The sequence below is a fragment of the Phyllostomus hastatus genome, unplaced genomic scaffold (genome assembly GCF_019186645.2).
Source record: "Phyllostomus hastatus isolate PE091 unplaced genomic scaffold, TTU_PhHast_1.1 phas_contig_551, whole genome shotgun sequence".
Classification (NCBI taxonomy): domain Eukaryota; kingdom Metazoa; phylum Chordata; class Mammalia; order Chiroptera; family Phyllostomidae; genus Phyllostomus; species Phyllostomus hastatus.
In genome coordinates, this window is record NW_025333909.1 from 3,529,768 (window position 1) to 3,673,946 (window position 144,179).

The 144,179-nt window shown below is 38.8% G+C and overlaps 1 protein-coding gene, 1 non-coding gene and 1 pseudogene across 2 annotated transcripts; 2 read left to right on the plus strand and 1 right to left on the minus strand.

Annotated features, from left to right (window-relative positions):
- Window positions 1–17,334: 17,334 nt before the first annotated feature.
- On the plus strand, window positions 17,335–79,382 carry EDA2R (ectodysplasin A2 receptor). Its single transcript, XM_045847460.1, has 7 exons — window positions 17,335–17,422; window positions 23,570–23,616; window positions 36,242–36,338; window positions 73,129–73,307; window positions 73,863–73,948; window positions 76,102–76,263; window positions 79,006–79,382. Exons 3-7 carry the CDS (start codon window positions 36,252–36,254, stop codon window positions 79,380–79,382), a joined length of 891 nt encoding a protein of 296 aa, XP_045703416.1. The 5' UTR covers window positions 17,335–17,422; window positions 23,570–23,616; window positions 36,242–36,251.
- Window positions 79,383–92,004: 12,622 nt separating this feature from the next.
- Window positions 92,005–92,111, minus strand: LOC123824409. The gene has a single exon (XR_006786688.1). It is a non-coding gene; the product is annotated as a U6 spliceosomal RNA (small nuclear RNA).
- Window positions 92,112–98,033: 5,922 nt separating this feature from the next.
- Window positions 98,034–99,024, plus strand: LOC123824329 (annotated as a pseudogene).
- The last annotated feature ends 45,155 nt before the right edge of the window (window positions 99,025–144,179 follow it).

Below are 144,179 nucleotides of genomic sequence, written 5' to 3' on the forward strand. Positions count from 1 at the left end.
TCACAAAAATCTAAAGTAATCTATGTTATAAATCCTGATAATGGCTACTTTGGGGTGTATAGTGACTAGAACAGGGCACAATGGAAAACTTCTGGGGTAGTGGTGGTGGTTTTATGGGTTGATTTGTTATAGTGTAGTAAGAGAAAATAAAGCAAGGTACTGTAATATTTTGCTAGGGTTACCATAACAAATTACCACAAAATCAGTGGCTTAAAACAGAAACTTATTCTTTTCATAGTTATATAGGCCAGATGTCTGCAATCGAGATGTTCATAGGGCTTCACTTTCTCTGAAAGCTCTAAAGGAGAATCCTTTGTTGCTTCTTTCAGCTGCTAGGGGCTGCAGGTGTCCCTTGGCTCATGTCTACATAACTCCAATCTCTTCCTGCACTTTTCATGGCCTTCTCCCTATGTGTCTCACCTACATATGTCTCTCATATGGACACTTATCAAGGGATTTAAGGCCCACTCGAATAATCCAGAATCATTTTGTCTCAAGACTGTTAATTATATCTGCAAAACACTTTTCCAAATAAGGTCACACTCAGAGGTTCTGGTGGATTGGGGCATGTACATACCTTTTTGGAGACCACCATTCAACATACTGGAAGCAGAAAGAATATTTAAAGAGAAAATATTTAGCAGAGGAAGTCCTTCATTGTCTGAAATCTGTATGGGCCTCTTGCTCAGTGCATTGGTATTTACTACTGCTATTCTGGCCCCCTGAATTGAAAATGTTGCCAAAGGATTCCAGAAGTGTGTACTTGATGACCTAATTGAAGGCAAGGGCTTATCTGAGATTGAAACCCTAGAAGATATTTGGAACCAGGACTAATTTTAAATAAGTCATACAGGAGGCATTGTGGAACCGCCTGGCTCCCACACTTCCAACAAAAATTCTTTCGGCAAGTGGTGTCCATCTGCTCCCACTATGTCAGTTGCTTTGTTTCTAGATACCTGCAATGAGCATCATCATGCCTTTGTCTTTCTGTAGCTGAGCTAAGTCCTATAAGGTGGTCAGCACAGCAGTTAGTAGAAAAAAAGGGTGATTTGTATTTAGTAATGCCATTCTCAAAGGTGTCTTCATGTTGCTATTTGTAAGGGCTTTTTGCTCAATGTATTGGTATTAACTATTGTACAGAATAACTGTTGTTGATAGATGAGGATTAGCCAGAATGGTTGCATTTGTGAAGGAAAACATGACATTATTGAATAGGTCCTTAGAATAACTGAAGTTCTGGTTCATGGCTGACTTAGGTGCTGCATGCATATATCATTACAGATGAGCCAAATATCTACAGAGGTGTTACCTTAGCCAAGATAGTGACACATGAACCTAAGTTCATTTTGTTCTTTTCATTAAGATATTTCCCCTGGGTGGTTAATAGACATCTCAAACTTAACATTGTGAAAACATAATACTCACCCAAGCCAGTCTTTCTCTCATTGTTACTCATTTCAGTAATTGGTACACACTTCTAACCAGCTTCTTAAGCCAAAAACCTAGCAGTCATATTTAACTTATGTTTTACCTCATACATTCAGTTGCCAGGTCAGGTCAACTCTACCTCCCAAATAAAGTGTCTTCTGAATTGAACTACTGCTACTACATACCACCATTCCTACCAACCTGGACCATGCTTCTATTATATCTCATCTGAATTATTGCAACAATCTTCTAACCAGTCTTCTGACTCCACTTTTGCCAGTATAATCAGTCCCACAGAAACCAGAGTGGTCTATTTTAAATAAAAATACAGGTTGGGAAAGTGAATTTTCCTATTGATCTGATTTTATAATGTGTGTCTAAAGAAAGAGAACACAGAAAAGAGCAAGAGCTGAGGCTGAGCTCAGTGACTTGGACAGAGATGAGGCACAGAGATGTGGCCTTGGTTGTGGGACAGTCAGCATTCAAGACAGAGGAACAAAGTCACAGAGCCTGGCCGTGCATAAACCTCCCAGAACTCCTCTCCCTTCACCCTTCATATAGGGTTGCAGAGTACATATCTGCAAACCTGAGAACTGGCACTACATAATAACTTTTACCCTGAATAACAGTTGCACTCTGTGACTAATCCCAGCTTTGGGTGGAGGCACAGGGGAGATGCTCCAGAAGTTCACTGGTTGTCATTGCAAGGAGGCCAAACCATAAGAGGCAGCCAGGTTCCTCCAGTGTACCCCAAACCTATGCATCATGACTATACTGCTGTTGGCACATGGATGCTGAGGACAGCAATGGGATTTCATAGATTTGAAGTCACATTGCTCACCACATTCTCTGGGATGAAGGTGACCAGATCACAAGGGAGGCACCTGTCATCCTAAGGGGCATAGGTCATTTTCCATCACCCCACAGAGATCCCTGTTCAAAATGACATCCCTTTGGTTCATAGGCCCATGCTCAATCCACTGAGCTATATCAACTGGGGCTGGATTTCTATGTATTGATATTGACATCTCTTTCTAATATGGTAATTAAGACAGGTCAGTACTATTGATATACCAGAGCTCCAGGTTGGAGAAAGCACAAGGCTGATGGGAGGGAATGATGTGAATAGTAGGGAAGACACATCTAATGGAAATAGAGTAGTAAGGGGTTACCATCTGAATTTAGTGGGATTATTTTTTCAAAAGATGAAAATGGGTAGCTTCAAAGCATAGAGTGAATTTATTACCTTCAACACTGAAAGTGATTAAGAAGAGGCTGGATTAATTCATACAGATGATAAAGGTGAGATTCCAGCATCAAATAGCAAGTGGTATTAGATGGCCTTTAATTTTCCTGTGAGTCTTAATGTTTTGATTTGATGGTTCTGTCATTTGCCATGCTCATACTCCTCTCTCCCTCCCTCCCTCTCTCTCTCTCTCTCTCTCTCTCTCTCTCTCTCTCTCTCTCTCTCTCTCTCTCTTACTCTCTCTCTTACTCTCTCTCTCTTTCCTAAGGGTCACATCAGTCAACTTCTGATTATCTGGGGCTTCTCATTTCTTTGACTCTTGCCTATACCTGTCCCCAGTTACTCAGTCGGTGGGCTTCTGAATCAGTGTATACTGAGTCTCTGGGAAACTGAATAGGCAGATTAAAATTTAATACATGGAAAACTACACACTTGAATTTCTGCCCTCATAAAACTTGCTCCTCCCTCAGTTTCCTCATCTGAATAAATACCATTACCATTCATCTATGTGCTCATGACTAAAAGCTAAGATTCTTGTTCCTTATTGTTCTGTCACTCTCCATACCAAATCCAGTAACAAATTAGTAGCAAATTCTAAATCTTTCCTCAAAAGCAATTATAGAATCCATCTGTCTTTTTGTTAAGAATTTATTTATTTATCTAGAGAGAGGGGAAGGGAAGGAGAAAGAGACAGAGAGAAATGTCAATGTGGGGCTGCCTCTCATGCACCCCATACTGGGGACCCAGCCCACAAACTAGGCATGTGCCCTGATTGGGAATGAAACCAGTGGCCCCTTGGTTCTCAGCTCAGTACTCAATGCACTGAACCACACCAGCCAGGGAAGAATCCAACTATCTTTTAACACTTTAATCCAAATCCAAACCAATATTTTATCTTAACTAGACAAATGTTATAGCTACCTAACATTTGTCCTCCTATCTACTCTAGCCCCCTAAGTCTGTTTTCCACAGAAAAAAAAGCAGCCATCCTTTTAACATGGAATTCACATTATGTCTCTTCTCACACAAATACCCTCCAGTGGCTTCTCATCACACTTAAAATAAAATCTGAATACCTTACCATGACCTATACAAGACCCTAAATGATCTGCAACCTGAAAATTTCTTGACCTCTATTTTTAAGATTGGCATTATTATTATTGTTTGAACATCTCTATGCCTTTGCACTGGCTTTTCACTTATCCTGAAATACTCTTTCCTCAGACCTTTTTATGGTTTGACTTCCCACACGATTCAGGTCTCTGCTCAGATGGCACTGGCTCAGAGAGGCCTGCCTTGACAATTTTATCTGAAATAGATATATACTCCCCATCACATACTTCCTTTCTGTATTTTCTTTTTATTACTAGTGCTTATCAATACTTAGATTGTGTCATATATTTGTCATTTGTTTATTTCTGTATCTATTCACAATAATAATAGGTATCCTTTGATCTGTCAGATATATATGACCGATCTCAAGATGAGATTGGGTTTCATTGTCTTCTCTCCTATCAAGGCCAATATGGGAATCAGAAAAAATCTATTTCAAGCCAATGACACAAACCCTGAATGTGTCTGAAATAAGGCTCTTTAGGACTCATACTGTAAGCTCAGAAGGGATGACAATTACAGGATTATTTCACAAAAACTGCAGGAACAAAGTCATATTAACAGGAAATACATGCTTTCCTTTTGTGGGACTAGACTGTTTCCTGGGAAAAATTAATGTTCTGGTTGATAAGGTATGCTTACTTGTTAGGTAACTAATTATGAAATTATCTGTGGTGTCTATCGATGGTGTGAATTGATTGGAATTATAACACCTATCACTCACACACAGGGCCAGAACCCACTTCTTTTCCTTTAGACTAGACAAAGGGCAGAAAATAGTTTTCATTATGAACAAGCCAAAGCCTGAAGGACTAGAATTTCAAGACAATATAAGGGCATGAGCTGTGTAATGGGTGGGGAACCAGAACTATGGATATTGAGAAAGAGGACTCTAAAAGCAATAGGAGGAGAGAGATTAGAGAAAAAGTGAGGTCAGAAAGAAAGAAACATCTACTTAGGGCATTTCCTTGAACACCTAAGTAGTAAGACTTCTTCACATTGAGTGGTACAAGGAAACTAGAAGTTTGTTCAATAAAAGCACACTATAACTCTTCTGTACTCTGTGGAATCCAGTGAATTTACCTTTTTCATTGTCAAATGTATGTTGGGTCAAGGGAAAATTGGCAAGGCAAGAGATATGGGTGAGGGGGGGCTGTTCTAGAAGAGAAGCATTCAGGCCATACTCAGGAATATTAAGTGGCATCACCATTTATTATCTCTTGCTGTGGAGGGGCCCATGAACCAGCAGCTGTAGAGAAACAACTGACCAAGTGATGGCAATTTTCTACCCACCCACCACCCTCACTGAACAGTTCATCTATAGACAGCAGGGACTTTACTTCATCCAGTAAAAAGTTATGAGGTAGAAAGGTAATAGATTAAGAGATAGTGAATAGATAGTCACAGTTATTGAGCCCTTACAAACACATTTGATTATCAAAAACCTCTGGCACTTAGTTTTTCTAACATATTTTGAATGAAGAAGAAACAATCAAAGTCACATAGTAGGTGGACAACTCAGGGTTTGAACTCAGGCATCTACTCACTAAAGACCCTTTCCCTTTTTACTGTATTCTAACACCATCTCATTCATTGATAAGAGCCAAGATGCTGTACTTGAAAGAACAAAGGTTTTTCAGTCAGAAACATCTGGTTCCAAGCCAAGTTTTATGTACTCTCTAGCCTAATGGTCTTAGCCCTGTCACTTCCCAAGTCAAGTCCAGTTGTATAATTCATGAAATAAGAATATGGATCTATCTCACCATGTAATTGTGTTAAATGAAATAACGTGTGGAAAGAACTAAACATAGCATAGGGCACACATAAAGTTCTTTATAAATGGCAGCTAGTCCTACTACTATTTTCAAAATGAACATAGCAAAATACATACCACATTATTAGACACTGATTTCATTATATTTAATGTTACTAAGGGGTTTGGTATCAGAAAAGAGGCCATGTTTAATTTTTTAAAAACTTTATTTTTTTTGTTGACATTGTTACAGATGTTCTCATTTCCCCCCACCTTTTTGCCACCTCCCCCCAGCCCCTAACCCCCTTCCCTCTGGCCATCACCACACTGTTGTCTGTGTCTATGGGTTATGCATGTATGTTCTGGCTCATCCCTTCACCTTCTTTCATACAGTTTCCCCCTCTACTCTGACAGCTGCCGGTCTGTTAAAGAGGCTAAATTTAAATCTTGATTTTACTACTGTCTAATTGCATATTGTTAGGTCAGTCACTTAACCTCTCAGAATCTGAATTTGATTATTTTAAAATAAGCTTTAAAAATAAATTAAACAAATAAATAAATAAGACTTTGGATAGGTATACCTCAAGATTCCCTTAAGGTTCAGATAAATCACATAGTCCTAGGCAATCAGCTGATGCTAAAAAATATAGCTATTGCTGTTATTGTCAGTATAATGCATTTAAATACTTCAGAGTTTATTCCATATGCAGTGGGAAGCTGCCATACAAGTTCTTGGGGAAAATGGTAAAGGAAGTGGGTAAATGCTTATTCCCAATACTTAAGTATAGAGGTCCCCAGCAAAGGCAACATAACAACTACTGTTTTGGTGTTGAAGAGTGGTTTCTGGATGGGTCTGGAGGGACCTCTGATCTTAGTGAAGATAGTTTTTCATTAGTGGAGGGCAAGGGTGAGTGAAATGAGGTTGTTGGAGGGAAATGGTTGGGTAGAGACATACATGGGATTATTGCTGGAGAATATTAAAGTCTCTTGAAATAAACCCAGAGACCTAGTAATACCAGGAGTCAAAGTAGAAGAAAGTCCCCCACCCTCCTTGGGAGGAATTCAAACATATTTGTGGGTAGAAGGGATGGACACAAACAGGGGGTTAAGAGAAGGGTAAAAACTAAAGCATGATCCATACGGGTCAGGAGTGGGATAAGACATTCATGCTCCCCCAAGACGAAAGGCCAGGATGGGTGGAGAGAACCTTATAAGTGTAAGGAAAAGAGGTTAAAGGACTTTATGCCCATCGGCATCTGTTTTCTTAATAATAAGGAGAGGAGTTGATTCTTATGGACTGATAAAATACCAAAGTAGAGACTTTTGAAAAGAGTAGAAGTTTAAAACAACTGTGCATGGAGGATGGAAGAACCTCTGATTGGTAAGGAGAGAAAATATTTCACTTGCATAGTGCTTTAGAACAATGATATTCAAACTTGAATTAATATAATAATCACCCTGGCCCTGGCTGGTGTGGCTCAGTAGATTGAGTGCCATCCTGTGATCCAAAGGTCACCGGCTAGATTCCCAGTCAGGGCACATTCCTGGGTTGCAGGCCAGGTCCCTAGTAGGGGACATACAAGAGGCAACCACACATGGATGTTTCTCTCCCTCCTTTCCCTTCTCTCTAAGAATAACTAAATAAATAAAATCTTAAAAAAAAAAGAATCTCCCTGGAAGACATGTTAAACCACTAATTTCTGGGCCTTCCTCTGAAAGTATCTGATATATTTGGAGTGGGAATAGAGAATTTGCCTTTCAAATAAGTTTCCAAGTAATGGTGATTCTGCTGGTCGAAGACCTGAGTGAAGTTCTTGAATCTATTCCTGTTTTCTAGCAGCATGACCATGAACAAGCTCCTTGGTTTCTTTGTATCTTGATTTTTCATCTGAAGGATAAGGATTATAGATATTACCTATTTCATAGGCTGTTGTGAAAGTTAAATTAGGGAAGACACATAAAACAATTAGAATTGTCTGATAGTAGCTTGGCAACAGGTTGAAGACTCAAGAACAGTTGGAAACCCAACAAGACTAGACAATTATTTTTTTCTGGCAATCTCTCCTCTCTGCCCTACCCCTATCTCTAAGTCCAGACTCCAAGAGTACCTTCACTTGTCTCCTAGGTGCTGATAAGTTTCTTTTAAATTGAATTTATTGGGGTGACATTTTTAAATAAAATTATATAGGTTTCAGAGGTACATTTTTCTAATACATCATCTGTATATTGTATTGTGTGTTCACCACACCAAGTCAAGCCTCTTTCCATCACTAGTTATCTTCCCTTTACCCTCTCTTGCCTCCCCCCACTCCCATTTCCCTCTGGTAATCACCATACTGTTCTGACAGGTTTCTAGGGATATCTCTGGAGAGGCCTCCTCCCTGAAGCTCAGTAGTAACTCTGACTGTAGCTTCTATATCTAAGTTGTCTGCACCCACTGTTTCCTTAGATCAAGCATTAGAATTTCCCCAGAGCAGACTGAAAACCCCAGCCTGCCTGATTAACCTTCACTTTCACATTAACATCCAACTTGCACCTCACTGAGCAAAGATACAGCCAAGTCCCACAAAGCCATTTGAGAATTCTTAAGAGGTGGTTGGAAGGAAATCTGAAGTCTAAACTCGCCCCTCGAGCAATCAATAACTTTAATTCCAGACGTGCTGGAGGTAAGCACTAAGGAGAATGACCCTGGCTGTCCAACTCCAGGCTGATAATATTATATTAGTGAATATAAATGGAAGATTCTGTTATATCGAGCCCTGGAGACTGCTCTAACCTTTCACTGTAATTATTAGGAAATCATTACTTATATTGAGCATGAATCTCTCTGCCTGTACATTCTACCCCCTTAAGCTTTGTCCCCTTAGACTTACAAATGTTGTCCATTTCTTCTATCCTGTGATAACCCTTTAGATTGGCAGAAAGTGACAAAGTCCTCTTGAGTCTTCTCAAATCAAACACAATTGTAGGCAGGTAGCTGTGCAATGGGTATCTGGATGCCTTACCAATTCTAAGGAGAATAAGAATTTTGGAACCTCAGGAAGCTAAAAATGGAAGTGCCTTTTGACCCAGCAATACCACTTCTGGGATTATATCCTAAGGATCCTAAAACACCAATTCAAAAGCATGTATGCACCCCAATGTTCATAGCAGCACAATTTACAATAGCTAAGTACTGGAAACAAGTTAAGTAACCATCAGTAAATGAGTGGATCAAAAAACGATGGTACATTCACACAATGGAATACTACACAGCTGAAAGAAAGAAGGAGCTCCTACCCTTTGTGACAGCATGGATGGAACTGGAGAGCATTATGCTAAGTGAAATGAACCAGGCTGTGACAGACAAATACCGTGTGATCTCACCTATAAGTGGAACCTAATCAACAAAACAAACAAGCAAGCAAAGTACAACCAGAGACACTGAAATAAAGAGCAAATTGCCAGTAACCAGAGAGGAGTAGGGAGAGGGGTAATAGGAGATAATAGGGGAAGGGCCATTAAGGAACATGTATAAAGGACACATGGACAGAGCCAAAGGGGGTAGGTTCAAGGGTGGGAGGCAGGGACGGGTGTGGCAGGGTTGCATGGTGGGGTGATAATGGAAACAACTCTACTTGAACAACAATAAAAAAGAGAATTTTATAACCTGTCCTCTGGACACTAGATAAATCTCTTATATGTCTATGACTCTTTTTATGATTATGTATCCCTTAATGTCGCCACTTACCACAGTAACTTTCTCCCTTCAGAATTCAGAGCCACTCTACTGCTTTACCATGTTCTTATCCATGGGAGCAAGCCAAGGATAATGTGGCATACTCAGAGTCAGGTTCTGGTTATAGTCCAAATTAAGGTTGTACTTCCTCTGTGTCCTTAAGAAATTCAGTTAACTTCTCTGATTCTGAGTTTTCCTGTGTGCAAAGTAAAGAAAATGATATCTAATTCAAAGGGTTGTTCTATGAGATAAATGAGATTGTATATTTAAAGTGTTGTGGGAGCTCCAGTCTCAATAACTTCATGGAGTGGGATAAGGGAGAATATCTAATAACAGAATGTGAAAAAGAAGAACTTGGAAAATGTAGGAAAAGCAGGAGAAAGTCACATTTCCAACACAAGAAAAAAAATACATTTCCCAAAGAAAACAGTGGCCAGTGCTGGGGGAAAAAAAACTAAATAAATAAGAAAATGATTTAAAATATTCCCTAAAATATGGCAGTAAAAACATCATATGTGACTTCAGGGAGAGAACATTGGGCTAAAAGCCATATTATAATAGACTGGGAAGCTAATGGAAAGTGAGGATATGGAAATATTGAGTGGACACTACTTTGGCCAAAAGTTTGGCTGAGAAAGGAAGAGAGATGAGACTGTTATTTGAGGAGGATGTGATGTGGCAGGTTTGATTTTATGTTGAATTGGGAGGAATTGGAATATGTTTGAGAGTAGAGAGAGTGGATACAAGAGGGAAGGTGAAATTAAAGATATCAGTGAGAGGGGGTTAAAAATGAAGCATGATCCATAGGGAGCAGAGGAAAAGGAAGAGGCTCATGCTCTCTTCTTCTCCTTCAAGAGGAAAAGCCAAAAATGGGTGAAGGGAGAGAGAATATTATAGACATAAGGGAAGGAGTTAGAGGAACATGCCTAAATTTCATTGTCTTTAAGGGAGCTCTTTAAGGAAGAATGAATTCAGTCGCCCTGGCTGGCGTAGCTCAGTGGATTGAGCTCTGGCTGGGAACTAAAGTGTCCCAGGTTAGATTCCCAGCCAGGGTACATTCCTGGGTTGCAGGCCATAACCCCCAGCAACCGCACATTGATGTCTGTCTGTCTGTCTGTCTGTCTCTCTCTCTCCCTCCCCCCTTCCCTCTCTAAAAATAAATAAATAAAATCTTTTTAAAAAATTTAAAAAAAAGGAAGAATGAATTCAAAGGTGAGCATTTTTCTCCTTGAACCCATTCATTCAGTTATTTATTCATTCATTTATTCAACAAAGATATATTGAGTACTTAGTATGTTTCAGTACTGTTGTGTGTAGGGAATTAATCAGTGAAATGATAGATGAGATTCCTGCCACATAGGTTCACACCCCAATGAGAGAAGTTAGAATCAAGAAAGAGGGCTAATGAGGGGCTCTGAAAAAAAAAACAACAACCAGCATTTGTGGGAAAGTAGAGAAGGAGAATCTGGGAGAAGTTATAGAGGAAGGAATGAAACCATGGGTTCTATGAAAGTCAAGAGAAGAGACTCAGTAAGGAAAGGAACCAAACAATTTTGGGTGTCTCAGAGAATTCAGATAAGACAGAAAGAATCCATGGGTTTGACAGCAAGGAATAGATAAATGATCTTAAGGAAGACAGAATGTAGTAAGTTTAGAAATGAAGAGATGGAGGCAAGAATAGGAAAGCAATGTTTGTGGAAACCCCTTCCCATAATTTTGGCCCAGGATGGAAAGGCAGGGTTTAAGGGAGACAGTCAGAGGAAGACTGGGAAGATACAACATAAAGCAAAGCAGAGTAAACAGGAGGAATGGGCAGAGATAAAGTGATTAATCTGAAACAGTAAGAAACTCTGAGGCGAGTTAAGAGACAAAAAATAAGCTTGAAGGTGGGGGGATCAGAAGTTGTTCAGAATGTTCTAGTCTGATGCACTTTTATGGTCTCACTGAAACTGGAGGTGAAGTTGTCTATTAGATATCAGAATAGGATGTATTCATGTTGGATGACTGAAAATAAGCAATGAGTTTGAAACAGCCACCTTAGGCAGGTGGAAAGGAGGATGATTAAGGATGAGAGAAAAGACTATTGAACTAAGCTAAGATCCAAGTGAAGTCTGAAAACTCCCAGGATGGGAGTAACCCTTTCTTACATCTCAGTTTTCCAATCCAGAAGATCCAAGCCTATATAAGCCATTGCCTTAGAAATATATGGCAAGGGTTATCCACACATATCCCACAGGCTGACTTAAGGGTAACCAGGAGCTGATCTTGGTATTCAGGGACATTCCTAGAGATGGTGGATTCCTTAGAGACTGACACACAAGCCTCAGTATCCTCTGGTGCCTTCAGTTTCTGTTTCTTCTCTTTGTTCCAAGTTTCCAGGGTTCCATTCTGCCTGGATACTGTGGAGGCTCTCCCATAAGAGGTCCCTCTGCCTGTGTTGAATCCTGAAATTGGAGGTTTTCAGGCTTCTCTAAGACACAGGCAAGGCCAATAGTCTCCTAAGTGACCCTAGGTGACCTGTGAGAGAGACATGAAGGTGGCTTCAGAGAGCCATGAATTTTTCACTGGGCCTCAGAAGAACAACTCTGGCTCCAGAAATAGGGGAGGTGGTGGTGGGGTAGAGGGGAGGAGGCTGACTTCATCTATCAAGCAGTCAGGTCAGGCTGATTCCAGCAGTGAAGTATAATCAGAGAAGCCCTTTACCGGGGAGGGGGTGGGAAGAGCTCCCAATTAATGAGCTGATTCAACCTCACTTCAATTGCCCTGGCATGTGAGGCCAGAATGTCTCTCCCACAGACGGCAGTGCTGAGAGCCTTAACTCTACTGACCCACACATTGTACTTCAGGTCCTTGGGGCTGGTTCTCAGGAAAAGTCCAAAAGGCTCTGGTAATCCCATTATCAGATAGGGTAATTTAGGAGAGTCCTTTTTGATGAGGTGAAATTGAAGCAGAGGGATGGAGGAAGTGAGGGAAGGAGACATACAGATATCTGGGGGAAGAGTTGCCCAGGATAAAGGGACAGCAAGTGCAAAGACTGGATTTAAAGCATGCTTTGAGTGTTCAAAGAAACAGCAAGGATGCCAGTTTGATTGAATATGGTGGTCCAGTAGTAGTGTGGTGGAGATAGAAGTATAGGGATAAAGTGATTGGGGGTGGGATGGAGCAGACCAGAGTGCACACTGATATAGAATGTTGTTAAAGATTCTGGCTTTTAATTATGACTAGAAACCCAGCCATTGGAATGGTTTATACAGACTTGGGCTGATTTACATTTTCAGAGGATCACTTTGGCCGCTGTGCTGAGAATTGAATTAAATGATGTAAAAACAAGAGCAAGGAGACCCATTGGAGACTATGACAATAATCCAGGTAAAAAATGATGGTGGTTTGCAATGGAGTAATTGCAGTGAAGGTGTAGAGAAGTTCTTGGAGTCACAGTATATTTTGAAGGCAAAGCTGATTAGTTTTACTGGTGGATTAGATGTGAAATGTGATAAAGGAAGCTCTGACTGGTGTAGCTCAGTGGATTGAGCGTGGACTGCGAAACAAATGGTCACAAGTTTGATTCCCAGTCAGGGCACATGGCTGGGTTGCAGGCCATGGCCCCCAGCAACCGCATATTGATGTTTCTCTCTCTATCCCTCCCTCTCCCTCTCCCTCTCCCTCTCCCTCTCCCTCTCCCTCTCCCTCTCCCTCTCCCTCTCCCTCTCCCTCTCCCTCTCCCTCTCCCTCTCCCTCTCCCTCTCCCTCTCCCTCTCTCTCTCTCTCTCTCTCTCTCTCTCTCTCTCTCTCTCTCTCTCTCTCTCTCTCTCTCTCTCCCCTCCCCTTCCTCTCTCTCTCTCTAAAACTGAATAAATAAAATCTTTAAAAAAAGAAATGTGAGAAAAGAAGAGACATGGATGATTCCAATGTTTTTGGCTGTATAAAGTTTCTGTAAGGATGAGTTTAATTAATCCATGTAAAACACTTGGAACAGTGCTTAGCAAGTGCTTGTTGAGTTTTAGCCACTAGTATAGTGTTATTAGACAAGTTATGGTAGAGGGTAGTAGTTTCATAGTTGCTGCTTGAGGTTGTTTTCCAGATAATATGGCAATAGCTTTTGGACTCTGAAGTTTCCTTGGTACCTTCACCTCAGGCTTCCTCCTGTGCTCAAGGAAGCACCATGAATTATAGGGAGCTCCTTCATCTGTAAAATGTGGGTAGTAATCCCTATCTCATAGGGCTATTGTGAGCTACAAAGGGAAACATTTGAATGATGTATAAACACATATTAAATGTTGTTGCTTCCTATCATTTCTTCAAACAAGAATTCTGATGGTGCTGTCCCCTTGCTTGCCAATGCACCAGCAAATGCCTTTCCAATTTAGTGCACTCAGATTAAGTGTTGTCAATAGCATAACATTGCTCTCTGTTCTTGCACTCAATTTGCTGAGCAGAATCAAAGGAGATAAAACAGTGCATTTGAGAGCAGAAAATATTGATTGAGGCTGGGGTTGTGGGAAGGTCCCTAATCCTGTCCTTGAAGGATGGTCCCATGTCAGCTGGAAAGGAACTGTGTTTTAAAAATAAAAAAAAAGGCGGTGTAGTTGTTCCAGGTGAGAGAGTGTCTACAGCCTAAAGGGTCCTTTTTGCTTCAGTTTACATTTCTTTACCTGCAAAACATTTCATCATACAGCCTTTCTTGGCAACTCAAATTTAACATTCAAAGCTTTCCCGGTATTTCTCATTTTGTCCTTTGCACCCTGGTCCACTTGTTAATTTGTTTATTCTTTCGACTGTATACCAGAGACTCCTTCCCAGCCCTTCCACTTGCTAGCTTTTTAACATTGTGCAAGTCAGTCTGTGTCTCAGTTTTCTCATCCCTAAATTCTGAATGCTACTAGGGTAGTTACAAGGATTAAATAAGTTAATATGTGTAAAATATTGAGAAGAGTATCTGGCAGATAGCAAGTGCTTTATAAGTGTTAGCTATTAAGTGTTAGCTCATTGTGTTTGCCAATTAGTGGAAGGGAAAGAACAGACATTAAACAAGTAAGAAAATTAATTAATTAAATGATTATACATTGTAATTGAGTGCCAGTAAGGAAATAAACAGGGTATAGGGAAAAGGGGGAAGACTGGATCAGTGAGGTTTATATGAGAAAGTGACTCTTCCATGAAAGCAAAAAATCCTCCCTTGACACCACATAAAAGTAACTTCACAATCTTAACTACGCAATCGCTCCTGCTTCCATTCCCTTTTTTCATCATCACAGATCAGCCCCTCATTACCTCTTGCCTTGATCATAGCAGTAATCTACTAATCTGTATTTACCACCAGTTTTCACCAATCTATTGCCTACCCTACAGCCACACCCATCTTCCAGAACTCTATGGCCTAGAGTATCTTTTGAGCACCTACTCTATGCTACTTGCTTTATGAACATTAGCTTCTTCCACATTCACAACAACATGAAGAAAGTATTGTTATCTTCTATCTGCAGATGAGACAACTGAAACTCAAAGAAAATAAGTCCTCTGCTGAAGAGCCAACAGCTAGTAGATGTTATAGCCAGAGTTGGAGTAGAGGTCTCTGGATTCTAGAGTCTGTATGCCTTCTAGCTGTCTCCCTGAACATTTATTTTATTTATCATGTGATGACTATGGACCCAAGAAAATAATGATAGCAGATACTTATATAATATTTGCCATATGCCAGGCACTGTTACATGCATTCATTCATTCAATCAAAACAACTCTATGAAATAGGTACTACTGTAATCTCTATTTTAAATATGAGGAAATTGATGTACAAAGAACTTAAAAAACTTGCCTAAATTTCCATGAAGGGTCCAGGGAAATGATACAACCAACCACTTCCCTCTGACTCCTGTGTGCTTAGAATACATATATACTGATAGATGTCATTCTAGACTCTTGCTATTATAAGTATAGTCTGTGGTCCAGCAGCAACAGTGTCATCTAGGTATTTGTTAGAAAGTCAGAATCTTGGCTCTACACCAGACCTACTGAATCATAATCTGGTCTTTAATGATATCCCTGGATGATTTGTACACACATTAAATATAAGAGAAACATTGCTGTGGAGTTTCAAGGTCATCTACCTTAACAATCTCTTCAGGGACAGGGCAGAATGAAGAGGTACATTGATTAGCTATTTGCATTTTAATGTCACAGATGACATAAAGTGCTACAAAGTGCTTGCTGGAATTTATTTATTTATTTATTTATCTATTTTACATTTATTTAAATTCAATAAACACTTATATGTTAGTATGTCTCAGCCACTTTTTAAAAAAAGATTTTATTTATTTATTTTTAGAGAGAGGTGAAGAGAAGGAGAAAGACAGGGAGACAAACATCCATGTGTGGTTGGCTCACAAGTGCCCCCTCCTGGGGACCTGGCCTGCAACCCAAGCATGTGCCCTAACTGGGAATTGAACCAGCAACCCTTCAGTTCACAGGCCAAAGCTCAATCCACTTAGCTACACCAGCCAGGGCCCAAACACTGTTTTAAGTTTCTTATACATATTAACACTATGTTGTATATTAACTCATGTAGTCCTAAAAACAACCTTATAAGGAAGGGATTATTCTTGTTCCCATTTTACAGATGAGATTAGTGAATCCCAGAGTAGTTGAGTAATTTGCCCAAGTTCACATAGCTAGCAGCCTAAGACACAGGATTCCAGCTCACACAGTTTTCCCTCCTTCTAGGCCTCAACTCACAGTAACAGTGTCAGAGGCTTCATTCTGTGCCCAGATCTAAACAGGGACCATATATGGAGTTCACTGAAGACCTATTCAAAGTCATCTCAGGGCCTATTCAGCCTTTTTTTTTTTCACCAAAAACTGCTGCCCCTGTACTGAGATTCCACCCTATACTCCTAGCATACAGCTTTTGCTCACACAAAGCAGGGAGTCTGATCACGCCACATTGCTTGGTCCCCTTCCCCATGCCTTAGCTGAAAGTTTCCTTCCCCTCTATCCATAATGCTGTTTGCTTTTCCATGTTTTTTTTTTTTTGCCCTCCCCCTACCTCCATCTATCAAACAGCATTTGCCTTATTTGCATCTTATTATGCCTGGCTATGTCTACATTCTCTCTCTCTCTCTCTCTCTCTCTCTCTCTCTCTCTCTCTCTCTCTCTCTCTCTCTCTCTCTCCTCTTCCTGCCCCATCATGGCCCTTCTAGCCTGTACCCTATAGTTTAGCTATAAACTATATTACTATATAATTATTATTATACCATTATTCTCTACTGCGTTCTGTTCTTTGACTATGCAGTTTGTCTTATCTCTCCAATTTCTCTGTAAATTCTTTAACATCAGGACCTACTAATATTCCAGGACTTCTTTACTGCTGCCCCTGAGATCATGGACTCATAAATCCTCAGAGTGTCACTGCTGGAAGAACCCTTAGGGGCTATCTAGTTCATTTACTTCTTTGATCAGAGACTCTGGGGCCCACAGAAGGTGATTTCAATCCAATTCTCCTTTATTTTCAGTGGTCTTTCCCCTCCTTTATGTATCTTCTCCTCCTCCTGTATAAATCCTACTTACGCTTCTAAAAGGAAGAATGTGTGTGTGTGTGTGTGTGTGTGTGTGTGTGTGTGTGTGTGTGTGTGTTTTAAGTCAAGGCCACACCTGAGAGGCTTTTTCCACAAGTCTGAAAACTGTTACTTTTTCAACACTAATTTTCCCTGTCAAACTCCAGTCCTGCTAACACCAGTGTACAGAATTTTTGAGAAGCTGAGCTGCATCCTACTGTGAAATTGTCACAAGAAATGGAATCTGTGAAATGCCTCCAACCACCTGATCTTCCGTCTGTTTCTACAGACTAAGCAGGACCTGATTCTCTGCCCATCTACCTTCTCACCCCTGCTTCTGACCTGGAATTTTTCAGTTCCTGCCATAGGAGTGGCTTGGTCACTATTTACCACCTCCCCTTTTCCACCCTCCCCACTGTGTTCCTCTCAGGGGCGGCACTTCTTTGCGTAGCCACGCCTAGACACTTGAGTAGTCCAATAGCTGCCTCCTGAGTCCCACAGAGGTGGAGAACTAGGCGTAACATGAAAGGAAAAGAGATGGGTTTGGGCTGTTGTTGCTACACGTGGATGTGAACTGAGTCAGACAGGAGCTTTGATTGCAACGGATTTCATCTACTGTGAGTGTGGTATGCAGGCTGGGGGCTGAGGGGTGGGGGCTTGGTGGGATGGCTGGCCTGTCCTGAGGTACATTTGGCCAGGAATTTTGTTGTTGTAGCAAGATCCATCTATCCATCCATTTACAGGGTAAATATGGGGATACCCCCTGGCATGGCAAGGAAGTTCAGACCTGTGAGAAATAGGGGTGGAAGTTCAAGATCAAGTTAAGATGACCCTGTTTAGATTCTATAAAGTCAGAATGACTGGGAAAGCATCTGTAGCCATCTGTTAGTCTATCCATCCGTATCCAGAGAGTGCTGTTTCAGGTGCCAGGGACCTGTGATAGTGTTCTGATGGCCTTGGCAGTAAGTTCTTTCCTGTGTAAGCTTTTGCTGGACTCCTGTGGCCTCTGGGAACATGCCTGGATATGCCCAACCACCCTGAGCATCTAAAGTTGGGAGATGAGGAAGAGAGGGAGGCTGAGAGCTTAGTAGAGGGAGGGAGGGGTTGGATCAGACATGTGAAACATCCAGAGGGAAGTTTAGCTGCCAGCCCACCCATGTGGTCCCTGGGCAAGTCAGGGCTTGTGGAAAGAGCACACAGGCTCTATTTGGGGGCTTTCAGTCTTCCTCCTCACCCAGCCGGCTGGGTTTCACTTGATCCCTCACTCCTGGAATCTAAGCCCAGGGCAGTGATATTTTGATCCTGCCTTACCCCAAACACTGGCCAAGGCTGAGGCAGCTGTGAGAACTGGGAGACAAGAAAAGACCCGCCAGAAACTGGGCTGAGAAAGCAAAGACATCCAGGTCTGATTTGAACAAGTGTTAGCATGTCATGCAGAGTGACTAAGGCAGAAAAGTGAGGAACATCTTCTCCTATATACCTCTCCTATTCCCTCCTTCACCCTAACATACTTTTAATTCAACATAAGAGACTCACTGAACACCTATACTGTGTCATCCGTATGTGAGACAGAGAAATGCTTAAGATATAGCTTGTGCTCATGGAGACCTGACAGTCTTAACATGAGTATAAGAAAATATAAATATAACACAAGATAGTCTTAAAAGTTTCAGTCAAAATTCTTTGAGGTTATCAAATAAGGAATATAAAAAGTTGAGCCGAGGAAAATCAGAAGAAGGGTTTTGACTGTTTTCTGAAATCATAGTACCTTTCAGGGCTCCATAGCTAGACTACTTGAATTCATAGCTAATTTCCACCATTTATAAACTTGTGTGACATTGGACAAGTAAAATTACTTCTCTGAACGCTGATTTACTCTAGTCTAAGATGGAGATAATAATAGAGCTTACTTTATCACATTTTTGTTTGTAAGGATTAAATTAGATAATCCATATAAAATACTTGTACACACTTAGCACAGTGCCCGGACCAAAATAAGCACTCAATAAATGTTAACTATTATTATTATTTAATATGGACCATAAAGCACAGATAGGATTTCAACAGGTGGAGATAAGACAGAAAGCAGTCTAAGCAGAAAAAAAAAAAAAAAACAACAGGAACAACTGTTTGGAGGCAAGGAAGCTCAGGGCATGTGAAAAGAATACTGGTTGAATGGGATTTTAAAGTACAATTAGGGAAAAAGTGGAAGTTAAAATTGCCATGGTTAGATTGAGGCAAACCGGAACATTTTGGATGCTGTACTTTCTGATTGATTTGGCAGATAGTGGAAAGGCATTGTAGGTATCTGAGCTAAAGAAAAAAGTGAAATCTGTATTTCAGGATGAATAACCTGGTAAATATGAGCAAACTGGATTAAAATAGGGAAACATGAGAGATGTGTAAACCAAATGCAGAAAGGGAATAAGTTCCTGGAACTGAAGTGGTGGCTATGTGAATAAAAAGACAGCAGTGAATTTAACAAGGCACTACAAAAGTTTAATCTACAGAACTTAGAAGTTGATAAATTATAAGAGACTGAAAAATAAGGAATGAAAAATCAGAATCTGTTGGGATTGGCTTAGACTTTGAAAGGTTGTGCATTGCAATCACACTTCCATCCACTTCTGTGGATAGTTCAGTAGAAAGGATATACGCCTTCCAAATTAGACACAGTTATGTGTAAGTCCTGGGTCTGCTGCTTACCTGCTGTTCATGATCCTAAACATATTATTTATCTCTCATTCCCAACCATCATTGCACTTCCATTGGGCATTTAGAAATATGTGTGAAGAGTATGATTGATTTTTGCACAAATACTGAGATACTACTGAATTTAGTGCCAATGAATTTGATACAACAAAGAGCTGTTCTTCCTACCCATTTATACCAGTAGTAAGCCCAGTGAAAAATACTGAACTTCTCTGATTCTTGGTTTTCTGTGCTGAAGAACAGGGAGAGTAGTACCCATGTCATGGTGTTGATGGGAGGATTAAATGAAATAATCCCTGTAAAGTATCTAGCACAATATCTTACACATAGTAGGCTTTCATGAATCAGAATATTCTTTCACCTTAACTGACTTCACCTTAAAAACACCTTTGATAATCTCTGCTTTGAACACTCCCAGTGGGAGTGTTACTTACTGATCTCTGAAATCCATTACCTTCATGGGAAGCCTTGACTCTTCAAAAGTTCTTCCTTTGGTTAAGGGCAAAACCATCTTCCTGTGGCTTTTACCCAGAGATCCTAGTAATTCTCCATGGGGTCACTTACCATAGTTTTTTAGAGATCTGAAGACGAGAAACCACATCTTCCTGCATCCTCTATTCCGAGGTCAAGCAGCCTAGCTCTTCCACCATTTCTCATAGAGCATGGTGTCAACTCAAATAAGACTCTGAGGTTTTGAGCTATATGAATTGGGGCAATGGTCATGATTTTAAAATGATGGGAAACATTGCAAAAGGAATAGAATGAGTAAATGTGACAAGTTGCTTTGTAATGAACCATTCTTTTTTGTAACATACTATTTCTTAAGTCCTACTATGTGCCAGTTTATTTCAAATCTAGCACCCAATGACTCCTTATCACAGCTCAGAAAGGTACAAGTGTTCTTGTCTTAACTTTTTAAGTGGCAAAACAGGTCCAGAGAAAACGAAACTTGCTGGAGATTGTTTAGTTTAGATAGTATCTGAGCCAAAACTGGAAGCCATATTTTTTTTACTCCCAGGTCAGTGTTTTGTTTTGTTTTGTTTTGTTTTGTTTTGTTTTGCTTTGGTTTGGTTTGGTTTTCCATTTTCTGTGTCTCCTTGGATTTAAGGTGCAGACTGGGCAATTATGCTAACGTTGGCAGTAGAGAGGGGATCCATTAATTACCTTACACTAATTATTCCTTCTTTGAAGGAACTCATTTAGAGAAGCTGTTTAAGGGGGACAAAAGGCCCTAGTTCCAAAGTAGAGTCAAACAATACCTCTCTATTAAAGAACACAAGGCAGGCCAAAAACCCTACTTAAGATGTCTTCTTGAGCTGCTCCCACCTGAATGCCTCCTGCAAAGAGAGAGACATTTTTTGTAGCTACTCCTCAGAGCTGAAGCTTGATATTAAATGATAAGCACTTTTTTCTCTGTTTTTTTTTTCTTGGAAACTAGTCCCATTCATCAGTTGCCCCCTTGGGGTCTTAACAAGAGGGACATGAGTTAATTTTACCACCAGTCAGTAAAATGGAAGGAATATTCTTATGTGCTCATGTGAGATGTGAGGATGGCTAAATTTTGTCTTGGATTACAATGAACTGTATATGTTTTCTTATAAAACTATAATTTCCTAAAGGTAAAGAAGATGCTTTATTCAGCTCTGGTTTTTCTCTTCTCACCAAGTCCCATTAGAATGACTAGAATAAAAGGGTCTTGCCAAGTTTTTTTTTTAGTGCCCAAATAACCATTCTTCCTATCCTAGTGTGACTACAATAATGATATCTCTCAAGTACCCCAAAATACATCATGATATTCTTAAAAATAAAGGAAATGTTGAGTAACATATGTGGGAGAATAAAAAAGTAAGATGTTTTCACTTTTAGGAGTTTGTTAGTCACCATGTACATTAGCCAAAGTGAGTGGGCAGCACCAATTTCTTTCCATGGGCCACCTCTCCCTGACCCAGCCCACCCTTAAAATTGTTCCTGTTGAGGGTAAAATAAGCCAAGATTAGGCTTTGGAAATGCAGAAAAAAAGAGAGAGAGGAACTAGAGCCATGGCAATATATTCACTGAGTGATCAGTCCTGAACTTGGACCTACCCTCTCTTTAATTATAGAAAGTACACAATCCACTGGGCCCTGGATTTGGAAACTTGGATTCTGGTCCTGGCTCTGTCACTGACCAACTGTGTTACTTTAGGAAAATCCTAGTCCTAGAGAAAGGAAATCTTTTCTCTGGGCCTCAGTTTCCCCATCAGGATCATCAGGGAATAGGATTAGGTTATCTTGAAGAATCCTTTTGGGATTTCATGATAATATGTTTCCAATTATCTGATGGTTTGAAGTTTTAACCAGTTCCTGAAGAGAAGAAAAATAAGTGATAATGAAATGTGTTGTCTTGTGAGTTCTGATGTGGCAGTTACTGAAAGAGTTCAAGTAGAGCTGAGTGGTACTTTTTTAATTGGACAACAGGAAGCTGGGACTAAGATGAGTTTCAACTCCAGTTTTACATTTTTAAAAGATTTTATTTATTTATTTTTAGAGAGAAGGGAAGGGAAGGAGAAAGAGAAGGAAAGAAACATCAATATGTGGTTGCCTTTCAAGCACCCTCTACTAGTGACCTGGCTTACAACCCAGGTGTGTGCCCTGACTGGGAATCAAACTTGCAACCCTTTGGTTCACAGGCCTTCTCTCAATCCAGTGAGCTACACCAGCCAGGGCCCAACTCCCTTCTAACTCCAAGATTGTAGGATTCTGTGAATTGTCTTACAGAATATGCATTTATATATGAGACCACACACTTTTTATTACATCAGTTTCACCCTTCTCCCACCATCCTCCAAGTTTTATACCTTTTTTTCTTGGTCATCCAAAAAAAAAATGCAAGCATTATTTTAGTATCAGAATCCCATTATGTATAGGCAAGCTTCATTCTATGGACTGATTCTCACATTACAATTATTTAACAATAATTGGTCCTGAACTATGCTTGCATATGTCCATTCATTTGAACATTTGCTTTGTTATAATATTTCATTTTCTGGCCTGTGAGGCAGAAATGTTGTGCCTGATAGAATTTAGATTGCTATGGAAGGGAAAGGCAGTGTTCTTATTGACATCTTCAAAGAGATAGAGCTATTCCAGACTGCTTGATAAATTAGGGTGGAGAGAGTGTGGGGCAAGACCAAAAAAAAATGTTTAATAGATGTCAGAAATTAGTGCACATGACTGAGTTTTACCCAGTTCCAGCCCTGAAAAAAATCATACCATGAATTCAATTTCCAGCTGGGACAACTCAGCCAAAAGCATAACCATCTTGGGAATTCAATTAATATCCACTCCCAGTGCTGCTGGTGGGGTAACTAATTTTTGATGATACCATAATTTTATGGTATCTTGTCATGCTTGATACATGAATAAGCGAATCACTTTGGCAAGGGCCACAGCAGAGCAGCAAGTGCTTCAGTTATTGTCTGAGTGTTCATCTGGACTGTGGCTTATCTCCAATGTCCTTTGCTCTCCAGCTCTGGGTGGGATAATAACATCACAACAACCCCTTACATGTGTAGTACGACCCAGAGTTTCCAGAGCACTCTCACATACATTATCTCATTCTTCCCTTGAACATCATCCAGGGGAGTTTCTGTGCCTTTGCTCCCACTTGGGAAGACTGTTTCAGCAATCACTAAAAGAATATTTTCTCATCATATTCAGCCCAAAGTTTGCTTTTATTAATTATATCACTATAGTCTTGGCTACACAGTCTTTTTTCTCCTCGCTTTCACAATTCTTCCTAAGCCATTGCCAGGCACTAACCAAATATTTATATACTTGGTAGCTCTTTGTCCTCCTCAATTTAGAGTCTTTTAAGTCATGTTTGTCTCTTTAAGTTCATACTTTTTTTGTTGTGGATGTTTGTGCTCACACATGTTTTGAAGGAGAAAGAATGTAACTCATATGGTTAGCATTTGCTTTTGGCTGAATGCAAATGGCTCAGTTCAATTGGTTATTAATTGTATCTGTACAGTGACAACTGCTTTTAATAATTTTTTTCTTTTTCTATCCCAGCACCTTTATCATTATCTGTTGTTCTGTACATTCAAATAAAGAGCAAGGTAAGTAGGTGAAACTTCTTTAATTTTTCATGGCTTCCTTCATTGTCCTCTGTTGCTACAGTAATCTTAATATTAGTAGAGTAGATGATGTTATCACTATCATTTGAAATTTTTCAGCCACTTTGGAAATGGAAAGAGAAGCCTTCTGTAAACTGTAATAACCATCTGTGGTTCCTTTTTTTTTAATTTTATACATTTAAGGTTTATTTATTTTTTATTAAATAATTTTTTGTTGTTTTTCCATTACAGTTGTCCCAATTCTTTCCCTTTGCCCACCTCTGCCCATCCCACCCTCCCCCGCTCCCACATTCAATTCCCACACTGTTGTCCATGTCTGTGGGGCATTAATACATGTTCTTTGTCTACTGCCTTCCCCTTCTTTCCACCATTGTCCTCCTCCCCCCTCCCCGCTGGTCACAGTGATACCACTGCTGGGATTACATCATAAGAATCCCAAATCACCAATTCAAAAGAACCTATGTACCCCTATACTCATACTGGCTCTATTTACAATAGCCACATGCTAGAAACAACTTAAATGCCCATCAGTAAATGAGTGGATCAAAAAACTGGTACATTTACAGAATGGAATACTATGCAGCACAAAGAAAGAAGGAACTCCTACCTTTTGCAACAGCATGGTTGGAACTGGAGAGTACTGTGCTAGGTGAAATAAGGCAGTCTGTGAAATCAAATACCGTATGATCTCACCTATAAAGAAGAATCTAATGAACAAAATAAACTAATAAACAAAATAGAACCACAAGCATGGAAACATGGATTAGACTGGCAGTGATAAGGGGGGAGGGGGAAGAGGGACAATGGTGGAAAGACAGGGAAAGGACTAGACAAAGAACATGTATGAACGACCCACAGGCATGGACAACAACAGTGTGGGAACTGACTATGGGAGTGGGGGGGTGTGGTGGAATGGGCAGGGGAGGGCAAAGGGGGGAAATTGGGATATCTGTGGTTTCTGAATTATTTCTATTCTATGAACATATAATATACTTGAACATTAAAAGGGAATTTACTTTTATCACATGCCTACAAAGTAAAATCAAAATAATGCATCTCTAATCCTGATGCTCATTCACCTCCCTGTACCAAAAACTGACAGTGTTACTCACCCCCTTTTTTTAAAATCAAAGACCTTCTCTTATATAACCACAATGCAAATGTGTAAAAATCAGGTAATTACCATTGATAAAACACTTCTACAATCCACAAACATTCAGATTTCACCCATTGTCTTACTTGTCCTCTGAAGTAAGAATCTTTCAGGTCCAGGATCCAATCCAAGGTTACCTGTTACATTTTAGTTGTCATATCTCTTTAGCTTTCCTTCATCTTGATCAGTCTAAGTGTCTTTATTTTGTCTTCTCAACTTTGACATTTTGAAGAGAGGGGCCAGTTATTTTGTAGAATGTACCTCAATTTGGGTTTGTCAGATACTTCATTACATTTGGGTTATGCATAGTTGGCAGGAATATTCCAGAGGTGATGTGATGTTCTCATTGATCCTACCAGGTGGCAGGAGACTGTGACTTGTTCTCATATTGGTGATGTTAACTTTGATCACCAAATCCTAGACATGTCCTCCAAGTTTCTCTAGTGTAAAGTTACTATTTTCCCCTTTGTATTAAATAACTAACCTGTGGGGAGATAGATCACTTGAAGTTATATGAATATTGTGTTCCTTACAGTAATTGATGGCTCATGCCTGAATCAAATAATGATTGCCAAATAGTCATTTATAAAGTCTATTATTCCTCCTACATTTATTATTGACATTTTACTGTATAGGTCCTTTCTTCTCCCATACTTACTTACTTCTGTCAGTATGAATCCATGGATTCTGATTTTATTCAATGGGTTATAATCCACTACTATCATTACTTATTTTGATGCTCAGATTGTCCTATATCTAACCAGTGGGAGCTCCTTTAGGCTACCACCTGTGCCTGTCATTCTTTGAGTACATTCTACTTCTGGCACAAGATGGTCCAGGCGTACTCTCCCAGCCCCAGTCCTGGACTCAGCCACTTTGCTAAGTACCCCTAGGTCTTTTTAGTGGGGAGAGTTATTAGAACCCAAGATCTGGAAACTAGGTGTGCCCACTGCCACTAAGGTGTTATCACTCATGTCCTTCCAGTGGGCAGATTGGGGAAAATGGCCATTTTATATTATCTTTGCCTTTCATCATTTTATATCTGTAGCTCCTTTCTCTTACTCCAAGAAGTCTGTCTGTCAAGAAAATCAATATATTTACTTCTTTGTTCAATTCTACAATATACATCAACTTTGTTTCAGAATTACTACACTCACACTGCTATTAGCAATAAACCTACTAAGCTGTTAAATCAAAGTGAAGTTTTCTTTGTAGTTCTTTTGATCCTTATATCTTCAAACTGAGAGGAGTGAAAATACTATAGCTAAAAGATACTTAGAATCTTTTCCACTTTTTTTATTATGGTTGTTATCCACTTGGTATATAGTTAAGTTTTTCTGTTTCTGTTTGTTTCCAGCTTTGAAGTTAAAAAATCCTTATTGATTTAACTTCTGGCATTTCCATTATGATGTGTCTTGGTGTGGGCCTCTTTGAGTTCATCTTGTTTGGGACTCTCTACACTTCCTAGACCTGGATGTTTGTTTCCTTCAACAGGTTGGGGAAGTTTTCAGCCATTATTTCTTTAAATAGGTTTTCTATCTCGTTCTTTGCCTCTTCTCCTTCTGAACTCTCTATGATTTGAACATTGTTACTCTTAATGTTGTTCCAGAGGTCCCTTAAACTATCCTCATTTTTTAATCTTTTTTTCTTTTTACTGTTTCAATTTGGTGTTTTATGCTACCTTGTCTTCCAAATCGCTGGTTCGATCCTCTGCTTCATCTAATCTACTGCTGATTCTATCTAATGTTTTCTTTATTTCAGTTAGTCTTCACTTCTGACTGGTTATTTTTTAGATTTTTATCTCCTGTTTTATGTTTCCTATCTCTTTGTTGCAGTATCACTGAGATCATTGAGGATCCTTATAACCAGTGTTTTCAACTATTTATCTGATAGAGTCCTTGTCTCTGTTTAACTTAGTTCTTTTTCTGGGGTTTTGTCCTGGTGTTTCATTTGGAACATATTTTCTGTGTACTCATTTTGGCTCTCTCTGTTGGTTTTTATTAATTAGGCAAAACAGCAACCTGTCCCAGTCTGGAAGAAGTGACTTTGTGTAGGAGATACTCCTTTGTAGACTACATGTATTAGGTGTCTTTGGCAGGCCAGTTGAAGTATGCATGGGCCACAGGGAGTGGCAGGGCAGGGGGTGGATCCAAGGCTTAGCAGGGCCTAGAGTTGCAGGTAGAATGGGCTCAGGTTTCAGGTAATCCCAGGAGTAAGCCACACCAGGACCTGGAACCAAAGCTAGAGCAGGTGCAAGCTATAGGGATTCCTAGAGGTAAGCTGCTGAGGCTGTAGCTGACACTGGGTTTTACCTGCAGGAAGTCCTGGAGACAAGTCATACCTGATTGGAAGCTGTAGCTAGGCCAGTATGAGTTGGGGGAATTCCTGGAGGCAAATCCCATGGCTGGAAGCTAGAGCTGGAGCAGGCTACAGAGAGACCTGTTTCTGTGTGGTCTCTCTCTGTCTGTATTAAGTTAGCCCTCAGTTCTTCAAGGGGAATTGCTCTGTCTGTAAATGTAAATTTGATGTGTTCCTGGGAGGAGCTGAGTTCAGAGTCTTCTTATGCTACCATCTTCAACAACAAGCCAAGCAGTGGAGAAATGTACTCCCAATGTTGACCTCCCCACTGAAACATAAGTTTAAATGGACACTTGCTTTGGGAGATTCAGATGGGCCTCACCCTTTAATTCTTAAAATGTTGTCCTATATTACCCTATTCAAGTTCTGTTCTTTATTTCATGGATTACCCTTCTTGGTTACTGCTGCCTATTCCTTCTCTTCTAACTTCAAATATGGATGTCCCTCAATATTTTGTTTGTTTTGGGCATTTTTCTCTGCTCTAGGCCAGCGATTTTGAAGCGGTATGCCACAGAACTTTTTAAAACATACCATACCTGACTGTTTAGTCAGGGGCACTGACCTTTATTCCCCTAGATTATCAAATAAATAAGTGAGTATAGCCAACACAACAGTAGCCATCTGGTGTGACTGAATCAAAATCATACCTGTTTTACTTCTGTAGAATTGGCAAAAAATATATTTTTTGGTATGCCACAGAATTTTAATAATTAGTTTATGTGTATCATGAGATGAAAATGTTGAAAATTGCTGCTCTAGGCCAGCGGTTCTCAATTTCCCAGAAGTTTTAGTTTAACTGGTCTTAAGATATAGGTATTATTTTAAAGCTCCCCAGATGATTCTGATGCACACCTATGACATAGACTTTTTATGCATTTGATTTGTCCTTAGCCCTAGTCTATGTTCTATGTATTTTAGTTGCCTGCTGGACACCAGCACTGACAGGCTGCAATTCTACATTCTAAAAATAATTTGAAAAACTGAGCATGTTATCTTTTCTTTTAACAAGCAACTTCTTTTTTATACTCTCCATAGCCCTGAGGTTCTCCTGGTTTTCCAAGCAAAAAACTCTCAGAATCTTCTCTGACTCATGTCTTCCTTGGCTCTCATATCTGTAGAATTGCAAGGTCCTATTGACTTTCTTTGTAAGGTCTGTATCTCTCATCATCCATTCCTTTTTATTCCTATTGCTACCACCTTTGTCTTGGCCTTTATCTCTTAAGGCTTGGGCAGTTACTCTGCATAGGCATTACTTAAAGCATACTCAGATTAATGTTCAGAAAATACCTTTTTTCTTTTTTTAGTTTATTTATTTATTTATTAACATTTTTAATTACTTTATTGTTGTTCAATTACAGTTGCCTGCATTTTCTCCCCACCACTCCCCCCACCCCATCCAAGTCCACCTCCCTCCCTATTTTTTAACATTTTGTTATTCAAGTACAGTTTTCTGCCTTTCCCTCCCACACCTCCCCCAACTTAAAATGTTACTGATGAAAACTTTAAAATTTTAAGATTTTATTTATTTATTTTTAGAGGGAGAAAGAAAGGGGGGAAGAGAGGGAGAGAAACATCAATGTGAGAGAAACATCAATCAGCTGCCCCTCATAAGCGTGCCAACCAGGGACAGAACTGGCAACCCAGGCACGTGCCCTGACTGAGAATTGAACCAGCAGCCTTTCATTTTGTGGGATGACACCCATCCAACTGAGCCACACTTGATGTGGACACCAGCCTGCAATGTCCATGGCATTGTGGATGAGATACAAGACAAATTCACACGGACTACCGAGTCCTATGGAGGAAAAGGGATGGCACATATGCTCTCTGAAGGGAAGAGTGCCTCAGAGCACTTCAGCCACTCTTTCAAGAGGAGAGCACCCTGACCCTTGCCTTGACAAGCTTTTATTGGCTTTCTAATAGTATACATCAAAGAAGGTTTTCATTCATTATACTTAGGTTTGCTTTAGGTAATTACTTTTTACAGATAGCAATAGAAAGTATGATACTGATTACTTCTTACAGATTAACAATGAAAAAATGCTGCAAATGCAAGGTAATGATAAGAGTAATTGGTCTGGTTACACTTCAGCCCTTGGGAGAATTAGCACAGACTTCAGGAAGTTACTTTAAAGATATGCAGTAAGCATTTTCTGCCTCAACAGGGTGAGGGAGTTTTAGCAAGAGCAAGTCACAAAGCAGCCCAGGTATAATGCAGGCCTGGTTTCCCATGGGAGAATCAATCTGTGAATTTGGCTCCTGCGTGCCACAATGCACCTATTGGGCTTTTCAATGGGGCTGAGCTACAATTGCCATTGCCAGGCAGATTGGTTCCCTACACACACTGGTCAGGATGAAAAATTAAATATCAATGACAGGCTAATAGGACCTCCATTCCCTATTTTAGGGTTCACTACTACCTGAGAAATTACATTAAACTCATGGATCTTTTTTTAGAGTTTTTATTTATTTACTTCTTAGAGAGAGGGGGAGGGAGGGACACAGAGAAGGAGAGAAACATTAGTATGTGAGAGATACATAGATTGGTTGTCTCTTGCACACCCTGAACTGGGGATCCTGGCCTGCAACCCAGGCATGTGCCCTGACTGGGAATCAAATCTGTGACCTTTTGGTTCACAGGTTGGCCCTCAATCCACTGAGCCACACAGGCCAAGTCTAAACTCATGGATCTTAAATTACCTGTGAGTTCTGGTTTTGTTTATTACTAGTTAAATAAGTTTAGGGGAATTTTTTCAAATTTGTTTTTTTTCAATATCTATTAAGTGATGCTAATAATCTCTGACTTACTTTTAGGGTTATTATAAGTATCCATTGGACTAACTGATGTGAAACCCCTTAAAAATGTGAAACCTTTCACTCAAGCAGAAGATTGTTACCACTATTTTGTATATTTTTACCATATACTCCACCAACAAATATTTATTTAGTGTCTATTATGTGGCAGGCACTCTTCTAAGTAGGGAAGATAAAGTAGTGAACACTACATAATAGTTGGAAGAGGAACCAGCAATAAAGAAATAAATATAATATATTATGTCACATTGTCATAAGTACTATTGAGAAGAATAAAATAGGAATGTGAGATAGGGAACATGGAGGAAAGTTGCATTTTTTTTCTACTTTATTTTTATGGTGTATTCTAATTGTCCTGATTTTTTGCCCTTTTGCCCCCTCCACCTAGCTCACCCCCTGCTCCCACAGTCAATCCCTTCTCTGGTGTCCATGTTCATGAGTCATTCACACATGTTCTTTGACTAATTCCTTCCTCGTTCTTCCACCATTCTCCCATCCCTCCTCCCCTCCTGCAGCTCTCAGTCTGTTCCATGTTTCCATGTCTCTGGTACTATTTTTCTCATTAGTTTATTTTGTTCATTGGATTCCACTTTTAAGTGAGATTATATGGTATTTGTCTTTTGCCAACTGGCTTATTTCACTTAGCATAATACTCTTCAGTTCCACCCATGCTGTCACAAAAGGAGGGAATCCCTTCCTTCTTCCTGCTGAGTAGTATTTCATTATTTAAATGTACCACAGCTTTTGAATCCACTCATCTACTGATGGGCACTTCAGCTGTAGTCGTAGTTTTAAAAGACTGGTTAGAGAAGCCTCACTAAAACAATGATATAATAACAAATACTGAAGAAGATGAGGGAGGTAGCCATATAGATATCTGGAGGAAAAACATACCTGACTGAGGAAACAGTAGATGTGAAGGCTTAAAGTGGGAGCATTTCTCATTGAGTTTGAAGAATAGCAAAAAGGTCGACATGGTTGGAGTTAAAGAGAATAGAAGAGTAGTATATCATGGGGTCAAATGGTAATGGGTTAAGAGGAGGTAAGCAGATCATATAAGGTCTCATTGGTCAGAATAAGATCTTTAGTTTTATTGAGTGACGTGGAGAGCCATCGGTGGATTTTGAGGTTGGAAATTGTATGATCTAACATGTTTTCAAAGAACCACTCCACCCTTAGTACCTTTATCACCCATTCTTTCTAGAAAGGAAATGGAGGGGCCCCAGGTTACTTCTTTACCAAGCCCCTTCTGATTGTGGGGAAACAGAAAAACCTTTTCCTGATTGTACTTTATATCCAGAAAAAATAAACAAGAGCCAAAAATAGCCACCAATACAGTGATTTTCAAAGTTGGCTGCACATGAGAATAACCTGAATTTTAAGATTCCAAAGTTTCAGGTTGCACCTCTAATTACATCAGAATATTGGTAATAGGTCCCGAGAATCAGTATTTTTGAAGTTCTCAATGTGCAGCTATACTGAGAATTACTAGTCAGAGAAATTGGCCAAACTCTCATGGCACAAATGGGAACCTTGAGTCCACCACTGCGGAGGTACATGCTTCTAATAGCAGAATTGGGCTTGGGGCCACTCACTATACTGAGGAACAAAAAATTTAGAAATACTGGGACATGGAGAAGGTAAGTTGTTTAATAGTTTGTAAGCAGGTTATGGGCAAGAGAAATCTAGGATAAGAATCTCCCTGAGCTAGGCCAGGAAAGGGAAAGATGAGAACAAGCACCAAATGTTATAGCAACATTTGGACTATAGGCCAAACACCTATAAATGATGAGGGCACTGTATAGATTAGAAGCTTGATTCTGAAATAAAGTAGCATTTTCAATGCCAGGCTGAACAACTACTTTGATTTGTGCCAGTCCTGTACATGTGGGAAATTGAGTAGGCTCACAGGAGAGGAATGGGCAGGGCATGTGCCAGCCACTGTCTTCCTCACCCTGTTTAATCCCACACCTCCTGCACTGCCCAGGCAAAGCAAATATCTTCCCAAAGGCCTAAATTCTTAATTTAGCCCTGTTATCCTGTACTGTCCACCCAACCTAGATAGAGAGAGCATGTTTCACCCCACTGGCATGTGCAAATTGAGAAGAGCAGCAGCCGTAAGCTACAGCCAGAGGCAGCTGCACAACCAGCAGTCTAAGTACCTTACATCCAGCAGAAACTTGGCCAACATTGATTATTCAGGGCAGAGTGAGCTAATGTGGGGATTATTATTAAGGTCAGCCTCATTGCTTCTCTTCTTCCCAGTCTACTTGCATTCTTATTCTTCTAGGTTATTTATTTATTTATTTATTTATTTATTTATTTATTTATCTATTTATTTATTTTTGGCCAATCAGAACAGGTGGGTGGGCAGGGAGAGCTGCCACATGACAGAGATAAATGAAATGAGCAGGCATTAGTAATTTTGCCATTTGTCAGCCTCTTTGGTTAAACCCAATGAGAATACCCAAATAGCACTTACTAGCATCCATGTTGTAGCATGTATCAAAACTTCATTCCTTTTTCTGGTTGAATAGTATTTCACTCTATGGAAAGACCACATTTTGTTTGCCCATTTATTAGTTGATGGATATTTAGGCTGTTTCTACTTTTTTGGCTATTATAAGTAATGCTGCAAGGAATATTCATGTACAATTTTTTTGTGTGGATATTTATTTTCAATTCTTTTGGGTATACACCTAAATGTGGAATTGCTGGATGACATGGTAACATTTTCAGGAACTGCAAAACCATTTTCCAAAGTGTAAACCACTTTACATTCTCACCAACAATATATAAGGGTCCCGATTTCTCCACATGCTTGTTAACACTTAATCATCCCTTCTTTTTCTATCTATTCTATAGATTTTTCTACCTATTCTATATATAAGTCTGTTATCAGATATCTATGACATACAGTTTTTTTCTCCCATTGTGTTAGTTGTCTTTTTATTTTTTTATTTTATTGTTTTTTTAATTTTATTTTAATCATTGTTCAAGTACAGTTTTCTGTCCTTTACTCCCATTCCAGCCCATCCATCCCTCCCCACCTCCTTCCCATTTCCACCCCCCCTAGTTTTTGTGCATGTGTACTTTATATATGTTCCTGTAAACCCTTCCCATTTTTATAGTATCTTTTGAAATTCAAAAGTTTTAAATTTTGATTAAGTATAATTTATCTATTTTTTCTTTTATTGGTTGTACTTTTTTGTATCTTTTTAAAAAGCACTATTTAATCCAAAGTCATAAAGATTTACACCTACATTTTCTTATAAGAAAAAATCTAAAATGTATGAAGATTTTTATTTTCTTATAAGAAAATTCATAGGAAGTTTAACATTTAGAGCTTTGTTCCATTTGAAGTTAATTTTGTATATGGTGTGACATAAAGGTCCAATCTGATTCTTTTTTTTAATGTGGATCGCCAAGTTGTCACAATATCTTTTTTTTTAAATGCCTATTCTTCTTCCATTGTATTATCTTAGCACACTTTTTGAAAATCAATTGAGCATAGCATAGCAACTTTATTTATAATGGCCATAAGATGGAAATAGCCCAATGTTCACCAACGAAAAATTTATAAATATATTTTGGAATATCCATGCAATAGGCAACTTAACAATGGTAAATAACAAATATTGCTGCACACACAATGGATAAATCTCACAGATGTGACATTGAACAAAGAAAGTCAGAAACAAAAATATGCTCTTATATAAATCCAATTTACATGAAGTTTAAGGACAGGTAAAACTAATAATGGTGATAGAAGCCAGAATAGAAATTACTTAGGAGAATGTGATGGCATTGATTGGGAAGGGGCATGAGAGATATTGCTGAGGTAATGGCAAGGTTTTTATATCTTTATCTGGATAGTGTTTATATGAGTGTAAACACATAAAATTTTGTAAGTCTGTCTATATTACTGACTTATCCAGCAGTCTGGAGGATTTGGCCACATCTCTGTGACACTATAGATGATTACCTAGCTGCAGTTATGAGATATCTCAGAGTAACCCTGATTTTCTTAACTTAATTATTATCTTAAAATAAAAGGCAGTAATCTGCCAAAGCACACTGCTGACCACAGGGGAGAATTTGGCATAAGTTCCAAGACTGTCCCTGAATAATGGCATTTAACCATTATTAGACAATTCTACCCGTATACCCAGATTTCTTGAGAATGACCAGAGTCCATGTGATTTTGTTCTCTTTAATAAAGGTAATTATTAACTTATAATGACAGACAATTTAATTTGTTTCCTTTATATCAACTTTTTGACCCAAAAAAGGGGGAGAAAAGCCCTCTGTTCATTTTCTGGGTCATAATACAGGGATTTGACAGTAAGCCTACCTTGTTTAGATATAGGTCTCAAAGCCAGGGTTAAAGGGAATGTGTTAAGATTCATGCCACATGATGTTTATTAGATGGATGGGGCTCTGGAAACCAAACAAAATAGGGTATCTCAGACACCCAAAGGCCAGAAGCAGCTGCTATGGAGACTTCAGATGCCTATGTCAGGAGCTTATCTCAAGGGCAGGTCTGCACTTTGGCTTCTGTCAATGTTTTTCTGGGTTTGTTTTTTGTTTTGGGGTTTTTTTTGTTTGTTTGTTTTTGTGGGCAAGAAAAGAATACAGGGGAGTTGTTCAGGTCAGTATGCTGGACCTGTGCACCCATGACACTTAATTCCCTTGTTACGAGGGCTAGGAGACCACTGATGGTTTTGTTCCTTAATAAGAAGTGTGGTTAGAGAGGAGAACATTCCTACTGAGGCTAACGCTGTAGGCCAATAATCAGAACAACATAGGAGGAAGCATCTTCAGCTTGTGAAAAAATGGGTTGTGTAGCCCATTTTCTTCTGAATAAAGAATGGGAAAGAAAGGCCCTGCCAATGGTGGGAAAAGGTGCAAGCTTGCCAGACAGGATGACTCACTCCATTGCCATTGGGGAGTTTTGAGGGGAGGAGTGATGGCCTCTCAAGGTCTACATGCACCCTATCCTGTCTCCTGACTGGAAGTACACACTTAGGACATTCGTACTTTGAGAAGCCCCCTGAGGTTCACCTTGGTATGAGATTAAGGAGTGAGCAAAAAGAATCTCACCCCAACTTTCTCTTTGAGAAGCACATATCCTTTGTATCAATTACTTGAATCTCCCTCATTAAAATTCATCTTTGTATAGAGAGCTATCTCTCTGCATACTTAACTCAGTGTTATTTTGCATAGTTTTTCACAGCTTTCAGAATGCTTTGATGGAGCTTAGGTCATTTAAGTCTCCCAAGAGCTATATAAGTTAGGTGAGAAATATATTGTCTCCTTTTTTCACATTAATTGAAACCAGAAAAGATTAAGTAACTCATGCAAGGTTATAGCTTGAAAGAAGAGCTACATAAATTGACCAAACATTCCAGGTTGCCAAATACTGTCCCACTTTTAGCACTAAAATTTCCACGTCCTGGGGTAGCCTTTTATTCCTGAACAAACTTGGGTGATTGGTCACACCTATAGCCAGGATTAGCACCCATATCTCCCAACTCTCAGACCAATGCTAGTGCTACAGCCCTATGCCATCTACATTCCAAGAACTGTTATCTGAGTAGTGTTTCCCCTTCTCTACACCTTAGTGCACCAGGATATTTATTCATGTTGGGTCTTTTCCCCCTTCTATTCTGCCTAGGACAAAAGCAGTAGCAGTTAGGTGCCCTCAAGGGCACTTCACACAATTTTCATGAAAGAATCATGCTTCAGCTTTCTCAGCCACAAATGAAAGATGATACTCCCTATATTGCTTACTTCACATGGGTGTTTCATGGAACAAATAATATTGGATGCAAAAGTGCTTTCTAAACTCTTAATAGCTAGTGACATGTGAGAGATTGTGGTTATTCTCTGCCCCCACCCTGGGTAGAAGCCAGCTTCTTGTTTTATCATTCTCTTTCCAGTCAAGCAAGGGATATAGTCACCAACTATGTGAACTTTGGCCAACTACTTGGCCTCTGTGCTTTAGTTTCTTCATATTCAAACTAAGGATAATAATCATCCCTCCTACGGTTGTTTTAGTGATTTAATTAATTAATACACATAAAACATTTAAAAGGGTTGCTGGCACATGGTCAGGACTAGATAAGCATTAGCTGTCTTCAGTTGTCTTCCCCAATATGTCTACCTCAGAGACAGAGACAAGATTAAGAGGACACATAAATCAAGTGACATGGAAGCTACTACTTATCTTGCAATCTCTTTCCACTAGTTCCCTAGTTTTTTTGTGTTCTGTACCCACAGTCCTCCCATCATGGATTGCCAAGAAAATGAGTACTGGGACCAATGGGGACGATGTGTCGCTTGCCAACTGTGTGGGCCTGGACAAGAGCTTTCCAAGGTAAGTCCCCATGGCCAGAATATTTTTTTCTGTTATGTCTTAGAAATCATCTGGCAATTGAGAGTTTCCAAGATTAGGATAGCACCACCTGTGGCTCATACAGCTCAAAGGGCAAAATGTGTATTCCAAGGATTATGACAATAGCAGTCACAGCTCCAACAAGAAGTCGCCCTGGCAAGATAAGGTTCAGAGGAGTGTTCCATGAGATAATGGAGTACCTCAAGAGGATATGTGAAATACAAAGGCCTAGGAAGACTATTTGGCATTAGGAAAATATGTCAACTAAAACAGGGCCCATCCACTTGAGGTTCAGAAGCCAGATATCAGGTCTTGGGAATAGGAGAGAACTAAGAAGACTGAGGAAGTTGTTCAAAGGAGGATTAAGGGATAGGGAACTAGGGATGGTCTAGAATCTCAATTGGTAGAAAGGGTCAGAACAAAATGACCAGCAAGTCAGGCACCTTTTTCTGAGCCCTAGCTTGCAAAGGTACAGCTGCTTTTTTTTTTTTTTTTTTTTTTTGGCCTCGGGTCTCTGTTGGTCCCAGAACCTAGGGGTGATGTTAAATTTAGGCTGCAGTTGGGCCAAAAAGTGTAGAAGTAGACAGCTAACAGATGTTTTCTTCACGCACATCTTTTTATACATTTTTATTGAATTTATCAGTGTTATATTGGTTAATGAAATTATACAGTCATCAAGTCTACAATTATATGAGAGATCATCAGTACAGGGCAGGGACAAGTAGGTTTACAGTTGTTCATATGGAAAATGATTCAATAATTAATAAATACTAACATATAAATAAATATTGTATGTTACATACAACCATAGACCTACTTTTGTCCCATCCTATATATTGTATTGTGTGTTCACCACACAAAGTCTAGTCTCTTTTTGTCACCATTTATTCCCCCTTTATCCTCTTCCACCTGCCTCCACCCCCTTTCTCTCTGGTAATAACCGTACTGATGTCTTTCACACTCACATCTTATTTTCTGCAGTCATTCAAAATTCAGCCATCACTTATTGAACACCTTCAAAGGGGCACGCATTGTTGTAGGCATAGTACATATGGTAAAACAGATTCAAACATTTGCCCTGATGGACCTTACCCTTTACTTAGTGAAACAAACAATGAATGAGACACATATATAAACAAAGGTATGGAGGTATGATGAGAATTAAATTAGGATGATCTGATACAGAGTGATTTGATGGCTACTTTAGATATAGTAGCAGGGAAAGGCCTCTCCAAGAAGGTGCCTTCTAGGGAAAAGATACAGCTAATGCAGATGCCCAAGGTGAGAATTAACTAGGCATGTTGAAGGAAGAAGAAGAAGATTAGTGCAGCTGATGAGTGAGAGGTGAGTGGGAGAGGGAGTGGTACACAATGAGATTGCAGAGAGAGGTGTGGGCCAAACCATGTATAGTGTTAAAATCTATTATTAGAATTTTACATTTTTTTCTAAGTGTGCAAGGAATGTCTTGAAAGGTTTGGGGTAGGAGAGTGACATAATCCTCTGGTTGAAGGAAAATATAACTATTATTTATCCCACCTCTTTCTACCTATCCATTTCACCTATGAAGAGACTGAAGCTTAGGGATGTCAACAGATACAAGCCCTAACTCTAATTTTACCCCTTTACATATAACATTCTGTACCACAGTGGGGTGCATACATGATTGAAAAGGGATCCCAGGACCAAGCAAACATCATCAGAGGTCAGGTCATGCTGGACATTAGGATGGACCTGATGAAATCTTTTTTTTTTCTGCTTTAACTTTATAATTTTAAAATGTATTTAAAGCTTCCACTTAAGATCAGGAACAAGACAAGGGTGTCTGTGTTCATTACTCTTATTCAACATAGTACTGGAAGTTCTAGCCACAGTGATAAGAAAAGAAAAAGAAATAAAATGCATCCAAATTGTAAATGAGGGAGTAAAACTCATTTTTCGCAGATGCTATGATAGTGTACATAGAAAACCTTATAATCTCCAACAAAAAACTACTCAATCTATGCTTTTCAATTACAGTTTACATTCAATATCATCATGTATTACTTTCATATATACAGCATAGTAGCCAGACAGTCATATACTTTACAAAGTATTCCCACTGATATTTTCAGTACCCACCTGGTAACATACATAGTTATTATAATATTATGTTTTTAAAGATTTATTTATTTATTTTTAGAGAGAGGTGGAAAGGGGGAGAAAGAGAGGGAAAGAAACATTAATATGTGGTTGCTTCTTGTGTGCCCCCTACTGGGGACCTGGCCCACAACCCAGGCATGTGCTCTGCCTGGGAATCGAACTGGTGACCCACACTCACTCCACTGAGCCATACCAGCCAGGGTGTTATTACAATATTATTGACTATAATCCCTATACTGTATTTTACATTCCCATGACTATTCTGTAACACCAATCTGTACTTTTCAACCCCTTCACCCTTTTCACCTATTCCCCCAACTCCCCCTTCTCTGGCAACCATTATTCTTGCTCTCTGCATCTATGAGTCTTATTCTGTTTTGGTTTGTTTATATACTTCTTTAAATACATAAGTGAAATTATATGGTATTTTTTCTCTTACTGACTTATTTCATGTAGCATACTACTTTTTATTTTCATTCATGCTATTACAAATGGTAAAATTTCATTATTTGTTGAGGCTAATATACAACTGTATATATGTACCACCACTTTTTTATCTACTTGTCTATGGATGGGCACTTGGGTTGCTTCCATATCTTGGCTATTGGAAATAAAGCTGCAATAGATATGGGGTTGCACATATTCTTTCAAATTAGCATTTTGGGTTTCTTTAGTTATATACTTGGAAGTGTAATCACTGGGTCATAAGGCAGCTCCCTTTTGAATTTTTTGAGGAACTTCCACACAGTTTTCCATAGTGGCTGCAAAAACCTGCATTCCCAACAACAACGTACAAGGATTCTCTTTTCTCCACATCCTCCCCACTTGTAGTTTGTTGACTTACTGATAATAGCTAGTCAGACAGATGTGAGGTGATACTTTCTTGTGGTTTTAATTTGTATTTCTCTGATGATTAGTGATGTTGAGCATCTTTTCATGTGTCTGTGGCCATTTGTATGTTCTCTTTGGAGAAATGTGTATTCAGGTACTTTGCCCATTTTTAATTGGGTTTTGTTGTTGCTGTTGTTGTTGTTGAGTTGTATAAATTCTTTACAAATTTTGGATATTAAACTTTTATCAGATATATCACTGGCAAATATGTTCTCCCATACAGTGGGTTGTCTTTTCATGTTGTTGATGGTTTCTTTTACCATGCAAAATCTTTTTAGTTTGATGGAATCCCATGTGTTTAGTTTTTTTCTTCTTTGCCAAGGAGATATATCAGAATAATATTGCTATGAGAAATGTTCAATATTTTACTGCCTATGTTTTATTCTGGGAGTTTTATGGTTTTGAGTCTTACATTTAAGTCTTTAATTCATTTTGAGTTTATTCTTTTATATGATATGTAAAAGTGATTTGGATTCTTATTTTTGCATGTATCTGTTCTATTTTTCAATCACTAATTATTGAATACACTGTCATTACCCCATTGTGTGTTCTTGCCTCCTTTATTAAAGGCCAATTGACCATATAGGCAAGGGATTCTTTCAGAGCTGTATATATCTTGTTCCATTTAATTCCAAATGTGGTCTCAGTTTGTATACCAATGCCACATTGTTTTGGTTACTGTAGCCTTGTAGTATAGTTTGACATAGAGAGAGAGGAAGGGAGAGAGAGGAAAATTGATGTGTGATATATCCAACGTAGTTATTTCTCAAAATTGCTGTGTCTATTAGAGGTCTTTTGTGGTTCCATATAAATTTTTGGATTATTTGTTCTAGTTCTTCAATATATATGATTTGTATTTTGACAAGAAGTGCCTTAAATCTATAGCTTGTCTTGGGTACTTTGGATATTTTTTAAAAGATTTCATTTATTTATTTTTAGAGAGGGAAGGGAGGGAGAAAGAAAGAGAGAGAGAAACATCAATATGCAGTTGCTGGGGGCCTTGGCCTGCAACCCAGTCATGTGCCCTGGCTGGGAATCGAACCTGTGACACTGGTACTTTGGATATTTTAATGATGTTAATTTGTCTACCCATGAGCATGTTATATATTTCCATTTATTTGTATCATTTTCAATTTCTTCAGTGTCTTACAACTTCTCAAGTACAGGTCTTTTTTAAAAGATTTTATTTATTTATTTTCAGACAGGGGGACAGGAGGGAAAAGAGGGAGAGAAACATTGATGTGCAAAGATAAACACTGATCAGTTGCCTATTGCACACCCCCAACTGGGGAACTGGACTGCAACCCAGGCATGTGTCCCAAAGGGAATTAAACCAGCAGCCTTTTGCTTTGCAAATCAGTGCTCAGTGCACTGAGCCAAACCAGCCAGGGCTCAAGTACAGTTTGTTTGTTTTTTTATCTCTTTTTTTTAAGGTTTTATTTATTTATTTTTAGAGAGGGAAGGGAAGGAGAAAGAGAGAGAGAGAAACATCAATGTGCGGTTGCTGGGGGCCGTGGCCTGCAACCCAGGCATGTGCCCTGACTGGGAATCGAACCTGCGACACTTGGGTTCACAGCCCGTGCTCAATCCACTGAGCTACACCAGCCAGGGCAGTTTCTTTTTCTGTGTGTTTGTTTTTGTTTTTTGTTTTTTTTACTTCAGTTAAATTTATTCCTAGGCATTTGATTTAATTTCATTTATCTTCACCAAAGGACGTTTTTAATTTTTTTTTTCTTAGACAGGAAGGGAGAGAGAGAGAACTTGATGCAAGAGAGAAACATTAATTGGTTGCCTTCCCATACACACCCGGACTGGGGATCTTACATGCCTGGACTGGGACCAAACCCACAATCCAGTTATGTGACCTGACTGGGAACAGAACTCACAACCTTTTGGCTATGAGACAATGGTACAACCAGCTGAGCCACACCAGTCAGGGCTTAATTTTACTTTCTTTGATGCAATTGTAAATGGGATGGTTTTCTTATTTTGCCTTTCTGATAGTTCATTTTTCAGTAGAAAAATGCAACTATTTGTTTATTTTCTATTTTGTTTCCAGTGTCTTAGGAGATATATTGGCAAAAATACTTGTACATTCAATATCTGAGATGTTACTCCTATTCTTCTAGGAAAATCCTAGAAGTAAAATCCTTTTCTTCTAGGGTTTTTATGGTTTTGTGACTTACATTTAAGTCTTTTATCCATTTTGGGTTTATTCTTGTGTATGGTGTAAGTTGGTGGTCTAATTTCATTTATTTGCATATAACAGTCCAGTTTCCTAACACCATTTATTGAAGAAACAATCTTTGCTTCATTGAATGGTCTTGCCACCTTTGTCAAATACCAATTGCTCATATAGACATGGGTTTATTTCTGGTCTCTCTGTTCTATACCAGTTGATCTGTATATCTGTTCTTGTGCCAGTACCAGGCTCTTTTTATTACAGTGGCCTTATACAAGGTCTGTCCAGAAGGTTTCCAGCCATGCAATATGAACAATTGTGACATTTATTAAAAAAGGATACAAGATAGAAGAAGCATTGTACATAGGACAATGATGCCTCAGTCTCCTTCAAAATAGGTACCTTGGGACCTCACACAGTTCTCTCCCAATCACCATCAGCTGTCCTGTTGTATTTTCCTGAATCTCATCAATGGTCTGAAATCTCTTCCTTTCAAAAGTGATTTTAATCTTGGGAAAACCAGAAGTTTCAGGGTGCTAAAACTGGTCTGCAGGGGGCAGAGATGTGATGCATGAGCGGGTACACTGTCATGATGAAACTGCCAATAACCAGTTGCCCATAGCTGCAGCCTTCTGAATCAGCTAAATAGTTTCCACAGGGGAATGATCAAGGTTAAGGCAAAATTTGATGCAGATTCATTGCTGTACTTGCTCAGTCATTTTGTATGAGACAGCCACAGAGTTCACATGCTCACTCAGTGGCATATACTGCCCTCACTGACTAGTACAGTGAAGTTGTCAGTGTTCATGCATGTGCATTCCATCTACTCTCCTTGGCTGCCAGGTTACATTGATATCACACAAACCATTCTTATATATTAATAATGGCTGGAAATTTTCTGGACATACCTGGTAGTATAGTTTGATATCAGGAGTTGTGATACCTGTAGCTTTGTTCTTCTTTCATAAGATTGCTGAGGCTATTTGAGGTCTTTTTTGGTTCCGCATACATTTTTGGAATATTTGTTCTAGAAGTATGCCTTTGGTATTTTAATAGGAATTGTACTGAGTGTATAGATTGCTTTGAGTGGAATAGCCATTTTAAGGATTTTCTTTTTTTATTATTTTAATTGTTGTTCCAGTACAGTTTTCTGTCTTTTACTCCCATCCCCGAACACCTCCCAAGTCCTCCCCACCTCCCTCCCATTTCCACACCCCCAGTTTTTCATTCTTCCAATCCATTAACATAGTATATGCTTCCACTTATTTGTATCTTACTCAATTTCTTTCTTCAGTGGCCCATGGTTTTCAGAGTACAGGTCTTTTACCTCCTTGGTTAAATTAATTCCTAGGTACTTTATTTTTTGTAGCAATAATAAATGAAATTGTTTTCTTAGTTTCTCTTTCTGATAGCTAATTATTGGTGTATAAAAATGCCATCAATTTCTGGGTATTAAATATGTATCCTGCTACTTTGCCAAACTCATTTATTAGGACTGCTCATTTTTGGTGGAGTTTTTAAGGCATGCTATGTACAATATCATGTCATCTTTGAATAATAACAGCTTTACCTCCTCCTTTCCAATATAGATACCTTTTATTTCTTCTTCTCTGATCCCCATGGCTAGGACTTCCAAAACTATAATAAGATTACATCAAATTAAGTTTCTCTGCCCTGACTGGTGTGACTCAGTGGGTTTCCTGCAAACCAGAGGGTCACCATTTTGATTCCTTGTCAGGGCACATGCCTGGGTTATGAGCCAGGTCCCTGGTTAGGGGTGTGCAAGAGGCAACCTATTGATGTTTCTCTTGCACATCAATGTTTCTGTCCCTTTCTTTCTTCCTCTCTTCCCTTCTCTCTAAAAATAAATTAATAAAATCTTTTAAAAAGCATCTGCACAGCTAAAGAAAAGATCAGCAAGATAAATAGGGAACCCACTGTATGGGAGAACATTTTGATATATCTGACAAGGGTTTAATCTCCAAAGTATACAAAGAAATAATACAATTCAGTGTTGTGAAGACAACCAACCTAATTAAGAAATGGGCAAAAGACCTGAATAGGCACTTCTCCAAAGAGGACATACAGATAGCTCATAGACATATGAAAAGATGCTCAACATCATTAATGATCAGAGAAATGCAAATTAAAACCACACTGAGATATCACCTCACACTTCTCAGAATGACTACCATCAATAAATCAACAAACAACAGGTGTTGGCAAGGTTGTGGAGAAAATGGAACCCTAATGCACTGTTAGTGGGAATACACTCTAGTGCAGCCACTGTGGAAAACAATATGGAATATCCTTTAAAAAATAAAAATGGAACTCCATTTTAACCCAGCAATTTCACTTCTGGGAATATACCCAAGGATCCTGAAACACCAATAGAGAAAAATACATGCATCTCTATGTTTATCACAACACTATTTACAATAGTCGAAATTTGCAAACAGTGTAAGTGCCCATCAAAGGATGAGTGGATAAAAAAAGCTGTGGTACATTTACACAGTGGAGTATTATGCAGCATTAAAAAGTAAGAAACTCTTACATTTTGCAACAGCATGGATGGATTGGAGAAAATTATGCTAAATGATTAAGCTAGTCAGTGAAAGAAAAATACCACATGATCTCACTTATATGTGGAAACTAATGAATACAACAAATGATGAAACAAAATATTAACAGAAGCTTAAGTACATAAGACAGACTGACAGCTGCCAGAGAGGTTGGGGTGTAGGGATGAAAGATGGTGAAGTGATTAACCAAGGAACATGTATGCACAACCCATGGACACAGACAATAATATGGGGATTGGCTTGGGGTAGGAAGAAGGTGGGACTGGGTGTAGGTAGGGAAAGGGAAAAAAGTGGGAACTGTAACAGCATAAACAATAAAAATAAAAACGCAACCAAATTCTGGATATTTATTTTGTACCCTGCTACTTTACTGAATTTATCAGCTCTAGTAGTTTTTTTGTTGGAATTTCTAGGTTTCTCTATATACAGTATCATGACATTTGCAAATAATGATAGTTTTACTTCTTCCTTTCAAATTTGAATGCCTTCTATTTTTCTTCTTGTATGATCTCTGTAGTTAGGCTTTCAGTACTATATTGAGTAAAAGTGGTGAAAGCAGACATTCTTGTTTTGTTCTTGATCTTAAGGGGAATGCTTGTAGTTTTTGCCCATTGACTATTATGTTAGTTGTGGGTTTGTCATATATGGCCTTTATTACACTGAGGTATGTTCCCTCTATCTCCACTTTGCTGAGAGTTTTTATCATAAATGGGTGCTGGATTTTGTTAAATGATTTTTCTTCATCTATTGATATGATTTGATTTTTATCCTTCATTTTTATGTGGTATGTCACACTTTTCTGATTTCCAGACATTTTACCAACCTTCCATACCAGGAATAAATCCTGCTTAGCACAGCGTATGATCTTTTTAATGTATTGCTGGATTTGGTTTGTTAATATTTTGTTGAGAATTTTAGCATCTAAGTTCATCTGGAATATTGCTCTATGATTATCTTTCTTTGTAGTATTTTTATCTTGTTATGAAATTTGGGTAGTGCTGGCTTCATAAAATGAGTTTGGCAGTCTTCTTTCCTTTTTACTCTTTTGTAGTCTTTTCAGTATGATAAGTGTTAGTTCTTTGAATATTTCTTAAAATTCATCTGTGAAGCCATCTCGTCCTGGACTTTTGTTGGTAGGGATTTTTTTAAAGATTTTATTTATTTATTTTTAGAGAGGGAAAAAAACATCAATGTGCGGTTGCTGGGGGTCATGGCCTGCAACCCAGGCATGTACCCTGACTCGGAATCGAACCTGTGACACTTTGGTTCGCAGCCCGCACTCAATCCACTGAGTTACACCAGCCAGGGCAGGATTTTTTAAATTACTTCTTTGATTTCATTAGTTGTAATCAGCCTGTTCAAATTTAGCATTTTTTCCTGATTCAGTTTTGGAAGAATGTAAGCTTATAGGAATGGATCCATTTTTTCCAGATCACCATTTTGTTGACATATAATTGTTCAGAATATTTTCTCATAATCTTTTGTATTTCTGTGGTTTCAGGTTTCACCTCTCCTTTTTCATTTCCAGTTTATACCTCGGTCCTTTTTTCTTGATGGATCTGGTTATAGTTTTATCAAGCTTGTTTATCTTTTTAAAGGACAAGCTCTTGGTTTCATGGATGTATTGTATTGCTTTGTTCAACACTATTTTGTTTATTTCTGCTCTGATCTTTATTATTTCCTTTCTTTTACTCACTTTTGGCTTTGTTGTTCTTTTTCTAGTTCCTTTAGGTATAAAGTTAAATTGTTAGAAATTTTTTAAATTTTGTTTCTTGACATAGGCCTCTAATGCTATGAATTTTTCTCTTAGGAATTCTTTCACTGTGTCCCCATAGATTTTGATCTTAATATGGCTTCTTCTGTAAATTCTTGGTTATAAGACTTCTGTCCAGCTAGTCTTCACTTGATTATTTAAGTTGATTTTTCTGTTATAATTACAGTTTGGTCCTGAGAGAAGGTGAATGTAACTTCCACCTATTCCTTAGCCATCTTGGATCTCTGACAAAATCTATTTTCAGTATTACATTGATCTTTGTGATAAAAATTATCTAAATTCCACAAGAACAATCTCTTACAAATGTTCCTGTCATGTACATGGTCATTAACTGTAAAGCTACCTGAACTTCTCCAAGGGAGAAAAATAAGTCTTTTATCTGTCAAACTGCTGTTATCAAGCTCTCAAAAAGTGGCCCATGATGAAATGTACACTTCTTTATGCAGATCTCTGGTTGCCATTTTTCTCTGCACCACTAGAAAGCTCAGAAAAAATGAATGAATTGCAATATTATGCCCCTGCAAAATCTTTATATCTAAACAGGTTATACTTACATACAGTCTATACCTTCTAACAAGCTTTAATGTGCATTCTCATTTATTATTTTAATACATTTTATTGATTATGCTATTACAGTTGTCCCATTCTCCCCTTCACTCCCCTCCACCCTGTACACCTTCTCCCACCCACATCCCCCCATTTAGTTCATGTCCATGTGTCATAAGTTCTTTAGCTTCTACATTTCCCATACTATTCTTGTCCTCCCCCTGTCTATTTTCTCCCTACCATCTATGCTACTTATTCTCTGTACCTTTTCTCCCTCTCTCCTCCTCCCACTCCCCTGTTGCTATCCCTCCATGTGATCTCCATTTCTTTGGTTCTGTTCCTGTTCTAGTTGTTGGCTTAATTTGCTTTTGTTTTAGATGTGGTTGTTAATAACTGTGAGTTTGCTGTCTTTTTACTGTACATGTTTTTTATCTTCTTTTCCTTAGATAAGTCCCTTTAACATTTCATATAAGAAGGGCTTGGTGATGATGAACTCCTTTAACTTGACCTTATCTGAGAAGCGCTTTATCTGCCCTTCCATTCTAAATGAAAGCTTTGCTGGATAGAGCAATCTTGGATGTAGGTTCTTGCCTTTCATGACTTGGAATACTTCTTTCCAGCTCCTTTTTGCCTGCAAGGTCTCTTTTGAGAAATCAGCTGACATTGTGATGGGAATACCTTTGTAGGTAACTGTCCCCTTATCTCTTGCTGCTTCTAGGATTCTCTCCTTCATTTTAATCTTGGGTAATGTAACTATGATGTGTCTTGGTATGTTCCTCCTTGGGTCCAACTTCTTTGGGACTCTCTGAGCTTCCTGGAAGTCTATTTCCTTTGCCAGATTGGGGAAGTTCTCCTTTATTATTTTTTCAAATAACTTTTCTACTTGTTGCTCTTCCTCTTCTACTTCTGGTACCCCTATAATTTGGATGTTGGAACATTTCAAGATGTCCTGGAGGTTCTTAACCCTCTCCCCATTTTTTTTGAATTCTTGTTTCTTTGTTATTTTCTAATTGTATGTTTTTTTCTTCCTTCTGGTCCACTCCATTGATGTGATACCGTTTTCTTTCCATCACTATTGGTTCCCTGTGCATTTTTCTTCATTTCACTTAGTGTAGCCTTCATTTTTTCATCTAATTTGTGACCAAAATCAACCAATTCTGTGAGCATCCTAATCACCAGTGATTTGAACTGTGCATCTGATAGGTTGGCTATCTCTTAGTTGCTTAAAAGTATTGACTCTGGAGCTTTGATTTGTTCTTCCATTTGAGCCATTTTTTTTAGCTCTTACTCCTATCAAGGAGGTATTATTAGTCTCACAGGTTTTAGATGAGGAGAATAAGACTCAAAGAGGATAAGCAACTTGCTCTAATAAATATGAAATATAAAAAATAAACATAAGCCAGATACACATGGATTTGAGTCCCAAGTTTGCTGGGGGAAAATTAGTTCATCACTGACTCAATTAGGATATATGAAGTTAAAAGCAACATAAAACTTAACAGCTTGAACCAAAGCACATTTATGTAATTAAGTTTAAAGACAGGGGGCTTTGTGGTTGGTTGGACAGATCAACAACTTTGTGAGGGACCCAGGCTCTTTTTATCCTTAATCTTGAGCACTTTGCTGTTTTGTCCTCATGCTTGTGGCCTCTTGGTTGCTACAACTCCAAGCATTACATCTTCATATCACAGTCAAAGCCAGGAGGAACACACAGGAAGAAAGTAACTTGACTTACATTAGGTAATAAGGGTTTTTCTATGAGCTTCCAGAAGATTTCCATTTATATCTTGTTGTCCAGAACTGAGTGCTGTTAGTATCTTTATACTGCAAGGGAAACTAGTATATGAATACCTGCTAAACAGAAATGGAATTTCCATGATTGACTAAAAACAATCAGGAATCAGTTCTTGAGGTTGTTCATCTTGTCACCCAGAATGAAATCAACGTTCTGTTAGTAAGAAAAAAATGGGCAATGACTTTTGAATAACAGATAACAGCATCTGACACAGCCTTGTTTTTTATAGTCACTTTTACTTGGTTTTAACATACACTCATATGGTTGCACCATAGCGATTAACAGTATAGAATTTCCTCAGAAAACAAAAAATGGAACTGCCTTTTGATTCAGCAATTCCACTGCTAGGATTGTGTCCTAGGAACCCTGAAACACCAATCCAAAAGAACCTATGTACCCCAATGTTCATAGAAGCACAATTTACAATAGCCAAGTGCTGGAAGCAACCTAGGAGCCCATCAGTAAATGAATGGATCAAAAATCTGTGGTATATTTACACAATGGAATTCTACACAGCAGAAAGAAAGGAGCTACTACCCTTTGCAACAGCATGGATGGAACTGGAGAGCATTATACTAAGTGAAATAAGCCAGGCAGTGAAAGACAAATACCATATGATCTCACCATTAACAGGAACCTAAATAACACAACGAACAAGCAAGTAAAGTATAGCCAAAGACATTGAAGTTGAGAATGGGCTGACAGTGATCAGAGGGGAAGGGAGAGGGGATAATGGGGGAAAAGGGTGAATGAAGGGTTTACAGGAACAATTATAAAAGACATATGGACAATAACAAGGTGGAGTAGGAATGGGGGAATGAGGTGGGGAGGGCTGGGGTGGTAGGGAGGGGTGGAAGGGAAAGGCAGAAAACTACTTGAACAACAATTTAAAAAAATTTTTTAAGGCAAATAAGTAACAAACAATAAAGTACACTCATATGAAGTGTAAATATCAATGTAAATAATTCTTTACAGAAAAATCAACAATATTTCCTTAAGACATATTTGTAGAAGCATAATTACCAAGCCAAATAATGTATATAAATCTCTGCTTTTAATTGTACATATAGACCTTTTATATTTAAAGGTAAATATAGATACATTACAGATTATTTCTGCTACTTTATTATTTTATTTGTTTTTTGTTAGTCTGTTTGTCTTTTCTTGACTTCCTGCAGTGTACATGAACATTTTCTAAGGTTCCATCTTGATTTATTTGTAGTGTTTTTATAGTATTCTTCTTTAAAGTGGTAATTAATATTTCTATTTCTATTTATATAATTTATTTTATTTTATTAATGTTTTTCATTTTTATTTAATTTATTGGGGTGAAATTAGTTAACAAAAATTACCTGGGTTTCAAGTGTACATTTCTATAATACATCATATTTATATTTTATTTTACCACCCCAAGACAAGTCTCCTTCCAACACCAGTTGTACCCCTATAACTTCTTCTACTTAATCCCACCCACTTTCCCTCTGGTAATCACCATACTGTTGTCTGTGCTTAGAGTTTTTTTCCTAATCCCTTCACCTACTTCACCTAGTCTCCCACCATCCTCCCCCTGAGAGCTGTCAGACTGTTCTCTGTATCTATGAGTCTGTTTCTATTGTGTTTGTTTCCTTATTTTGTCCATTAGATTCCACATATAGGTGAAATCATATGGTATTTGTCTTTCTATGACTGTTTATTTGTTTGTGTTCCTTGTAAGTTCATTTCTTGCTTTCAGTTTTATATTTCACATATAAGTGAAAGCACATGGTTCTTAACTTTTTCTGTCTGACTTACTTTACTTAGCATGATATTCTCAAGGTCCATCCATGTTGTCCAAAGTGACAGTATTTCATCTTTTCCTGTGGCTGAGTAGTAGTCTTTGTATAGATGTACCACATCTTCTTTATCCAATCATCTATTGAGGGACACCAGTTGTTTTCATGTCTTGGCCACTGTAAATAATGCTGCAATGAATGTAGGGATGCACATATCTTTGCAAATAATGGTTTCCATTTTTTTGAAAGATAACCAGAAGAGGGGTTTCTGGTTATATGGTAACTCTATGCTTAATTTTTTGACATATCACAAATGAAGCCAGAGGTATCAAACTCTCTGACTTTAAATTATACTATAAAGCAACAATAATCAAAACAGCATGGTATTGGGGATCCAAGATGGCAGAGGAGTAGGTAGAAGCTACACTAACTTCCTCCCAGGACCAAACCGGAATTACAACTAAATTATAGAAAACTCATCCTGAATCACCAACTGGAGACTAGCTGGAGAGAAGTCTTATAACCAAGGGCTTACAGAAGAAACAACATCACCACATCAAGACTAATAGGACGTAAGGAGGTGCAAGAAGGCCAGCTGGACTCTCACAAAAGGTAGCTTAAGTTCCACAGGGATATTTCAGTGGCTGGAGAGTTCCCCAAGAAGTGTGAGGTCTAAGCCCCAAGTTTGGCTCTTCATCCTAGAGTACCAGAAAGTGAAAAGGTGCCCACATAACATCTGGCTATGAAAAATAACCAGTTTCGTAATGTAGGTTTTGGTCTATCAGTGAGAGAGAGCTAGAGATGCAGCCATTCTCTTAAAGGACCAAGAGACAAATTTCATTTGTAGCCATTTACCCTGGAATCTGATGGAGGAAGGACAGAGAAGACTGACCTTCCAGAGCAGAGCCAGGTGCGGAGATTCTGGGGTTGGTGGCTCTGGAAGCGGAGCTGAAGGTTCAGTCTCCAGAATCACTGTGTTCAGTTGCACCACATATTGCAGAAGGCATATTTCTCTGACAGAGCACACACCTCCACATGGCATCAGTCTGAGGGGAAGCAATAGTCCCACCCACAGGAATCCCTCTTGCCCCACCCTGTGGAGCTTAAGTCCTCCTGAGGATTACAGCTGGAGGCTCTCTCAGTGACTAGGTCTAACAGGCTTCTGCAGATGGAATCAGATCTCTAGGTGTTTTGACACTTTAGCTGCCCCTCCCCCAGGCCAGGTGCTGGAAAAAGTCAGCCCTGGTGTATAGTTTGGTTCTTTTCACACACACCCAAGCCCAGCAGAGAGAGCCACAAGCTCTGGATGGCTAATAGCTCCAAACAGGTTACCCAGGGCTAGCCACAGGAAGCATCTGACATAATCCTGCACCAGGGTCTTTGCAGATCTACCTAATATATAAATATAAACACAAAGAGGTAGTCAAAATGTGAAAACAATGGAACAATCCCCCAAATCAAGAACAAGAGAATTCTCCACAAGAAGAGCTGCATGAAATGGAGAAAAGCAATCTTTCAGGTGCAGAGTTCAAAACACTGGCTCTGAGGATGCTCAAGGAACTTAGCAAGGACCTCAGCAGCATAAAAAAGATCCAGTCAGAAACAAAGGATACACTAATTGAAATAATGAACAATTTACAGGGAAACAACAGTAGAGTGGATGAAGCCAAGAATCAAATCAACGATTTGGAACATAAGGAAGCAAAAAACAACCACACAGAATAATAAGAAGAAAAAAGAATAAAAAAATTAAGATAGTATAAGCAGCCTCTGGAACAACTTCAAGAGGTCCAACATTCACATCACAAGGGTGGCAGAAGGAGAAGAGAATGAGCAAGAAATTGGAAGTCTACCTGAAAAAGAAATAATGAAAGAAAACTTCCTTAATTTGGTGAAGGAAATAGACTTGAAAGTTCAGGAAGCACAGAGAGTCCCAAACTAGATGTATGCAAAGAGGCCCACTCCAAGACACATCATAATTAAAAGGTCAAAAGTTAAAGATAAAGAGAGAACCTTAAAAGCAGCAAGAGAAAAGAAGTCAATTAGCAGATGGTTTCCAGATGGTTGGGGAGTGGAGGAGAATGGGTGTAGAGGTGAAGGGATTAAGAAGTACAAATAGGTAATTACAGAATAGCTGTGGGTTAAAAAGGACAGTATAGGAAATGTAGTAGTCAATGAACTTACACACATGACCCATGGACATGAACAATGGTGGGGGGACTGCCTAAGAGAGTAGGTGGTACAGGGTGGAGTGGGGGAAAGGAAAAGAATCAAGGTAACTGTAATACCATAATTAATAAAATATTTAAAAATTTATGCACACAACAGAGGAACACCCAAATATGTAAAGCAAATCTTGTTGGCCATAAAAGGAGAGGCTGAAAGAAATACAGTCATAGGATATTCTAACACCCCATTGACATCAATGGCTATATCTTCAAGACAGAAAATAAACAAGGAGAAAATGGCCTTAAATGACATACTACATAAAATGGATTTAATTGATATCTTCAGAGCATTGCACCCCAAGGCAGCAAAATGTATATACTTTTCAAGTGCACATGGAGCATTTTCTAGGGTAGGCCACATGTTAGGACACAAATCAAGTCTCAACAAATTTAAGAATATTGAAATCATATCAAACACCTTCTCTGACCATAATGCTATGAAAGTAGAAATCAATCACAAGAAGAAAACTGAAAAATACACAAATACATAGAAGCTAAATTACATGCTATTAAACAATGAAAGGGTTAACAATAAGATCCAGAAAGAAATAAAAAATACCTTGAAACAAATGAAAATGAGAACACAACAACCCGGGAAAGTGTCCAAAGACGGAAATTCATAGCATTACAGGCCTATCTCAAGAAACAAGAAAGGGATTGAATAAACAATCTAACTTTACACTTAAAGGAACTTGAAAAGGAAAAACAAACTCCAAAGTGAGTAGAATAAAGGAAATAATAAACATCAAAATTAAATGGAGTCTAAAAAACTATAAAAGATAATGAAACCAAGAGATGGTTCTTTGAAAACATAAACAAGATCAATGAACTTTTAACCAGACTCATCAAAAAAAAAAAAAAAAGAGAGAGGACTCAAATAAATAAAATCAGAAAACAAAAACAAGTAAAAACTGACACCAAAGAAATACAAAAGATGGTAAGAAAATATTACAAAACACTAACTATATGTCAAAAATGGATAAATTTCTAGAAACAAACAATCTTCCAAAATTAAATCAGGAAGAATCAGAAAATCTCAATACACAGAATACAAGTGAAGTTAAAGCAGTAATCAAAAATCTCCAAACAAACAAAGGCACTGGACAGGATGGCTTCACAGGTCAATTTTACCAGACATCCTGAGAAGAACTAAAACTGCTCTTTCTCATACTGTATCAAAAAATTCAAGAGGAAGTCAGACTCCCATGCTCATTTTAGAAGGCCAACATTATCTTAATTCCAAAACCAGATAAAGACGCTGCAGAGAAAGAAAATTACAGGCCAATACCCCTGATGAGTATAGATACTAAAATCCTCAACAAAGTATTAGCAAACTGAATATAGCAATACATCAAAAAGACCATAAACCAAGATCAAGTGGGATTTATTCCAGGGATGCAAGATTGATACAATATCTGTAAATCAATAAATGTGATACACCACATAAACAAAATGAAAGATAAAAACAACATGATCATGTCAATATATACAAAAAGCATTCAATAAAATCCAACACCCATTTATTATAAAAGGTCGCAGCAAAGTAGGAATAGAGAGAACATACCTCAATGCAATAAAGGCCACATATGACAAACCCACTGCCAACATTATATTCAATGGGCAAAAACTAAAAACATTCCCCTTAAGATTGGGAACAAGAAAGAGATACCTATTTTCACCACTCTTACTCAACATAGTACTGGAAGTTCTAGCAACAGAAATCAGGCAAGAAGAAGAAATAAAAGGCACCTGAGTTGGAAAGGAAGAATTAAAACTCATTGTTTGCTGATGACATGATATTATACATAGAAAATCTTAAAGATTCCACCAAGAAACTACTAGAACTTATCAATGAATTCAGTAAGGTAGCAGGAGACAAAATTAATATCCAGAAATGAATTGGATTTTATATGCTAATAATGAACTATCAGAAAGGGAATTTAAGAAAACAATTCCATTTACAACTGCTTCAAAAGGTATAAAATACCTAGGAATAAATTTAACCAAGAATATGAAAGAGCTGTATTTCAATTATAAGACACTGAAGAAAGAAATTAAAGAAGATACAAATAAGTGGAAGCATATACCATGTTCGTGGATAGTAAGAATTAATATCATTAATGTTCACCCTACCTAAAGCAATTTATAGATTCAACACAATTACTATCAAGATACCAATGACATATTTTAAAGAACTAAGACAAATATTGCAAAAATTTATATGGAACCACAAAAGGCCTCCCATAGCAACAGTGATCCTGAGAAAGAACAAAGTTGGAGGAATCACACTACCTAATATGAAATTATACTATAAGGCCACGGTAATGAAAACAACATGGTTCTGGCATTAAAACAGACATATAGACCAATGGGAAAGAATAGGGAGTCCAGAAATAAACCTGCACATACAGTCAGCTTATATTTCACAGAGGGGGCAAAAACATACAATGGTCTAAAGATAATTTATCAATAAGGTATTGGGAATACAGGACAAATATGTGCAAAATAATGAAACTAGACCACACACAAGAATAAACTCAAAATGAACTCTGGCTGGTCTGGCTCAATAGATTGAGCACTGGCCTGCAAACCAAAGGGTCGCCAATTCGATTCCCAGTCAGGGCACAGGCCTGGGTTGTAAGCCCAGTTGGGGGTGAGTGAGAGGCAACCAATTGATGTATCTCACACATCAATGTTTCTCTCCCTCTCTTTCTCCCTCTCTTCCCATCTCTGTAAAAATAAATAAAATATTTTTAAAAAGGAATAAACATGAAGTGGATTAAATACTTAAATATTAGACTCAAAACCATAAAAATCCTAGGAGAAACCATAGGCAGTAAAATGTCAGACGTTTCTCATAACAATATTTTTTTTCTGATGTCTCCTCAAGAAAAGGAAACAAAAGAAAAAATAAACAAATGGGACTACATCGAGCTAATTTTTTTTTCACAGCAAAGGAAACCATCAACAAAATGACAAGACAGCCCACTGAATGGGAGAACATATTCTACAATACTTCTGATAAGGAGTTAATATCCAAAATTTATAAAGGACTTTTAAAAAACAAGTAACCCAATTTAAAAATGGGCAAAAGACCTGAATGGATACGTCAAGATGACTTACAGATGGCCAATAAATATATGAAAAGATGCTCAATGTCACAAATTGTCAAAGAAATGTAAATAAATGCCACAATGAAATATCACCTCACATCTGTCAGAATGGCTATCATCAATAAATTAACAAATGCCAAGTGCTGGTGAGGATGTGGAGAAAAGGGAACACTCATGTACTGTTGGTGGAAATGCAGATTGATGAAACCACTGTGGAAAACATAATGGAGTTACCTCAAAAAATTAAAAACTGGAACTGTCTAATGACCCAGTGATGCCTCTTCTGGGAATTTATTTGTAGAAACTGAAAACATTAACTTGAAAGAATATATAAATCTCTATGTTCATTGAAGCTTTATTTACCATAACCAAGATCCATAATCAGCCCAAGTGTCCATCAGTGGACAAGTGTACAAAACAGCAAGGGTACATTTACAGAATGGAACTACTCAGCCATAAAAAAGAAGAAAAATTTATTTTGGCACATCATGGGTAGGCCTGGAGATCATTATGCTAAGTGAAATAATCCAGTTAGAGAAAGATAAGTACCATATTATTTCACTCATATGTGAAATTTAATGAGCAAAATGAACTAATTAACAAAATAGAAACAGACTCATAGAAAGCAGTCTGACAGCTCTGGAGGAACATTGGCATGGTTGGAGGATAGAACAAAAAAGAAAATTAACTCCTGGACACATACAACAGTGTGGTGCTTGTGGAGGGATGGGGTGAGTGGAGGTAGAAAAGCCTATAGGAGGATAAATGGTAATGGAAAAAATATAGTATCAAATTAACTATTTAAAAAAAACATGGACAAAAATGTGGTGATTGCTGGGGAGAGAAGGTGTAAGGAGACTAAATGGTAATGGAAAAATATAGTAAATATTATATTTAAAAACAGCCTGGTATTGGCAGAAAAACAGACACATAGTCCAATAGAAGAGAATTGAATGCCCAGAGAAAAACTCACATGTATACGGGGAAGTTATTTTTTAAAAAGGAGCCAAAAACATACAACAGAGAAAAGAAATCCTCAATATATGATACTGGAAAAATTGGAAAGCCACATGCAAGAGAATAAAGTTAGTCTACTTTATCCCTCATATATAAAAATGAACTCAAAATGGACAAAAATGTACATATAAGCCCTGAAACAATAAATTACATAGGAGAAAACACAGGTAGTAAACCTTGGTCTTAGAAGTTTATGAGTTTTACCCCAAAGGTATGGGAAATAAAAATATAAATAAATGAATGGGACTATATCAACTGAAAAGGTTCTGCACAGTAAAAGAAACCACCAATAACACAAAAAGGCAACACAATTATTTTGGATTTGCATTGGATTTGATTTGCATTTCCCTAATGACTAATGATGTTGAGCATCCTTTCTGGTGCTTATTGGCCATTTGCATATCTTCTTCACAGAAAGTCCTGTTCCATTTCTTGTCCATTTTAGTCAGGTTGTTTGTCTTTTTGTTTTGAGTTTTGGGAGATCTTTATACATTTTGGATTAAGCACTTCTTTTTTTTTTAATATTTTATTTATTTATTTTTAGGGAGGGAAGGGAGGGAGTGGGAGAGAGAAAGAGATAGAGAGAGAGAGAGAGAGAGAGAGAGAGAGAGAGATCAATGTGCGGTTGCTGGGGGTTATGGCCTGCAACCCAGGAATGTACCCTGGCTGGGAATCGAACCTGGGCACTTTGGTTCCCAGCCTGCGCTCAATCCACTGAGCTACGCCAGCCAGGGCTGGATTAAGCACTTCTAAGATAGATGATTTACAAATATTTTATCCCATTCTGTGGATCTTTTTATTCTCAATAATGTCTTTTGATGAACAAAAGGGTTTTTTATGAAATCTGATATATCTATTTTTTTCTTTTGTTGCTTGTGCTTTTGGTATCATTTCTTTTTTTTCTATGTTTTTTACTTTAATCATTGTTCAAGTACAGTTTTCTCCCTTTTACTCCCACTCCAGCCCACCCACCCAACCCTCCCCACTTCGCTTCCAATACCACCCTCCCCCTAGTTTTTGTCCATGTGTCCTTTAAATTTGTTCCTGTAAACCCTACCCATTCTCCCCTGAAATTCCCTCTTCTCTCCCCTCCGGTCACTGTCAGCCTGTCCTCTATTTCAGTGTCTCTGGTTATATTTTGCTTGTTTCTTTGTTTTGTTGTTTACGTTCCTGTTAAAGGTAAGATCATATAGCATTTGTCTTTCACCACCTGGCTTATTTCGCTTAGCATAATGCTTTCCAGCTCCATCCAAGCTATTGCAAAGGGTAGGACCTCCTTCTTTCTTTCTGCTGCAAAGAATTCCATTGTGTAAATGTACCGTCGTTTTTTGATCCATTCATTTACTGATGGGCTTCCAGCACTTGGCTACTGTAAATTGTGCTGCTATGAATATCAGGGTGCAAAGATTCTTTTGTATTGGTGTTTTAGTGTTCTTAAGATAGAGTCCCAGCAGTGGAATTGCTGGGTCAAAAGGCAGATCCATTTTTAGTTTTCTGAGGAAGTTCCATACTGCTTTCCATAGTGGTTGTACCAGTCTACAGTCCCACCAACAATTCACTAGGGTCCCCTTTTCGTCACAACCTCTCCAACACTTGTTGTTTCTTTGTTTATGATGGCCATTCTGACTGGTGTGAAGTGGTATCTTGTGGTTTTAATTTGCATCTCTCTGATAGCTAGTGATATTGAACATCTTTTCATGCGTCTCTGGATCCCCTGTATGTCCTCCTTGGAGAAGTGTCTGTTCAAGTCATTTGCCCATTTTTTAATTGGGTTGCTTGTCTTCTTAGAGTGGAATCATGTAAGTTCTTTACATATTTTGGAGATTAAACCCTTGTCTGAGGTATCATTGGCAAATATGTTCTCCCATACAGTTGGTTCTCTTTTTATTTTGATACTGTTTTCTTTAGCTGTGCAAAAGCTTTTCATTTTGATTAGGTCCCATTTGTTTATTCTTTCCTTTATGTGCCTTGCTCTAGGAGACATGTCAGTAAAAAAGTTTCTGTGTGAAATATCTGAGATTTTCCTACCTATGTTCTCCTCTAGGACTTAAATGGTGTCACAGTTTATATTTAAGTCTTTTATCCACCTTGAATTTATTTTTGCATAAGGTGTAAGTTGGTGCTCGAGTTTCATTTTTTTGCATGTAGCTGTCCAGTTCTCCCAACACCATTTGTTGAAGAGGCTATTTTTACTCCATTGTATGTTGCTGCCCCCTTTGTCAAATATTAATTAACCATAGAGACTTGGGTTTATTTCTGGGCTCTCTGTTCTGTTCCATTGGTCCATGTGCCTGTTTTTATGCCAGTACCAGGCTGTTTTGATTACAGTGGCCTTGTAGTATAGTGTACTGTCAGGTATTGTAGATCCATCCTACTTTACACTTCTTTCTCAAAATTGCAGCAGATATTCGGGGTGGTTTATGGTTCCATATAAATTTTTGAAGTGTTTGTTCTATGTCTGTGAAATAAGCCATTGGTACTTTAATAGGTATTGCATTGAATGTGTAAATTGCTTTGGGTAGTATGGACATTTTGATGATATCAATTCTTCCAATCCATGAACACAGTATATGTTTCCATTTGTGTCTTCCTTGATTTCTTTCCTCAGTGTTATGTAGTTTTCTGAATACAGGTCTTTTACCTCTTTGGTTAGGTTTATTCCTAGATATTTTATTTTACTTTTAGCTATTTCAAATGGGATTTTTTTTCTTGATTTCTACTTCTGCTGTTTCATTATTGGTGTACAGAAATGCCTTTCATTTCTGGATATTGACTTTGTATCCTGCTGTTTTGCCAAATTCATTTATTAGGTCAAGCAGTTTTTTGGTGGAGTCTATAGGATTTTCTATGTACACTATCATGTCATCTGCAAACAGTGACAGTTTTGTTTCCTCCTTTCTGATTTGGATGCCTTTTATTTCTTTTTCTTGTCTGATCGTTGTGGCTAAAACTTCCAATACTATATTGAATAGAAGTGGTGAAAGTGGACAGCCTTGTCTTGTTCCTGATCTTAGTGGAAAAAATTTTAATTTTTGCCCATTGAGTATGATGTTGGCTGTAGGTCTCTCATATATGGCCTTTATTATGTTGAGGAATGCTCTCTCTATACCCACTTTCCTGAGTGTTTTTATCATAAATGGGTGCTGTACCTTATCAAGTGCTTTTTCTGCATCTATTGGTATGATCATGTGGTTTTTGTCTTTACTTTTGTTTATGTGTTCTATTACATTTACTGATTTGTGAATATTGTACCATCCTTGCATCCCTGGAATGAATCCCACTTGGTCATGGTGTATGATCTTTTTAATGTATTTCTGGATGTGGTTTGCCAGTATTTTGTTGAGGATTTTAGCATCAATGTTCATCAGCAATACTGGCCTGATGTTTTCTTTCTTTGTTGTGTCTTTATCTGGTTTTGGAATTGATGTTGGCCTCATAAAAAGAGTTTGGGAGTCTTCCATCTTTTTGGATTTTTTGAAATAGTCTGTGAAGGATAGGGGTTAGCTTTTCCTTAAATGCTTTGTAGAATTCTCCTGTGAAACCATCTGGCCCAGGGCTTTTGTGTGTTGGGAGTTTTTTGATTACTGTTTCAATTTATTTTGCTGTTATTGGTTTGTTCAGGTTTTCTGCTTATTTTCCATTGAGTTTTGGAAGATTATATTTTTCTAGAAATTTGTCCATTTCATCTAGGTTTTCAAATTTCTTGGCATACAGTTCTTTGTAGTAATTTCTTACAATCCTTTGTATTTCTGTGGTATGTGTTGTAATCTCTCCTCTTTCATTTCTGATTGTGTTTATTTGGGTCTTCTCTCTTTTTTCTTTTTTTATAAATATATTTTATTGATTATGTTATTACAGTTGTCCCATTTCCCCCCTTCTCTCCCCTCCACCCTGTACACCCTCTCCCACCCACGTTTCCCCCCTTTAGTTCATGTCCATGTGTCATACATATGAGTTCTTTAGCTCTACATTTCCCATACTATTCTTGCCTTCCCCCTGTCTATTTTCAAACTACATTCTATGCTACTTATTCTCTGTACCTTTTTCCCCTCTCTCCTCCTCCCACTCCCCTGTTGCTAACCCTCCATGTGATCTCCATTTCTGTGGTTCTGTTCCTGTTCTAGTTGTTTATTTAGTTTCTTTTGGTTTTGCTGTAGGTGTGGTTGTTAATAATTGTGAGTTTCCTGTCCTTTTACTATACATGTCTTTTCTTTATCTTCTTTTCTTAGATAAGTCCCTTTAGCATTTCATAAAATAAGGGCTTGGTGATGATGAACTCCTTTAACTTGACCTTATCTGAAAAGCACTTTATCTTCCCTTCTAAGCTTCCATTCTAAATGAGAGCTTTGCTGGATAGAGCAATCTGGGATGTAGGTCCTTGTCTTTCATGACTTGGAATATTTCTTTCCAGCCCCTTCTTGCCTGTAAGGTCTCTTTGGAGAAATCAGCTGACAGTCTGATGGGAACTCCTTTGTAGGTGACTGTCCCCTTATCTCTTGCTGCTTCTAGGATTCTCTCCTTCGTTTTTATCTTGGCTAACGTAATTATGATGTGCCTTGGTGTGTTTCTTCTTGGGTCCAACTTCTTTGGGGCTCTCTGAGCTTCTTGGATTTCTTGGAAGACTGTTCCCTTTGCCAGATTGGGGAAGTTCTCCTTTATTATTTGTTCAAATACATGCTCAATTTGTTGCTTTTCCCCTTCCCCTTCTGGTACCCCTATAATTCGGATGTTGGAACGTTTAAAGATGTCCTGGATGCTCTTAAGCTTTTCCTCGATTTTTTGAATTCTTATTTCATCATGCTTTCCTGCTTGGTTGATTCTTTCTGCCTTCTGGTCCACTGTATTGTTTTGAGACTCAGATTCCTTCCTTTCACTATTGGCTCTCCTCCGTGTATCTTCCTGCATCTCTTTTATGGTAACCTGCATGCTTTCATCTAAATTGTGCCCAGAATCAACCAATTCCGTGAGCTTTCTGATCACCAGTGTTTTGAACTGTGCATCTGATAGATTGGCTATTTCTTGGTCGCTCAAAAGGATGAGTCCTGGGGGACTGATCTGTTCTGTTGGAAACATATCTTATGTCTTTCTCTGTCTCTCCTTTTTTTTTTTTCGGTCTGGTCACTCTTGTTCCGGTGGGGGGCGGAGCCTTAGGTGTTCAGCGGGGCTGGGCACCCCAGTCGCTAGATTGTGACGTTATATGTGGGGGCAGGAGCGGACATGGGAAGGATCAATGGCAGTAGTTCCGTTCTCCTGGGCTCAGACTCTTCTCTGGGATCCTGGGCTGCGAGCTCTGCCCTGGTCCATAATCGCCACCTCACTGGGTCCACCAGCCGCAGCTTGCGTACTCAGGGATCACTGCTACATTCTTACGCCCCAGATGGCTGTCGCGCTGATTTCACACCAAATTTTCCCGGACCTCCGCGCGCCGCTGACCCACGCCAGCCCTGCGCCCGCCCGGCTCGTCGTCTCCTACCAGTCTGGATGTACGGGTCTACTTCAACTTCTTGGCTGTCCGACTTCCATTCAGATAAATCCTCTATCAGTTTTGAGTGTTATTCTATCTGTAAATTATTGTTGTTCTAATCTTGGTTGTGCGAGGAGGTACGGTGCGTCCACCTATTCCTCTATCTTGCCGGAAGTCTCTTTTTTCTTAATGAGTCTGCTTAAAGGCTTGTTGATTTTGTTTATCTTTTCATAGAACCAGCTCTTGGATTCATTGATACTTAGAATTGTACTGTCTCTATGTCATTTAATTCTACTCTAATCTTGATTATTTCCTTCCTTCTGCTTGCTCTGGGCTCTCTTTGTTGTTCCTCGAGTTCTTGTAGACAAAGGGTTAGGTTGTTTGTTTGAAAAATTTCTATCTTTTTTAGGTATGCCTGTATATCTTTGAACTTCCCTCTCAGGACTGCCTTTGGTGTGTGCCATAAGTTTTGGGTTGTTGGGAGTTCATTTTCATTTGTTTCCAGAAACCTTTTGATTTCTTCCCTAATTTCATTCTTCATCCATTCGTTGTTTAATAGCATGCTATTTAATCTCCATGATTTTGAGTGTTTTTTTTTTTTTTTCCCTTGGGGTTGGTTTCTAGCTTCTGTCCCTTGTGGTTCGAGAAAATGCTTGGTATGATTTCAGTTTTCTTGAAATTGTTGAGGCTTGTTTTGTGTCCTATCATGTGGTCTATCTTTGAAAATATTCCGTGTACATTTGAAAAGAATGTGTATGTAGCTTCTTTGGGATGGAGAGCTCTGTATATATCAGTAAAGCCCATTTCATCAAGGGTATTGTTCAATGCCACAATATCTTTGTTGCTATTTTGTTTGGAAGATCTGTCCATTTTTGATAGTGGGGTGTTAAAATCCCCCACTATAATTGTGTTGCTGCCAATATCTTTCCTGAGGTCCTCTAAGATTTTCTTTATGTATTTGGGTGCTTCTATGTTGGGTGCATATATATTTACAATATGTGTGTCTTCTTGGTGGATTCTTCCCCTGAGTATTATGAAGTGACCTTCTGGGTCTCTCTTTATGGCCCTTTTTTGGAAGTCTAGTTTGTCTTATATGAGTATTGCTACCCCGGCTTTTTTTTTCCTGTCCATTTGCTTGGAAGATTTGTTTCCAGCCATTCACTTTCAGCCTGTGCAGGTCTTTTATCTTGAGGTGGATCTCTTGTAGGCAACATATATGTGGGTCATGTTTTCTTATCCATTCAGCTATTCTATGTCTTTTGATTGGAACATTTAATCCATTTACGTTTAAGGTTATTATTGATAGGTACTTATTCTTTGTCTTTTATGTACGTGTGTTCCTCTCAATCTCTCTCTCTTTTCCTTCCCTTCCTTAAAGCAATCCCTTTAGCATCTCTTGCAGAGCTGGTTGGTGGAGGTGTATTCTTTTAGACTTCTTTTGTCTGGGAAGCTTCTTATTTGGCCTTCTATCTTGATTCAGAGCCTTGCTGGATATAGTAGCCTCGGTTGCAGACCTGTGGTTCTCATTACCTGTAATATTTCTTGCCATTCTCTTCTGGCTTGAAGTGTTTCCATTTAGAAGTCAGCTGTTAGCCTTATTGGGGCTCCCTTGTATGTTACTTCCTGTTTTTCCCTTGCTGCCTTTAATATTCTCTCTTTGTCTTGAAATTTTGCCATTTTAATCATGATGTGTCTTGAGTTGGTCTTCTTTGGGTTCCTCTTGATTGGGACTCTCTGTGTTTCCTGTATTTGTGTGACTTTTTCTCTCATCAAATTAGGGAAGTTTTCCTTCATTACTTTTTCAAATAGGTTTTGTATCCCTTGCTCTTCTTCTCCTTCTCTTATCCCTATTATACAGATATTATTATGTTTCAATACAATACGTTGTCTTGCATTTCTCTTAATCCCTCTTCATTCTTTCTGAGCCTCTTTTCCTTTTCTTGCTCTTTCTGGGTGTCCTTTTCTACTTTGTCCTTCAATTTGTTAATCCAGTCTTCTCCTTCATTCATCCTGCCTTTGATTCCTTCTACTGTGTTCTTCAGTTCAGAAATTGCATTCTTCATTTGCTCTTGGCCCTCGTTGATAGTTTCTATTTCCTTTTTCCTGTTGACATAGTTTGCAGTGAGATCATTGTAGTTTCCCTGTAGTTTCTGGTAGCTCATTGTGAGTTCATTGAGCTTCCTTATAATCATTGTTTTGAACTCAATATCTGATAGTTGAGTTGCCTCTATTTCATTTAGCATTCTTTCTGAGGCTTCCTCCTTTCCCTTCATTTGGGGATTGTTTCTTTGTCTTCTCACTGTTCGGGAGACTCTTCTTGTTAGCCTCTGTTTCTTAAATTGATGTGTTCTGGTTCCCTGTGATTATGGTGTGAACTTCTGTGGTAGAATACCTGTGAGATTCAGTGGTGCAGTCTCCTTAGTGTATCCTGGTGTTCACAGCTTCCCCCTACTCTTTTTTGTGATCAATTGGAGGAGTAAGGCAAAATGGTTTAAGACAGCAAGACAGTATTCTATGATATTTACATTAGCTGCTAGCAGAGAAGAGATGGGATATCCTTTGGCTATGTATAGTGTTAACCATGGTCTTCCACCCCACTAGCCACGTTTTAGAAAGGATGGAAAGAAGATAAGACTCTCATTGGGGATGAAAGGATTGTTAGTTGGATCTAGAAAGCTGTGAGGCTGTGGGAGGTCAGATTCTGAGGTAGGGTGGGAATAAAGATTAGTAAATAGGAGTAGTGTGTAAAAGAATAAAGGCAACCCGCACAATAATATAGTTCAGGAAATTGCGAAGTGGGCTGAGATCAGGGAGGGGTGTTGAGTAGTATTTACAATTGTATGAACTAGGTCTTATTTACAGTAATATTAAAGCAACAATCATGTGCAGGAATCTATGAGTCTAGATAAGAAGAACAAGGAATATAGAACCTTGAGAAATGTATTAATGGAACACAAATGAAGGACAGTAAATTATCAACACACTGTGACTGAAATAACAGGGGGGACCTATCAAATGACAGTATAACCAGCCAAGCAAAGAAGATTATACAGAAAGAAAAAGAATACCAAAATACTATTAAATTAAAAAATGTCAGACAAGTGAGAAAAAGATAATACAAATTTGCAGTAACTTGCAGGCTCAAAAAAAAAGGGGGGGAGCAGAAGATGGAATGCAGGAGAGATAAATTTGGAGTGGAAGGAATAATACTAGGATGAAAGGAAGAGAAACATAAGGAATTGAGAGATATAAAAATAATAAGAATTAAAAATAATCCTGGCTAGCATAGCTCAGTGGACTGAGCGCGGGCTGGGAACCAAAGTGTCACAGGTTCGATTCCCAGCCAGGGTACATGCCTGGGTTGCAGGCCATAACCCCCAGCATCCACACATTGATGTTTCTCTCTCTCTGTCTTTCTCCCTCCCTTCCCTCTCTAAAAGATAAATAAATAAAATCTTAAAAAAAAAAAAACCTGTTTGTTTCTAATTGACCAAACCAGTTTTTCTGGTCTTGCTGGCTTCAGCAGGCTGAGGGGCGTTTGGAATGCTTTTCACTCTTCCCAGTCAGAACTCAGTCAGTCTCTCGGGCACTGTCCCCAGCGCCAGCAGTGCGCTCTCCCCAGAGCCAATCCGACATCCCCCTACAGGACCCTGGATGTGGGTATGGGTGCTCCCAAGCACGCTCTCTGGAGCTCACTGCCGCGGTCTCCCCAGCTCCGAGGCCCCACAGAGCTCCTGCGTCTTTTCCAGGTTCACGATGCAACCTCCCTGGATTGCGAAGGGGCACGCACTTCCACCAATTTCCCCCACTGTGGTCTCCAGGAACCCCCGAAGTGCCACGTCCCTTCCAGGTTCACAGCGCAAGAGTCAGAAATCTTGGAGGGGCGCATGCTCCCCCAAGTTCACCACCGCAGGCTCCAGAAACCCGCAAACACCCACGTCCTTTCCTTGTTCAGGGCTGCGAGGTCTGGGTCTTCCACAGATCCACACTCCCACCGCGCTGGGGGCTCGGGCACATGTCCAGGCCGCCCCTGTTCATACAGGCTGGGGGCACTCACCCCTCCCAGGGCTATGCATGGGTGCCTGCAGCCCCTGCGTGACTGTCTCCCAGTCCAACTCCCCTCTCTGTGCCTTCAAGCAACAAGGCCTCCCCTGGTGCTGCTCAACCCCCATAGTTCAGGGAAGGAGCAGCGACTCTGCTCTCCCGGGTTCCCCAAGGCAGACCCAGGAGCACCGGGCCTGGGGACTGCAACCCCCCTGGTCACTGAGCTGATCCCTGGGTCCCTGTTGTCCTGAAGCAGTCTCCTTACCATCTGGTTTTTCGATGTCCGCTATAATTTTTGATGTCCTGTTTTCATAAATGTTGAGATAACCTAGGCCCCTTGCTGTGTTCCTCTGCCGATCCTCGAGTTTCTCTCCTCTGCACAGAGGAAGGGGATCATGCTCCCTCCAACAAAGCTGCCATCTTAGGACCTAAAGACTCTTTCAGTGTGTTTGCCCATTTCATGATGGGTGATTTATGAGCATATTTGCCCACATCATGCTGATTGTTCATCAGGTTTTGACCCTCATGCTCCACCCTCCCTATTCAGTTGATCTCGCCCCAAGCAACTTTTTTTTTGTTTTTTCAGATGAAAAAAATCCTCAAAGGGAAACATTTTGCATATGTAGAAGAGATGAAACAAAAAAATAGCAGAAGCATTAAAAGATATCAAAATTGACAAGTTCAAAAATTGTTTTGAACAGTGGAAAAAATGTCTTGATAGATGTATTGCATTAAATGGAGAGTACTTTAAAGGTGACTAAAGTATACACATGTAAGAATAAATAAATACACAATGTTTTATAAATAAATTCTGGGTTTCTTGGGCCCCCCCCCCCCGAAAATAGGACATGTCCACAAAAGAAAATGTTTGTGGACATAAGGGAGAAATTGACTGCAATACAGTCTTAGTAGGGGATTTTAATATCATATTAACATGAATGGATAGATCTTTCAGCCAAAACAAAACAAAACAAAACAAAACAAAACAAAACACAAGGCAACAGTGACCTCAAATGATACGCTGGATTAGATGGATTTAATTAATATTTAAATAACATTTTATCCCAAAGCAGCAGAATATACATTCTTCTGAAGTGCACGTGGAACATTCTCAAAGAAAGATCATGTGTTATGATACAAAATACATCTTAACAAATTAAAAAATATTGAAATCATATTGAGCATCTTCTCTAACCACAACAGTATGCAACTAGAAATCAATAAAATTAAAAAACTAAAAAAATTCAAACACATAGAGGCTAAATAACATTTTATGAAACAATTAATGGGTTAACAATGAGATCAAGAAACAAAACTAACCTGGAAACATGTTGAAATGAACACACCACAACCCAAAATCTATGGGACACAGTAAAAGCAGTTTTGGGAAAGAAGTTTATAGCATTATAGGCATACCTGAAGAAGCAAAAAAAATTCACAAATAAACTATTTAACATGAAACCTCAAATATTTAGAAAAAGAACAACAAATGAAGCCCAGGGTAAGTAGAAAGAAATGATATAGAAACTTAAAAAATATAAAATATCAATGAAACCAAGAGCTGTTTTTTTTTATTTAAATCATAACAAAATTATAAACATTTAACCAGACTCATCAAAAGACAGAGAGAGAGAGAGAGAGAGAACCCAAATGAATAAAATTCAAATGAAATGAAAGAGAAGTAACAACTGACATGACAGAGAGATTCAAAGGATTGTAAGAAAATGCTATGAACCACTCACTATATGCCAAAAAAACTTGGAAAACTGGGCAAAATGGATTAATTCCTAAAAACATACAATTTTCCAAATCTGAATCAAGAGTAATCAGAAAACCTGAATAGACTGATAACTAAACTAATGAAACTGAAGAAATACTCAAAATTAAGTGCTTAAGTCCCGGACTCCATGACTTCACAGGCAAATTTTACCAAACATTCAAAGAGGAATAACATCTATCCTCTTCAAAATATTCCAAAAAAAATCAAGAAGAAGGAAGGCTGCAAATCTGTTTTTACGAGACCAGCATTTTTCTAATTCCAAAACTTGATAAAAAACACTAGAAAGGAAGAAAACTGTAGCCAATATCCCTGATGAACATAGATGCTAAAATCCTCAACAAAATGTTACCAAACCAGATCCATCAATACATTAAAAAGATCATACACTATGATCAAGTGGGATTTGTTCTGGGAATGCAAGTTTGGTACAATACCCTCAAATCAATAAACATGATACACCACACAAACAAAATGAAGAATAAAAGTCACATCATCCTAACAATAGAAAAGCATTTGATAAAATCCAGCACTCATTTTTGACAAAAACTCTCAGCAAAGTGGGAATAGAGGAAACACTTCTCAACATAGTAAATGTCATATATGATAAACCCACAGCCAACATCATACTCAATGGACAAAAACTACAAGTGTTTTCCTTAAGAACAGGAGCAAAAAAAGGATGTCCTCTTTCACTGTTCTTATTCAACATAGTACTGGAAATCCTAGCCACAGCAGTCAGACAAGAAGAAGAAATAAAAGACACACATATAGGAAAGATGGAAAACTGTCATTGTTTGCAGATGACATGATAGTGTATATAGAAAACCAAAAAGATTCCACCAAAAACTACTAGAACTGATCAATGAAATTTGTAAAGTAGCAAGATCCAAAATAAATATCCAGAAATCAGTTGCATTTTATACACCAGTAATAAAATACCATAAAGAGAAACTAAGAAAAACAGTCCTATTTACAATTATATCAAAAAATAAAATATCTAGGTATAAAGTAACCAAGGGTGTAAAAGATCTTTACTTAGAAAATTATAAAACACTGAAGATATTAAAGAAGATACAAATAAGTGGAAGCATATACCATGTCCATGGATAGGAAGAATTAATATTATTAAAATGTCCATGTTACCCAAAGCAATGATTCATTGCTATTCCTATCAAGTTACCAATGACACATTTCACAGAACTAGAGCAAGTATCCTAAAAATTTATGTGGAACCATAAAAGACCCTGAATAGCCACAGTAATTTTAAGAAAAAAGAACAAAGTGAGAGGAATCACACTATCTGATATCAAACTACAATCTAAGACCATGGTAATCAAAACAGTCTGGTACTGGCATAAGAATGGACACATAGATCAATGGAACAGAATAGAGAGCCCAGAAATAAACCGATGCCTTTATGGTCAATTAATACTTGACAAAGGAAGTAAGAACATACCATGGTGGGGTAAAGATAGTCTATTCAATAAATGGTGTTGGGAAAATTGGGCAGATAAGTGCAAAAAAAAATGAAACTAGATAACCTTGTTGTACCATGCACAAAATTAAGCTCAAAATGAATTAAAGACTTAAATGTTAAAAAATACTCAAACTAACAAATAAAATAGAGACAGACTCATAGATACATAGAACAGACTGACACTTTTCAGAGCGGAGTGGGGTTGTGTGGTTGGGTTAAAAACGTAAAGAGACTAAGCAAATAAAACCTTATCAACACAAAACAGCATGGTGACTACCTGAGGGGAAGGGCTTTGGGGGGAGTTAGAAGACGGTAAAGGAGGGATAAATGGTGATGGAAGGAGGCTTGACTTGGGGTGGTGAATACACAATGCAATATACAGATGATGTGGTATAGATTCATACACCTGAAACCTATATAATTTTATGAATGAATGTCACGCCAATAAATTCAATAAAAAAGAAAGTAAAGGAGAGGGAAATAAAAAAAATGCTTGCACTTGGAAAAATAAGTAAAATTAATTGAGACTTGTATCCTAATATAGCCTATCCTAGATTACTATGTGCAATTAATTGAGAAGGATGTATATTCTTCTTATGTTGGGTATAGTGTTCTATATATGTCAGTTATGTTTAGTTGGTTTATGGTGTTTTCAAAATACTCTATATCATTGTTGAGCTATGTAGATATTCAATCCATTTTTGAAAGTAGGATATTGAAGTCTACAGCTAGTGTTGTAGAATTGTTGCTGACTTAAGTTCTGTTAAGGCTTGCTTCATAGGTTTGAGGGCTCTGTTATTGGTGTACATGTTTTTATATAAATTTTATATTTTTAAATGTAGTGGCCCTTTTTATATTTTTATATTTTGTATTTTTATGTGTTGATGTATTTTTATATTTTTGAGGGGTTGACCCTTTATTAATATATAATGTCTGTCCTTGTCTCTTGTAGAAGTTTTTACTTAAAGTCTATTTTGTGTTACATTAGTATAGACACTCCAGCTCTCTTTTTGATACTGTTTGCATGAAATATGTTTTCACCCTTTTACTTTTAACCTATTTGAGTCTTTAGATCTAAAGTGGCTCTTTTATAGACAGGATATAAGTGAATCATATATTTGTTTTTAATTTCAGTCTGCCAATTTGCCTTTGAAGAGTTTAATCTATTGGCATTAAAAATAATACCATAAGAAAATACTTCTGACATTTTACTATTTGTCTTATACCATTTTGTATAACTTATTTTTTACATCATTGCATTTTTTTGTGCTAGGTGATTTTTTTTTTTTTTGCAGTGAGAAGTATTAATTTCCCTATCATTTTTGCTGTATATATTTTAGATATTTTCTTTGTGGTTACATGTGGATTCCATTTAGCATCCTAAATTTTAACAATGTACTTTGACCTAATACCAGCTCCAATAACATGCAAAAACTAACTCTTACTCAGTTTTGTCTCACCTCCCTTTATGTTATTGTCATCACTTTTTCTGTTATCTTAATCCTTATGTGCCCCATAATGAATTTATCTCTATTACTATTTATTTTTCTTTTAAATCATATAGGAAATAAGAGATGGATTTAAAAAACAAATAGACAATAATGCTACATTTGTCCATATATTTATCATTACTGGAGATATTTATATCTTTCTATAGCTTTGAGTTACTATGTATTAATAACCAGAAAACTGCCTTTAGCATTTCTTGTAGGAAAGGCGTAGTGGTATCAAACTCCCTCAGCTTCTGTTTATCTAAGAATGTTTTAATTTCTTCATTTTTAAAGGATATTTTTGCTGTATATAAAACTCTTAGTTAACAATTTATATTTTTTACTTAAATATGCCACCTTATTGCCTTCTAGCCTCCACAATTTCTGAAGAAAATTTGAATTTTTACCTTTTTGAGGATCCTTCATACTTGACAAGTTGTTTCTCTCTTGCTGCTTCAAGATACTGTCTTTGTCTTTAAGTTAACCATGTTTTGTTTATGTCTCAGTATGGGTCTCTATGACTTTCCTACTTAAAATCCATTGAGCATTGTGGATGTGTTTATGTATTTCATCAAATTTGGGAAAATTTCAAGCATTATTTTTTCAAATATTATTTCTTCTCTTGTGTCTCTTTTTCCTCTGGGACTCCTGCAGTGTGTATGTTAATACACCTAACAATGTCTCTTACAGGTTGTTTACTTTATTCATTATTGTCTTGATCCTCTTGACAACTTCCCTGCCTCTGAGTCTGCTCATTTTTTGTTCTGCCCTCAGATATGCTATTGAATAAATCCAGTGAAATTTTTAAGATTTTATTTATTTATTTTTAGAGATAGGGAAGGAAGGGAGAAAGACAAGAAGAGAAACATCAATGTGAGAGAAAACCATCGATCAGTTGCCTCTTGTGCACACCACAACCAGGGACCATGCTCCAAATGGGGACCAAACCTGCAACCCAGACATGTACTCTGACTAGGTATCAAACTGGCAACCTTTCACTTTCCTTTCACTTTGTGGGATGACACCTAACCAAGTGAGCCACATTGGTCAGGGCAGTGCTGTGAATTTTTAATTTCAGTTATTTTAATTTTCAGCTCCTGTATTTCTGTTTGGTTTCTTTCTATATTTTCCTCATTTATATTTCCATTATGTTTATACATTTATTTCTTGATTTTCTTCAGTTCCTTCTCTGCATTTTTCTTTTATCGTATTTAAGACAGCACTTTCAGTCATTGTCTACTAGTTTCAATATCTTGAGTTCCTCAAGAACAGTTTCTATCAATTTTACTGGTTTTTTCAAATGAGCCATATATTCCTGCTTCCTTTTATGCCTTGATTTTGTTGTTGCTGACAAGTAGTCATATTTTATTATAATATGGTAACCCTCAAAATCATATTCTCCTTCTTCCTCACATTTAGCTGTTTTTAAAACAACTTGATTTGTTAAATGCTATAGTTGTCCACTTGTTGAGGTGCTTTCCCAAACTATAGTTGCAAAGACTGCCATATGTGGTCATTTAAGTCTGTGTTCCTTTAGATTGTGTTCAGCTAATATTTCGACAGAGATTTCCTTGAGTTCCAAGAGTTAAAAAATCAAACAATGACAAGTAAAAAAAAGAACACACACACCTTTCCCAGTCTTTGCAGATTAGTTCCATGCTGAAGTACTCCTTCAACGCTTAGCTAAACTTGCATTTAATTGATGGATCAGCCCAGTGTGTAAGTTTTGAGTCTTGTCTGGTATTTTCTAATCATATGTCTTGCCTTAGGCATGCATGTGCCTTTCTAAATCATCCCATATATATGGGCACTTTTAAATGTCTTAATTCTCTAAAGGATTTCCTCCATTTCTAGCTCCCAGGATTAGGCACTCTTTGTGTGTCTTCACCCATTATTTGTTGCCCCAGGCATCTGTGCTTTGTTAGTTTGCTTTGTAACAGTTTTTAAACAAGTGCCCACCCCTTTTTCAGTCTGCATTCTGAATTGAGTGAAACAAAAGTAAACACCATGTATCACTCCTTCGGGCAGCCCCTAGACAGGTTAGACCACACATACACAATAGTTTGTGAATAAATTTTGCCAAACTCACTGAGAAACAAGGGATAAAGATCTCACACTAAGAACATGGGCTGGCCCTGGCTACTGGCTCAGTGAATTGAGCGCTGGCCTGCAAACCAGAGGGTTGACAGTTCAACCAGTCAGGGCACATGCCTGGGTTGCAGTCCAGGTCCCCAGTAGGGGGCACATGAGAGGCAACCACACACTGATGTTTCTCTTTGTCTCTTTCTCTCCCCCTTCCCCTCTCTCTAAAAGTAAATAAATAAAATCTTTTTAAAAATACATGCTATGCACTCTGGTATTTGATATCCTTATTTCATTTTGTCTTATTTCAATTTTCAGTGCCGGTTGCAATGCAGTAAAAGGCTGATCTTCCCAAGTTCCTATACAGCAATGGTAGTGACTCCCATTTCTCTGCAGGATTGTGGTTACGGAGAGGGGGGAGATGCATACTGCACAGCCTGCCCTCCTCGTAGATACAAAAGCAGCTGGGGCCATCATAGATGTCAGATTTGCATCACCTGTGCTGTCATTAATCGTGTCCAGAAGGCCAACTGCACAGCTACCTCTAATGCAGTCTGTGGGGACTGTCTACCCAGGTGAGCCTGCTGTATGAAACCAAGCCATTCTGGGCTTTCTCTAGCCCTTAGAACTCTCCCTTAACATTATCTCTTAGAGCTTAGTTGAAATGTTCTAACTGCCTATATCATGATGACTTCGAGCTCCCACTAGGGAGAAGAAGTGTACTACCAAGACCCCCCTATAAAGTGCCTACCGCATGGTCAGCCACAGATGAGTATTTAACAACTTTATTATAATGCCAGCATACTTAGTGTGGGCCCAAGAGTCAAGCAAGATACAGCTCACTGCAGACGTAAAAGAGATTAGAAAGGCTGGTATCAAAGCAGAACTCCCCTCTCTTGTGATACTAGCTCTCCTTTTGGTTACAGGGTGTGTTGAATGGGGGAATAGGTTTAGTATCTGGGTCTCTGAGTCAGAATCAGACATAGAGACACAGAACTCATGAGGGATGGTGGTGGGTACTGGCTTCCAGGGGGGCAAGAATTCTAAAATCTGCCTATGATCCCAGGAAGGATCAATCCGGGGCATTGATTGTTTGATCACCTTGCAATTGCTTATTGCTCTGACCACAGGTTCTACCAAAAGACACGCATTGGAGGCCTGCAGGACCAAGAGTGCATCCCATGCACGAAACAGACCCCCACCTCTGAGGTTCAATGTTTGTATCCAGTTCTCTTTTTTAATTCTCCAACCCATTGTGTGACAATAAGACAGGGTAGTAAAGACTTCTACTACCTGCCCATACTCTTTCCTGTAGGGTAGATTGGCAAGTGAATTAGATTTTGAATCTTGGTTTCACAATGTATAATCTGTGTAACCCTTTGCAAATCACTGAAATTTATTGACCCTCATTTTCCTCACCTGAAAAAAAAATATGAGTCATGACTACCATGATTTTTCATACCTTATTGGATGGCTCTCTAGGTCTAATGAAATAATAGATTTAGAAGAAGCTTATAAATTATAATATGTGTATACTTGTGGATGATGATGATGATGATGATGATGATGATGATGATATGAGGTATATAGGAGTCCCTAGTGCTTAAGACTAGTAAAGGTTGAATGAAGTACTAAGATCTAGTCTATGCCTATATCACTATTGACTTATCTGTCCATTTATTGTTTTTATCTATCTACCATCTATATATCTAATCGTGTGTTGTTTTAAAATTATTGATATCTTTTTTGTTGTTCTGAATTTTTTAAATTTTTTAAATTTTAATTGTTGTTCAAGTACAGTTTTCTGTCTTTTACTCCCATCCCAGCCCACCCCCCCAGTTCTCCCCACCTCCCTCCCATTTCCAACCCCCCTAGTTTTTGTCCATGTGTCCTTTATACTTGTTCCTATAAACCCTTCCCCTTTTCCCCTGAAATCCTCTCCCTTCTCCTATCTTTTTAAATCATAAAATATTTCAAATATGCAGAAATATTTAAATGCAGAAAATATAAAATAAAAATACTCAGCAACAAACATCCATAACTAATAAATCTTAACATTTTGCGTATTTGCTTAAGATTCTTTTAAAGAACAAAGTTTCTGGAGAGCATTATGCTAAGTGAAATAAGCCAGTCAGAGAAAGAAAAATACAAAATGATTTCACGAATATGTGGAAACTAATAAACAAACTGAACTAACAAGAACAATAGGGACAGACTGATAGATACAGAGCAGGATGACAGCTAAGGGGTGGTGTTTAAGGGGTGGAGGGATTGAGCAAAAAGGAAAAGGACTCATGGACATGGATGACAGTGTGGTAATTGCCATGGGGGGAGGGGGAAATGTTTAAGGGGGCTAAATGGTAATGGGAAAAACACAATTAAAAAATAAAATAATTAAAAAAGCAAAACTAGAAAAGTTAAATAAATAAACAAATGAAGATTCTACAGATTTAATGGAATTCCCTTTTTCATCCTAAGTTACATTCTCTTTCTGCTTCCTCAAAGGCAACCACTATCATGAAATTGTATGTATCTTGTTGATAGGCTGTACTACAGTAACAAACCTCAAAATCTCAGTGACTTAATACAATAAAAGTTTGTTTTTCACTATGCAAAGGTCTTCCTCCATCTTATATCTATACCATCTAGATCATGTGGCTTCCAGATTAATTGGACATGGAAAGAGATAGAGCTGCCATACTGGCTTTTAACTACTTCAGTCTACAAGTGACACACACTACTTCTACTTACAGTCCATTGGCCAGAAGTACTCTGATGGCCCTACTATAAAACTGTATGGGAAATGTAGGGAAGCATGCAAATAATTGGTGAGCATTATGACTCTGCCACCTCTCTACCCGTGTTTTAATACTTGTATTCTTTTGTGATATATGTATATATTTGTAGGCAATATACATTGTTATTTATATTTTATAATGTTTTATATAAATGATATCAAGCTACATACTCTCTTTTTCCAATTTTTCCCCCTCTAAATTATTTTAAATGCTATACAATATTATATCATAGGACTAATCATGATTTATTTATCCTGTGTCTTATAGATAAGCACTTTAGTTTGTTTCTATTTTTCTAGGTTATATAACTAGTAATGACATGGAAAGACCATAGAATATGTGAATCTTCAAATAATTGTAGTAATTTATACCATATTAGCAGTTTATGCTAGTTTCTCTGCTTTGTTCTTTATACTTTTGCCTTATCTACAGAGAAGTAAAACCAGCTTAGCAACCCCAACTGGAAAAGGCCCTAAGGAGAGAGTGATGATCTGAGGAAGTTCAGGACCAGTGGCAGGGTGACTGTTGACTGCCCACAATGACTAACTTCCTCTAATTTCTTGTCTCACAGGTGCCTTCCAGTTGAGTTTAGTGAAAGCAGATGTACCCACAGTGCCGCCTCAGGAGGCCACACTTGTACTGGTGAGCAGTCTGCTCGTGATGTTTACCCTGGCCTTCCTGGGGCTCTTCTTCCTTTACTGCAGGCAGTTTTTCAACAGATATTGCCAACATGGTAAGTATAGCTGCTTCACATATTGCATAAATCAAGAACAAGGCTATAATTAGCATAAAAGAGGAATTTGGGGGGTGGTAAGAGTTAATAGGCCTTCCACAGAGTGCTGGAAAACCCCAGGGGTGCACTACTTGGGGGTGGCAGTATGGGACTTCAGAGATTCTTGAGGCCAAGAATCTTGTCCATTCATGGGACCTGTTTCATTAAAATATAGGGGTTATTTATAGAACACAACATCATAGGAAAGCCCTTGGAAATAAAATTTGCAGACTTAGGTTTTAAATCTACTTCTAAATCACTTTGTAACTTTAAAAAAAATCATCTAACTTTTTTGGGTCTCTTTCTCCCTAATATTTAAAATGACAAGTAGAATTAGATTAGTTGGTTTTATTCTTTTATAATTTTTCATTTCTACTAATAGCTATAGATTTGGTAACATGCCAAAAATGAAGGCAGGCTGGATTTGAGATATGACTATAATAAAAGTGGGTGAAGTCTTTGGTAACTTATTGGTATAATATTAACCCAAATGTGGATAACTGACAGCCCAGTGTCCAGGTGAGCTGGCAAACATAGACTCTTTTCCCCAGATAATAAATATATCCAGAAAAGTCTGCCAGCCAGTAGGAAATAGCCATGTGAAATTCCAGATGAAAGGTTATATTTAAATCAGGAGTAACACTGTGATCTGTTTTCAGCACAACTCCAGCCATCAACAAAAACAGGGGACAAAATCCAGGTCACTGAGGGCAAAGATAGAGGTGGGATGGTGGCTGGCCAGGACCAGGCAGAGTGTTAAAACTCCAGCCAAGGGTACTGAAGCTCAGTGCAGCTTAAGTTTCATCGAGGGAATGGAAAGCTATGTAGAGGTACCAAAGCAGAAACACAGGCTAATCAGTGGTGTTGATTTAATAAGGAAGAGTGAGGATAAAGTTTATAGGATATTGGGGTGCTTAAGACTCCTCCTTAGCCCACTGGATACAGGATCCAAAGCAATACAACTTTTATCTGTCTCTATTTGTATGAGAAGATCCTTTTATATGGACCTACCTTGGTCAGTTTGGCTCTAGGGCCTGCTAGATGATCTTCAAAAAATGTAACAGATACGTTTGGCCACACCCCTAGCTTAACTGGAGATTAATATAGCGTTTTTTGGGCTTCTGGGACATAAGGGGAACCCTGTTGCACCTTATAACCCTTATCAAACTCTATTTTTGTTTCCTCTACTCTTTAAAAACTGTGGGTCAAGGTAGACCATTCTGTATTTGACTTTGGAGGTTAGTTTCTCAGATAGGAGCTGTTGTCCACTCCTTAGTCATTGGTATGAAACATGGATAATGAAGCATTTGGGCCACAGGGCCCAGAAAGTTGAAGCACCATCTGAGAACTGCCTGTCTACCTTTTCCTGACTCAGAGAAAAGAAATGGTAACCTTTATATGCTTTTTCTGCCCTCAACATCACAATGTAGTACCCTTCTGTGGGAATATGAGGACAGGCAACTCCCTCAAGGTCTCATAGGAGAAAAAGGGTTAGACATGTTTTCCATAGGGGAAGGTGTTTATTAGGAGTCACTGATTTGCATACATACTGTGGTTGTATAGGCAAGATTAGTGTGTGAATTAGATCCAATATTAAGTACAATAGAGATTAGTAGGGACTATGCCAAACTAAAGAATTCATCTCCTGTCTAAGGGAAATTTACTATTCAGCTCTAGTCATTTGTTACCATGCAGGAATATTCCATGTTTCAAGATCTCCTGGATTTTTCAAGAGAAGGCATAAACATGGACTTTTGTTTGAAATAGTTTTAAGCTCTGATGAGTTCTAATAAACAATAAAAACACAACTGCAATGTGCAGATCAAGAAAACATATATAGCTTCTCAGTTTGTCACCTGATGTCAAATCAGACTTAAGCATAAAGTACCACAAATTTGATGGCTTCAAATGATACCCATTGACAATGTCACTATTTTCATAGACCAGAAGTTTTGTAGGTTCAGCTGAATCTCTGTTCAGAGTTTCACAAGGCTGAAATCAAGGAGGGTTGTGTTCCTTTCTGGAGGCTCCAGAGAAGAATGCATTTCCTTGATCATTCAGGAAGATGGAAGAATTCAGTTCCTTGAATTTTGGGGCTGAGGTCTCATTTATCTGTTGACTGTCAGCTGAGGGTCATTCCCAGTTACTAGAGGCCACCCACATTCTCTAGTTTATGACCCCGTTTCTTTTTCAAAATGAGCGATAATGAATTGAGCCTTTTTGATGACTCATCTTTCTGATACTCTCTCCAATTCTTCTGCCTCCTTCTACTCTTAAGGACACATGTGATTACATTGGGCCTACTTCAGTAATCCAGGGTAATCTCCCTATTTTAAGTCCCATGATCTTAATACTATCTGCAAAGTGCCTTTGCTGTATAACATACATGCAGGAATAACACCAGAGTGTTGAAGATCATGGGGTTGGTGTCAAAATCTTGCTTCCCACAGAGGGTTATTCTTTCTCTGAAGAAATTGACTCTTTTCCTTGCTTTATCTCCAGGTAGCCTCAATATAAAACCCCACTTTAAGTGTGTTTCTCAACTGTGACACCTCAGCCTGGTGCTAGGTGCTCTGGTTCCCAGGATGAAAATGGGGAGTGCTAGCTCCAGACCCTTTCCTATCTTGTACTCAAGACCAGGTGCCCTGATGAAAGGAGCCTCTGCCTTTGGGTGACCCAGTGGCTTTCTGCTTCGAGTTGCAGGAGGTTCGCTACAGTTTGAGGCTGACGAGGCAGCGGAAGAGGAATCTCTCTTCCCCATGCCACCCGGCCAGGAGACCAGTCCTGAGTCTCCACTGAGTGAAAGCATCTTTGAGACCCAGCCACTTAACCCCATCCTGGATGACGACCGCAGCTCGACTCGTGGCTTCCCTACCCAGGAGTCTTTTACTATGGCCTCCTGCGCCTCAGAGAGCCACTCCCACTGGGTCCACACTCCCATCGAATGCACAGAGCTGGACCTGCAAAAGTTTTCCAGCTCTGTCTCCTATACTGGAGCTGAGACCTTGAGGGGGAACACAGCTGAAAGCTCTGGAGAGAGCCTGGAACTCAATGTGCCCTTTGAAGTCCCCAGCCCTTAACTTTACTGAGGTGAGCTGGAAAGGTGGGGAAGACCAGAAATTGGGGACCACCCCAAAGAAATCCTTCTCTGGAGTACTGTTGTTCAGTAGGGCTAGCAGTAAAGGAACAGTAAGCTAGGATCATTGGTGGATATTAGAACAACAGTAGTGATGCTAATCTTTTGAGTGAGTCAGATATCACATTTCTGGGCCTTTAAGGAACTGGCTAGGTTTATGTGACACCAGTATCTCTAACTTGGCCTTTTGCAAAGTCCCTCAGGGTCCCACTATCTAATACTTAGTTATTCAGCGATCTCCTCTCATGTATACAAGCACCATGACAGCAGAGAAATACACAGGTCTTGACATCTGGGAACCTTATATTTCAAATCTACCTCCATTTATCAATAGCTATGTGAACCTTGTGTAAATCCCTTTATCTCTCTGAGCCCCAGGCTCTTTATTTGTACGATGTAGAGAGCACAATTCACCTCATAAGTTCTTATGAGGGTTGAATGAGAAATGCATGTACAAGTGCCTTTTACAGTATCTGACACATTAGAGATGCTTAGACTGTGTTAGTTTTTCTTTCCTTCCTCCACCCCCGGTCACAATTTAGACATTCCTTCATATCCACTATACTCATATTATAACATCCCTTTATGGTAAGCAGGTCAAGGTTTGTTAGCAGGAACTGAGACACAGAGAGCGAAAGTGATTTACTCAAAGTCAGTCACAGAGCAAATCAGTGGCAGAACTAAGCTCAAGCCCAAGTTTGGGGGCTCCAATTCAGAGGTTTTCCAACTCTATCAACACAACTATTCCATAGACAATGTTGCATTCTCAAAGTGTTAAGTAGTGTGAGGCAGTATAAGGCAGGCAGCTGGGTAGATTCTTACTTTTCAAATAACCAGCTACCTTTCACCACCCATTTCCATATCTTTCCAACTAAGATATTGTCCATGTCCTTCAATGACATGCTCTTCCGTACATCGTACCTGAGAAAAATGTGAAAACATATTTGTGAATGAATGTCAAGAATACTATCAAAACAGTCAAGTCTAATGTAACCTCCAAGTCCTCCAATCCATGCTTGAGTTCCCTTTATAACATCCCACAAATTTTCTGTGTCATTCTTGCTCACATATTTGCAGTGTCAGTAAGCTCACCACTGCTCAACATATATTGCCACTATGATGAGTGGACTTGAACTCAACATAAAGAAAAACTTTCTGTCTCCCTTTAGTAACCACCATTGGGTCCTGGCTCTGTTCCTTGGCCTGCATAGTCCTCATCTGATTTCTGAGCCTTGTGATAGTCCTGACGAAGTCTGAAGATAACCTCTCCTCTCTAAAAAGTGCTTTTGGTTCCTCTAAAGTATTTGGAGCCTAGAACTGGACTCAGTTTCATGAGGAATGGTCTCATCAGTGTAGAAAAGGGTAGAACTATCATCTCTTTAGCTAGGTTATGTATTTCTGCTATTGCATCTTAAATCATTGGTCTAAACCATATTAGTTAGTCTTTATTTTTGAGGGATGGGGAGAAGAGGAAGCTAGCAAGATTGTGCCAACAGTTTTCTAACTTGCTCTGCTCCCTCCCTAGGTCTCTTGGGCTCCTGGCAGCCTTGCTCAGTCATTCTCCCTGGACTCTCCTGCCTTGTTTCTATACCACAACAGCAGCAGAGGCCTGGGATGTGGTGTCCTCAACAGCCACTACTCTACAATGGGGCACAAACTAGCCCATCCACCAGAGAATTAATTCTTCATCACTTTCCCAAGACTGATATGCAGCATTTCTTGCTTAACCATTCTAGCTAGCCTAGAAAGCTGGATTCCCCAGCCATGGGACTACCAAACATGTTCCTAGCTCAGCTTGATTATATAGAAGAGGGGAGGAGATGACAATTAATGGGAAACAATTTTACTCTGTGCATCTTTGATCAAGTGGGCCTGAAAGAATGATCTCTCAGTACTTTATTGATACATCTATCTAGCACTTTAAGCACAAAATCAAACCCTTCCCCCTTTAAGTCCTCTGTACTGATCCTCTCCCTAACACACACACACACAGACATGCACACATGCCTACACACATCTTAGGAGAAGCCTGACATCTTGATACCCCATTCATCCCTTAAACTTCTTTGACTGTGACAGCTCTGGAGCGAGCCCATTTCCCAGGGTCTTTCTTCCCACATATAGGTCTCTACTCTTCTTCAGTGGGAAGTTAACTCAACTCAGTGTCTTTTTTATCTTTAAAATGGTAGTTTCTTTTATTTTTATTTCTCTTCAACTCTTGCCTCTTTTGTCTCTTCTTGGTGACTAGTCTTCTCAAACCTAAAGTTGAGTTTCTAGATCCCCAGGGCCAAACTCAGGGGTCAGAACTTTGGTCTTTGGAGATACAGTGAAACTCCTGAGATCTAAGGGGGCATCAAAAACCTACAATCCTCAATGAGGCCTTACTCCAGGGCAGCTCAAAGATTATAGGTGCTTTCTTAGTTTAGAAAAAAAACAGTCAATTTCTAATCCCCACCATCAGTTTTACATACTTCTCAGAATGAAATAATGGAACATTTTTATTCCCATGACTGATTTCAGAGAGAACCTCAGGGCTCAGATTCAAGCATCCTAGATTGTTTTAAAGTCTACTTTATGTCCATAATGGAATATTGGGCTGATGCCCACTCCCTCACAGAGGGTCAGATTTTGAAGGAAAAAGTGTTCAGTTGAATGGAGCAACCATCTTTTTAGTTTGGGAGCAGTCTATATAGTCCAGAATGCTAAACATGACTTAATTTGTAAAAAAAAAAATCACTGGAGATAGAAGACTGTTATCCTGGGATGGGAAGGCTGCAATTTACTACAAATATGGATGCTGCACTTTATAGTTTGCAATATGCCTTCATAGCCATCACTTCATTGAATCTTTACACAAACCCTAAAGTGGATCCCCAGTTTATATGTGAGAGATGGAAAATAACTGGCTTTAAGTTACTTAGTGATATAGGGGTAAATAGCAAGGCTAGGGGGTCCCCAATCTTGAAATCTTCATTTTCTGGAAGACAGTGTTCTGAAGTAGGAGTATTTTGGTTTTCTGGCATATCTGTTCCAGAAAACAACTCTCTTGGAAAGAAGAATGGTAGAGACTAATAAGGTCATTATGTCTGGATATAAATAAGGCAATGTCCTTTCCAATCACACCAATCACACCTTTCCCCTCCCCACCCCACCTTGCAGCCAGCCTGAATGTACATTCTCTGCAATGTCTGATCCCAATGGAAAGCTAATAGACTTTCCTTTCAACACTGACTTTCAAGAGGTCAAATAGAAGGGCTGTAAGGTTAGACGTGACTCTTTCTATTTGTCTGTCTCTCTCCTTTTGCCCTTGTGGTATGAAGAGTAAAGATAAAGGCTGGAGCCATTAGGAGCATTCATCCTACTTGACCTTTACCTCCGTATATTCCTCAGTTCAATTTAAAAGTCTCTGATACTAATTTTGGGAAGACTTGAGACTAAGTTTATTTACAGGTAGGCAGAGAGCAATTATTTCATCTTTAAAAGCCTTCTCCAGGCAATATTTGAGCAAATACATCAATTATAACTTTCAATGCTTTATAGTCTAGAAAAGTTTATTCGTATATTTTGCCTATTTTAAAGATGAGGATCCCTTCTCAGCCTTTTGGCTAAGATCAAGTGTAAAGATGAGGAAACTGAGGTCCAGACAGGAGTACTAACTTACCCAAAGCAGTTCATATTTGTGAAAGGCAGCCTACCTCACATACCCACCTCCAGAATCAAGTGTGGATCCCATAGCTGATAGTAGGGGCCAGGAACGGAAAAGTAGAGCAGAAACTGCTCTTGATATGGCAGAGGGACAGGGAGGGATATTAGAGGGCACTGGTCATTTTTCTCCACTGCCTACATAACCCTTAAAAGATAACTAAGGAACATAGAAAAAGAACAGGAAAGAGACTTAGGATATTGATTAAGACAGTTCATCCCAATACCAGGAAAAGCAGCCAGTTCCACAATCAAGTATTGATGAAGAAGTCTTCCATTGAAAGATAGCACATGATGCCATCTGCATCTGAAATGGAAAGGGCTTTATTTGTTTTTGCTTTGTTTGTTTGATTTTTGTTTTTCTCTCCTTGTAACTCTTACCTTCTATGATCTGTAAGGTTTCTTCTGCCTTTTTCCAAGTCCCTCTAAACTCACTACACTCCCTGAGTCAGCTGGAATGTCTTACACATGTTTGAAGAGGTCCTGCATTGCAGCATAGAGCAGGGCAAGCAATTTCCTTGTGGATCTCATGGGCCTCAACCCTTTATTTGAGGTGCTATATCTCTCTACCTCCAGCAGAGAGCAGGAGTGGGGTTTATTTTCTTGAAACCTTACAGAACATTTCTGAGCCAAGATGACCTTCCCATTGGGGCTTGATTTCCACAAACTACCTTTCAGAAGTCCCCCAAAGATACCCCCTAATCCATTTAGGGGCAGCTGAGCAGAATGAAGACAGGAGCTACACTTCTTCTTTCTATGGATATGTTAATTGGAGCCCAGCTCTCCCACCATCCTCTTCCATTTCATTCTTTCTGAAGGGTTTTGGCTTCAGCTCTTACCTATACATCCCAATACAAGGGAGGAACAAGCTCCATGGAGGATATTCTTCTTTATTATTTGATTATTTTTATGAAGACTGTACAGCTAGTTCCTGCTCCACACATACCTGTTGGTTAATTAAGTACATGAGCCATCACAAGGTTATAGCCCTGGAAAAGGAACACTCTCTACAGCAAGACCTCTGCTTTCAGAATCATATTAAATACGTCTTTGGGAGCAGTCTCTCTATAAATGCTGATTAAGGGTCCTTGGGGAAACCCATTGATCAGGGTGCTAAAAGCACCCTGAGAGAAAGTTGAAAGGCTGCACTGTACTTGACTGAGGATTTGAAGCAATTGAATAACAGGTCTGCATCAAGCAGCCTGGCCTCACACATGTATTAGCAAATAGTGTCAGCCAAGGGTTCAGGCCTTGGCCTTTGACTTTTCTGTTCCTTTCTTTCTGGGACACTTTATTCTTATATGACTAGCTTTAATTAGTCATTTCTACACCTTCTGGTAGGGTAAGAGCTAGTATCCAAACAGATGATTCAGCTTGAACAGGCCTTGGTTGTTAGGTCACAATGTTCCTGGCAGTGGTTTAAGTCCAAATCTAACACTGCTGCTCTATGGGAAGAATGGTGATTGTAACACAGTAATAATGACAATAATATAATGCTAAACTGACACATTCAGCCTTCCCTCTTCACGGCCTGCTGTAGACTTTATAATTTAAAAATTCTTTGACACCCATAGTCTTATTTCATCTTCACAAATCCCTGAATTGGGGGTTATTATATCCCTTTAAAGAAGAGGAAACCAGCTCATATTAGATACATGGCTTGTCAGGCTACAGGTCAGTCTGGCTTAGGTCTCCTGATTTATATAGTTCAGGACTTTACTCACTACCAAAGCTTCCCCTTAACAACTAATTTAGGATGGTACAGCTATCATAGTGGCAATGGGAGCATCACTGCAGAAAAGCCAGCAGCCATGTAGCAAAATCCCCCAACAGAGTGTCCATAAGCACAATCACTACAAAATTTAGTATGAATCCCACCCAAGACAGCAAAGATTTTGGATGGAATACCCAGACTTAAATAGTTTCTTAGCACTGACTTTTGCTATAGCAATGAAGATATCAGCCCCAGGTTTCTGGGACTACCTCAGTCCACAGTTGTGCCAGCCAGGAACGATATCCTTAATAATGAGTATTGTGTGGCCATTCCAAGCCAGTCAGAATTATATTGGTTCTAACTTTCTTTCTGAAGTTCAAAAGTTGGAGTGGGCAATTAGAATAGAGAAATAAAGTTTTATTTGCTTTTTAAGATATATTGGGTAGTGGTAAGGTAAAGCATGTATTTCTTCTTTAAACTTGTTCTTTGGCCATGGCAAATACTACACTCAAGTGTTTACTCCTGGAGAGTGCTTTTAAAGATTTCTTTCCATTGCTTTTAGTTTGTGCATCTTTGTTTGAGCACTTTGCTTTTATGTGCCTTTTCTGCTTGGGAGTTATTAGTCAGTGGAAACACAAAAGACACTTCATAGAAATATTTTGAACATACCCCTGAGCCTAAGTAATAGTTGAGTTGTCTATGTTTGAACTAGCAAAAGAAAGTTGTTTTTGTTTGTAAGGAAGTAGAAGTGTTTTCTGGGGATGAGGGTTTTTTTGGTGGAGGGGTTGTTTTTGTTTTTGTTTTTTGGTTCACTATTTTCCCCTCTGTACACCTTCATTTGAATTTTGATAGGGATAAGTCTGGGACAGCATCTTGCTCTTCTAAAGTTCTCAAACCAGGCTAGGTAACAATGTCAATACTGGAGCATTCTCTCTTCAACATACACCCTACTATACTGAGAATATAATCTCTTATACCCCCAAATCCCAGCCCACCTCACTAACAAGGTCTTTGGCATTTTGCATTGAATGTAGATAAATCTTAATTATTTTTCCCTTGCAAATTGGATATTTACAGAGATATTGTTGAATCTTGAACGATATGCATGTGTAGCTACTGACAGAGTTGTGTTTCGTTTCTGATGCTCTGGAAATATTTTATATTAGCCAATAAACAGAAATACATCCAAATACTGTGTTTAATCCTCTACTTCAAAGAATCAAACCTCCTCATTTGACTATTGTGTCTTTGCTCAGTGAGTATAGCAAGGAAATGTTTTTCTTGTCAGCACAAGAAGTGGGATTCACTGACTTGTCATCCAAGAGATCTGGGCTATACCCAAGCTCTCCTTCCATATTTTTTAATTGTTTATGACATTTATTTTCACATCTGGGCTACAGATATACTAGAAATTTTTGTGTTCTGAACTACTACCTCTTTTTCATTTTTTTTTTCAGAGAGAAGGGAAGTGAGGGAAAAAGAGAAGGAGAGAAACATTGACAGGCCAGAGAAGCATCGATCAGTTGCCTGTTGCATGCCCCCCATCCAGGGACTCAACCCACAACCCAGGCATGTGCCCTGAGCAGGAAATGAACCAGGGACCTTTTGCTTTATGGGAGGATGCCCAACCCACTGAGCTATACTGGTCAGGACTAAACTAGTACCTCTTTTTATTAAATATTTTATTTATTTTTAGAGAGAGAGGTGGGGAGGGAGAAAGAGGGAAAGAAACATCATGTGTGGTTTCCTCTCACATGTCCTCTACTGGGGACCTGGCCCACAACCCAGGCATGTGCCCTGACTGGAAATCCAAGCAGCAACCCTTTGCTTCACAGGCCAGCACTCAACCCATTGGGCCACACCAGCCAGGGCTAAACTACTACCTCTTAAATAGAGTTCCATGACCCTAAGAAGACTGTACACATGTCTGAGGTCTGTAGAATCTCTAGAAATTTGTCCATGTATGTTTTCATTGGCATCATAATATTCTTTAAAATATAATCATATTCTACCCTGGAGGGCTACTTCAGAGAGTCTTCCTAGAAGTTTCTAAGTATCACATAGTAGTATAAAATTATTAACAGTTCATGATATAATAATCATTCCCATATAACCAGAATAACTACATTGATTATATCATCTCATTATCCACAATGGTATCTTTGAAGGAGCATGGTGAAGATCAGCATTCTTTTTTTTTTTTATTTTATTTTAATCATTGTTCAAGTACAGTTTTCTGTCCTTTACTCCCATCCCAGCCCACCCACCCATCCCTTCCTACCTCCCTCCCGTTCCCACCCCCTCCTAGTTTTTGTCCATGTGTCCTTTATATTTGTTCCTATAAACCCTTCCCATTCTCCCCTGAAATTCTCCTGAAATTTCCTCTGCTCTCCCTTCTGGTCACTGTCAGCCTGTTCTCTATTTCAGTGTCTTTGGCTATATTTTGCTTGTTTGTTTGTTTTGTTGTTTAGGTTCCTGTTACAGGTGATATCATGTGGTATTTGTCTTTCACTGCCTGGCTTATTTCGTTTAGCACAATGCTTTCCAGTTCCATCCATGCTGTTGCATAGGGTAGGAGCTTCTTCTTTCTTTCTGCTGCATAGAATTCCATTGTGTAAATGTACCATAGTTTTTTGATACATTCATTTACTGATGGGCTCCTAGGTTGCTTCCAGCACTTGGCTATTGTAAATTGTGCTTCTGTGAACATTGGGGTGCATAGGTTCTTTTGGATTGGTGTTTCAGGGTTCTTAGGATGTAATCCCAGCAGTGGAATTCCTGGGCCATTCTTATTCAATATCTTACTTCCATCATTCATTAGCTGGCATAAGACCTTTCCCCTTTTCTTGACCCCAGTCTCCCCATTGGTGCACAAGGGAGATTGAAGTCAATGAACTGTAAGAGCCTTCCAACACTGATGTGCAATAAACACACAAGACCTAACTTTATTGTAAACTCACTCTTGGTACAAGAGAGCTCAAAGAATAGAAAGAACAGAGAACATAACTAGAAATGGTGACTAGAACATAAATGAGTAAATAACAATGACTTGTTTATTTTTTTTATCTATGGACTTTATCAATGTTTTCCCCCACTTTTGGAATCAGTTCTTTTTAATACCTCACCAGTTTAACTAAATTTTGACTAAATGTGCCTCCAGTAATTATTTTCATATTCTTTAGCTACACCCAAGAAAGTAAGCTGCTAAGTAAAAACAAAGAGACATAGGTCACAGTGTACTTTTCTGCTCATTAGATCTCTTGGTTAAAGTAGTAAATTAGTAACAATATTAAACAATATTATACTATACTGAACAACACATATAGACAAAGGTTAAAAGACTGGAGCTTGATTAGGAACTCTTTTTCCATAAAGCTATAATTGTTAACAATCACTGGTCAGTCTCTTTTTAATTATACCTCCACACTGTCTTATATAATATATGTTTTTTATTCACATTAATTGAACATTCCTTCTCTAGTGAAAAACTTCTATAGCAGTGATTATTTTTAAAGGTTTTATTTATTTGTTTTTGGAGCGGGAGGAGGGAGAGAGAGAGGGAGACAAACATCAGTGTGTGGTTGCCTCTCGTGCAACCCAAACCAGGGACTTGGTCCACACCCAGGCACGTGTCCTGACTGGGAACCAAACAAGTGACCCTCCTGGTTTACAGACCAGCACTCAGTCCACTAAGCCACACCAATCAAGGATATAGCAGTGATTTTTAACCTTGGCTTTATACTTGAATCACCTAGAGAGTTATAAAAACACTGATACCTAGACTTTGTCCTCAGAGATTTTGAGTTAATTGTTGTAGAGTCCAGCCTGGACATTGGATTTTAAAAATCTCCCCAAGTGATACAAATGAGTAGTCAGGATTGAGAATTTCTTCCATTTAGAAACATTCTTCTAGTAATGGCTTTCCTTATCATAGTCACATGTAATCTATTTACTCTGTTAAAATGCCCTTTAAAAACTTCCCAACTGCCTATTTTCTGCTTCTCCATGTGTAGGCAGAAGCCAAGAAATGAGCCTCCACAGGACTGTCAGTTTTCCTTTTCTTAAACCTAACTCTTTTTCCTTTGAGGTTGAGACTGGTGTTCTTCCTAGTCTGTATTAAATAATCCCCTACTAATTATTCCAATTACAGATTTAGGTATTTATACTCAAATATGCTTCCTAGGAGAGTGTCCAGGCTGTGAAATCAACCCACATTCTTAGAAAAAAAAAAGGTTAAAGTTCTACATCAAGGAGGAATAGATGCATTTCTCTATCCCTCCCATTAAGTACAGCCAATGTCCATGGACATTTTATGTGTATATACATAGAAGTCCCTGAGTTGTGGAGAGAAGAATTCAGACCATCTAAGGGTTACATAAACTGATGAACAATACAGCAGTGAGTCTTTGAGTTTTCTTCTTGTTGCATATATCTCAGACTCGGTGACAGAAAAGCCAGAAATGCAGAAACATCAATAAGCACAGACCAATAAACATCCCCCACCCAGATCCTACTCCATCCAGCCCAAAGAAAAGGAAAGAGGCAACCTAGCAAGACAGAAACTTTTTAGATAATAACTGTTCTACATCATGGAAATAACTGTGGTCCCATACCCATTCTTGTCAGTAAAGGCAGTGTGGAGAAACAAAGATTTCTGCCTTCACAACCTGCTCTAATTAGGCCAGGATGGTATCAGAGAGCATCAGATGGAGACTGAGGACCTTTATCAATGCCTTGTGGAAATAAACATTCCCCTATGAATAGAGGCCTAGGGAAGGAGGACTGGAATTATTTTACTTAGCATAACACACTCTGCATCCATCTATGTTGTCAGAAAAGGCAATATTCATTCTTTGTATTGCAGAATAATATTCCAGTGTTTATATACAACACATCATTTTTTTGTAGTTGCTAGTATCTTCTTTTTTTAAAAAATATCAGTCATTTTATTAAAGAAGACACAAACAAATGGAAGCATGGGCCATGTTCATGGATTGGAAGAATTAACATCATCAAAATGTCCATATGACCCAAAGCAATTTATAGATTGGATGCAATCCTTATTAAAGTACCAATGATATATTTCACAGATATAGAACAAACATTTCAAAAATTTATATGGAACCACAAATGACCCCAAATAGCTGCAGCAATTTTGAGAAAGAAGAACAAAATAGGAGGAATCACAATACCTGATATCAAAGTGTATTACAAGGCCACTGTAATCAAAACAGCCTGGCATTGGCATAAGAACAGACACATAGAACAATGGAACAGAACAGAGAGCCCAGAAATAAACCCAAGTCTCTATGGTCAATTAATATTTGACAAAGGGGGAAGAAACATAAAATGGATTAAAAATAGCCTTTCAACAAATTGTATTGGGAGATCTGAACAGCTACATGCAAAAAAGCAAAATGAAATTCGACCACCAAATTACACCATACACAAAAATTAATTCTAGATGGATAAAAGACTTAAATATAGGTTGTGACACCATTAAAGTCCTAGAGGAGAACATAGGCTGGGAAATCTCAGACATTCCATGCAGCAATATTTTCACCAAAATGTCCCCTAGAGCAAGGGACATAAAGGAAAGAATAAAGAAATGGGATCTCATCAAAATAAAAGGCTTCTACACAGCTAAATAAAACGGTATTAAAATGAAAGGACAACCAACAGTACTGGAAAATGTATTTGCCAATGGTACCTCAGACAAGGGTTTGATATCCAAAATATATAAAAAACTCACATAAGTCCACACCAGGAAAACAAACGACCCAATTAAAAAATGGGCAAAAGACCTGAACAGACACTTCTCCAAGGAGGACATACAGAGGACTCAGAGACATATGAAAAGATGTTCAGCATCACTAGCTATCAGAGAGATGCAAATTAAAACCACAATGAGATACTACTTCACACTGGTCAGAATGGCCATCATAAACGAATCAACAAACAATAAACATTGGAGAGGATGTGGAGAAAAGGGAACTCTAATGCACTGTTGGTGGGAATGCAGACTGGTGCAGTCACTGTGGAAAACTATGAAATTTCCTCAAAAAGTTAAAAATGGAGCTGCCTTTTGACCCAGCAATTCCGCTGCTGGCCTCATACCCTAAGAATCCTGAAACATCAATTCAAAAGAACTATGCACCCCAATGTTCATAGCAGCAAAATTTACAATAGCTAAGTGTTGGAAGCAACCTAAGAGGCCATCAGTAAATGGTGGATCAAAAAAACTGTGGTACATTTACATAATGGGATACTATAAAGCTGAGAGAAAGCAGGAACTCCTATCCTTAGTGACAGCATGGATGTAACTGGAGAGCATTATGCTAAGTGAAATAAGCCAGGCAGTGAAAGACAAATACCATATGATCTCACCTATAAGGGAAACCCAGTTCACAAAACAAACAAGACAGAAAAATATAACTAGAGACATGGAAATAAAGAACAAACTGCCCTGGCTGGTGTGGCTCAGTGAACTGAGTGCCAGCTTGTGAACCAAAAGCTTGGTTGTTTGATTCCCAGTCAGAATACATGCCTGGGTTGTAGGCTGGGTCCCCAGTTGGGGGTGCATGGGAGACAACCACACATTGATGTTTCCCTCACTCTCTTTCTCCCTCTTGTCCCCTTTCTCTAAAAATAAGTAAATAAAATGTTAAGAAAAGAACAAACTGACAGTGACCAGAGGGGAGGGGGAGAGGGATAACAGGGGAAAGAAGGAGAAGGGTCAAGGAACATGTATAAAGGACCCATGAACAAGGACAACAGGGGAGGCTTAAATGTGGAAGAAGGGTTTTGGGCAGGACAGCAGAGAGTATTGAGGGGGAAGTAGGGACAAATCAAATTGAACAACAATAAAAATATTTTTAAAAAGATTTTCTGTTTCTTCCTGATTCAATTTGGAAGAGTGTATATTTTTAAAAATTGATTTTTTCTTCCAGATTGTCCAATTTTTTGGCATGTAGATGTTCATAGTATTTTCTTACCATGTGTTATATTTCTTTGCTGTCAGTTGGTACTTCTCTTTTATTTATTTGGGTCCTCTCACTTTGTTTATTGATGAGCCTATTTAAAAGGTTGTCAAACTTGTTTATCTTTTCAGAGAACCAGCTCTAGTTTGTTTGTGTTTCTTTTTAATTTTAAAAATATGGAACACGTCATGAATTTGTGTGTCATCTTTGTGCAGGGGCTATGCTAATCTTCTCCATATCATTCCAATTTTAGTATATGTGCTGCTGAAGCGAACACCAGCTCTTGGTTGTATTATCCTTTTGTATTCTTTTTTTAAGTTCTGTGTCATATATTTCCACTCTGATCTTTATTATTTCCTTACATCTACTTATTCTGGGCTTTCCCTTTTGGTCTTTTTCTAGTTCTCTTCAGCATCATGTTAAATTGTTTTTTTTTTATTATATTTTATTGATTATGCTATTATATTGTCCCAATTTCTCCCCTTTGTTCCCCTCCACCTGGTACCCCCAATCCCTCCAGCAATCCCCTCCTTTAGTTCATGCTCATGGGTCATGCATACATGTTATTTGGCTACTCCATTTTCTATACTATTCTTAAAATCCACCTGCCTATTTTTTACCTACATATTTGTACTTCTTAATGCCCTCACCTCTTCTCTCATTTCCCCATATGCCCTCCCACCTGGAAACCATCAAAATGCTCTCCATGTCCATGATTCTGTCTCTGTTCTTCTTGTATGTTTAGTTGGTCTTTTAGATTCAGTTGTTGATAGATATGTATTTATTGCCATTTTATTGTTCATATTTTTGATCCTCTTCTTTTTCTTAAGTCCCTTTGACATTTCATACAATAAGGGCTTGGTGATAATGAATTCCTTTAGTTTTTTCTTGCCTTTCTCTTTATCTACTCTTTGATTCTAAATGATAGCTTTGCTGGGTAGAGCAATCTTGGCTGTAGGTCCCTGCTTTTCATGACTTTGAATATTTCTTGCCAATTCCTTCTAGTCTGCAAAGTTTCTTTTGAGAAATCAGCTAACAATCTTATGGGAACTCCCTTGTAGGTAATTAACTTCTTCTCTCTTGCTGCTTTTAAGATTCTCTCTTTATCTTTTAAAAATATTTTATTTATTTATTTTAGAGAGGAGAAGGGATGGAGTGAACGAAACATCAATGTGAGGTTGCCTCTAATGCACCCCTTGTTGGGGACTTGGTCTGAAACCCCCAGGCCTGTGCCCTGACTAGGAATTGAACCAGTGACCCTTTGGTTTTCAGGACAGTGCTCAATATACTAAGCCATATTAGACACAGCACTATTTATCTTTAACTTTTGGCATTTTAATTATGGTGTATCTTGGAGTGGGCCTCTTTTCATCCATCTTGTTTGGGACTCTCTGTGCTTCCTGAGCTTGCACGTCTATTTCCTTCATCAACTAGGGAAGTTTTCTTTCACTATTTTTCAAATAGCTTTCCATTTTCTTGCTCTTTCACTTCTCCTTCGTGCACCCCTATGATGTGAATGCTGTACCTCTTGAAGTTGTTCCTGAGGCTGCTTACACTATCCTCATTTTTTTTTGGGGGGGGGGGGATTCTTTTTTCTTCTTGCTGTTCTGATTGGATGTGTTTTGCTTCCTTATGTTCCAAATCATTAATTTGATTCTTGGCTTCATCCACTCTACTGTTGTTTCCTTCTAATTTGTTATTTATTTCAAATAGCATTCCACTTGTTTCTAACTGGATTTTTTTTTATGCTCCTGAGGTCCTCACTAAATTCCTTGAGCATTCTTATAACTAGTGTTTTAACTTTGCACCTGATAAATTGCTTATCTCCATTTCATTTAGCTCTTTTTCTGGGGTTTTGATCCTTTTTTTTCATTTGGGCCATGTAAATTTGTCTCCTCATTTTGGCAGCCTCCTTGTGTTTGTTCCTATGTATTAGGTAGAGCTGCTTTGACTCTGTATCTTGGTAGTGTGGGCTAATGTAGTAGGTGTCCTGTAGGATCCAGTGGCACAGCCTCCCTATCACCCAAACTGAATACTCGATGTCCACCCTTTGCATGGGCTGAGTACACACACCCTCATCTGTATTTGAGCCTTGGTTGCTGTTTGCAGATCAATGGGAGAGTTTTACTCAGGCCAGTCAGCTGCAAGAATTGGCTGTGACCACTGACCACCAAACTCCACCCTCCATGGAGGATCAGCTGTGCAGCAGCATGGTGGTGGTGCTCACCATGGTCTATAGCTGTTCACTGAATGTGCTTGCACTGGGGTTTACAGTCTGGATGGATGTGGTTTATTTAATTCTACAGTTGTCAGAAGTCCATTCAACTTGATTTCTAATGGTTTTCAGTGACAGTTGTTCTATATTTTAATTGTAATTTTGAGAACTTGTGTGCAGAGGTGACCAATTATCAGCCTATACTGCCATCTTGACCACAAAATCCCTTAAAATTGTTTATTTGAGATATTTCTTGTCTTTTGAGATAGTCCTTTAGTGCTATGAACCTCCCTCTTAGTACTGCTCTTGTTGTGTTTCATAAATTTGAGGTTATGGTGTTTTCATTTTCATTTGTTTCCAAGTAACTTTTGATTTCTTCCTTGATCTCACTGTTATCCCATTCATTTTTCAATAAAATGTTATTTAGCCTCCATGTGTTTCAACGTTTTTCATTTTTTTTTAATTATTTGATTTCTAGTTTCATACCATTTTGATCTGAGTAGATGCTTGATATTATTTCAATCTTCTTGAATTTATTAAGACTTATTTTGTGTCCTAACATGTGGTTTATCTTTGAGAATTTCCATGTGCACTTGAGAAGAATGTGTAGTCTGCCTCTTTGGGATAAAATGTTCTGTAAATATCAATTAAATCCATCTGATCCAGTGTGTTGTTTAAGGTCACTGTGGCTGTGTTGATTTTTTGTCAGGAAGATCTATTCTTTGTTGTTGGTGGGTGTTAAAATCCCTACTATTGTTCTGTTTCTGTCAATCTCTCCTTTAATGTCCACAAAGATTTTTGTTCAGGTGCTCCAACATTGGGTGCATATATGTTTACCAGGGTTATATCCTTTAGTTGGATTCTTTTAATATTGTGTAATGACCTTCTTTGTCTCTTGTTATGGCCTTTGTTTTGAAGTCTATTTAGTCAGGTATAAATATTGTTACCCCAGGTATTTTTTATTTCCATTTGCGTGGATAATTTTTTTCCAGCCTTTCACTTTCATTCTGTGTGTATCTTTTGTTCTGAGGTGGGTCTCTTGCAGAGAGCATATATATGAGTCATATTTTCTTATTTTTAAAAGTATATTGTATTGATTATGCTATTACTGTTGTCCTATTTTTTCTCTCCTTTAGCCTCCTCTGCCCAGTAACCCCATTTCCTCCAGCATCCTCCCTTAGTTCATATCTATGGATTGTATATATAACTTCTTTGGCTTCTCTGTTTCCTATACTATTCTTAACCACCCCCCCCCCCATCTATTATGTACCTACCAATTATACTTCCCTGTATGTCTTCTCCCATTCTTCCTCTCCCCCTCCCCAGTGATAACCCTTCATGTGATCTCCATCTCTGTGATTCTGTCCCTGGTCTCGTTGTTTCCTTAGTTTGTTTTTGTTTTTGATTTTTAGGTTTGGTTGTTGATAGTTGTGAGTTTGTTGTCATTTTACTGTTCATAGTTTTGATCTTATTTTTATAGATAAGTTCCTTTAACATTTCATCTAATAAGGGCTTGGTGATGATAAACTCCTTTAACTTGACCTTATCTGGGAAGCACTTCATCTGCCCTTCCATTCTAAATGATAGCATTGCTGGATAGAGTCATCTTGGATGTAGGTCCTTGCCTTTCATGCCTTCAAATATTTCTTTCCAGCCCCTTCTTGCCTGTAAGATTTCTTTTGAGAAATAGCTGATAGTCTTATAGGAACTACTTTGTAAGTAATTCTCTTGTCTTGCTGCTTTTTAGATTCTCTCCTTACCTTTCATCTTGGGTAATTTAATTATGATGTACGTTGGTGTGTTCTTCTTTGGGTACAACTTGTTTGAGACTATTTGAGCTTCATGGACATTCTGGAAGCCTATTTCCTTTGCCAGATTGGGGATGTTTTCTTTCATTATTTTTTCAAATAAGTTTTCAGTGTTTTGCTCTTCCTCTTCTCCTTCTGACACCCATATGATTCTAGTGTTGGAATGTTTAAAGTTGTCCTAGAGGTTCCTAAGCCTCTCCTCATTTTTTTGAATTGTTATTTCTTCATTCTGTTCTGGTTGAATGTTTATTTCCTCCTTCTGGTCCAAAACATTAATTTGAATCCTGATTTCCTTCCCTTCACTGTTGTTTTCCTGTATGTTTTTCTTTATTTCACTTTGTATAGCCTTCACTTCTTCCTTTATTTTTCATCCTTACTGAATCATTTCTGTGAGCATCCTGATTACCAGTGTTTTGAACTCTGCAAATGATAAGTTAGCTATCTCCTTGTCACTTACTTCTTTTTCTGGAGTTTTGATCTATTCTTTCATTTGGGCCATATTTCTTTGTCCTGGAACCCCTGTTATGTTCTAAGGGGTGGAGCCTTAGGTATTTGCCAGGGTGGGGCAGCACACATTGCTGAGTTGTGGCGCTGTATGTGGAGGAGGGGTCAAAGAGAGAATAATACTGGATGCTCTGCTCTTTTCCCACTTTCAAGAGACTGGCAGTTTCTCCTGCCACCACAACTTCCATACACTTTGATTTTCTGGCAGTTCTGGTTGTTTTTTGTTTTTAAATTGGTTATTTCCTTCTTTTAGTTGTGTGAGGAGGTGAAGTGTATTTACCTACACCTCCATCTTGGCCAGAACCCCCAGGTCATGTTTTCTCATATATTCAGCTTCCTTTTGCATTTTGATTGGAGCATTTAATCTGCTTACAATTAATGTTATTATTTATAGGTACTTATTTATTGCCAATATTCTTTACATTATGTTCTTATCTCTATTTCTTCTTCTTCTTCTTAAATCAAGGTCTTCAGAATTTTTGGCAATACTGGTCTGGTTGTAATGAACTTCTTTAGCATCACATTTTTGGGGGACTGGCAAGCACTTTATTTCCCTTACAATTTTAAATGATAGCCTTGCTGGATAGAGTAATCTTAGTTGTAGGTTTTTCATCACTTTAAATATTTTCATCACTTTAAATATTTTGTGTCAATCCATTCTGGCTTGAGTGTTTCTGTGGAGAAATCAGCTGACATCTTTATGGGTACTTTCTTGTAGATAGCTAACTGTTCTTTGCTTGCTGCTTTTAAGATTCTCTCTGTCTTTAACCTTTGCTATTTTAAGTATGATGTGTCTTGGTGAAGCTCTCTTTGGGTTCATCTTGATTGGGATCTCTGTGTTTCCTGAACTTGTGTGACTTCTTTCTCCATGTTAGGGAAATTTTCAGCCATTATTTCTTCAAGCAAGTTTTGTATCCCTTGCTCACTCTCTTCTCCTTGTGGTAACCCTATGATGCAGATGTTATTATACTTGATATTGTCCCATATGTCCCTTAGACTTTCTTAATTTTTTAATTCTCTTTTTTGTTGTTGTTCTTCTTCTTGGATCTTACTGCTAACTTGTTCTGTAATTTCGTGATTTGATCCTCTGCTTTATGTAGCCTGGTGTTGATTTTTTTCTAGTGTATTCTTCATTCCTGATACTGTATTTTTTATTTCTGACTTGTTCCTTTTAATGGTTTCTATGTCCTTTCTAATGCTTACTATATCTTTGTTTAAGTTCTCAATGGGGTCATCCATTCTTCCCATAAGGTCTTTGAGCATCCTTATAACCATTGTTTTAAACCCCAAATCTGATATCCTGGTTGTTTCCATTTCATTCAATTGCTCTTCTGGAGATTTCTCTTGTTTTTTTTTTCTTTCTTTTTTCATTCAGGACATATTTCTTTGTCTCCCCATTTTGTTTCTGTGCATTATGCTGATCTGCTATGACTCCAGAGCTCGTTGGATTTATGATATAGATGGATTTATGATATAGATATCTTATTGAGCTCGGTGGCACAATCTTGCAAATCATCTGAGCTCAGTGATCCAAAAATGTTTTCTGTGGACTTTATCTGATAGCTGCCAGTGAAGGCCAGCATGATGCACTGCATCCTGTCATGTCTGTCCCTGTGGGTCACCACTCACACGGTGGATCACTATTTGCTGTGGATCGGCAAATAGCCACACCATGATGACCCACCAAAGAGTCCTCCAGGGCCAGGGGCTATGGGGTTTCCACCCCATTTGGGGCAAGGACTTCAAGCAGTGTTTTACCATTTTCTGGGTCACTCCTGGAAGCAAGGCTGCTATAGCTGATTTATGTTTTGGAGATGTAATCATAGCTGTCAGTGGGGAAAATACCAGCAATATGATGCACTTGGAAGCTCAGAGCAAAATCAAGGGCTGCATAGACTGCATGGCTCTCACAGTATCCTGATTTCAACATAAAGTCTGGCCTCCTCTAGTGACAGAGGAAGGAAAATGTCATAGTAAAAGATGAATTTAGCCTCTAAGCTGCAAGAGGTCTTGCACATAGGAAGTGCTCACAACCAGTGTGCCATGACCTCATCTGCCTCAAACTCTGCCCCCAGCTCTGTCCCCAGAGTCATTACAAACCTGTACCACAACCCCTCTGACCTTTAATCTTCTAAAAACATCTCCAGCTGCAAAAATGCTTTGGAATCAAAGACATCAGCCAGTGGACCAGAGATGAATGGAGAGCCTTAGAGCATTTCTCAGTCTCCAAGTGGACCCATCATTGACAAAGAATCTGAAGTTTACAAGGTACTTCAGGTGAAACAGTTTCAATGAGTCCCCCAAACAATCCACTTCATTCCTGTTTCTGCAGTAAATCCTGGAATCTAAGGAGAAAGGGCATCCCAAGAAGCTCTGAAGATTCAGAATTATTAAGGCTCTGTTTATCATAATGGCTGCATCAATTGGTAAAGCCAAGAAATTACCCATGTGTGAAAAAATGTGTCACTACCCTTGTCGGTGTGTTTGTGCAGCTGCAGGACCATCACTGCTACCCTGAGTGTTAAGTGTGCACTGACTGTGGCACAAACCTGAAACAGAAAGGCCAATTTCTTTGTGGAAGATACAATCTACCATTAGAAACATGCCTGAAATGGGTCACTCCACCTGAAGGTTACAGCATGGTCACTGTGTTCCCCAAGTGAACCAGAAGATCTGCATCAAACACTATTCTCCAAGTAGCCCCTGTTGTCCTCTCAATGCTCTGGCCCTCTCCTCTCTTGGAAGTTCTTGCTTACTTTGTTTTTTTTCTCTACTCATTAAACGTGGCATTCCCCTGTCTTTGCCAACTGACTTGCACTGCTATGTGATGCCTGTTTTCATAATAAATGGAAGATTGTTTTGTTCAGTGTCCCCTTGCCAGCATCACTGTGTCTTCTCTTAACCTCAATTCATCTCTGCTGCAAATGTTCAGTAGCCAAATTTGCACCAAACCAAATTTAATGTCTGCCATTGATTTTGTTTTTACTCTATAAATTTATAGACTAAAAAAAGAATGTTTATTGTAGATTATGTGCAGCCTCCTGTTTTAGTTGTGTCTTGAATGTTGTTTTCCCTTTTCTGGGTTTAGCTAACCCTTTAGGTTGGCTGAATATAAGGATAAACCTTGATCACCATTTATGTGTCACTGTGCAAGGGCTACCCCTCAAGGTGTAGTTGTTCCCAGTAGGGTTTAGTGTTTGCTGGAATCCCTCTTTGGGTGTGTTGCTTATGTGGCTAGTTGAGTCAAAATCTGGTGTGGTCTGAAGCCCACTACTGATCATGTTGCTTCTGGTTCCACTTGGGAAGGGTTCAGGTACCAGCTGAAGTCACATGTGTATAACTGGCCTTGGGCTACCTGTGTGGAGCTACTGTGCTATTCACTGTTTGTGGCTGCATCTACTTGACCTGGCTGTGGGTATGAGGGGCCAATCTATGTACAAGGGTTGGCTTCCTCCAGCTTAGAGTTGGAGGCAGATTTATAAAAAGTAAGAGGTTCTCTGAGGTTTGCCTCCACCTGTCAAGTTACTCTGCCTCCCTCAAAGGTTGCCTGGTCTTCCTTCAGAGTCTTGTGAACAAAGACTGTAGAGTAACCTCAGGCTGGCTGTGATATGATGCACAGATCCTTCCACCAGTCATGAACTTGATAGGGTCTGCTGACTGGAGTCAGAAGAATGGGACTAGTGGGTCCCCTACTTGGAGGTCATATGGTCAGTCATTCAATGAGAGGAAAGTGGCTCCTATTCCAGAGCCAGACCTCTCAGTATCTCTGAGAGTCTCCAACTCCAATTCCCCCAGGAGGCTCATGACACAGGTTCAGGTTGGGTGCAGCCAGCTTTCCCATCTGGAAGAGCAAGCTCAGAAGGAAGGAGCCACCAGGACTCAGGAGGAAAGATCAAGAATCTTCCATTAAGGGTGGGGATGGCAAAGCTTTCAGAAGGAGGCCAAGTGCTTTGTCTTGGTCCCAGACAATAGCATCCCGAAATACACACTCTGAATGTCCAAGCTCTAAGCAGTACACTCTTTTCTCCATGACACTGAACTCAGCTGGTTGGGGCCACAGGGACTTGGGAGGGCTGATACAGTCTCCTCTTGTGGGTGGTGCCAGTAATCCTGTAGGAGAGGATAGGGACTTCTTTCTAGATAGCATTGGCTGAGCTCATAGGAGTCATAGGGGTTCCCCCCACCACAATGTAGCCATACAACCCAGCACCTACTCACATGATTCCCAGACAAAAGCCTCCCCAGGGGACACTCCGAAAGTTCCATCTCTGTGCAGTACTCTGATCCTCCTGTGTGACTGAACTTATCAGGGCAAGGCCACAGAGTGTCAGGGCAGGCCCAGTAATTCAACATGTGGGAGAGTGGCACCAGCTGTGCATTTGAAGTGGGAAAGAATGGTCCCCTTTCCAAAGCTACACAGTTCAATCACCATCTGAGTCTCTGCTAAGAGCTTCTCTAGAAAAAGGGGACCCCTAAGGTCCCTGCTGAATGCAGCTAGAAGAACCCTCTGCAGAACCCCAGCACAGCAGAGTGCTGTCACCAATAGTTGGGAAACCAATGCAGTGCACTCCCTAGGCTGGTGCTGTATAACGATTGGAGTATTGGTCCCTGGGAAGGTGGCATCTGGGTGTCTAGCAGATGCTCTTCTCTCACTGATAGACTGAAACTCCACTGATTTTCACCATCAGTTGTTATGTGGGCTCCTCTTCTCATCTGTGTTGCTTTGGGTAGGGGATTCCAACATGGGGTTGAGACTCCATGGTCCTCAGAGGAGTCTTTTGCAGCTGAGATATCCATCCAGCTTCTCAGCTACCACATGTGGGTACAGAGGGCAGCCCATTCTGTGTCTCTGCCCTTTTTTTTTTTTTACCAATTTTTATGTGGCTTTTTCTGTAAATCCTTGGTTATAGTATTTCAGTTCATCTAGCCATCAGGTGGTAATTCAGATTGATTGCTCTGTAATTTAGCTGTAAATCTGGTTTGGCACCTGGAGCAGGTCAGTGTAGCTTCCAGCCATCTTGGAATCCCTCACCACATCTTCTTTATCCATTCATCTATTGATGGGCACCTAAGTTGCTTTCATACACGAGCTAGTGTAAATAATGCTGCAATGAAGATAAAGGTGCACAACAGTTCCAGAAAGTGTCTATAATGCAAGGAAAGGTCTTTTCTAAGTGCCTTTTGGAAAACTACTTAATACAACTAAGCTCAGGAAGTAAGCAGACTAAAAGGCTGGCCCAGAGTGGAGCTCAATAGTGAAACATGGTGTCTCTGATTGGGACATATGCTTGGAAAATGTACAGTAAGTAGCACAACCACTGCACCAGAGTAGAGACCACAAATCCTATCATTGTTATTGTTATCATGTTAATTGTTAACTGTTAACTATCCTTTACTCACCTATGTAAAAGAAGTATGTCTCTACCATTTTTACTTTTTATCCAACCCCAGAGGTTTCCCTGCTTTGCTTTCTCCTGCCTCCCTAATTTATCACCAGCAGATTTCATGTAACACTTTACACATTTATCTTTGATAGTAATATATAAAATAAGGTACAAAACTGCAATTTTCCAGGGCATTTTCTCAATTCATTGAGATTTTTCATCCTAACAATTGTCATTGGTTTGGTTCAAATGAACTCATAAAAATTCTTACAGGTTTGGACATTTCCTATGTTGAAAACGTTTAACATCTCTCTTATACACTATATCCAGTTCACTAGCAAATCCTGTTAACTATTTCCTCAAAATGTATCCTGGATCAGGACACTTTGTTTCACTTCAACTGCTGTCAGTGTATATTAAAGCATCATTTTTCTCACCTGGACTACAACCATAGTATGATAAATCATTTCTTTTTTTTACTACCCTAAATCCTCACTAAATGGTTCCTATAGTGGTGTTTTAAAGATATAAATCAGGTCACATCACTCCTTTGTCCAGAAACTTCAGGTGGCTCCCATTTCTCTTAGAATTAAATTAAATCTGAATCTGTTACTATGGTTTATAAATCTCTGCATGATCTGGCCCTTAACATCACCTCTTGGCTTACCTCCTATCTCTATCCTGCCCTTGACTCACTCTGTGCCAACCATCCTGGCCTCCCTTGGTTGTTTATTGAATATTTTAGGTATGTCACCACTTCAAGGCCTTTGCAGTTACCTTTCCCTCTGTGAGGCATGATTTTTCCCCAGACATTATTATGACTCAATTTACTTACCTCCTCACTTCTTTTAGGTCTCTGCTTAAATATGACCAGCTTAGAAAGGTCATTCTCCACCATCTTATCTAAAAGAGCAACTTTTGTTTTGTCACACTTTATCCTTTTCTTTATTATTTTCGTCAGTGCTTATTACTGCCTGACATTGTGTTGTATGTCTATTTATTTTCTGTCTTCTTCCACTATCAATAAATGATAAGCCTCATTAGGGCATAGGTTTTATCTGATTTATTCATTGCTGTAATCCCCAAACCCAGAATAGTATGTAACAAAAAGTAATTCTTCGATAAATATTTGTTGGCTAAATATGTTGAGTGACCAAGTCAGCAACATATTTGCTGATGATGGCCATGTTTACCTTAGAGAAATTCATATGGTACTCAAGAGAAGTTTTCATTACACCCACTGAGTATATAAGTTATAGAGGAAACAAAAAAGATAAAGTTTGCCTCAGGATACTCAGTCAGTCTTTAAGAGACCCAACATAGATTTCCTATCCCCTAAAACATACTTAAGCATTTACCACAGAGGATCACTACTGCATAGTGTTTTTGAGGGACATCTTCGCTTGGGCACCAAGATTGATTTCCACAATTGAAATGAACTTGTTGAGATGTTATGAGCTTTGCATTTTTGTTCACAGAAATACACAAAACACATCTTGGTTAGTCAACAACAAAATTCTGGCAACTGAAAGTGGAAATAATACAAATAGGCCCTACATTTGTTCACCAGGTTCCTTACAGATAAGAGAAATGACTATTTTGCATTATTGAAGACATGAAAGTGTCTCCCGCTGAAATGGAACTACTTTAAAAAAGAAAACTTCTTTCTTAATAAAAACATGTTTGGTGAGCACCATTATGGGTGTGAATAAATTACATGAAAAAATCAAAACACCACAAAGCTAGTTTTGCCTTGAATTACTCATCTAGTGTCTTTCTTTTCAACATCATTTCATCCTCCTAAACCATCTCCCTTGTCCCCTCTCTAAGCCTAGCACAAGAAGTATAGAACAAACTTTCTGCATTATAGAACTGACTATCCCTAAAGCAGAATAGTTAAACAACTGCTCTTGGGTCATACAGCATGCCAGTGGCCAAGACAGAAGGACCACAACTGGTTTCCAATCCACCATTAGAAGGCTCTTTGTATGCACTTCCACTCCAATTTCACCATACTCACCACCACCCCCCACATCAAGCAATAGAGTAACCATCCAACAATCAGAAGGTTCTGAGTAGAGCAACTAAAAGCACAGCCTTGATAGACCAATGGGCTGGGTTTGAATCTCAGCTCTGCTTCTAAGATATGAACTGCTGCAAATTACATTACCTCTTTGTGCCTGCATCCTTCATTAGTACAACAAGGATAATAACATGAGATAATATGAGATGATACATGTCAAACGGTTAGCAAAGTAACTGTCATATCATATATATTTTAATGTTTGTAATATTAATAATAGTTTTTTTTCTGATGGAGCATCCATTATGTGTCTGATGTCACACTAGGGGTTGGGATAAAAACAGAAGAGAGTACATGAGTTACTGTTCAATATACATACCACATACTTCCTGCTTCCTGTTTTTTTACTCTCACCTTCTCTAGCCTTTCTCCACTTGGGACAACTCATATCGGGGGTAGAAGAATATAGTTCCTGTCTGACAGCTTCTGATAGGAAGGGAGCTAAAATGAAACCAGGTCAGCCTGTGTTTGTGACTTCAAGCTTGCCATACCTCCAGGATCAGAGACACTGACTTGGCTCCCAACCCACTCAACCTATTTGATTTTTCTCCAGGCTGCCCACTTGGACTAGCTTGGTTACCTGGATTTTTTGCTTCCATTTTAGCTCCTACCTTACTGAGGTCCCCTACTCTATCTCCCTGTCCCACCTCCTTGGGCTCACCCTTCCAACTCAGGTTCTCCTGGGACTGAGCTTTTAACTGATTGCCCTGGATTCATCTTTGCTCCTTTCTACCTTATGCTCATTTCTCCTTGACATTTTCTGTGTGAGAGAAAACAACAACAACAACAACAACAACTACAGATTTCTAAATGATGACTCTTCAGGGGCTGTGCACGTAGGGTGATGGGGGGACACATCAAGGAAATCAGAGGCCTAGCTTAAGGCTTCCTCATGGAAGCACCCTATCATAGATGAGGAGCCTAGCCTATTCAAAATTAAAATCCTTAGGTTAAAAATATAAGTTCTACAGAAAGTCTGTCTGAGTTTTAATCTCATCTCTGTCTCTTACTAGTTTGTAATCTTGAGCAAGTTAATTTATTTCTGATTTACTTTCCTTACTGTAGAATGGCAAGAGTAATAACAATATCAATTTATTGGCTTATAGTAAAGCTTAAGTGGAATATATCATATGAAATCTTAGAATAATTTTTGGCATATATCAGGGATACAATAAAATGTAATTATTATAAATTTACTACTGTCATCATTAATATTTCTCATTTAAACCTAAAAATACTTTTTGGTACATAGGAAACATTCAATATATTTTAATTACTACCATTATTATTATTACCATAGTATTCGTTTCTTATTGCTGCTATAAAAAAGTCCCAGAAACATAATGTTTTATGTCAAGCAAGAAAATCCAACTACCAATCTTGCCAAGTGAGTATTCCCACAGCATGGAGGATGGCAAAAATCATAACAATAGGAGCTCAGAGACCTTGGTTCACTGCATCTTCTACAGATTCAGAGATATCAAATAGGACTCATAATACAAAGGCATTGGTTGTAACAACACTTTCTTCACAGAAAGGAGAAGAAACCCAGCAAGATCACTCTTTAATGTGCCCTGGCTTCCCATTGCCAGTGAGTCCCTCCTGATAGCTGACTTAGGGCAATGGACTGCATACACATATTTTGTGCCACAAGTGAAGACCCTATTCTCTTTTTGCAAAGGACACAAATAGTGGTGAAGTTGGCCAGGTGCCATATGATGCACACAAACTAGTAATACCAGTAAGTTCATTGTATATCCAGAATAGAGGAAAGCTTTTTTTTTTTCTAATAAGGAATAAGGGGCCAAGAGACAAGTTAACACCTGGTTTCCATATAAGTGAATGTTCCAGGCCCAAGGCTCTGACTGGGCAGTCCTGAAAAGATTGCACAATAGCTGCTTACACAACAGTTTTAAAAATGCAAATTTATTATCTTTCAGTTCTGTAGGTCAAAAGTCTAACACAGGTCCCGCTCGGCTAAAATTAAGGTGTTGACAAATTATATTCCTTTCTTGAAGCTCTAGAGAAGAATCAGTTTCCTTGTCTTTTGCAGCCTTTGGAGGCTACTTCTATTCCATGGCTTGTGGTTTCCTCTTCCATCTTCAAAGCTAGCAGAAATGGGTGGAGTCCTTCTTACACCTCATCACCCTGAACTTTTCTGCTCTCTCTTTCAATATTTTTTGTTGTAGTAAATATACATAAAATTTTTCATTTTAACAAATTTTAATTATAAAGTTCAGTGGCATTAAGTCAAACACATTATCATACAACTGTCATTACTAGCCATCTCCAAACTATTTCATATTTTCAAACAGAAACTCTGTAGGATTAAACAATCTCCATATCCCCCCCTCCCATCAGTACTAGTGCTGATCAGTACTAGTAATCTCTAGTCTATTTTCTGATGATATGAATTTGACTATTATATGTATTTCATATAAATGTAATTACATAATATGTGTCCTTTTTGTCTGTCTTATCTCAATTAGCAAAAGGTCTTCAATGTTCATTCATGTTGTAGCATGTGTTAGAATTGTAATGAAAAAATATTTCATTGAATGTGTATACCACATTTTGGTTACCCAATTATACAGTAATGGATATTTAGGCTGTTTCCACCATTTAACTGTTGTGAATAATGTTGCTATTAATGTGGGCTTACACATGTTTGTTCCAGTATCTTATTTCAATTCTTTCATGCTATTGCCCAGAGTGAATAGCTGGGTTATATGGTAATTGTATCTTTTACTTTTTGAAGAACTGTCATGCTGTCTTTTAACAATGACTGTACTCTTTTATATTCCCACCAGCAATGAACAAGGGTTTCAATTTATCTATATACCCACCAACACTTGTCTTTTCTTTTTTTGATAATAGCTATCCTAATGTATTTTCAGAGGTATTTACTTGTGATGTTGATTTGTATGCCTCTGATGACTTATAATGATAAACATCATTTCATGTGGGTACCAGTTATTTGCATATCTTCTTTGAAGAAACATCCTAGATGGCAGCAGAGTAGGTACGAGGGACTTGATGACATATGTGTACACCCTTTGCCTTAGAAGCATTGTTCACAATAGTAAAAAAGATTTAAACAAAATGTGGTATCTAAATACAATGGAATGTTATTCATTAAAGTTTTGACACATGCTACATCAATGAACCTTAAAGATGTGATGCTAAGTGAAATAAGACAGACATGAAATGGCAAATATTGTATGATTCCATTTATATGAGTTACTTAGGTACCTAGAAGAGTCAAATATTTAAAAACAGAAAGCCAAATAGGGGTTAGCATGGGTCGGAGGGGATGGTGAGAAGGCAACTGGAATTTATTGTTTAATGGGTATAAAGTTTCAGTTTGAAAATTTAAAAAGTTTGAGGGTAGTGGTGATTGCAAGATGTACTTAATGCCGCTTAATTATGCACTTAAAATGATTAAAATTGTAAATTTTAGGTTATTTATATTTTACTGCAATGAAAAATACTGCAGAGTTGCCCTGACTGGGTTGCTCAGTTGGTTGGAGCATCAACCCATATGCCAAGTATAGTGGGTTTGATCCCTGGTCACGGCACATACCTAGGTTGAAGGTTTGATCCCCAGTTGGGGCACATGCAGGCAGTATCTGATTGATGTTTCTCTCTCACAAGTCTCTCTCTCTCTCTCTCTCTCTCCCCCCTCCCTCTCTCAAATCAATAAACATCCTTTAGTGAAGATTTTTTAACATCATGGGGAGTAATAAGACCTCTTTATTTGTCCCCTCAAATTTATAACAAGTCAGACAACTATATGCAAAAATGATCCCATGTTAATGGTAAAACACAACGGAGAGATTCACACATTGAAACATCTGGAGATTCCATATCAGAACAAGTAGAGGAGGCAATATACAGAAAAGACACAGACAGGGGCTGTAGTGCCTAGCATCTTCAGCCTCCTCAGCTGATAAAGTAGCATGAGAGGACTCAGGCTGCAACTATCACAGAGCAGTCCAGAGGCTAGGAAGGGCAGAGGCAACATTCTGGCTTGAGTAACGGTATGCATTGTGACTAAACCCAGTGACAAGGGTAGAGATACAGCATAGCAGAGTGGTAGCTGCAGACTAGAAGTTAACATCACTAGTAAGAAGGCCAGACTGCATGCTCTCAAACCCACCTCCATTCTCTTCCTCCTCATTTACCCATGTGGTGGGACCCAGTATAGGCTAAACCAAGTAGGGGCAGCAGAGATGCCTTGCATAGCACAGTGTGGTTGGCAGCCTCTGGTTAAAAGAAGGCAGCACTGAGAACTCACAGGCCTGGAACCCTGTTGCCTGCCACAATTTACCATGGGCATGGTACTCTGAAACCAAGACAACCTGAACACAGAGGGGACACCACCACCTCAAGACTTATGGGGTATTTTCCAAAACAAAGGCCACCCCACCCCACCAAGATCCTGGAATTGCCAGTACTGCTGGTGAGAAAACAAAAACCTGTGTTATACCACCATCTACTGGAAAAGAAAAGAAAGACATTTACTTATGAACCTAATGAATTAAGAGCAAAAGCAATTTTAAAAAAATTTATTGTTGTTCAAATACAGTTGTCTCCATTTTCCCGCCATCAAGTGGTGAAAGATAAATACCATGCAATCTTGCCTATAAGTGGAACCTAATCAACAACACTATTTTTAAAGGAGTTTATTACTTCAAATTCACAGGCACAGAAACAATGAGTCAAGTACCATAAATAACCAAGGTAAAAACATAGCTTAGAAAAAAATGAAGAGTCCAAAAATAAAACTCAAAGTCATGGGAGACTGTAATTTAAATAACAGAGCATTCAAGACTGCATTTATGAAAAAGCTCAACAAGATACAAAATGCCTCAGAGAAGAAGTTTAATGAGCTCAGGAATAAAATTAATATACAAAAGGAGCACTGTACTGAAAATATTAAAGCTATTTAAAAGAATCAAACAGAAATTCTGAAGCTAAAGAACACAATGAATGAGATGAAGTATGCATTAGAGAACATTGGAACTAGAGCAGAACAGATGGAAGAGAAATCTAATGAGCTCAAAACTAGAAATCTAGAAATGACTCATTAAGAAGAGATAACCGAGAGTTAAAGAATGAAAAAACTCTATGAGAACTATGTGGCTACATTAGCCAGAGCAACATAAGAATAATGGGGATGCCAGAAGGAGAAGAGAGGGAGAAGGGAACAGAGAGCATATTCAAGCAAATATTGGGTTGACCAAAAAGTTCATTTGATTTTTCCCGTAAAATGGCTCTAGTAGCGCTTAGTTGTCTTTAACTTAATTTGAAACAATTTTGTTAGATTGTAATGTAACTGCTGTCATATCAGCATGCATTTTAAAAACATATCAAGATTCAAGATGGTGGAGGAGTAAGTGGTAGCTACACTAACCTCCTCCCAGGACCAATCTGGAATTACAACAACTAAATCGTGGAGAAAGCATCTTGAGTAACCAAATGAATACTAGCTGGAAAGAAGCCTTATAACCAAGAACAGAGAAGAAACCATTTCAGCACAATGTGACTGCAGTGCAGCAGAGGTGCAAGAGGGCTGGCTGGGCTCCCAAGGGCAGGCGCTGAAGTTCTGCATGGATATTTCAGCAGCTGGAGGTTCCCCTGAGAAGTGTGGGGTCTAAACCCCAAGCTGGGCTCCCCAGCATACAGCACCATAACCAGGAGGGAGCCCAGATAACATCCATGTATGAAAAGCAGCAAGGTTTTGGTCTGCCAGGGGAGATGGTTGGAGATGCAGAGAGCCTCTTAAACAGCCAATGCACAAAATTTCATTTGCAGACACTTACCCTGGGCTCCGGCAAGGGAGGGCAGAGTGGACTAGAGACGCTTGAGGAGAGCCTGGGGCTGGTGGCTCTGGAGAGAGAACTGAAGGAACAGCTACCAGAATCCCTGTGCTGAGTCATTCAGCATACTGCAGAAACCATGTCTCAGGCAGAGCACTCCTCTCCAAAGGCATCAGCCTGAAGGGAAGCAATTCCTGCCTACAGGAATTACTCTGCTCCACCTGGTGGTGCTTAGGCCAGGCTGCTGATCACAATTTGAATAGATTAGCAACTAGTCAGCTTAATGATGGATTAGTTTAGCAATTTAGGAAGAAAATACAAAGAAACAGCCAAAATGGGAAGACAAAGAAATAGACCCCAAATGAAAGAACAAGAGAATTTTCCAGAAGAACTAGATGAAATGGAGGCAAGCAATTTATCAGATAAAGTCTAGAGTAATGATTATAAGGATACTCAACAGCATTTAAAAAGACATAGAAATGATAAAACGGAACAGTGAGAAATAAAGAATGCAATATCTGAGATAAATAATAAACTGGAGGTATAGACAGTAGGATAGATGAGGCAGAGGATAGAACTGGTGTTTGGGAAGACCAGGTAGAAAAAAAAAAAACACCCAGGCAGAGAAGCAGGAAAAAAAAAGAATTTTAAAAAATGAGAAGAGCTTAAGAAATATTTTGGACAACGTGAAATGTAACAACATCCGCATCGTGAGAATACCAGAGGAAAAGACAAAGAGGAAGGGATCGAGAACCTATTTGAAGAAATAATGTCAGAAAACTTCCCTAATCTGGTGAAGGAAAAAGTCACACAAGTCCAAGAAGCTCAGAGAGTCCCAAACAAGTTGGACCCAAAGAGGCCTATATAGAGACACAGCATAATTAAAATGACAAGGCCTAAATACAAGGAGAGAATCCTAACAGCCACAAGAGAAAAGCAGGTAGTTACCTACAAGGGAGCACCAATTAGACTGTCATCTGATTACTCACCAGAAACATTTCAGGCCAGAAGGGAGTGGCATGAAATATTCAAGGTGATGAAAAGCAAGGACCAACAACCAAGGCTACTTTACCCAGCAAGGTGATCATTTAAAATCAAAGGAGAAATAAGGAGTTTTCCAGACAAGAAAAAGCAAACAGAGTTTGTTAACATAAAACCAGTACTGCAACAAATATTAAAGAGCTTGCTTTAAGAAGAAGAAGAAAAGAGAGAAGAAAAAACAACAGAAGAAAATAGTCAAACAATAAAATAGCATTAAATATATATCTATCGATAATCACCTTAACTGTAAATGGCTTAAATGCTCCAACCAAAAGTCATAGGTGTTGCTGAATGGATAAGAAAATAAGACCCATAAATATGCTGCCTCCAAGAGACCAATCTCAGATCAAAAGATGCACACAGCCTAAAAGTAAAAGGATGGAAAAAGATATTTCATGCAAATGGAAGGGAAAAAAACCTGGGGTAGCAGTACTTATATCTGACAGAATAAACTTTAAAACTAACCTGTAGTAAGAGACAAAGAAGGACACCACTTAATGATAAAGGGAACTATCCAACAAGAGGGTATAACCTTTGTGAACATTTATGCACCCAACATAGGAGCACACAAATATGTAAAGCAAATCTTGATGGACATAAAAGGAGAGAGTGACAGAAATGTAGTGACAGTGGGGGAATTTAACACCCCATTGACTTCAATGGATATATCTTCCAGGCAGAAAATCAATAAGGAGACAACAGCCTTAAATGACCCACTATATCAAATAGATTTAATTGGTAACTTCAGAGCATTTCACCCCAACAAAGTAAAATATATATACTTTTCAAGTGCACATGGAATGTTTTCCATGATAGACCACATGTTGGGACACAAAACAAGTCTCAATAAATTTATGAAGATTGAAATCACATCAAGCATCTTCTCTGACCACAATGCTATGAAACTAAAAAGCAAACACAGGAAGAACACTGAAAAACACAAAAACATGGAAGCTAAATGACATGTTATTAAACAATGAATGGGTCAACAATGAGATCAAGGGAGAAACCAAAAGATATCTGAAAACAAACTAAAATGAGGACACAACAATTCAAAATCTGTGGGACAGAGGAAAACAATCCTAAGAGGGAAATTCATAGCATTACAGGCATATATCACAAAACAAGAAAAAGCTCAAATAAACAATCTAACCTCACACATAAAGGAACTTGAAAAAGAACAACAAACAAATCCCAAAGTGAGTAGAAGAATGGAAATAATAAAGATTGGAGCAGAAATAAATGAAAAACAGTTTTAAAAAATTATACAATGGATCAATGAATCCAAGAGCTGGTTCATTGAAAAGACAAACAAGATTGACAAACTTTTAACAAGACTCATCAAGAAAAAAGAGAAAGTACACAAATAAATAAAATCATAAATGAAAGAGGAGAAATAACAACTGACACCAAAAAATACAGAGGATTGTATGCATATATTATATGCCAACAAACTGACACCCTGGAGGAAATGGATAAATTCCTAGAAACATACAATCTTCCAAAAATAAATCAAGAAGTATCAGAGAATCTGAATAGACAGGTTGCACTCAATGAAATTGAAGCAGTAATCAAAAAACTCCCAACAAACAAAAGTCCTGGACCAGATGGCTTCACAGGTAAATTTTACCAAACATTCTGAGAAGAACTAACACTCCTCCTCCTCAAACTATTTCATAAAATTCAAGAAGAAGGAAGGCTCCCAAACCCATTTTATGAGGCCAGCATTATCCTAATTCCAAAACCAGATAAAGACACTACAAAGAAAGAAAATTATAGGCCAATATCCCTGATGAACATAGATGCTAAAAGCCTCAACAAAATATTAGAAAACTGAATACGGCAATGCATCAAAAAGATCCTACAGCCCTGGCTGGTGTGCCTCAGTGGATTGAGCATCAGACTGCAAACCAAAGGGTCAACAGTTCAATTCCCAGTCAGGGCACATGCCTGGCTTGCAAGCCAGGTCCCCAGTAGTAGGTGCACAAGAGGCAGCCACACATTGATGTTTCTCTCCCTCTCTTTCTCCCTCCCTTCCCCTCTCTCTAAAAATAAATAAATAATATCTTTACAAAAAATAAAAAATAAAAAACTTATCAAAATTGGTGAATGTTTCTGTAGCCAATTTAATATCGAAGATGGAAGAAAATAAGCAACATTTTTGGCATCAATAATAATGGTTTATTATTTCAAGAAAGGCAAAAACACAGCTGAAACTCAAAGAAAGATTTGTGCAGTGTACAGAGAAGGTGTTGTGACTGATTGAACATGTCAAAAGTGGTTTGTGAATTTTCATGCTGGAGCTTTCTTGCAGGACGATGCTCCACAGTCAGGTAGACCAGATGAAGTTGATTGTGATCAAATTGAGAAATTAATTGCAAACAATAACATCATACCATGGGGGAGATAGCCAACATACTCAAAATGTCCAAATCAGTAAAGCTATTAGTGAACATGAAAAATGTGTCTTTTTATTTTACAGAAAAACTAAATGGATTTTTTGGCCAACCCAATAATTAACAAGAACTTCACAAACCTATGGCAAGAACTGGACATTCTAATTTAAGAGCTAACAGAACACCTGATTATTTCAATGAGAGAAGACCATCTCCAAAACACATTATAGAAAAACTCTTAAAAGTCAAGACAAAGAAAGAATGCTGAAGGTGCCCAGGGGAAAAAACTGCATCTTACAAAGGAAACCCTATTAGATTATCATCAGGTTTTTCAGGGGAAACCTTACATGCCAGGAGATAGTGGAATGAAAATTCAAAATATTGAAAGAGTGAAACCACCACTCAAGAAAAATATATCCAGCAAAGTTATCCTTTAACTATGAAATTGAAATAAAGACTATTGGAGACAAATAATAACTTAGGGAATTTACCACCACAAGACCTGCATTACAAGAAATGTTGAAAGGAACATTTGTAGCTAAAACAAACACATACAAAACTTTGAGTAAGATAAAAAATAGACAGACTGAAGCAGAAATTTTCAACTTTTTTCAGAATAAGGTATTAAATACTTAATTATAACATAAAGGGTAAAGGGGAAAACATTTTAAAAGGCCAACTTCTGCCATTTGTAAATGTACAGCATGAAAAGGACGATTAGTGACAAAAACATAAACAGGGAGGGGGAAAGAATGGTTATAAGGATGCTCAAGGAACTCAGTGACAACTGTGAGAAACTGAGTTGGAATTACAACAATATGAAAAAGGGAATAGAAACTATCAGCAAGAACCAGGAAAAAATGAAGAATACAATATCTGAAATAAAAAATACACTAGAAGGAATTACGAACAGGCTGGATAAAGCACTTGGCTGAATTAGTGACCTGCAAGGCAAGGTAGAAAGAAATACCCGGGTGGAGGAACAGCATGAAAAAGACTCAAAAAATATGAAGATAGCTTAAGCCACTCAACTTCAGAACAACATGAAACACAACAACATTCAAATAATAGGACTAGCAGAAGGAAAAGAAAAGGAGCAAGGAATAGAAACCCTGTTTCAAAAATAATGATGGAAAACTTCCCTAGCCTGGGGAGGAGAAAAGCCACACAAGTTCAGGAAGAGGGTCCCAAACAACATGAACCCAGAGAGGTCCACTCCAAGACACATCATGATTAAATGCCAAATGTTAAACACAAAGAGAGAATCTTAAAGGCAACAAGGGAGACACAGGGAGTAACATACAAGGGAGCCCCAATAAGGCTAGCAGCTGATTTCTCAACAGAAACACTACAAGGCAGAAGGGAATGGCAAGAAATATTCCAAATAATAAGAAGCAAAGGTCTGCAACCAAGACTACTCTACCCCGCAAGGCACTCAATTAAAATGAAAAGTCAAATAAGGAGTTTCCCAGACAAAAGAAGGCTAACAGAATACACCTCCACCAAACCAGCACTGCAAGATATGCTAAAGGAACTGTTTTAACAAGAGGAAGAAACAGAGTAAGAGGCAGAGGAACACAGGTACAAAAAGGGTAAAATGGCAATGAATAAGTACTTATCAATAATAACCTTCTGTATAAATGGATTGAATGCTCCAATCAAACAACACAAGGTAGGTGAATGCATAAGAACACATGACCCTCACATATGCTGCCTACAAGAGACCCACCTCAGAACAAGAGACCTTCAGAGACTGAAAGTAAAGGGTTGGAAGAAAATATTCCAAGCAAACAGACAGGAAAAAAAGCCAGGGCATCAATACTTACATCCAACAAAATAGACTTAAAACAAAGGACATAAAAAGAGACACAGAGGACACTTCTTTAATACTCAAGGGAAGAATTCATCAAGAAGACATAAATATTATAAACATATATGCAGCCAACATAGGAGCACCCAAATATATAAGGAAAATCTTGGAGGACTTCAAGAAAGATATAGATAGCAACACACTTATGGTAGGGGATTTTAACAATCCACTGTCAACAATAAACAAATCTTCCAAACAAACAATCAACAAAAACATCATAGCACTGAACTACACCCTGTATCAAATGGACTTAACTGATATATACAGAACACTTCACCCCAAAACAGCAAAATACCCAGACTTTTCAAATGTACATGGAACACTTTCAAAGATAGACCACATGATAGGACACAAAACAAGCCTCAACAAATTCAAGAACATTGAAATCATATCAAGCATTTTCTCTCACCACAAAGGCTCAAAACTAGAAACCAATCGCAAGGAAAAAATAAAAAAAAATATTCAAACTCAAGGATACTGAATAGCATTCTATTAAATAATGAATGGGTTAAGAATGAGATCAGGGAAGAAATCAAAAAGTTTCTGGAAACAAATGAAATGAACACACAACAATCCAAAACTTATGGGACACAGCAAAGGCAGTCCTGAGAGGGAAGGTCATAGCAATACAGGCCTACCTTAAAAAGATAGAAACACTTCAAATAAACAACCCTACATCTACAAGAACTGGAGGAACAACAACAACAAAAAAGCCCAGAGCAAGTAGAAGGAAGGAAATAACCAAGATCAGAGCAGAATTAAACCACTTAGAGAGTAAAAAAAAACAATTCAAATGATCAATAAATCCAGGAGCTGGTTCTTTGCAAAGATAAACAAAATCCATAAGCCTTTAACCAGATTCATCAAGAAAAAAGGGAGAGGACCCAAATAAATAAAATCAAAAATGAAAGAGGAGAAATTACAACTGATACTATAAACATACAAAGGATTGCAAGAAATTACTATGAACAACTATATGCCAAGAAATTTAAAAATCTGGGTGAAATGGATAAATTTCTAGAAAAATATAATATTCCAAAACTGAATCAAGAAGTAGCAGAAAGCCTGAACATACTAATAACAGGTGGTGAAATTGAAGCAGTAATCAAAAAACTCCTGGCACACAAAAGCCATGGATCATATAGTTTCACAGAACTTTCCAAAACATTTAAGGAAAAGCTAACCTCTATCCTTCTCAGACTATACCAAAAAAATCCAAGAAGAGGGAAGACAACCAAATTCTTTTTATGGGTCAGCATTATCCTAATCCCAAAACCAGACAAAGACACAAGTAAAGAAAACGACACGCCAATATTGTTGATGAACATAGACGCTGAAATCCTCAACAAAATATTGGCAAACCGCATCCAGCAATATATCAAAAAGATCGTACACCATAATCAAGAGGGATTCATCCCAGGGATGCAAAGACGGTATAATATTTGAAAATCCATAAATGTAATACAGCACATTAACAAAAGGAAAGACAAAAACCACATGATCATATCAATAAATGTGGAAAAAGCATTTGATACAATACAGCACCCATTTATGATAAAAACACTCAGCAAAGCCCAGACTGGTGTGGCTCAGTGGATTGAGTGCTGGCCTGTGAACCAAAGGGTCACTGGTTTGATTCCCAGTCAAAGCACATGCCTGGGTGGCAGGCCAGGTCCCCAGTAAGGGGCATGTGAGAGGCAACCACACATTGATATTTCTCTTCCTTTCTCCTTCCCTTCCCCTCTCTCTAAAAAGAAATAAATAAAATCTTAAAAAAAAAACACTCAGCAAAACGGCAGTAGAGGGAGCATACCTCAACATAATAAAGGCCATATATGAAAAATCTACAGCCAAGATCATACTCAACAGGCAAAAACTGAAAGCTTTCCCACTATCATGAAGAGCAAGACAAAGGTGTCCACTTTTACCACATTTTTTGAACATGGTATTGGAAGTCCTGGCCACAGCGACCAGACAAGAAAAACAAATAAAAGTCATCCAATTTGGAAAGGAGAAAGTAAAATTGTCATTGTTAGCAGATGACATGATTGTGTACCTAGAAAACCATATAGACTCCACCAAAAAACTAATTGATCTAAGAAATGAATTTAGAAAAACAGCGGGATATAAAGTGAATATTAAGAAATTGAAGGCATTTTTGTACACCAACAATGAAATGCCAAAGACAAAAATCAGGATAAAATTCCCATTTTCTATAGGAACGAGTACCTAGGAATAAACCTAACCAAAAACGTAAAAGACCTGTATTCAGAAAACTACACAATGCTGAAGAAAGTAATTAAGGAAGACACAAATAAATGGAAGCATATAGTGTGTTCATGGATTGGAAGAATTAACATCATGAAAATGTCCATTCTACCCAAAGCAATTTATAGATTCAATGCAATCCCTATGAAAATACCAAGAACATATTTCACAGATATAGAATAAACATTTCAAAAATTTATATGGAACCATAAATGACCCATAATAGCTGCAGAAATTTTGAGAAAGAAGAAGGATGGATCAGCATACATGACATGAAACTATATTACAAAGGCACAGTAATCAAAACAGTCTGGTACTGGCATAAGAACATACACATAGATCAATGGAACAGAATAGAACGCCCAGAAATAAACCCATGTCTCTATAGTCAATTAATATTCAACAAAGGGGAAGAAGCATAAAATGGAGTAAAAATAGCATCTTCAACAAATGGTGTTGGGAGATCTGGACAGCTACATGCAAAAAACATGAAACTTCACCACCAACTTACATCATACACATAAATAAACTCAAGATTGTTAAAAGACTTAAATATAAGTCATGACACCATAAAAGTCCTAGAAGAGGACATAGGCAGGAAAATCTCAGATATTTCACACAGCAATATTTTCACCGATATGTCCTTTAAAGCAACAGACATAAAGGAAAGAATAAACAAATGGTACTTTATCAAAATATAAATGTCTGCCCTGGCTGGTGTAGCTCAGTGGATTGAGTGTGGGACTCCACAGTCCAAAGGGCTGTGGGTTCGATTCCCTGTTAGGGCACATGCTCGGGTTGAGGGCCAGGTCCCCAGTAGGGGGCATGCAAGAGGCAACCATACATTGATGTTTTTCTCCCTCTCTTTTTCCTTCCTTTCCTCTCTCTCCAAAAATAAATAAATCAAATCTTTTAAAATAATAAAAAGCTTCTGTGTGGCTAAAGAAAACATCAGCAAAATAAAAAGGGAACCAACTGTACGGGAAAATATATTTACCAATGATATCTCGGACACAGGTTTTATCTCCAAAATATATAAAGAACTCACATGGCTCCACCCCAGGAAGACAATCCTGTTAGAAAATGGGGAAAGGACCTGAACAGACACTTCTCCAAGGAGGACATACAGAGGGCCCAGAGGCATGTAAAAGGATGCTCAGCATCCCTAGCTATCAGAGAGATGCAGATTAAAACCACAATAAAGTACCACCTCACACCAGTCAGAATGGCCATCATAAACAAAACAACATACAAGTGCTGGCAAGGTTGTGGAGAAAAGGGAACCCTAGTACATTGTTGGTGAGAATGCAGGCTGGTGCTGTCACTGTAGAAAACAGTATGGAATTTCCTCAAAAAACTAAAAATGGAACTACCTTGTGACCCAGCCATTCCACTGCTGGGATTATATCCTAAGAATACTGAAACACCAATTCAAAAGAACCTATGCACTACAATGTTCATAGCAGCACAATTTACAATTGCCAACTGCAGGAAACAGCATAAGTGCCAGTCAGTAAATGAATGGATCAAAAAACTGTGGTACATTTATACAATGAAATACTATGCAGCAGTAATAAAGGAGCTCCTACCCTTCGGAATAGCATGGATGGTCCTGGAAAGCATTATGCCATTGAGTGAGCATGTGTACTGTGTGACCATTGCATTCAAAGTGACTGAGCAAGTAGAGCAACAAATCTGCATCATATTTTGTGTTAAGCTTAAACATTCCTCCACACAAACTATTCAGATGATTTAGAAGTCCACAGCTATAGACAACCAGTGATTGGTAGCTTCATTGCCCCATGCATCCCCTCTTGCACTCCATCTCGTACAGAGTTTTTCTGGAGAAACATCAAATCACCCAGGTGACTCAGCCCCACTACAGCCCAGATTTGATGCCCTGTAACTTCTGGCTTTTCCCAAAACCAAAATCACCTTTGAAAGGGAAGAGATTTCAGACCATCAGTGAGATTCAGGAAAATACAATGGGGCAGCTGATGGCAATTAGGAGAACTGTGTGAGGTCCCAAGGTGCCTACTTTGAAGGAGACTGAGGTGTGATTGTCCTATGTACAATGCTTCCTATATCTTCTTCTATAACTAGCTCTATTTTTCATATTACATGGCTGGATATCTTATGGACAAACGTTGTATTTCTTCTTTAGTAAAAGGTTTATCTTTGCCTTAAGCAAGTCCTGTCTATTGTTTCTCTGCATCTAGGTTAACACATGTTTGAAGTGCCCCCTTTCAGACCACTCTTTTTAAAACATGACCATCCTCAAAAAAGCATCCTCAAAAAGTAATATTAACTATCTTGTAATTCAGCCCCCCTTGTTTTCTCCCACCTCCATGTAATCTTTCTTACCTTCCCTCCTTCATTTCAAATTACATAAAAGATGCTACAAACTGTCATTTCTCAGAAACATTTATCTCAGTCTGATTCCATGCACATCCTCTGTTTGACTTAAATAAATTATTATAGAAATTCTCTACAGGCTTGGACTTTTTTACCTCTACATAACTCACACAGCGGGGCATAGATGGCTCACAGGGGTTGGAAGGCAAGCCGATATTCCAGATGCCAACAGGTACTCTATTTGCTCATATCAAAGCATGATTTGGGGGGCCAGAGTAGATGGAGCATTTGACTGGGCAGAGGGTTTATTGCCAGAAGGGCCTATTCATTACTTTCTGACCTGTCATCTAAGTGTGCTCAATTCAGGTTAAAAATTAAGAGATAATTAACATATAGCTCCTATAGCTCCGCTTCTTTTATCCTTATCTCCTGTCCTGTTCCCCCCACCCAAGGTATCTCTGTCTCTGCCTTCAGATCTGTTTTCTTAGACCACCAGCTCAAGGGTTCCTCCAGCTGGTTCTTTTGAGCCCTCTGGGTGGTTGGAGCTTGGAATCAAGATTGAGTGCGGCTTGTGAAGGGGGAAAGAGGCAGTTTAGAAAAAGAGAATTTTAGGAACTTTTTGAAAACGTATGTGATTGAAAAAGGGATTCTATGAAATATAACCTCACAGTGTGATCTGGTTAAAACTTCCTACCTAGGCTTGTCGTGGTGGATAGTTATGTTAGGTAGGTAGGATAGATAGCAAACAAAGGCAGGGAGAAGAAGGAATACATGTCCCACCCAGTGACTCAGCAGTCCTGACCGGTGTAGCTCAGTGGATTTAGTGCCAACCTGTGAACCAAAGGGTAGCTGGTTTGATTCCCAGTCAGGGTATATGCCTGAGTTGCAGGCCAGGTCCTTAGTAGGAGGGGGGGTGGTGCAAGAGGCAACCACACATTGATGTTTCTCTCCCTCTCTCCCTTCTCCTCTCTCTGAAAATAAATAAATAAAATCTTAAAAAAAAGAAATTCTGTGTATTTTTTTCATTATCTGGGGAAGAAAGCCTTTGAAACTGTACTTTCATCCCAAGGTCTGAAAGGAGAAAGGGCCATAGTGCCTAAAGGAAGAAGCCCATTAATACCTTTGGGTATTCACACCCTGTCCTGGAAAGCTAGCACCACCTTTGCTTGTCAATCAATATATAACTTCTTCCCTCTCACCTCTTCTTCTGCCAATTATATAAGACCTCAGAACAAAGGCTTGGGGGAGGGGGTTGGTGCTCTTGGCTTTCTGGCTGCTTGGCCTCAGGCCACCTGGCGTCATACCTCCTGGCCTCTGGCCATGTGCATGTTGGTCACCCCAGCCCTGCACATACTTCAAAGGCCACCCCAGCCTTTGGCTGCCCTTACCATACTTCATGCTAAACCTGTGCCTTTAAGGCCCCCCCCCCGCAACTATACCTTGGCTAGGCCCATTATTTTCTATGAGAATGGATCACCAACGAACTGTTTGCATGCTAACATACCCACCAATGTCTAATTCTTCATTGCATTGGCGAGGAGAACTGAGTTTCTGGGACCTTCTCCCATAACAGTCACGCCCCAGGCATAAAACCTTATTAGTAAGAGGTTTATATTTGCTCTATGCAAGCCCTGTCCAATTTTTCTGTGCATCTAGGTTAACACACCTTTGAAATGTCCCCTTTCAGACTCTTCTAAAGCATCACCTCCCTCAAGAGAGCAAGCACATAATCTGAACTATGTTGTAATGCAATCCCTGCCTTGTTTTCTGCCACCTTCAAGTAATCTTCCTTATGTTCCCTTTTATGTATTTAACATCAAATACATAAAAGAAGTTGCAGAACTGTTATTTGTCAAAACATATGGGATTTTGTTTTCCAGCAGATGCCATCAGTTTTGGCTCAAATAAACTCATAAAAATTCTCTACAGGTTTGGACATTTCTTATGTTGACAGCTGCATACGACTAAGATTCCAGTGATTCAAAACTTAATATGTGGAATCAGGAGACTATGCGTTGACTTTTGCAGAAATGGTATGGTCAGTATTTACTGTCGTTCGTATTTTCTCCTAAAAAAAAAAGAAAGAAAGTAGAAGGTGATTGGGGAAACATAAGGAAGAAGGAAGGAAGGGGAGAAAAAAAATCAGAAAAGCAGGAAATTTCCTACTTTAAATTATACCACAGAGTCTTATTTCTTGGAACTCCTGAGATTAGGTTATTATTGTTGTTACATAGCTGAAGTGGCTAAGTGATGCAGACACTGGCCCACAGTGTCTGCGGCATTATGGATAAAACATGAGATAAATTCACATGGACTACCGAGTCCTATGGAGGAAAAGGGACAGCACAGCTACCCTCTCAAGGGAGGGTGCCTTGGAGCGGCCTGGCCACTCTCTCAAGAGGAGAGAGCCATGATCCTTGCCTTCACAGGTTTTTATTGGCTTTCAATTTGCACAGGAATACAGGCAAAGTTCATTAATCATTGTCAGGCAGTAAGGATCAAACGATAGATAGCATACAAAGAACTATTAGGGCTCATTCTGAGTCAGGGTCTATCACCTAAAAGGCTACAAAACTTAGACTAAACTCATTTCCTGCCTGGGCTTTTAAGAGCATTCTCAGGAAAGCAGGTTTCACAGGATTTTACATATTCTTTCTCAGGCCTGATCACACAGGGGAGCCTGCCGTTTCAGGCTCAGGGCTGCATCGCCCTTTGTCACTGTTTCAAGCTTAAATCAGGCAGAGGATGCAAGGCAGCCGAGAGATTAGGAGACTTCTCACAAGCAGAATAAGGACTCAGGCTTTGTCAAAGTCAAGGGGCGAGGGACAATCACCCTCTTTTGCTGTAGTCCCCCAAGTCCTTCTCTGGGGCTTCCACATGATCATGCCTGTCTTAGATCATTCTCCCCTTGGGGAATCTTACCCATCATTGGCCAACTGATCAAGTATTGGGGGCCAGTTATGGAAAAAGAAGCAGAAGCAGTGCTCCTGCCAGGGAGATAAGCTTTGTCTCCTTAGTGGCTTATGGTCTGAAGGTCGCTCACTCAGCCTTAGCCAAGGTGGGGTTACAGCTCCTGAAACCAGGCAGGGCAGTTCCCAACAGCTAAGAAAGGAAATGGAGCCAGAAAAGTCCAATTCAGGGCTTTTATTCAAGGCAGGACACTGCAATCAGGCAGGCTGAGTCCCAACGGATGGCAGCCCCAAAGGAAAAGGTAGAAGGGCTTTTAAGGTGTGTAGCAGACCCCCAGGGGAGGGTGAGTCACCCTGCTAATCTGCTCCAGGTGTCCCTAGTATCTGATTAGGGAGGGCTGATTCTGTAGAAAGCTTGGAGGAGAGGCAAAGGGGCAGTAAGGATTCAACGGGTCTCCAGCAGGATGCCAGCAGCTTTGCCTGAGTTGCTTCTGATATAGGGAACCTGGAGGTCAGGTATATAGTCAGCGACATATACCTTCCTTGTTCTAGCATGGGCAGGAGCTTAGGTCCATGTCCCAGTACAGTCTAACAATTGTTTTTAATTTTCTTACCTGAGAGTCATTATGGAGAAAATAATCTCTCAAGTTATCTTTTATTTTCTCAAATGGATTCCTCATTTCTTCTGCATCTTTAATCTTCAAAGGGTTGTGTAAACACACCAAAAACTCTTATGTTCACTGATGCACAAAATTCCCCCTGAATAGATTGGAGGCACCTCAATCTTCATCGGCACATCTAATTTTCCCCAATGTCAATGTAAGAACTGTTCAAACTTGTAAAGAATTTTTATGAGTTTATTTGGGCCAAGCTGGCAACAATTGCTGGTAAGCAAAATCTCAATGGATTAAAAAAAAGGCTATTGAAAATGGCAGTTTACCACTATTTTCTACATCAGAATCAAAGGAAAAAATGTAAGAAAGGTACATGAAATTCATTGGTGATAGATTAGGGAGGTGGGAGAAAGCAAAGGAGGGGGAAATCTCTGGAACTGGAAAGTAAAAGGAATAGACTCTGTGTTGCAGCTAGTCAAGGCCTGGTAGGTCCACTGTGGATTCAAGCAGAGAGAATATTCACAGAGCTCTGGGGATGCTTGACCTGCCATTATTTACCAGTGGGTGAGCCATGCACACTGCAAGCTGTGCATCTCCCTGCATGTCTCTGCATGTCACACTGCATGCCACCTGTCCCCTTGTGTGGCACATGTCGTAGCGCCCAGCAGGGAGACCCTATATGCTTAAGTACTAGAACATAGACAAAGCCAGCAGGACGCCAACAGATTGTACGCAACAGAGCTTCATACTACTCATGCAAGCCTGCTCAAGGCTATGGGAACAGTTTATCGGACCCAGTCTCAAGGCTATGAGAACACTGTTTATCAGGCCCATTCAAGGTTATGGGAACACTGCTTCCCTTAGCTACCCAGAAACCTGGGTGAGGAAGCCAGACTGCCTCCATTTTCCTTAAAGACACATACTTCTTTTACATAGATGGGTACAGGATAGTTAATAGTTAACAATCAACATGACAACAATAACAATTGTTAGAGGATTTGTGGTCTCTGCTGTGGCTTGGTAGTTGTGCTTTGAGGGGTGGGGTGGGGAGGAAGTAAATTATTGATATTCTAAAGATATGTTATCAGATAGGTACAGTCTGGTAGTTGTAAAAAAAAGACAACAGACTGGCTCAGTTAAGGTCAAGAGTGACATTTGTTAAGGAAGAGAGCATAGATGTGACTACCCACCAGGACACGCTTTTAGTTAGAAATTTTTTATGATAAGAGCATCTTAGGTGGTTACTTTTGGTCTCTTGAGTTTGCAGGCCTCCTCTAAGCTAGTCAGGTGTGAAAAGGTGTAGACCCCTTTTTCATCCACACCAATAATACCTGACAGCACTGTGGGTATTTTTCATCAAGCTTCATTTTATCTAGGACAGTGCAAGAACCTGGTTTTCAGTCAGGGCACATGCCTGGGTTGCAGGCCACAGCCCCCAGCAACTGCACATTGATGTTTCTCTCTCTCTTTTTCTCCCTCCCTTCCCTCTCTAAAAATAAATAAATAAAATCTTTAAAAAAACACATTAAAAAAAAAGAACCTGGTTTTCCCCTTGTATCCCGTATTTGTCACTGGAGAGTGTGGGAACACCTTACAGTGGTGAAAAATACCCAGTATGGTTCCCATACACTCTGTATTTCCTTTGGAGAGTACAAGAGAATCCTACACACCAAATTGTGTGAGGTTCTGTGATAGTCCCCACCTTATCTCCTGTGTACCTCAAAATTACCTCTGTTTGGAGAGAGTATCAACATAAGAAACATTCAAACCTATAGAGAATTTGGTAAGTTTATCTGAGCCAAAATGATGACAATTGCCAGGAAGCAACATTTCAATGGATTGAGAAATATTCCAGAGAATGGCAGTTTAGCACCTAATTGTATACATTAAAATCAAAAGAGAAGCTATAAGGTGGTTATGTGGAGTCCATTGGTAATAAATAGATTAGGGAGGAAGGAGAAAGAAAAATGGGGGAAACTCTGGGATTAGATAAAAGGTAAAATGATAGATACATACTTCTTTTACATTGGTGGGTAAAGGATAGTTAACAATCAACAATGAACATGGTAGCAGTAACAGAGGGGATTTGTGTCCTTTGCTTGTGCTCAAGAGTTTTGGGAAAAAAAAAGAGAACTTCCCTGGACATTTCAAATGTAGGCTATTGTAGATGCAAAAAAAAAAAAAAAAACAAAAAAAAACAATAAACAGGCTTAGTTAAGGTAAAGATCAACCTTTTGTTAAGGAAAAACACTATCCTAGTACATGACTATCCACCATGAACTGCTTTTGAAACCAGAAAAAGAGTTCAGGCTGCCTGTCACTACCAAACCCAATAAGCAGAGACAGGGATTGAATCTTTATGGCACTTTATTCAGATGGCCACCGATCTGAGAAGATGGAGGGTTCATACCCTAACAGACCATCTTGTCTTTTCTTTCCAGACCAAGGTATTCATAGCAGGGGATAAACAAGGTTTGGTGAGGGGTTTTGAAATTCAGGGAAATGCTAATTAGATAAAAAAAAAAAGAGCTTCAGTATTCTTGTCCTGGGCTGTGGTCTTAATCTGTGCCCCAGGCAGTGGTCTTTAGCTGTGTCCTGGGCAGTGGCCATTGGAATACAATGGCTCAGATAGCATCTTGAGTTGCTTTCAGTCCTTTTGAGGAAAAAAGTGGAACTGCTTATGGTCTCCTGGAATCAGGGTGGCTCAAATCTTCAGTTCCTGCAACAAAAGCTTTTACATGCAAGATTACTAAGCTTATTAGCTATTACTTAAACTAAAATTTTCTAACTCTTAAGTCCCCTATCACTTTTAGTTAGTAAGGTTTAATTTTAGACCTTACTAAGGTCCATCCTTAGCAATAATGTTTAGGCAATCAACCTTTGAGGTTACTTTCAGTCACTGAGTTTGTAAGGCTGCCTTGCAGGCCTCCCCTGAGCATGTCAGGCTAATATGTGGCCCCTTTTCTTCCACAAAGGAATACCATAACTTTCCTTTACCCCAACTTTTGCCTGGACCATTCAGAAATATTTTAAAATATCTGTTGAATATGAAATTTGGCAGCATCACCTTGCATTTACCCCATCAGGGTTAGAACACACATATCTTTTTCCAGTACCCAGTTTCCCCCAGTGGTGAATGCAGAAATATTGCTGTCTGCCACACATATTAAATTTAACAGACAGGACCAGGGGATGATGTGTCTCCCACGGACACCAAAATTTCCCTAGACATCCAGAGAACATCCTGCATCTCTCTTACAGCAAAAACTTGCCTGCAGGCAATGCTGGAATATCTCTTAACTCCCCTCCACATTCTGCAACCCCAAATCTCCTCTTTAAATGATACAAAATGATCTGTCCAAAGGGTGGACACCAAATGGTAGCCAAGACCTCTGAAGACATTTTTCAATTGTCTCTCCATTTCATTAGATCCCAACATCACCTCTTCAGCCCAGCCCTGAGAGCCACTGTCATATTGTCACAAACATACAGCATCTCCCCCAGTTGACAATGCAAGAGCTCCAATCTGCCAAAACAAACAATCAAAAAAAAAAACCCATATTGCTGGGCCTCAGTAGCTGCACACATCTGCATAACGAAATCATTTATATTAGGAATGTCTTGGGACAAGAAAAATTCCAGTTCCATACCAGAGAATGCAGATTTTTGGACAAGCACAGTGAACTAGACTCAGTGAACTGGGTAACTTTATAGCACAAAAGCCTTGAAGAAAGGGCCTTCAGGCAGCCCACCCTGAGTGCCCCTAGGACAAACATCTCAGTCTAGCCAATGCACCACCAGTAAGCCTTTTCCTCCTCCTCCCCACCTTTACAGAGGCTTGGTGCACCTAGTGGAACTTGCAGTCCTCCTTCTGCCTCTGAGGCTTGGCTTTGTGTACCCCACAGAATTCTTTCACAGTAGACTTTTTGCCCCAGAGCCACAGCAGTTGCACATGGGTTCCCACAGAGTTACTCCGAGATATCCAATCACGGCTGAGGCCAGAGGCCAGTGACTCACTTACTTGCTGCCTTGGCCTGACTGATCAACCACCTGGTAACCAATTTATAGAATTTCACAGGGAGAAGAGATGGAGGGCTTCTGGGCCTTGTATCCCTCCTCCCTTGCTGCCCAAGGAGAAACCTTGATCAGTTTTACAATTCTTGTTTTAAAGGAAGAGAGGAAAAGAAACATCAGTGTGTGAAAGATTCATCAACTGGTTTGCTCTCTCATGCCCCCTGCCAGGGATCTGATATGAAACTCAGGCACGTGCCCTGACTGGGAATTGAACCAGCAACCCTTTGGTTCACAGGCTGGTACTCAGTCCACTGACCCACACAAGCCAGTCTTTTTCAAAGTTTGGTTTATAACTGAAACTATAAAAGACCAGCATTCATACTGCCTGTCGCATACCAAGCCCATTAAGCAGAGACAGGGATTGAGTCTTTATGGGAACTTTATTCAGATGGTCAGAAATCTAAGACTTTGAGTTCATATCCTAATGGACTGTCTTACATTTTCTTTCCAAGCCAGCCTTTTTATAACAGAGAACAAAGTGTGGTGAGGGGTTTTGAAAGTCAAGGAAAATTCAATTAAAAAAATACAGTATTCTCACCCTGGGCAGTTAGCTATTCCCAGGGCCGGGTGGTTGGATGGTCATCTGTTTCTCCCTGGAGCACAATGGCCCAGATGCCTCCACTTATCCCCAGGCGGTGGTCTTTAGCAGTGCCCCAGGAGGTTGGCTGTCTCTTCTAGGAGCCAGGATGGGTCATATCTGTAGTTTCTGAATCAATGGCTTTAACATATGCATTACTTACTAAGCTTATAACTATTTACCTTAAACTAAAATTTTCCAACTCTTGAGTTCCCTATCATAACCACAAAGTTCAGCTTATAACCACATCAAAGTTTCTGTGTCTTTCCACCCCCCACCAGCTCTATGAGACATAGCTGTTACAGGTTCAAGATCCCAGTCCCCATGCTTTAAAAGAAAGGCCAGTATTCAATAGATCAGAATTTGAAGCAAGGAAACGTTTATTGATTGAGAGAGCCTAGCTCAAGAAGATGGGGGTGTCTTACAGCATTTCACAAATCTATTTTATGAGAATATGGGATTCATGCATCTTCTATTGTCAAGGTAAGGGAGCATGCGGTGGGTGGGGACTGCAGACAGCCACTGAGAAGGGATCCTAGGAAAAGGATGATATTTCTAATCCCTTTGTTCCTGGTCGACCCCCACTGATCTGAGTCTGGTTGTGCAGTGAGTACTTTGTGCATATTTCCCCACCCCTTCACTGACAAAGGGGCTGCTCAAGCCTCAAGCAGATTTCCTGTGGTTAATTAGCATATGTATAGCAGGAGCTATTAGCCAGCCTGAAGGTCCTCAGAAAGAGCAAGCATTTCACACAGCCCCAGCATACCAAAGGAGAGATGTAAAGCGGTGGTCTTTGTCACTGAGAAGGATACCTCTAACACCTAATTTCATGGCGGCGACTGGGACCTACAGGAAAATTCAATGAGTGGCTGTGATAAAAAATGCAAGGTAATAAGTGTGTGTGTATGTATAAACTTGGTTTTTCATGGTGAAGGAAGTTCATCTACATTAGATTGCTTTCTTTCCTTTATTTTATTTGGTCTTCCCTCCTTTTCTTCATCCCTTCCTTCCCTTCTTCTCTCCCTCCCTCCCTTATGTTATCTTTGCGAGCCCTCTGAGCCCTATGGAGCCAGAACAAACTCGAGTTTTCAGATAATCAGTCATTATCTTACAGGTGGGAAAACAAACAAAGAGAGCAGTCCCTTGTTTGAGATGGAAATATTAGTGGCGGAGTCACGTCTTCACATCTTCCGGCTCAGGTATTTCCATGGTTCCCCGACATAATTTCTCTGAAGTGAGACTGTGGTATTAAATGTTCTGTTATACTAATCATGCAGAATTGTGCATTTGTAATTCTGGGTGTGTTGTTCTCGAGGCAATTTTGTAATATGTGTTTTGGTCACCAAGTAAATGACATAGCAAATCAACATCTCTCACGATCTCTTTCATTGTTCAATAGCTCTGAGTCTTGCTGCTTAATTGGTCACCCAATCCTGTCACTTCTTTCTTCCACAAATATCTTTTCCTCTATGTTTATACAAACACCTTCTCAAACAGGAGCATCCTAACTCCTCCCTGACTCCCCTCCCTGTGTCCCGAGATGTCCATGACTCTGGCTCACAGAGGGCAGATTAATCTAAATTACATTTGTACCATGTCATGATCACTGCATAAGAAGCTGACATGATTGCCTAGATCACAAACTCCTCTGTCTATAGAAACTCCTCTGAAATTTGCCCCACTTCTCCCCAACCAGGTTTATCATCTTCTAACCAAATTCTACCTATTTTCCATTTTCTGTTCTAATTCCACTTTCCATTAAAGTGTTCTTTGACTTCTTTTTTTAACAGCTTTGTTGAGCTTATAATTCATTAATCACAAAATTCACATATTAAGGTCTCCAATTCAGTGGTTGTACAATAATTGCTGTGCTTCACAACCATCACTGCAATCAATTTTAGAATATTTTCATCATCAGAAAATAAATTTTGCATTACAAACTTACCAATAGTAAGACAAATTAAGTTCTGGGAATCTTAGTTAATCATGCTGCATTATATAGCTGAAAATTGCTAAAAGAGTACATGGTAAATGTTCTCCTCACACCAAAAAAATTTGTAATTATGTGGCATGATGGAGGTGTTAGCAAATTAATGGTGGTAATCATTTCACAATATATGTGTATCACATCAACATTTTGTACACTTTGACCTTACATAATTTTACATGTAATTATATCTCAGTAAAACCGAAAAAGAAACTCTACCTGTTACCGGACAGGGACCTGGTCTTGAGTGGGGTCTTCCTAGGGCCAGGTGTAGTGTGTGGGTTCTTGGCTTCATATAGGAAATATTTCTCTACATGAGTCCATGTGACTATGAGGGTATGTTTCTTAAAGCTGGGGACAGTGAAACAACAAAGGGTTTGGCATAGAGGAAAAAAAACTGGAGAGTCCTGGCTGGGTTGCTTTAGCCCACAGGGAAGTCAGAAAGTAGGGAACTGGGGACAGGTTCAAGGGATTAGCCTAGGACTAGCTGCTGCTGCCCATTGCTCTCCTGGTTGCAAGTCTCATGGTCCCTTAGAGTTTTCGAGACACATGCCTGTTGGGGAGGAAGAGAGGTAAGAAGGGGGGAAAAGGAATGGCACAGGCTGCTCCCCAGAGAGAGAGTGTGGGCCCTGGGTCCTCTGTCTTCAGGCTTTTGTCTCTTATAGGCAGGAATATGAGGGGACATCTCAGGGGAGGGATTCAGCAGAATATCAGTTTTCCAGGTGTGCCCTTTCAGAGTTGTGATCTCCTCTGATTGGCCTTAGTCACTGTAGCTGGTCCTAACATTACCCCGATTCTGCTGCTTTTCTGGGCCTAGAGCTAAAATACAAGTAAAGCCTAGATTTACCTCAAGGGACATCATGACCTTTTGTGTCTGGCTATAAATTGCTCAGCCAGTTTGTTCAGCTATCTGTCTCAGTTTCCCTATTCAATTGCCAAGGAATTGTCATAGCTTCTTACTATCCTGCATCAAACCCATTTGCAATCTCTCCCATTTCTCTTCAAATATTCATTTGCCTCACAACACCTGCCCCAGCCCTAGGAAGCCACTAATAACTCTCTGTATCTATGGGTTTGTCTACTCTGGTCATTTCATATAAATGGAAACATACAATATACAGTGTTTTGTGATTGACTTCATTAATTTAGTATGATGTTTTCAAGGCTGATCCATGTTGTACTGTGTATGAATTTTTATTCTTTCTTATTGCCAAATAATAGTACATATATTTGTACAGATACACCCCATTTTTTTTATTCGTTCATCAGTTTATGATCATGTGGATTGTTTTACCTTTTGGCTCGCATAAATAATGATGCCATGAAAATTCATGTATAAGTTTTGTATAAACATATTTTTTAATTTAGCTTAGGTATATATTGAGTAAAATTACTGGGTCCAATGTAATGCTATGATTAACTTTTTTGAGGAACTGCCAAAGTGTTTTCCAAAGAAGCTACACCATTTACATTTTTCCACATCCTCATCAACATTTGTTATGCGTCTTTGGAGGTCCTAGTGATTGTGTACTAGTATCTCATTGTGGTTTTGATTTGAAATTCCCTACTAACTGATGATGTTAAACATCTTTTCATGTGCTTATTGATCATTTGCATATCTTTTTGCAGAAGTATCTATTTAAATATTTTTCCATTTTAATTGATTTGTTTGACTTTTTATTATTGAGTTTTTTGTGTTCTTAATACACCCTGAATACTATAAGTTCCTTTGTCAAATACATGATTCACAAATATTTTATCCTATTGTTTTGAATGTATGTTCACTTTTGATGATGTTCTTTAACAAACAAACATTTCTAATTTTGACAATGTCCAATTTATTTTGTTGTTGTTTATGCTTTTGGTATTATGTCCAAGAAACCATTGCTTAATTCAAAGTCATGAAATTTACTCCAAACTTATCTAAGAATTTTATAGTTTTTCACACTGACAATTAGATCTTTGTTGCTTTTTGGTTAATTTTGTATATGGTGTGAGGGTCCAATTTAACTTTTTTCAATATGAATATCCAAGTGTCCCAACACCATTCATTGAAATGATTATTCTTTGTTTATTGAATGGTTTTGATACACTTGCTGAAAATGAATTTACCATACATATTAAATTTATTTTTTTTAATATTTTATTTATTTACTTTTAGAGAGAGGATAAGGGAGGGAGAAAGAGAGGAGAGAAACATCAATGTGTGGTTTCTTCTTGCATGCCCCAAACTGGGGACCTGGCCTACAACCCAGACATGTGCCCTGACTGAGAATCAAACCAGTGACTGAGTGATTCACAGGCCAGCCCTGAATCCACTGAGACACACTAGCCAGGGCTGAAGATTTATTTCTAAACCCTCTATTATATTTTATTAACCTACATATCTATTTTCATGTCATTACTGCACTATCTTGATTACCATAGCTTGTAGTGAGTTTTGAAATCAATATAATAGACACCTGTGAGTCCTTCAATTTTTTTCTTCTCTTTTGAAGAACATTTTAGATATTCTAGAGTACTTACATTTTCATGTGAAACTTAGAATTAGGTTGCCATTTTTTTTTCAAATAAAGTCAGATTGGGTTTTTATAGGGCTTGTGTTGTATGAGTAAATACATTTGGGGAGTAGTACTATCTTAACAATATTGTCTTATAGTCCATAAACATGACATGCATAAGCTGTATTCACAGTTATTGGGATCTTCTTTAATTTTTCAACAATAATTTACAGTTTTTAGAGTACACATTTTACAATTATTTTGTTAGGTTTATGCCTAGGTGTTTCATTATTTTTATGCTTTTGTAAATGGAATTATATTTTTAATGTTATTTTCAGATTCCTCATAGAAAGTGCATATCAATACAATTGATTTTTGTACACTCCTTTTTTAATCTTATATCCATGCTGAAATTATTACTAGTTTTAATATTTTTATTGGATTCATTCAAATGTTCTATATACAAGGTCATGTCATTGCAAATAGTTTTACTTTTTCAGTTCCAATCTGAATGTCTTTTTTTGAAAGATTTTATTTATTTATTTTTAGAGAGAGAGGAAGGGAGGGAGAAAGAAAGGGAGAGAAACATCACTGTTTGGTTGTCTTTCATGCACCCCCTACTGGGGACCTGGCCCATAACCCAGGCACGTTCCCTGCCTGGGAATGGAACTGGCAACCCTTTGGTTTGCAGGCTAGCACTCAATCCACTGAGTCACACCAGTGAGGACTGAATGTCCATTTTCTTATCAGCAAAATGGGTGTGATAATTTCTTCCTGCTTTATCAGGTTCTAGAAGCTTTAACTTAGAAGGAAGGTGTACTGAGTGGGAGTTCAGAAACATAAATATAGAAGCATCAATATTTTCAATAGAGAAGTGTAGTTCAAAGGTTGGATCTTGGTTTCTTTATCTGTGTTTTTTCATAGCACTTAGAATAATGACATGCACAATTGAATGAGAAGCTTGCTAAACTCTACATGGTTAGAATCTATATTGTTCTGTCTGAATCATAACTCTAAAATTTGGGGGCTTCATAGGGACTATAAAAATATCCTAATCCAACCTCCTTGCTCCCCCTCTTCCGAAATCTCTTCTATTGCACACTTCTTTGCATACTTCACAGCTTCAGTAAATATGTTGGGTTAGGTTTTAAAACAGTCTTGACAAAAAAGCTAAAAGATTTGTTCTAAAAAAAAGAAGGTAAATCTAGTCTCCACAGATTTATTTAAACTAACATGCTGAAGAGTGCAGGAATCACTTTTGATTACCAGAGCCTTTGGGTAGGATATCTTTCTTGTAATCAGGTTGACGTTGCCTGCTGCCTATGTGAATGTAATCAAGGCCATCAAACTGCCTACCAAATGTCTCGCTGCCTCTGTCAGTTAAGAGGGATCAAATTGTTTTGAAGCTACAAAAATTTATATTCTAATGAACTCAGGCTTCATTGCAAAAGCAAAGACAAAATTATAAAAAATGCATAAAACAAAAGTTAGAGACTTTCCCTCCTCATTCAGGGGTAATTGCAGGACCCTGAGGGAAAAATTGAAGACATCTGGAGCTAACTAAAGTTAGGTCAGCCAAGCTAAAGGGCAATGGACTTTAAGACAGGGAAGTTAGACTTAAGACACAAAAGTTAGAATAATGCATCCTCTCCATGTATACAGCCTGAGAGCCTGAGGAGACTATGACTCATTTGTAAAGGGAGTTGGAAAGCATGGGCTGTTTACAGACACTAGAGCAATATTGCGGATTTTTGATGATTGATTGTATGGTCTACCAAGGACCCTGATGAGGAACCCTCAAGCTGAAGGTCCCCATTGTAAGAGAAACCAAGCATTGGTCATAGATCTCATGCATTTTAACTCATTCAAATTTATTCAGTAGGTGTTCAATAAATAATTTTCGATAAGGTATTGTGCTTTGCACATAAGTCTAACTTGGTAAAATCTGAATTATAGAGTACTGAAAAAAATTCTGGGGTTTTTTTTTTGCTTGTCAAGTACCCACTGTCCAAAAACCGCTATAAATCATGCCACTTAGGGAACCTGCCAAATTGACTGGATAAGGATGGGTTGTAATTAGTGCACCATTTGTTTATAACCGAATTCTTCCAAAATGCTTGAAAATAGTTCTCTTTAGTCTTTTAATTAGGTTCCTGCAATCTGATTTAATGATCACTTTTCTTAGCAAACACTTTAATACAAAATAGGGAGAAAAATATCAGCTGATTTCCATGTGAAATATCATTCAGTCTGGATGAGTGAGATATGAATTAATGACTTTTACCCTGTAGAGAGCAGTCAACTGGACATTGTGCAAGTAGAGGAGAATGACCTAGAATAACAACAAATCTTTCTGTAAGATTTTATTTATTTTTAGAGAGAGGGGAGGGAGGGAGAAAGAGAAGGAGAGAAACATCCATTTGTTGCCTCTCTAATGCCCCCAACCTGGGACCTGGCCTGCACCCCAGGCACATGCCCTGATAGGGAATCAAACCAGTCACTCTTTGGTTTGTGGGACAATGCTTAACCACACCAGTCAGGGCTAAATCATTTTCTTTGGCTTGAGATTGTATTCTATGACTTAAAAGAGAAAATGTACCTGCCAAAGTCTGGCTGATTTTTCTAACCCTGATCACATACCTGGAGGTAAGATATGTGTTGGAGAGGAGTCAGGGCAAGAGTAAAACTTCACTATCAATAATTGATGAACTAAATGATTTGTGTGGGTAGATGAGTGTGCTAAAACTGCTTTGTATATTACACACATATTCTGAGTTATCCAAGTTACAATACAAGGAAGAGGCCCGTAGCCACATTCCTTCTTACTGTATCTTCACCTCTCTTCCCCTCCCCTCTTGTTCCTACGTGTCCATCACAGGGAGCATAGGCTATATAGGATTAGACCCAGCAGGGTTCAAGTTCCATCTCCTCCACTCAAAGTTTGACCTTGGGAAATTACTTAACCTCACAGAGCCTCCATTTCCTCATCTAGAAAATGGGACTAACATTTTCCTCAGAGGATTGTTGAGAGAAGCAAATGAAATAATACAGAAAATTATTATGTACACTATCATGCATTGTAGCTACATTATACTTTCTATACTATTCGTCAATCTGGAGCTTTCCTGTCAAGTCCTATGATATATATTGTTTTCTTGCCGTATCTGCTTCTTCCTTTTCAAAGTGATATCTTGCTCTTCTTCAGTACTAAATAGAGCCATGTGTGTCTTTCAGCTCCTCTCCCACCAAATATATGTACAATTTTGTGGGTGTTATTTAGACACAATGCTACCTTCTAGACTAAAATAATAACTTCCTGAGCTTAGGACTTTGGTAACAGGAAACTTTTCAAATATCTTCCAAGATCCATACCTACTTCCTCTGCCATAACAAGAGCTGGACTTAGTCAAGGAAAGTGAAATAGCCCCCCAGCCAGGCTTCTACTTTGAGGGCCACAGAAATCCTCTCAATTACATTTGAATCATTTATTCTTTGCTAATTACACACTAAGTAGCCCATAAAAAAACACTGTGGGTCTTAGCTATATTCTATTAGCTATTTTCTATTTGCCAGTGGTACAGAGTGAGCTCCAGGGGTTATTTCAGAATAGGAGTGTCTTGGTTTTCCATTCTCACTGGAATCTTATTATTGGAAACTCAAGGAGTAACCAAAATTGTCACATGATTGCAGGGCCTGCATTTTTAAAAGAGGAACTTGGATAAGTCAGTAGTTTTTAAAAAATGTTTCACCCACTTAGGATGGGATCTTCCTGCTGACTTATGGGGAAACAGAGGAAATATGGATAAAATCCATTCTTACGTCCTAAAGACTATGAATCAACAACTGTATGTATTTCCTAACATATGTATTGAAGGCACTTTAGGATAGTGAGTAATAAAGACTATGACTGTGATTGCCAGGCTACCTGAATTAAAATCTTCCCTTTGCCCCTAATGAGGTATGAAATTTAATATTCATAACTTACCTTGTCTGTGCTTCAGTTTTCTCATCTGTAAAATAAAAAACAGCTAACATTTGTCATGTGCCATAAAGTAATGTGCCATCATGTGCCATCAAGCACTTTACTGGTATTGGTGGATTTAATTTTTTAATTCTCACAACAACCAAATGAGGTATTATTATTATATCCCCCTTTTTATAGATGGAGAAACTTCAGCAAAAAGCTTAGAGGACTTTCCCAAAGTCACATAAGTAGTAAGTGACAGAGACAGGATATGTCAGAAGCTATGCTGTTAACCACCATTTGATTCTGCTTTTCATAAATGGTAATAATAATAGTAACCAGATTCATAAGGTTGTGACAATTACTTGAATTATTACTTTTAAAGCACTTACAAAAGTGCCTGTCACTAGAAAAGGTGTTCAGTGTTAGCTGGTAGTAGTAGTCATAGTGGTTTCTTTTTTGTATTCAGCCTTTTTTAAATTTTAAAGTACAATTTATTAATTCTTCCTTTATACATCATGCCACTGGTTTTAAGTCTTAAGAGTTATTTTAAGTATATTTTATTGAGTATGCTATGTAGTCATCCCCTTTATTTCCCTCAGCCCTGCACCCCCCTCCCTCCAGAATTCCCCCCTCCCACCTTAGTTCATGTCCATGGGTTGTACATAAAGTTCTTTGGCTTCTATATTTTCTATACTATTCCTAACCTCCTCCTGTTTATTTTGTGCCTGCCAATTGTGCTTCTTATTCCCTGTACCTTTCCCCTATTCTCTCCCTCCCCCTCCCCACTGATAACCCTCCATGTGATCTCCATTTCTATGATTCTGTTCCTGTTCTAGTGTTTACTAGGTTTGTTTTTATTTTTATTTTTGTTTTTGTTTTAAGTTCAGTTGTTGATCTGTGTGTTGTTATTTTACTGTGCATAGTTTTTGATGTTCTTTTTCTTAGATAAGTCCCCTTATCATTTCATAAAATAAGGGATTGGTGATGATGAACTCCTTTAACTTGACCTTGTCTGGGGAGCACTTTATCTGCCCTTCCATTCTAAATGATCGCTTTGCTGGATAGAGTAATCTTAGATGTAGGTCTTTGCCTTTCATGACTTTGAATACTTCTTTCCAGCCTCTTCTTGCCTGTAAGTTCTCTTTTAAGAAATCAGCTGACAACCTTATGGGGACTCTCTTTGTAGGTAACTCTCCTTCTCTCTAGCTGCTTTTAAGATTCTCTTCTTATCTTTAATCTTGGGTAATTTAATTATTATGTGTGTTAGTGTGTTTTTTCTTAGATCCAGCTTCTTTGAGACTCTCTAAGCATCCTGGACTTGCATGTCTAGGTCCTTCTCCAGGTTGGGGAAGATTTCCTTCATTATTTGTTCAAATAAGTTTTCAATTTCTTATTCTTCCTCTTGTCCATCTGGCACACATATGATTTGGATGTTGGAATGTTTAAAGTGCCTCAGAGGTTCCTCAGCCTCTCCTCTTACTATTTTTTTTTTTTTGAATTCTTATTTCTTCAGTCTCTTCCGGCTGGATGTTTATTTGTTCCTTTTGTTTCAAATCACTGATTTGAGTCCCAGTTTCGTTCCTTAACTGTTGGTTCCTAGTATATTTTCCTTTATTTCACTTTGTATAACCTTCATTGCTTCCTTTATTTTGAAACCATACTCAATCATTTCTCTGAACATCCTGATCACCAATGTTTTGAGCTCTGCATCTAACAGGTTGTCTATCTCATCATCGCTTAGTTTTTTTTTTCTGGAGTTTTCATCTGTTCTTTCATTTGGGACATATTTCTTTGTCTTAGCATACCTGCTGTGCTATAAAAGCAGAGCCTTAGGCATTGCCAGTGTGGGGTAGTTGGGCTGTATGTGGGGAAGGGCTCAGAGAGGGAACAATGCCACTCGTTAGCTTATTCAGCTCTTGCCCCACTTTCCATCACTTCCCTCACTTCCCACAAGTGGATTGTGCTCTTTCAGGTGCTGATTCCTGGGTGGGTGGGCTTGTGTGCATTCTAGGATCCCATGAGCCTCTCTAGTGGACTCTCCTGTGAAAGTGGGAGCTTCTCCCACTGCTGAAACCCCCACAGTTTTTACAACCAGAGGTTTTGAAACTTTAGTTTTCCACACTGGAACCCTGGGTTGCCCGGTCTCTCTCACTCTCCAGTTGTTCCTCCCGGCTTATCCGCATTCGGATGTAGGATATTTCAGCCTACCATGCACTGCCTTGCCCACCCCAGACCGCCAGCCACTGCCTTGTCACGAGCCCTCTCTCCCCCAGCTGACTGTCTCCATCCCTCCTACCAGTCCAAATGAATGTTTCTTCTTTAACTCCTTGGTTGTCAGATTTCCATATAGTTTGATTTTCTGGCAGTTCTGGTTCCTTTTTGCTTTAAAATTGGTTGTTATCCTTCTTTTGGTTGTGCAAGGAAGCAAAGCATATCTACCTACTCCTCCATCTTGGCTGGAACCATAGTCATAGTGTTTTGTATTGATCCCAAGCAGAATCATACTATATTAGAAGCACATTCATTCCTTCAGTCAATCAGTCGGCAAATATTGGGTATTTACTGCATGTCAGACACTGTGATAACTGCTGGTTATACTGTGGTGAACGAACTAGATGGTATCTCTGCATTTGGGATTACATTTCTCCTCAGTTCATCCTATATATCCCTGTTAGACTTGTGTTTCTAAAGCAGCTCTTAATTCAGTCTAAGCCATTCTTCTTAAGATTTCCTTGGATTTGAACATGTTCTTACCTCAAGCCTGGCTTATTCACCTCTATCCCTTCTTTCCTCTCTTTTCCACTTTCCCTTATTCCTCTCCTAGTGTCTTCAGCTACTGTGTCTCTTTCCTTCACCCACTCTCCTTTGTGTGCAGCTCTACTTCTTTCTGTTCTACCCAGCTCTCCATAAATTATCTTTCCCCACTTTCATCCTACAGCTCTTCTCTTTTCATCTTGCCTCAAGAGCCAAAGGCTTTAAGAATGGACTAAGCAATCAAGGACCAGGTTGCCCACCCCCACAGGCAAGATCTCAAATGGCCTCTCTGGATTACTCATGTGGTCTGACTTAGCTCATATATCCATCTGCACTCCGGACTTGAGTTTTTCAGGAAGAGGCGGGGGGGACGGGGTTGCCAGGAATATTAAATCTCTCTCCAAATGAATGTGCATCTGAGTATTTTGTTGTGTGTGATGATGGCTGGGGTAGGTTAGAGTGAGAAGTGCTCAGAGTCTAGGCAGTCTTTATGGCTTGTCTTGTATTGATAAATGCAATTTTAGCCTGTCATGAAGCTGCCACCCTGCTCAGCCAGCCCAGGGAGAGACTTTGAGGGACTTGACACCATATTAAGTGTTTAATAATGTCACAGCCTTAAGGCTAGAAGCAGGGAAATGGCTTTGGAATCAACAACTCTTTGCTCCCCCTGCTGGAGCTGTACCCTGACCTCATATACTCCATTTCTACCCCTCCCCACTGCCAATCACAATTTCTCCACCTCATGCCTCTTACTACTTATACAAATTCCCTTTTCTGAAGGTTTCAGTTTGAGCAATAAAATGACTGTCAGCTGATACCCACCAATGCATTAATGAGTAACAATAAAGATACAGCCCCGGAAAATGCCTTCTAAACACAGCAGAATAAACTACAGTCTCTAGACAGGATAATGGGACCAATGTGGCTTCCCTGTTAAGTACAGAGAAAAGAGTAACAATTCATTTAAAATAAGAAAAGCTCCCTCCATACATTTATCTGCCTGCATTTTTTGGCTATGTGATTCTGAACATCACTCCTAGTTCTCTGAATCTTCCTCTCCTCATTTTCAAAACAGAGTAAAAAGTTCCTTACCCTCTGCCCACCTTATGTAGGGTATCATGTTGATTAAGGTGGAGGTAATTTGGAAATGGGATGGATTGATGTATTAAGGGATTAAGGGTGTCAGGGCCGCGCTGCTTTTTTTTTTTTCTGCTGCCCTTGCAAAGGACATCCCACACTCTCCAGTGAATCTCCCACACTGGGAGTGTTTATCTCAACTGCATTTTTAATAGGAGCACAAGTCTCATTTATCTGGAGCTTTGGAGCATGCTGGAGGAGGGACAATGAGTAAGGGAAACTATAGTTGTTTTCATGGCTGGTAACTAGGTCAGAGAGTAGGCAATAATACAATTCAAATACATAATACAATTTAACTCTAGTCATAAGGTTGTACATTAGAGCCCCAGAATTTATTTATTTTATAACTGGAAGTTTATGCTCTTGACCAACATCTCCTCATTTTCCCAACCCCCCAGCTTCTGGTATCCACCATTCTACCATCTCTATAAGTTCTACATTTTTCTATAAGTTTGGCTTTTTTATCTTCTATATATTAGTGAGATCATGCAATATTTATTTTTCCATGCCTGGTATTTCACATAGTACAGTGTCTTCAAGGTCCATTCATGTTGTTGCAAATGAAAAAATTTCCTTTTATCCCATGACTGAATAATATTCCATTATATATGAGGATTAATGGAATACACACACACATATATAAAGTAGCTATTTTTGGAGTATTTACTATGTTCTGTATCAGGAAGAGTTTATGTTTCATCTGTTTTATCCAACTTAGAGTTATCTAAAACACCATGAGGTAGAAACAATTATTTACAGACAAGAAAATGGAGTCTAACAGAGGTTAAGGAATTTGTACATGGTCACACAGCTAGGAAGGGGGCTGTTCTAGATCTGAACTCACAGACTGACAACAGAGCTTGTGCTCTCAGCTATTACATGACAAGATGCCAGTATGTGTTGAGAATGAGGAGGAATACAACTGATTTTTGTATCTGAAGAAAGAAAAACAATTTGACTTAACCTCTGAGGAAAATTGAATGGGAAAGCTGACCACCACCACTAATTTAAGGGAGTTATAGCAAGACTTAGTTTATCAAAACTTTTGATCCAAATATTTCTAATGGAAAAGAAGGGGCTCCTGCAGATATACCTGTGATATTACCTAAACTGTATCTACAAGCAAAAAATATCTAGGTGGCTAGACTTCTGGTCAAGATGGATGTGTAGACAGACATGCTTTGCCTCCTTGTGCAACCACAAAAAGGATTACAACTAAATCTCAAAACAAGTAACACCTAGAACTGTCAGAAAATTGAACTGTATGCAAGTCCAACAACCAAGGATTTAAAGAAGCCATATTCATCCATCCAGATGGATGTCTTTAACAGGGAGTCAAAGCAGCTCTGCCTAATACACAGAAACAAACACAGGGAGGCTGCCGAATTGAGGAGAGAAAGAAATATGGTCCAAATGAAAGAACAGAACAAGATCCTAGAAAAAGAACTAAACAAAACAAGGATAGCCAACCTATCAGCCACAGAGTTCAAAACACTGGCAATCAGGATGCTCAAAGAATTCATTGAGTATGACAGCAACATAAAGAAACAAATGAAGGTTACACTCAGTGAAATAAAGAAAAATCTGCAGGGAACCAACAGTGAAGGGAAGGAAGCCAGGATTCAAATTAATGATTTGGAACATAAGGGAGAAATAAGCATTCAACCAGAACTGAAAGAAGAAACAAGAATTCAAAAGAATGAGGAGAGTATAAGAAGACTCTTGGACATCTCCAAACATGCCAACATCTGAATCATAGGGATGCCAGAAGGAAAAGAGGAAGAGCAAGAAATTGAAAACTTATTTGAAAAAGTAATGGAAGAAAACTTCCCTAATTTGGTGAAAGAAATAGACATACAAGTCCAGGAAGCACAGAGAGTCCTAAATAAGTTGGACCCAAAGAACCACACCCAGACACCATAATTAAGATGTCAAAGGTTAAAGATAAAGAGAGAATCTTAAAAGCAGCAAGAGAAAAGCAGAGAGTTACCTACAAAGGAGTACACATAAGACTATCAGCTGAGTTCTCAAAAGAAACTTTACAGACAAAAAAGGGACTGGCAATATGTATTCAGTGATGAAAAGCAAGGACCTACAATCTAGATTACTCTACCCAGCAAAACTATCATTTAGAATGGAAGGACAGATAAAGCACTTCCTAGACAAGGTAAAGCTAAAGGAGTTCATCATCACCCAAGCCTTTATATGAAATGTTAAAGGGACTTACTTAAGAAAAAAGAAGATCAAAACTATGAACATTAAAAAGGCAACTACATAAAGGATAGTTCACAATTATCAACAAATGCATCTAAAAAACAAACTAACTAACTAAGCAAACAACCAGAACAGGAACACAATCATAGATAGGGAGGTCATTTGGAGGGTTATCAGAAGGAAGGTGGAAGGGGGAGAATGTGAGAAGAGGTACAGGGTAGAAGAAACATGATTGGCAGGTAGAAAATAGACAGGGGGGTGTTAAGAGTAGTAAGAAATGGAGAAGCCTAAGGACTTAGATGCATGACCCATGGACATGAACTAAATTGTGGGGGTTGCTGGAGGGAAGGAGGCACTAAACAGGGGGGTGCAAAGGGGGAATTGGGGCAACAGTAATAACATAATCAATAAAATATACTTAAAAATATCTAAGTGACTTTTATCATAAAACTTCATAAAGCTTTAGTGTTTTTTTCCCAATGTTATCCAACAAAATGACGTACTCTTATTTCTCCTACAGAGCCCTGACCACCACCCTAGTGCCTTGTACATTCTGCTATGAAAGCTGTCCATTAACCCTACCCCAATCTTGCCCAACACATAAGGATTTAGTAGCATCCTTGTACACCTTCACAAACTGGAAATAACTGTGTCCCTCATTATTACATTTTTGTTTCTTTTCTCTCTTGCCTTAAAACTTGTATTACAGGTTTCTGGGTTCATGCCTGGCTTTCCTACTGGTCTGTGAGTTCCTGGATAATTGAGGGTTCATTAAATTGATGTGGGGGTTCTCCATAGCTGCCAGATGAGTTTGTTGTTTATCTTTAAGATCCATACAAGGTTATCTCAGTGCAGAAATATTAGTCAATGTTACATAATTAGTGGCTGAGTTAGGTCTAGAACCCAGGTCACCCAGTTTACTAGATAAGAAAAAGAGGCAGCATTGACAAGAGGAAGAGGAAGAGTATTCATGAGGTCATAAAATTTTATGTTTTGTTCACTGCTATATTTGCGATGTCTAGAACAGTGCCTGATTCATAGTAAGTGTTCAATAAATATTTGTTTAAATAATAAATAATGAATGTAAAATGCATGCATAACTGTAAAGATGATGAAACTGACAGTAAATTCTTAATAGCTGTTATATTATTTATCACTAGACATTTATTTATTGCAAAGGTGCCCAGATTCTCTCTCTTTCTCTCTCTCTCTCTCTCTCTCTCTGTCTCTCTCTCTGTCTCTCTCTCTCACACACACACACACACACACACACACACACACACAAAGTAAAGTCATAGATCTCACAGGTTTCTTAGCAGTAGTACTTTTCCATTGTTCTCTTGTTCCACCAGTCTTTTTTAAGAGCAGTTTTGAAAATAATGAGGTAATTTTTACTGAGCTCTTGCATTAGCATTCTGATTAAATAGAAATATGATGTGCTGGGACAGACTGACTTAATTCTGTGTAAACATTTTTTCAGACATGGTAGAATTTAAATTAACATAAAAAGATAAAGGAAAAAATAAAAGCAGTGTTTGTTGCTATTCTTACAGCCTTTTGTCTGCCATGCTACCTGGCATCACGAGGGTATTGTAGCTGGGATCTAAGGCTGCCAAAGCTTTTTTTTTTTTTTTCATTGTGGAACTGGACTCAGGTAAAAAGAGACTACAAATGTGGCTTAAAAAAATCACAGACCCTGTTGTCCTGTGCAATTATTTGCCAGTGATCATGTTCTAATAGCTCTTACCTCATGCTTTACTAAGGGGACTCCTGCCTCATCTTCTGAATTTTCCCTCATTTGGCATGATGGCTGTTTATTTCTTTTTAAAAAAGGATTTTATTTATTAATTTTTAGAGAGAGGAAA

Coding starts and splice junctions, on each gene's coding strand:
- EDA2R (XM_045847460.1), top strand. CDS start 36,252: ATGGATTGCCAAGAAAATGAGTACTGGGACCAATGGGGACGATGTGTC. Junction 36,339..73,128: donor CTGGACAAGAGCTTTCCAAG/GTAAGTCCCCAT, acceptor ATTTCTCTGCAG/GATTGTGGTTACGGAGAGGG. Junction 73,949..76,101: donor CCCCACCTCTGAGGTTCAAT/GTTTGTATCCAG, acceptor CTTGTCTCACAG/GTGCCTTCCAGTTGAGTTTA.